We start from the raw sequence: 101073 nt of genomic DNA, 5'->3' as shown, positions 1-101073 counted from the left end.
TATCCCAATCTATGGGAATAAGTAAATGGTTTGCACAATAGGATCTTAAAATCTCCATAGCATATGATGAGTTAGGGCCATAAGTATGAACACAATCTTTTAATACAGTTAAAACTTTTAGTTGAATAGGAATATGACTAGTTTATACCTGCCCATCCTCAAGCACTTCCTTAAGTAGTGAGAAAGCAAAAGCACTGGTGGACTGAGCATTAAAAGCCTGGGGCAGCACCAAGGAAGACTCGGCATTTTGGACGATATTAAAAGTTGCCGGATCAACAGGAAAATGGAGTTTAGTAATGAATTGAGAATTCAGAGGATTTGGCCACACTGGGTAGCAACCTGGAGGAGCAGTAGAGGTCAAAGGTTTATCTTGTAAGGTCAGAAAATCGGGAGGTTTTGAATAATGTTTCTCAATGGCCTGGCAATATTGGGTTAACTTTTTCTTAATTTTAGTCATGTCCTCACTATCAGAAAAATTGGTTATAGTACAATCTGAGTCACTTTCAATTTGATCTTTCTCTGACTCTTTCTTAATTTCTGGATTTTCTGCTTCTTTATACACAGGCTGTTCTACAGTCTGTCCCTCTTTTGGAAGCGGGGAAGGAAAATTTTCAAGATTTTCTGCATTGGAACTAGATTGTGAGGGTTCCAATGCCACAGTTACCAAGTGATAGGCGGCCCAAATATCTCTACTTATACATTCTCCCCTCTGATGGGCGCACCCAGAGCTTTGCCTACATTCTTCCAAACTTTTCTTTTCTTTTTTTACCATATTCTGCATCCAAGGATCTTTATTCAAATTTTTCAATATATACAAGAAGTTGGAAATATTTAGTTTATGTCTTTGTCTGATAAAAAAAAGGTAGTTCTGGGGAGGCGCCTGTGGCTCAGTCCATAGGGCGCCAGCCCCATATACCTAGGGTGGCGGGTTCAAACCCGGCCCCGGCCAAACTGCAAAGAAAAAAAAAATAGCCGGGCGTTGTGGTGGGCGCCTGTAGGCCCAGCTACTCGGGAGGCTGAGGCAAGAGAATCGCTTAAGCCCAGGAGTTGGAGGTTGCTGTGAGCTGTGTGAGGCCACGGCACTCTACCGAGGGCCATAAAGTAAGACTCTGTCTCTACAAAAAAAAAAAAAAAAAAGGTAGTTCTGGACACACATATGCACACACATGAAGATATATGGTACCTATCACTTCTACTCCAATGCTACACAGTGATTGCCTCAGTTCAAGCCTTCATTATCTCTGACCAAGATTTTCAAAATGACCTTTTAACTGGTCTTCCTGCTTCCCATCTTCCTCCTTCCTAATATACTGTGGCTAAAAGGATCTTCCTAAAAGGCCAGTAGATCACATGAAAGGTGATATGATACAGAAGTCAAGAACATAGTCTCCAGCTTCAGAGGACTCCAAGTTCAAATCCTAATCTGCCTGCCATTTACTGATTGTGTAACTATGGCCAATCATTTAATATTTCTGAGCCTCATTTACTTCATTTTTTTTCTTTTTTTTTTAGACACATTGTGATGAACCTGTCCAAAGTCAAGACAAAAGAAAAGATTCTGCAAGCTGCCAGAAGTAAGCACCAGTTGACCTACAGGGGCAAATCCATCAGAGTGACTGCAGACTTCTCTAATAAAACTTTCCAAGCAAGAAGACAATGGTCATCTACCTTTAATCTACTTAAACAAACTTTTCAATTTAATTGATTTTTCTTTTCTGGGGTAAACCAGTAGCAATGTTTAGCTACTACCTGAAACAGTCCTTGCAAGGTTTTTGTTTTAACAGTGGTGCCTGTAGACTTTAACAGAGTCTTTAACAGGGCCACATACTGGTCCTGCAAGGACTGAGAATTTCCCATTATTTCCTTATTCTATTGCTGGAAGTCTCACGTACTTACGGCATGACGACCCTCCTTCCAGTTTCAAAGTATCAGGCTTACCTTAGGCTGACAACCGCTAGAACAGAGAAGCAATCCCAAGAAAGCAGGCCCATGATGTCCTCATGAAGCTCACCCTGCTCGCTGTGCCAAAATGTTGTGCAAAAGTTGTGTGGTGCAGGGCCACAGAGATTAAGACCTGCAATGAAATTGTATGGTGAATAAGGAAGGCTGTAACTCTTTCATGGAATTCAGCAACTTTATTTCTTCCACCAAAGCTTATATAGGCAATACTACACAATTAATCAATAAACATATGGCTTAAACCTTAGCCCCAGGCCTCTCACTGCCTGGTGCCTAAAGGTCTATGGATTAACCGATAACCACTTCACTAGCATGATCTAAATTTATTCCTATGCTAAGTAATCAAAAACAAAACACAAAACAAGGTTCTGGGAGAATAAGCTGTTTGAATGCTTGACCTTTAACAGACCATCTGGAGGCAGTCATTCATCTTTAGGGAGTAGTCTGAAAATTCCTGAGATATACAGGTACCTGCCTACAGGCCTACCCCCACAAAGCCAGGCCTTTAATCACTTCTATGTGACCACGCCTTTAGCCACATATGGAGTTCTATGCAGGATTTTTTCCTTTCTAACTCACAAAAGACTTCAAATTTGCCTTCACAAAATGGAACCATTTAAAGGCTTATTTACAGGCTTTCTGCCTATACTTACAACCATTCTTCTTTTAACCCCTCTTAAGTATTAACAAAGGTGAGCAACACCAAGACCAGGTTACTAAAAATATCTGGGCATTGTGGTCCCTGCTGCTCCAGAGGCTGAGGCAGGAGGATCACTGGAGCCCAAGAGTTTCAGGTTGCTGTGAACTATGACAGCACAGCACTCAACTCAGGGTGACAAAGTGAGAATCTGTCTCAAAATAAAATAAAATGTTAACAAAGGGACCTTTAAAATTATAAAGTTATAGGGTTGAAAAAAAGGCTCTAGCAGAGAGGTTGTTTGCAGATGGAGTCAAAAGCAAGGAAGACATCAAGACAGGTTGAGTGAGAGAGCAAGAACAAGCTGAGAAAGGGAGAGAGAGCAAAAGAGAACAGCCACTGGCTTCCTTGATACACATGTGTAACTTGAGAATCATCCTTCTATCAAGAGTTATGAACAAATAGTGGGCAGATTAAAAAGAATAAACTTTTTAGAAAGGCAATTATTAACTCTTAGAAAGAATTGTACAGAAAAGAAAATATAATCATGGTAAATTTGTGGTTCACTTGTAAATTAATGCTTATATAGTCAAAAAAATGTATACTGTATAAAATTGAAGTACAAAGGACCATAGAACTGTACTGGGAGGATAGAGGGCAGAAAATGGCAATTTTGGAGAGGAGCCACTGGAAGTGAAAGATGGCTAAATTGTAGGATGCAATTTGGGATATATAAAATTGAGGAGAAAAGACTAGAAATAGTATGGACAAGTTGTTAGAAATCTGACAATAAATATTTAAAGAACTAGTTGAAGCAAGTAAATGTTTCTTCTGGGGAGAAGAATGATGATGGGGATGAGGGTGAGGGACCCTGGTTGGTTATCATTACACGGCTTGTTAAAACTTTATGACCTTTTTTTTTTTTTGAGACAGAGTTTTACTATGTCACCCTCAGTAGAGTGCTGTAGAGTCACAGCTCACAGCAATCTCCAACTCGTGGGCTTAAGTGATTCTCTTATCTCAGCCTCCCATGTGGCAGGCACTACAGGTGCCCTCCAAAACGCCTGGCTATTTTTTAGTTGCAGTTGTTGTTGTTTAGCTGGCCTGGGCCAGGTTCAAACCCACAAGCCTCAGTGCACATGGCTGGTGCCCTACCCCCTAAGCTATGGACACCGCCCAAAACTTTATGAGTATATATGAATTTCTCTGATAAAACTTAAATTGTAAAAAGGTGGTTTGAAATTGATAGATTCAGAGTATTTGTCAAACCGTGTATAATAAAATATAAAAATAATCGTTCACCATTACTTTTATTTAACAAAGGAGGAAAAGGAGGGGGGGAGGGGAGGAGAGAAAAGAGGGGACTTTGCTGGTTAGTCCAGGCCCTCTTCTGAATCTGAAGGAAGAACAAAGGAATGAGTCATCCATGAAGAGACGTACAGTCCCTGACCCTGGGGAAAAAAAGAAAACAGGAAGGACCTAAAGCAATTCAGGCGGCAAATCCACAGCCAATCTTTAAATAGCCTGCAGTTCTGATCTGCCTTCTGCTTACCATTTCTAATTTTCAGGAAAGTCAAGTTTGTAAAAGAACTCTGAGTCCTTTTGCAGCAGGATTCATACTGCCATTCTTCTTCCTCTCTAACTGAGAAGTAGTACAAAATTCAGTGCCAAGGGAAGTGAACGGTAACGGTGTCAAATATGTATTTGTAAAGTATCAAGACAGAAAGAGGAGACAGAGACAGAAAGAAACTAAACAGAGTGTTTTTGATGTGGTGATTTTTGGTATATTCCTATAAAACCTTAGGTAAATGACTCTGAAGTCCCATCTGGAATGGATTTAATGCCAGACCAGGAAAATACCGCAGTAAATTCTGTGAGTGAACATTTGAAAAAAAAAAAAAGAGTACTATTTAAATTTTGGCAAAATAGCTAAAACACAATGACTATCCAAGAAAGAGAAATAATAGAAAGAATGGAACCTCCTTTTGTCCTCTCAAAGACTAAAGATACAATCAAGTAAAAAAATAACTGCATTTCCTTGTATTCCATTCTTGGCATGGACTCTGTTAATGGATTGTTCTCTTTTCACACACCCAAATTGTGCTTAATAATATGCATCAGATGGAAATTTTCTTTCAGCGGATATAGTCTATGAAATGTGTATGACCTTCAGGCTACCAGCTGCCTTTGTAGAATGAGAAGGAAACAGCAACAATGTCAGTAAGTAGCTTTTTCTTCTTCTCCTTACTCCTCCCTCCCTCTTTTTCCTCTTTCCCTTTTTCCTCCTCCTTCTTTTCTTTCTACTTCTTTTCAAACAATCTGCTTAAACAAAGGATAAACAGATAAGCAGGAATAGAAGAAGCAGAAGGAAAAGGCAGAGAGTATGCCAGCTTCGCTGTACATGGAAATCAAGAAAAAGCAGTTCATTACTAGAGCTGAAATTCTTGGTCAAATTGAGAATCCTAAAGAAAAGAGATGAAGATAGAGAGCATTACCAAATCAGTATTATTCGGGCCAAGAGTAGAGTATCGCCCACAAAAATTATGCTAGCCTGTCTTGTCACCTATAGCTCAGCCGCCAGGGTGCCAGCCAGAAACACCGGAGCTGGTGGGTTCAAATACAGCCAGGCCTTCTGAACAACAATGGCAACTATAACCAAAAAATAGCCAGGCATTGTGGTGGGTGCCTGTAGTCCCACTTACCTGGCAGGCTGAGGCAAGCGAATCACTTAAAGCCCAAGAGTGTAAAGTTGCTGTGAGCCATGACATCACAGCACTGTACTGAGGGTGACATAGTGAGACTCTGTCTCAAAAAAAAAAAAAATGATTCTAGCTTATGTTATTTGAAAGATATTTGGCAAAATCAACTAAAAATGAAATAGACTACAAAAACAAAGATGAAATATTACATCCACCCAGAACATGGCACTAAGTGATTCAGGACATAGCAGGACCCTTCATAATCTGTTTTTCTAGCGTAATTTTTCTAGTTGTAAGTGGGAAAATCAAGTCCACCAGAATTCCCTTCAGGGATAATGCTGTATTTGTACAGATGGCTTTATAAGTATTGGAAGCTGACAAATTGAAAGGGTGTGAATGTGCGTAGACAAGAGAATGGATTTTCTGGTAGTTTCAGAAGAGGGAAAGAAAGGGGGAAAAAGTGGGGGAGTAGAGTGATGAATTAAAATAATGAAAGCTTCCAGTGAGACACCCACACCATTCTTCATGAAGATCTATAGGGAAAACATCATGAAAGACTTGAAGTTAGTGAATAGAAAATGATGAACATAACAGATTCCATCTTCAGGATACCACAGGGTTGATAAGAGATCATCTGAATGGATGGAGAATGGAGACAGCTCAGAGAAGTACAGGAATCAGGACCTTAGACTCTCACAGACGACAGAGTTAGAGTTTTGACCCAAGGTTAGCCGACACTATGAGTGACCAGGTGCCAAAATGACATATAGGTACACAAGATTTTTGTTTCCTTTTGTGATTTTTGTTTTTAAACTTATCTAGGCTACTTTCAACTAAGGAGGAAAAGTCTGATTTCAGATAAGATTGTCCTTCTAGAACCAGATAGGCCTTTCACTCTGCAAAACTATGAGACCCCTGGTGAAGGAAGGGGAGTAGATGCTAACACAGCCTGATCTGTGAGGGCCTTTGAAACTCAAGATCAAAGTCCCAGGGAGATTATGGAAGCTACCCAGGTAGGGATTACAGATGGGGACAGGGAGAGGATGGCTAAGGGAAGTGCAACATAAGAGAGAATGTTTCAGACAGATAGGCAGGCATGCCCAGTGCCATATGAGCATCCTAGAATGCAAAGCCCAAGCCACTCCTGCTGATCCAGCAGGCTGGATGTTCACATTCACACCAGCTCTTACTTTACCTGTCAAAAAAGGATTTTCTAAAAACTAAACGTGGAGGCTGTCGATCGGTAGATATGAAGACCTGGTCTAGGGCATGTTTCAATAACTACAGACACATTAGGAAAGAGTGGGGATGGGAGAAGAGGATTTGGGGTTGTAAATAGAATGTAGCACCGACATAGAGAAAGGACAGCAATTAGTGTCAACTGTGCAGGGTCCAACGCTGAAATTGCAAAGCCGCCAAAGGACCGATGCACCTGTCTAGGCAGCAAAGTGCTTTCCAGAGTCCAAAAGAAAACTTTCACAATGCATATGCCAATGTTTTATCTATGCACAAGTAGAAACTGGAAAAGACCTCCACATATGTGTACATATTCAAAGGACTTTTGCAGTGAAAGATGCAGCAAGGTGCTGGGGAATGCAATTTGGAAAACAGGACCAGTTGAAGTACATTGCTCTAATAGTTTTTTTTCAAGCAAAAAATTATTGTCAAGGGTCAAATTCAAGGGCCTCCATCAACACCCATCCCACCACTTGAGACTTGGAAGCAGATTCAGAGGTAACTTATTTCCCCGTGTTCACCCTGGACCCTGATAGCTGGTTAATTAACCTGGGTGTTAAGGTCTTTCTCACCCACAACTGTCTGAAATTCTACACGGTGTTCTGATTTACAGGGTATTCACCTAAAAAGTCCCACTCCTTCAGATTGGATCCTTGGTACTTTCTCTACATACTCAGCAAACTCTGGTCCCTACTTTTAGGCTCTCCTCTGTCCCTCTTTCCTGGAACCAGGGAATTGCCTACTTGACGTAGTTCTCTGGTAGAAGCCGCCCTTATTGCCTTAGGTAGAGACTCTATATTTTTGCTCCTAGACTCAAGATAAAAAGAGGGAGCATCCAGATGTTTATCCCAATATTTATGGCTTTAGAGGCCCAATTAGCAACATAAAACAAATATAAGCAAAATGTAAGGGATAACAGATCTTTCTCTAAGGTCTTAACACCTGAAAGGATAAAAATTCAAAAAAATATACCTAACCTAAGAACATTGAAGGCTGGGCGTTGTGGCTCATGACTGTAATCCTAGCACTTTGGGAGGCCAAGGTGGGAGGACTGCTTGAGCTCAGAAGTTCAAGATCAGCCAGACCAAGAGTGAGATCCCCATCTCTACTAAAAATAGGGGGAAAAAATAGCCTGGCACTGTGGTCCCAGTTACTCTGGAGGCTGAGGCAGGAGGATCGCTGACCCCAGGAGTTTGAGGTAGCTGTGAGCTATGATGACATCTCTGCTATAGCTGGAGTGAGAGAGAGTTCCTCTGTCTCAGAAAAACACTGGATACAAAAGACTCTAAAATAGTCCAAATTTGTGCCTGTAAGAGTGATTACTTGAGGCAGAACCTCTCCTAATATTTTTTTTCTGTCCTTGAAATAGTTCAGGATCATTTCCAAAGGGTCTCTGCTATGGCAGGTCAGATTGTGGGGTGGGGGGAATGATGCTGCCTTCATAAGCACATTCTAAAACTGCTGTACTTGAAGCATCTGAAAAGCAGGGCTCTGAAAATTTCCTGACTGGCTTGCCAGCTTTATTAGGCAGCGGAAGTGGTTACAGGAATTGCTCTTCTGTGGCAAACTCTGACTAATAGGGAAGAATTTGTTGGTGAAGTGGAAATGACGAGCATCTTGGGAGGAAGCCATATGTCAGAATTAGAAATGTTTATGACGAAGAAGTAAGAGCTCAGGAAGCACATGATTGCTGTCTCCAAGATGTGAAGAACATCCGCCTGGAAGAGAAGTTTTGATGGTTCCACTTATCTCTGAGAAGTAAAACTAGGCCTGATGAATTTGAACTGCAGGGTCATAGATTTCGGTTACCATAAAGAAATCACTTTTAAAAATACTCAGTCCTAATCAAAGATTTGACAACTGGAAGACAAACTTTTCAGCCTACATGAGGAAAATAGTTGTGATGAACAGGATGAAGACGTCCCAGGGGAAATGACAAAGGTAAAAACCTTTACGTGAAAGCACCACTCAGAGATATCTCACAACATTGAAAGCACAAAGGAGAAAACGTTGTCAGCTGATCCAAGTGTAGAAGAGACTGCGAATGAGCCGAGGCCTGGAAAAGGTGCTCTCTCCCTGTCAGAAATCACGTGATGAAAAGAAGACAAACACTTTCCAAACTGCTCATAATACGTTCATTTTATAAATAAAGCATTTTAATTCTCAATGTGTCTAACACTTCAAATTATAAGGTACTAAATAAATACTGGTTTTACCATTTTTAAATTTCCTTTCATAGTCATAACTAAGACAGTTTTTAATGTTTTAATGACAGCTTGTAGCACAATGGTAATTTTTCTTTGCTTATTAAGATTGCTGTGTGTGGTATCAGCTATTACATAGCTATTTTCCTGGTCCCATAATACTGTGCAAAGTGAGGACCACCAGAATGAGAAAGTTCGTTATCAGTCAATGAGATTACTTTTTACAGTGACTAGGTTTGAAATTATTTAGAGTATGGTAACTGTAATTAACAAACAGAAAAGAGCTAGATGTTAGGAAAATAAATTGCTGTTTTTTTTTTTTTTTTTTTAGAAACAGAGTCTCATTCTGTTACCTGGCCTAGAGTGCCATAGCATTAGCTAGCTCACAGGAACCTCAAACAATCCTCCTGTCTCATCTTCCCAGGTAGCTGGACTACAGGCACCTGCCACAATGCCTGGTTAATTTTTCTATTTTTAGTAGAGATAGGGTCTCGCTCTTGCTTAGGCTGGTCTCAAACTCCTGAACTCAAGCAATCCTCCCACCTTGCCTACCCAGAGTGCTAGGATTACAGGAATAAGCCACCAAGCCCAGTCCGAATTGGGTTTTAATAAGCAAAAGTATTTTGGGGCCAGGAGTGGTGGCTCACACCTGTAATCCTAGCACTTTTGGAGGCCAAGGTGGGTGGATTGCTTGAGGTTAGGAGTTGGGGAGCAGACTAAGCAAGAGTGAGACCAATCGTTACTAAAAATAGAACAGCTAGATGACATTGTGGCAGGCATCTGTATAGTCCCAGCTGTTTGGGAGGCTGAGAGAAGAGGATCACTTAAGCCCAATAGTTTGAGGTTGCTGTGAGCTGTGTATGATGCCACAGCACTCTAGCCTGGGACAACAAAGACTCTGTCTCAAAAATAAATAAATAAGTAAAAGAGTTTTTTTAATTAGAGCCAATCCCATTATTTCTTGTTTTTTGGTTTTTTTTACAGTTTGGCCAGGGCTGGGTTTGAACCTACCACCCTCGGTATATGGGGCCGGCACCCTACTCACTGAGCCCCAGGTGCCACCCCAATCCCATGGTTTTTAAAGGCTTAAACTGCTTCAGGATCTGCTAAACTGCTCTCAGAAAGAAAACCAGGGACATGCTTTTCTGTAAATTAAATATCATGGCTTCAAAGCCAATGATGATACATAATGAGCAATAAGAGGATCTTCATCGAGAATAAATGCTTCAAAGCAAAATCTGGCGCAGCTTCATCTAAAATGAAGTTTCCAATTTTAAAAGGTTACTAGTGCATTTGGAAGTGGGACTCACTATCAATCTTAGAACCAGAAGATGTTGTATTCTGTTTGCATTGGTCCTTCTAGTCTTCTGAGCTAGAGGATTTTAAAAAACTCAAAGAACCTCAAAGGCCAATTCTTCTTTTATTTTCCTATGCCCATATGTTTTAGTCCAAAAAATGCTGGTAAAGGCATTAGGGCTGAACACCAAATTATGTAAACCAAGTTCACGTATCAAAACAAAACTTTAAAAACGACTAATTCATCGCTACCCCCACCACCTGCAATTAAATAGATTAGAATTTAAAAAAAAGAAAAACGAAGAAAGAAATAGGAGAAACAATGAAAATGTAGAAGTAAGCCTCCTATACATGTGACAGGTATTTTTTCTGGAGACTAACTTCATACCAAGTCACCCTAAAAGTAAAAAAATGGATTTGCCTCAAGGTGCAATAGTGAGAAAACTGTTATATTTACTGATGGAACAAATACTGACATAGTTTTTAGTGCCAGGCACTGTTCTAAGCACTTTATGAATGTCAACTTAGGGAATCAACTCAACTCTGTCAGATACTCTTACTTACTCTATTTATCAGATGAATAAACTAAGGCCTGGAGAGGTTGAGTAATTTGCCCCAAATCATGCAACTAGTAAATAGTTAACCTGGAATTTGAATTTGGCTACTGGATCTGCGCTCTTTTTCCACTATGCCGTGACATGCTGCCCATTTTTTTTTTACAACAGTTTAGCTGGATGTGTTTTTATACTGCTTATCAGATCGTTCCCATTGACGTCTATCCGTTCTGACATTTGGAGAGCATTTTCATCTCCTTTACCCATTATAAGAAGCTGGATCTGATTCCTAATCTATGATTTTCATTCAGTTTAGTGGTCTATGAAATTTCAGTGAGGTCACATTCTATATAGAGCAGAGAGGTTCCTTTGCTTCCCGAAGAGACAGAGGCTTATTTTACAAAGTGACAGCCTTTGACGAAATAATTATAGCCCACTTCTGGCGTTCCTATGTACCAAGCAACATGCTCATCACTCTTACACGCCATTTTCCTGTCTTCTATGCAACTCTAAGATGTAAGCAATTCCTTTCACTATTATTATTATTTTTAGAAAACCAAGATTAAAAGGGATTTGACTCCAAAGATATATCTTTTGTCCATAATTCTATGTCATTCTATATACTTTTCCAAGATGGGTTATTTCCTTACAAGGATCTTCAGAGTTTGGGGGACAGCAGAAGCTGCATGATGCCTCGTGGGTAAACTTATTAAAAGATGAGAAGCCACATGGACACCCAAGGACTAACCTTTATGACCAACAGGCCATTGAGGGAGGCCCGACTAGAAGAAATACGACATCATCAAATTTAAATGTACGTTTGAAAATCAAACTACAATGCAAATATCTCTTCTCAAGTACAAATTGTCATTAATATTTCCTATCTACGTCAGAGCATTTCTCAGAATAAAACATTCAGACACCTTACAAACATCGTACACAAGCCTTCCTCAAAATGCTTACACTGCTGCCTTTTCCAAAGTAATTACACTTTTTGGATCCTGGAGAGTCTTCAAAATGTTCAACAATCCCAGTTATACTTTCCAATGCCACACATTTCTTATTGTCTCTGTTTTCTATGATTTCTCATTACCAGGGAATAAAGAGAATGTTTCACTTCAAAAAAATATGCCATATACCCTTTCAAGCGTTATTTCCTTTGAAGAAGTTTTTTTGCTTTTTTTTGTTGTTGTTTGTTTGTTTGTTTTTGAGATAATCTCACTCTGTTGCCCAAGCTAGAGTGCAGTGGTGTCAGCCTAGCTCACAGCAACCTCAAACTCCCAGGCTCAAGTGATCTTCCACCCTCAGCCTCCACAGTACCTGGGACTATAGGAGCATGCTACCTACCATGCCTGGTTAAATGTATTTTTTTGTAGAGATGGGGTCTTGCTCTGTTGCTCAGACTGGTCTCTAAATCCTGGGGTCCAGCAATCCTCTCCCTTCAGCCTCCCACAGTGCTGAGATTAGAGGCATGAGCCACCTGTGCCTGGCCAATTTCCATTATTTTATAAGTGCTGGACAGAGGGGTACAAGAGCTGCCTGTGCAGTTTTCCCCAGAAAGCCATCGGTCAAATCTATACTGAGAGTAGAGAAAGAAATAAGATTGATGTTAAACTTAAGAATGAAGTATTAAACAAGACTGAGATTTCTTAACTAAGCTGGCTACGATGAGGATCCGGTGAGGTAACATACGGAGCTTCTTGCCTTCACCTGTTACTCCACAGTCAAGTAGGAAAATCTACCTTGACATTCAATTGTACAGATAAACCCCTTTTCTATGCATTTTCTCTGGTCTTCTCGTCACCAGTGAAAGATGTCTTAATTAGGTGGTTTTTACTTGCACAAAATAAAACTTGAGTAGAAGGTTGAAGAATGTTTAATACGTCATTAAAAAGCACCCGCAGTGTGGCTGCTTCTCCGTCAGAGCTCATTGCCATAGGGAAACTTCTGCCTACTCACATCCCTACCGCTTTCGAGGCAGCACCAAAAAGAAATAGCATTTTGCCCTTCTCACCACAGCCACGGTCCATCTTCATACACCACTCCCTAAAGACCCAGCATTACAAGGAGTTACAGCTAAGGCTAGATTCAAGTGTTTAATGAGTGGAAAAATTAAACAAAAACAACAACAAAAGAGCCATCACAAACCACAAATTAAGGGAACAGTAAAATCCCTGCTGGTTTAAAAATCCCATTTGACCTTGCCAATACACTAATTAATATAATAAAAAACACAAAGATCTTGCTTAAAATTAAATGAGCCGGCTGCCCACGGCTTGCTGCCCACTCTCTGAGCAAGCATCTGCTTAGAATGTAACCAATTGTCTCTTGGGGAGCTTGAAGGAAGGGAGGGAAAATGGCTTTGGCAGAGAGTCCAACAGTTAACTATGCCCCTTTTGAAAACAGAACCCTTATCCTGCTTTTAAAATGCAGAGCACATACGATGTCAAGTAAATTGGTCCTAATAGAAAACATGACAGAGCTGCAGCAAATGCATGAAGGTGCTACTATTTACATTAACAAAAACAATCAAAAAAACATACATACAATCAATTTCATAGTGTCGACCAGTTTTTGAAAAATTTCTCCTTTCCAATTTACAGTACCCTTTTGTACCTAGAACAGAGCTTGCCCCATATTGGACACTCCATAAATATGTATGACTGCTAACTCTAGTTAAAAAAAAAAAATACATACCTGTCGATGTTCCATAGACATTCTTAATGTTACGTTCAATAGTTCTCGGTGCCTCAACTCAGAAGTCAAACTTATTGTTTTGCTCAATTCAATCTATAATCATTTATTGTAACCCATCACTGATATAAGCCAAAAAACAATATAAAACATTAAAGCTTCCTTGTGCAGCTTGCATTCTGGCTTGCAAGAAAAATGCACAGATATGAAAAGCTAAGTAAAAATACAGAGAAATAAAAACTGACTGATTGATAATAGTAAACTTTGATATTTTATTTCTATTACTGTATTTTTTTTTAATTTCAGGTTAATGTGAGGGTACAAATAACCAAATCATAATATTTGAATGTTAGGTAGAATCCCTCTTAATGTCCTGCACCCAAAAGCTGTGCCATATACCCCTATATTGTGCCCATTCAGTGGGATCACCCCAAACCCCTTGCCTCTTTCCTCTGTCGATCCCCCTCCCCCCAATTTTAATTGAAATAAGTTTTCTCCTTGTGGGTATGAATGAGATCGTCTACTGGCTTCATATTACTACTAAGAACACCAGATACTTGCTTTTCCATTCTTGTGATACTTTACTGAGAAGAATGTGCTTCAACTCTATCCAGGTCAATACAAAGATGTGAAGTCACCGTCTTTTTTATGGCTGAATAGTATTCCATGTTTGTTAAGCCATTTCTGAGTTGATGGGCATTTGGGTTGTTTCCAGGCCTTGGCGATTGTAAATTGATATTTGTTTTTTTTCCTTTTTAGACAGTCTCGTTCTGTTGCCCCAGGCTAGAATGCCGTGGGTTTAGCCTAGCTCACAGCAACCTCAGACTCCAGGGTTCAAGTGGTCCCCCAACCTCAGCCTAAGTAAGAGCAAAACCCTGGCACTAGTAAAACATTGAAACATCATGGTGGGGGCCTGTTGTCCCTGGGAGGCTGAGGCAGGAGGATTGTTGAAGTCCAAGAGTTTGAGGTTGCTGTGAGTTATGATGATTCTATGGCACTCTACCCAGAGTGACATAGTGAAACTCTGTCTGGAAAAAAAAAAAAGACTTGCAATCCATCAAGATTTATCAAAGACGGGCGGCGCCTGTGGCTCAAGGAGTAGGGCGCCGGTCCCATATGCCAGAGGTGGCAGGTTCAAACCTAGCCCTGGCCAAAATAAAAAAAAAAAAAAAAGATTTATCAAAGACTTTGCTAGTTTTTCAACCATCTAGGTAATGACTCCAAAAAGAAAACAAATGGAACCTTTTAAAAATACTAAGCAAACTCGGGAACTTGAATCTAACAGTGTTCAGACGTGGAAGGAAGGCTTTATCACAATCACCAGTGGGCCAAAGAAACTCTAGAATTGTAATTTTTAAGACTTTCCGTAAGATTTATAGAAGAAACTGAAAAGGAACCAGATTAAAGACCAATGAGAAGAGACATAATTTTTTCTTTATACTGTTATTTCACCCCCTTCTTACCTCTCCTGGGTTTTCTTTCACCTGCGAATTTTGTGTTACACATGATTAAGCATTCTTAACTCTCCTGTCAGCTGTTACAATCTTCAATATCCCTCAAGTTTATCCTGAGAACAAGATAATCATCATGTGAAGTCAGAACTGAAGGACACAGATAAGGGCAGTGCGAAGTACCAGAGGCAGCAACAGCTCTGCCTGCTCCCGCTGTTGCCTGACTACAATCCATTGTCTCCATTGTACCAAGAATGAGGATGAGGCTACAAAGGAGAGAGAGATCATGATATTTTGTTTCCCTGATGACTTTGTATTACATTTAAAACATGAATTATTTACAATGGTCTATAAAGCCCAGTAGGATCTGGCCCCTGGATACACATTTGACTCCCTCTTCAACTTCTCTCCCATTCTGTCACTACTATCTACGTCAAAATAAAACACTGAGATGAATCTCTGTGTCCTCAAAGCCACAGGGGGTTCACCCTAGCTCCAGTTACCCATGGCACAAAGATCTAATTATTGAGACAACTGCATTGCTTATAGGGTGGAGGGAAGCTCATCGGTGGGGCTACGAGCTGAGTGCGCTGTGTCACTCCACCCGCTTGTCCCTTGGGAAGGTCTGAGACTAGGGCCAGTAAGCGGCCCTAACAGGCCTCTCCCTGAGTCTCGGGGAGGTGAGTTCCCAGAGAGCGGGTCTCTGCGCAAGGTTGGACTGGGCAGGAGATGCTGTGGACCCACGCCCTCTGGGAGGGGCCCGGCGGATGCCTCCTTAGCCAGAGCTTGGAGCAGACTCACGGCCAGAGACAATTGCATTGCCAAGGAAGAAAGAAATTTTTAATATCACAGATGTCTTGTTGGAGGAACAGGAGGAGCTGTCTCAAATCTGTCTCTCTCTGACTAATGAAGATCCTGGGCTCTTACAGGAGGGGCCAGGTGCCTTGGGGAAGATCACAGTGTAGGTAACAAGGGAAAGTTGGGGAGAGGTCAATCTTGGCATCGGGAAGATGCCTGTAGAATTTCAACTCCTTTGTCTTGAAGAGTATCTACTATTTTTGAAGAAAAAACTCAAAAGGTCAAGTAGTTAATTTAGGCAGAGAATTATAAAAAACATATATAGAAAAAAAAAACATAGAGGTGGCTAGATGTGGGGACTCATACCTGTAATTCCAGCACTCTGGGAGGCTGAGGCAGGTAGGATGCTTGAGCTGGAGTTTGAGACCAGCCCGAGCAAGAAGAGCAAGACTCCAGCTCTAAAAATAGCCAGGAGTTGTGGTGGGCACCTGTAGTCTCAGCTGTTCTGGGGACTGAGGCAATAGGATCACTTGAGCCCAAGAGTTTGAGGTTGGTGTGAGCTATGACACCACTGGCATTCTAGCTGGGGGAAATGAAGTTAGACTCTTCTCTCAATTAAAAACAGATTATAGAGCCAGTTACACCTGAATTAAATGTTTTGTTTGGGAATCACAGGATTGCAGTTCGGGACACAGACACATAGTCGGGAATGGTCTTGAGGATGCCTGAAGACCAAAGAGAAGGCTGGGGGTTTTATTAGAAAGACAAATATAACCTGTTATTTTTTTTCTTTGATGCAGGGCTTCCTGCATTCATAACCTATTATTTTGAAAGAAATCTCGTTGGCACTGGAGAAGCTTTTGGAGCTGCCAAGCTCTTCTTGGTGAGCAGTAGTGGTAGGATCTAGTCTTTGAATTGTGGTGAGTTGTTAGGGGAAGTGTTACTAGGTTCTCACACAGTGATTAGGATAGAAATAAGTACAAAGTTTATTTATTTTCCTGAGAAAGAATGACAGAGATAGAGAAAAAGAGAGAGAGAGAGAAGGGAAGGAGGGAGGGAGGGATCACAGCACAGATAGAGGAAGGAGTGAAAATGCTGGGCAGCTGAGGAAAAGCTAGTGTTTTAAAGAGCAAAGGGGTTTTCCCCTCTGCTTTAGCAGACTGATAAAAGCTGCCAAGTGGTTGCAGGTGTTCTTTCCAGCTTATCTGAGTCCTTGGAATGTGGTGCTGGCAAGAATGGGGGGGAGTTGGAGCAGGGAGTTCCTGCTCCCCAACTGCCCACTTTGGGCTTGTCAAGGCCAAGAAAATGAAGTCTTAAGAGATAACAAGTTAGAACACAGGTATTTTAATTAAACCAAACAAAGGGGACAGTTGTGTGATGAGTTTTCTCTTTAGTGGGGCAATTGTGTGCCATGAATTTATTTCTTTTACTTTCCATTTAATAGTTTATTTTCCTCTGTTAGATAGATGATTAGTAAGAACACCTTTCACATGTCTTTTAGCAGTTACTAGGCAAAACTGGTCTTAGAGTTACAGCAGGCTGCTTCAACGGCTGGGCTTATAGAATATTTAATTTTGAGAGCTGGCACTATGCACCCCAAGTGCTTTCCCCTTGGCCTCTGGACTCTGACTTAGTTGGGTATGGCAAAATGACCAAATTTGCATAATTAACTTGCATACTACATTTTAATCAAAAGTGCTCTTTTCTGTTTCTCAGCACACCAAGTTTCTTCAACCACCAGGCCTTTAAAAGTACATTCCCCTCTGGGTCCAATACTTCCCTTGGGTCAGTGGTTCTCAGCCTTCCTAATACAGTTCCGGTGGGTTGTGACGAGCAGGTTAAGAACCGCTGCCTTAGGTGGTCATATGACAACAGCTTTCATTAATACATGGTGGGATGTTGAGAAATTTTTTTCAAGGAATAATAAGGTATTATTATTTAACAAGTATTTAAGTAAGCATTGGGGATACAAAGGTGAACATTAGGGGCCTCGTGTAGTGGTTCATTACTGTAATCCTAGCACCCTGAGAGGCCCAGGTGGGTGGATTGCTTGAGCTCTGGAGTTTGAGACCAGCCTGAGCAAGAGTGAGATCAATCTCTACTAAAAAAATAGAAAGACTTGCTGGGTGTGGTGGCGGGCACCAATAGTCCCAGCTACTTGGGAGGCTGAGGCAAGAGGATCACTTGAGCCCAAGAGTTCAAAGTTGCTGTGAGGCTGCTATGATCTATGATGCCAGAGCACTCTAGCCTAGGGCAACAGAGTGAGACCAAGAAACAAACAAAACAAAACAAAGGTGAAAATTAAATAAGTTACAGCCTTCCTTCTCCTTTCAGTAGAAAAAATGAGTTGTTTTAGATGACTACAGAAGTTTTTTAATATTCAGCTGGAATAGAAACAGATTGCTAAATCAAAAATTAAACCAATATGCAAATAAATCAACAACAAAGTTTAAATTTGAAGATCCTTCCCCATTGTGCAAACCGATTTTGTTCTTTTATTGAGTTTTTCCAGATGCAATTGCTCAAATGCTTTCTTTTGGGAGAAGAGTCCTGTCAAGGACCCAAAGGGAAATAGGAAGTACAGTATAATAAACTCTCAGTATAAATAGTATAACAAGCTTGGCCAGACGCCTATGATTCCAGGACTTCAGGAGGCTGAGGGAGGAAGATCCACGAGATCAGGAGTTTAAGACTAGCCTGGGCAACATAGCAAGACTCTGTCTCTACCAAAAATAAGACAAATTACGTGTGTGCAGTGGTGCATACCTATAGTCCCAGCTACTTGGGAGGCTGAGGCAGGAGGATCCCTTGGGCCTAGAAGTTTGAGGCTGCAATGAGCTATAATCATGCCATTGCATTCCAGCCTCAAGGACAGAAAAAGACCCTATATCTAATAAATAAATAAATGAGTAAATAAATAATACACTAAGCTTACCATCAGTCTTTTTTTTTTTTTTTTTTTTTTTTTTTGAGACAGAGTCTCAAGCTATCGCCCTGGATAGAGGGCTGTGGCATCACAGCTCACAGTAACCTCCTACCCCTGTGCTTAAGCAATTCTCTTACCTCAGACTCCCAAGTAGCTAGGACTACAGGTGCCCGCTACAATGCCCAGCTATTTTTTGGTTGTAGTTGTCATTGTTGTTTGGCAGGCCCGGGCTGGATTTGAACCCGCCAGCTCTGGTGTCTGTGGCTGGCACCTGAGCCGCTTGAGCCACAGGCGCCAAGCCATTACCATCAGTCTTCTTATAATTACTTCCTCGTTTCATTTATACTCCCTCTGTCAACTAGATTATTTTGAAGCACATCTTAGATATTGTATTATTTCACCTTTATTCTAGACTGTGTCTCTACAAGATAAAGACTCTAAAAAATAATCATGGTACAGTTATTAAAAAATTAACAATTTTTAAAAGCCAATTGTTAATACAAATACCCGATCCATGTTCAAGATGCTCCAATTGCCTCATATTTTTTTACAAGCTATTTTGTTCAATTCAGAAGCCAACCAGGATCTACACATTGCATGTAGTTTATAGGTCTCTTACGTTTCTTTAAACCTGTAGTTCTCTGTCCAGCTCTTTCTTTCTTTGCAATTTGTTGTTGAAGAAACTAGAAGATGGGGGACAGGGGCAGACACACAGGCAGGGGCCAGATTTGGGAGGACCGTATAGGCCTTTGTAGGGCCTTTGGGTTTAAAGTGCAAAGGAAAGCCACTAGGAAAAGAAAATATGATGATCACAAATTGTTTCTAGTCTTAACGTCATTCTGGCCACTGTGGGAACGATGGACTATAGTGGACAGGAGTGGAAACAGCGGAGTGATTGCTGTCAGGAGCACACTGTCGCTGCCCTGACTGAATCTTGCATCCCTCAGTCACGATTTCACATGAAGATGCTCCTGTTTTCAAGATAATGAATAACTACACTGGAACTAGCCATTTCCTCCTCAGCAGCCCATTTTGGGACAAGGAACAACCTTCCTTTCAGAATTCTAGATAACAAACATGAGCAAGCACATAACAGATTAATCTCAGCATGGCAAAGAATAGTCCTCACTTGCTCTGAAGGGCTCCCCTCTGTGCAGAGACAAAGTGGACCTTGGCCCAACTACCAGTTTGGACTGAATGCCACTGTTAACAGCAGCTTGCAGCACAAGCCTCACTAAGTCTGCTTGAGTTGGCAGTGTTAAAAGAAACTTGGCCCTTGAATGAAAACAGCCAAGGGCCTCATCCTGTTTTTTCCAGTTTCCACTTTAAAATAAACTGAATATTTTGAATTCTATTGAGCACTGCAAATAGGACCCAAAGACTCAAGAAAACCCACCATTGGAAGACAGCTAATATTGAAGCTTTGGGGGTTGCATGCTGAAATGTGAGTTATCAGCAAAGACTTTTTTTAATCCAGGATAATTAATAATAAAGTGATTTATTCTCCTGTTTCAAAAGATCATATTTTCCAACACCCTCTAGAAGGCACACTAATTTTTGTCACCATGAATTTATTTCTTCTTCTTTTTTTTTTTTTTTTTTTTTGAGACAGTCTCACTATGTCCCCTCAGTAGAGTGTTATAGCATCACAGCTCACAGCAACCTTAAACTCTTTGGCTTAAGCAATTCTCTCTGTTGCTCTGGGTAGAGTGTTGTGGTGTCATAACTCATAGCAACTTCAAACTCTTGGGCTCAAGAGTTCCTCTTGCCTCAGTCTCCCAAGTCGCTGGGACTACAGGTGCCTACCACGATGACTGGATAGTTTTTTTTTCTTTTCTATTTTTAGTAGAGATGGGGACTCACTCTTGCTCAGGCTGGTCTCAAACTCCTGAACTCAAGCAATCCACCTGCCTTGGCCTCACAGAGTATGAGGATTATAGGTGCGAGCCACTGCGCCTTGCCCATAATTTTTCTTAAATAAATGCTCAGTAGATTGTTGTAAACCTTTGATTAATTTCCAGAGTTCTGAAAAACATTGATTTTGCCCACTTTCAACCAATCTTCTTGCTGTTTTTATGGAGGTGCAGATTGTTATAGAGATGGTCTTCATTTGGAAATGACTGATATGATTTTGTCTGTTTTTTTTTTTTCTTTTTGAGACAGAGTCTTACTGTGTAGCCCTAGGTAGAGTGCCATGGTGTCACAGCTCACAGAAACCTCCAACTCTTGGGCTTAAGCGATTCTCTTGCTTCAGCCTCACAAGTAGTTGGGACTACAGGCGCCGACCACAACACCCGGCTATTTTTTTTTAATTTTTTTTGCAGTTGTCATTGTTGGTTAGCTGGCCCGGGCTGGGTTTGAACCTGCCAGCCTCAGTGCATGTGGCCAATGCTATAACCAATGTGCTACGGGTGCCGAGCCAATATGATTCATTCTTTGACTAGTAATTCTGGAGTACCTTTCAAGCACAAGGCCTATACCTAGGGAAAGAGTCACACAAGTTTACCTAAAAACTTACTGTTGGCTATGGCAGAAGAAAGGAAAAAAATGTGAAGCTATAATGAATAAATGTGTACATTATTATTGTTTTGATTGATGGATTGGGAGCATTTTTTAAAAGATTAGCCATTTAAAAACTAGAAGAGAGCCAGATGAGGTGGTGTACACCTAAAATCTTAGCACTCTGGGAGGCTGAGGTGGGTGGATTATTTGAGCTCAGGAATTTGAGACCAGCCTGAGCAAGGGCGAGATACTATCTCCATGAAAAACAGAAAAAATTAGCCAGGGGTGGGCACATGTAATCTCAGCAACTAGGGAGGCTAAGGTGACAAGGAGGCTTTATAAACTCCTACTTGAGCCCAGGAGTATGAGGTTGCTGGGAGCTAGGCTGATGCCATGGCACTCTAGCCCAGGGCAACAGAGTCTCAAAAAGCAAATAAAGAAGAAAGAAAGAAAGAAAAAAAAAGCCTTTTTTTTTTTTGAATGGTTATGATTCATATCTACGTGTCTACTATAAGACTTCCTACTTATGGGCTATTTCAGACTGTGACAGAAAATAATGCGAGAAAAAAATGGATATGAATTTTTGTGATATGTCATTCTTTATTTAATTATGTCAGAGAACATTATAAACCTTTAAGCAATTTGGCTACAGAGCACCTTGAAGAGATAGAGGATGTATAGCCGGGCATTGTGGCAGGCGCCTATGGTCCCAGCTACTCGGGAGGCTGAGGCAAGAGAATCGCCTAAGCCCAAGAGCTGGAGGTTGCTGTGAGCTGTGACGCCATAGCACTCTACTGAGGGCAACAAAGTGAGACTGTCTCTAAAAAAAAAAAAAAAGAGAGAGAGAGAGAGGATGTTGCCAGGGACACAGGATCTGGGCTGTGTGTTTCCTGGATGATTTTGCTTCCAGGTATTTGTTGCTTTAGTTTGTTTATTTCCAAGAGAGTAAACAGAAAGATAACTCATCTTGTAATGAGGACCTTGTGAACTGATATGGCTGAAACTACTGAAAAGCCTAATAATTAGACAAATAAAGGAAAGATACAATTCTGTAAAGAGCAACAAATGGAGAGGGTCCCAGGTCCCTCGTTTGTGGCGTTTGGAAGACAGAGTGGCTCCTGTTTATCTGGGGATTCCTTTCTAGATGCCGTCACCTTCAGGAGAAACTGAAGCAAAGGACTCTACGACCTAAAGCCCACATGAGCTATGCTGCCTTGCTTTGATTATCTAACAATTCCTAAATCTAGCATTAAAATAAAACTGTCTGTGAAGTAGAAGATCAAATATCTGTCTCTCTTTTTAGGGATTGAAGACAGAGTCCCTGGTGCTGCCTTTAGAGGCAAGATGTGCTCTTCCCCTCTCCAAACTTGTAGGAGGAAGTGTTCTTTAGTGCTATTGTGTAGAACAAACAACTATGATTCACTTACATGGAATAGCAGATAGTAAATTCTTAGGACATTCACGAAACATTAAAAATTCCATCTGGACCCAGCACAGTGGCTCACATTTGTAGTCCCAGCACTTTGGAAGGCAGAGGCAGGGGGATCACCTGAGTCCAGGAGTTTGACATTTGAACTATGATGCTACTGCACTCTAGCCTGAGCAACCAAATGAGACCTTATCTCTATTAAAAAAAACAAAAATCCATATGAATGTCTACCAGATGATGGAGTTCAGATTATAGAAATTCAAATGTTTGCTCTTGGAGAAAACTCCTACGAAAAAGGAGGAAAGGAGAGGGAAAAATCTGGAGGCTGATGATTGAGAATTAGCCCTTGACCTGATGGGATTTTCTCTCTTTTTTTTTCTTAATTACTGAGAACAATAAACTAATGTTGCAGAAGGGACTTGCTCTGCTACCCAGGCTGGGGTGCTGTGGCACAATCGTAGCTCACTATAACCTCAAACTCCTGGGCTCAAATGATCCTCCTGAGTAGCTGAGACTAAAGGCACATGCCATTTTGCCTGGTGACAAGGAGTCTTTATAAACACTGTCTCTCAAAGCTTATCTTGCAGAAGCCATGTGGGTAATTTCAGCCCAAGGATCTTACAAATCCATCATCTGAAGTACAGTGCTGTTAGTGCTGCTGAGATAGCTGCTGCCTCTTGCCTGTGTTCTGGGTTATTTGAAGGAGGATGAAAGAGAGGCTGAAAAAGAGGTACTCAAGGTTAAAGCTTGGCCTGGCCCACATCATCACCGTTTCTCTCATCTATTATCCAGCAGAGAGGACCCACTGAACTTTCCCCTTTATTAATAGTGCAGATGCTTCTTGATTCAGGTGATTCAGTAGACAGCTTGGAGAGAGGTACTGGAATCAAGGAGTTTTGCTTCTACCAACTCAGTTCTACACATCTGATGGAATAGATTTTTTTTCTTTATTTAAGATAAGGTCTTATTCCGTCACCCAGGCTGGAGTACAGTGGTGCTTTCTTAGCTCACTGCAGCCTTGAACTCCTGGGCTTAAGTGATCATGATGGAGTCAGTTTCTTACACAAACACCAAAGGTCTCCCTCCCAAGCCCCTTTCCATTTCCCATTTGAATATCTTTTTTTTTTTTTAATTAGCGTAGTTCAACATTTTTTTCTTTTAATTCATACTGTACTCCCATGACTCGAGCTACTGTACATTAAGATTTGGCTGGGAAGCCTTGTACATTTCTAGGTCCTAGCAATAAGTATTCAGACCCTGCACACAGCGCCAGGCAAAGTACAGTTATAGATCCATCTACAGACAGCCAGACAACTCGACTGCAATCAATCTGTTCTTTCCAGTATATGGCCCAGTGCAGGTGTTGGGGACTGCTCCCTTCTGCCACCCCACCCTGAGTCAGGATTATCCAGGGGCCACCTGTGGCCTCTGACCTGTCCCTCCCCAACTTAGAGTCTAGGTTGAGTGTGGGGGGTAAAAAGCCCTATGGGTTTTGGAAGATGGTCTAGTCCATGCCGAGAGTGGTCTGGCCCTAGAGTGCAGGGCAGGGAAATGTGGGGAGCCACACCCACTTGAATATCTTAAAAGAATCTAAACTTTGTTCATTTCTCAAGCCAACAAATATTTACCCACTGTATCTTCTAGGCTTTTAAAGAAACACCATAGTCTTTGGGGGGCAACTTCCTTTATCTACTCTACTCTCCACTTACCTTAAAATAACTTAAATTTCACATATGTAATCAAACTATTTATCGAATACCTACTGTGAGCCCAGTGTGCTAGGCGATGGCAGTGAACACTGTCAGTGTCCTCAGAGGTCCCTAGCTGAGGGAGTGATCAGAAAGAGTGACAAGTGAAAAAACATGCAAACACAACAGACATAATAAGAGTTGAACTCTCTCCAGAATAAATGTCTGCTAAATTTCTGTCATAAGCAAATGCGAGCTTTTAGTAGGACTTTCCATCCTCTACTGGGTCACATAGCACCTCAATGTTTTGGGGCCAGGAAGAGCTGAATCCAAAGGATTACCAAAGGATGAATGAAAGTTAGCTAGGGGAAAAGGAAAGGTGGAGGGACAGGGGAACACATAGAGAATAACCTTATTGGGTGAAAAAAATGTATATATTATACTGAAGACAAGAAAATCCATGGGAGTTCTGGAGAATCTGTGGGATGTTCAGAAAGCTGAGCTGAAACAGTCAAGTGGGGGATGGAGATGAGACTCAAGAGATGAAGAAAGGCCTGATCATAAGTCAAATCAAGAAATGTAGATTTTATCTTCTGAGAATGGGAACCATCGAAGATTCAGAGTCAAATTTGTGTTTAAGATGGATCTTTTTAACTTTAATATGAAAGAGGGAAGGAGGGCAGGATGAAGACAAACAGACCTGCATTTTATAGGATTCTTGTATACATGCAGAATCATATTAAAATGAGCATCACTTTTTTTTTCTTAACAGGGGTCTCACTATATTGTCCAGGCTGGTCTCAAACTCCTGGGAACAAGTGATTTTCCTGCTTCAGCTTCCTAAGTAGTTGGGATAATAGGTGCTAGCCACCATGCTCAGCCAAAAACATCCTTGAAAAGGCTGTGTGACTGGCTACCACAGGAGAGTCTCAAAGGATGAATTAGAAAGGCATCTTCTCTGCTTGTAAAAGAAACAACAACAAAGAAATGGACATTGGTCCGTAAGAACTCAATAAGCAGGAGAACCTAAGGTGAAGTAAGAGTGAACAGGAAGAACTCTGACCTAACTTTAAAGAGTATTTTTAGATATGTAAAAATAATGTGGAAGGTGTTTTCGTTTTTTTTAAAATAGAACAGTTTTAAATATCCTGATTGAATGGAAACAAGAGCAATTTTGTTATATAATAGAACGTATTGAACTCAAAGTACATGTCTTGAAACAATGTTTTTGTTTTTTGTGTGTGTGTTTTTTTTTGGCCGGGGCTGGGTTTGAAACCGCCACCTCCGGCATATGGGACCGGCACCCTACTCCTTGAGCCACAGGCGCCACCCATGAAACAATGTTTACATGAAAAAAGAGTCACTAGAGAAACCCAGTGGAATGTTAAACTTGATTTCGAAGTCAATTTTCGCAGTTCATCACAATTTAGGGATAGAGTTTGGGCAGATAGCATGGAAAATTACATTATCCCATTAAGACAACATACAGGACCAGATTAAAAATTTTGGAGGCCTAAGTACTGAAATTTCATGATTCCCCCTATCATACATGCTGTGAATTCCCAGATCAAAATAATATTAAATAATCACTAAAATAAATACAAAGAAATCTAATATCAGGCTGGGTGCTGTGGTTCACGCCTGTAATTCTAGCACTATTGGAGGCAGAGGCAGGTGAATTGCTTGAGCTCAGAAGTTCATGACCAGTTTCAGCAACAGCAAGACCCCATCTCTACTAAAAATAGAAAAACAAGCCGGGAATTGTGGCAGGCACCTGTAGTCCCAGCGACTTGGGAAGCTGGGGCAAGTGGATCACATGAGCCCAAGAGTTTGAGGTTGCTGTGAGCTATGCTGCCTCCATGGCATTCAATTCCAGGGTGACAGACTGAGACTGTCTCAAAAAAAGGAAAAAAGAAATCTAATATCTTTCTGACTTTTCCAACGATAGCTTTACTTGTGTGCTGTCATTATGATAGCTACTAGCCAGAAATGGCAATTTAAATTTAAATAAAATTAACAAATGTAGTTTCTCAGTGTTACATAGCCTCATTTCAAGTACTCAATAGTTACATGCAGCCAGTGACCATCTTATCATAAAGAGTATTTTGATTATCACAAAAAGTTATTAGACAGTGCTGACTTAAATGCTTTATAAAAATATATAACAAATATTTCCAAAAATGATTTCTCTCTTTTTCCCTTCCCTAAGAATATGATTATTGAGCAATCCAGAGAACATAAGAAATGCATGAAATATAAAATGTAACCTTAAGCATTTTGCTAAAAAGTTTTCAGAGAGCACAGACCTGTTTTTTTAAAGAGGGAGCAAAAACTGAACTGATAATTATTATCAATAATAAATCTGTAATAGTATCTTCAATATGTCCACTATAAGCTATCAAACCAAATATTATTTTCAGAAGTAGGATATAAGTTATAAGTATACAATTTATAATCTATCACCCAATTAATTTCTTCTAGGACACAGTTCACTCATTCCCATGCTGATATATCTCTCAGTATAAGGATTTTCTTATTTAACCAATGCTCACACCTGTATGCTGTTCCTTAAGGCTTCCAATGAAGTGAACTAGAACCAGGCTACCTTTCTGTTCTCTTAATTGTTTTTTTAGGTTTCAGAAGAGAGTTTATGCTAGTAACAGTTAAACAAACAATTTTAAGAAAGAAGTAGGTGCTGGCAATTACCTCATTCTTTGAGACCCAGCTCAAATACAGCTTTGTAGCCTTTGAATTTTGTCTTCATAATCTTCCAACATATTCTTCTTTTATAGGTTTCCATGTTTTATTGTTGTTATTTGTGTTATTATAGCATCTTTCCCAGTAGACTGTTGGACTGTGAGTTTGGGGAGGATGAAGAACACACTTTATTCACCATTATGTCACCAGGCCCTGACACTGCACTTGAGATTCAACATTGTATTTATCCAGAAACGTGGCTACTGGCCGGTTCTGGGATTTTAGATGTGAGAATAATGTGGGGCACTTGGAAAGTTGGCTTTCCTAATTGTTATCTGTTTGTTTACCTTCTCATTCTGAAAGAGTTTGGAATTGTTATTGTCACTTTGCCTTTTTTTTCATTACTCTTTTAATTTTTTTAGAGCCAGGACCTCACTGTTGCTGGAGCTGGGAGTGTAGTAGTGTCAACATAGCTCACTGCAGGCTTAAACTCCTGGGCTCAGATGATCCTCCTGTCTGAGCCTCCCCAGTACCTAGAACTACATGCATGTGACTCCTGCCTGGCTAATTTTTACTTGTTTTTTCTTCATTTTTTTTCTTTCTGTTTTTTTTCTTTTTTCTTTTAGAGACAGGGTCTCACTATATTGCCCAGATTGGTGTCTAACTCTTGGGCTCAGGTGATCCTCCCACCTGAGCCTTTCAAGGTGTTGAATCCCACCAAGCCTGGCCTATCATCTTCACTTCAAATTTGGGCGCAGTAGAGAGAAGTCAAGTGGCTTTCCAAAAGTTGCAAAATCAATACAAGCCTGGGTTGTAATTAAATTTTCAGTCATCAGTGACTAAAGTGATGTTATGCCCTTTCTTGAGGCTGCCTCGCTTAAGGTGTCTATTAAGAAAACAAATTCATGATTTTGTTAGGCAAATATTCCTAAAGTAGAAGGAAAAGCAGCAAACTTTACATAAAACGCTAAAATAAAGACTTTTGTTTTTTTAGAGAGAGAGTCTCGTGGCTAGAGTGCCGTGGCGTCACAGCTAACAGCAACCTCAAACTCCTTGGTTCGAGTAATCCTCCTGCCTCTGCCTCCCTTCCGAGTAGCTGGGACTACAAGTGCCCCCACATTGCATGACTATTTTTGATATTTTTAGTAGAGACAGGTCTCCTTCTTGCTCAGGCTGGTCTTCAGTGCTAGGATTACAGGCATGAGCCACTGCACCCGGCCAAGACTAGTGTTTAAAACTGTTCCTTTAACCTAGTGTCAAAGCTAACTTTCAGTCATTTGTTTTCTTTCCTTTGTTTCTATTCTAGCACCTCAGAGGCAGAGGATTTCCATCACTACTGCTCCTTTAACAATATATTCCAGCAGGGGGAGCTCCAAGTGTTTTACGATTATCCCTATGGTGCCTTCACTTCCTCCAGTCCATCTGACCCAGAGACCTATGTTTTAGCCTAATTCTTGTATGCTTTGGTTTAATTCTTTGGCCCAAGTTGTTGAAAGGTCCTGTTTTCCCCTGGGGGTACGTTACCAGTTGGTAGGGTTTGAGCAACCTAAGAGAAAGATGGCATTTTATCCCATCTCTCCATACTCAGCAAGTAAGTTGTGTTTAAATATCATCATGAAATATAGAGCATAATTTTCAATGCTCGTTTTGCTCTAGTTATAGAGATCATGACAGGTGATGATTAAATGATAACAACTATGCTTTCCCCACCAAACTACCAACTGGAGTAGTTTATCCAGTTCATCTTAAATGATGAGCTAGGGACATTTTTTACTTTCTTCATTTGGTAGCTCAAAAACAGTCAAGCATCCCTGAACAACCTGAAGACATTCTGAGCAATGCGTCATTAGGTGATTTGGTTGTTGCATGAAAATCATAGCACGTACTTAAACAAAGCTAGATGGTATGGGCTAATCTGTACCTAGGCTGTAGGGTGTGTCCTGTTGACCCTAGCTTCAAATCTACACAGCATGTTACTGTGCTGAATACTGTGGAAACTTTACCACGATGGTAACTATTTGTGTATCTTAACATAAATAAACATTTAAAAGGTACAGTAGAAATACAGTATAAAGGATAAAACATACTACATGTGCATGGGGCACTTACTATGAATGAAGCTTGCAGGCCTACAAGTTGCTCTGGATCAGTCAGTGAGTGATGGTCAGTGGATGCGAAGGCCGAGGACACCGCGGCACATTGCTGTAGACTTTATAACACTGTACATTTAGACACCGTGGCACACCACTGTGGACTTTGTAACACTGTATGCTTAGGCTACAGTAAAATTATGAAAGTATTTTCTGTTCAATAATAGATTAACTTACTGTAACTTTTTCACTTTATAATTTTTTTTTTAATTTTTCTAAGTGTTTAACTCTTTTATAGTAATCTTCTTTCTTTGGGGGGGGACAGAGTCTCACTCTGTTGCTCTGCATAGTACCATGGTGTCATCATAGCTCACAGCAACCTCAAACTCTCGCTTGGGCTCAAGCAATCCTCTTGCCTCACCCTTAAAAAAAAAGAACTTGAGGAAAGGGTTCATGTTGAAAAGAGGGGGTGTGAGGCAAGGATGGACATTTCTTTTGGAATTTTTTCTAAAGAAAAATGGTATTCCAGACTTGAGAATGATATGCTTTTTTTTTTGAGACAGAGTCTCACTTTGTCACCTTGGGTAGTGCCATGGCATTAGGCTCACAGCAACCTCAAACTCTTGGCTTGAGCAATCTTCTTGCCTCAGCCTCCTGAGTAACTGGGACTACAGTTATGCACCACCACACCCGCCTAGTTTTTCTATTTTTAGCAGAGACAGGCTGTCACTCTTGCTCTGTTCTCAAACTCCCGAACGCAAACAATCCACCCACCTCGGCCTCCCAGCATGCTGGAAGCATAGGCATAAGCCATCACCTCGGGATGATATTCTGAGTGAAGTTTTAGAAGTCTTGACTGATGTGTAAACATCCACTTGCCAATGAACATGAACCATAAGTTATTCAAGCTCCCCCTACCCTCATCTGTTCTTTACTCAACAGCTGTAAGCATAAAAGATGAATTTTCTTGTGGTACCAGGTAGGCATATATCCACCTACCCACTAGGTTTATATAGTTGAAGTCTAAACTGATTATAAAAGTAACAACTGAAATCTTCCAAATAGGCTGAATTGAACAACAGGCTATTGTATTCTAATAATCCTGTCTTGCATATGAGGAAATAGGCTGAAAGTTTTTCTTCTGGTTCTGTTTCTTTGAAAAAGAAATGCAATTTCAGCAATTTCCCCTTTTCAGAGTTCACTAATAAACTCCTTAGAGAAAGGATCTGAGAATTTGAGTTCTTTTTTGTATCATCCGTGTGAGGATTATTGGTACGTGTGTTGTAGAATGTGGTTTCATGATTCCTGGCAACCATTTAGGGGAAAGAATTACACCATCTACCAAAGGTTGCACCATGATAACCTCAAAATATTATCTTAAGGCTCCTATGTAAAATGGTCAAGGTCTAGTTAAGCAAATTCACATTCCCTGTCTGATTATTCAACCTTAGTTGCTCTCTTTATCAGTGGCTTTCATCTGCTAAACTCTTCCTGGCTCCCGATCGTTGTACCTTTTTTTCTCTACTGACCCAGTGAAAGAACAGTCCCAAAGTACTAATTAAAAAGGAAAGAAAGCTTGAAAGCCTAGGCAGGCCACTCAGCAATTTGGAAGCAGCCACATTTTATCACATGCAAATATTATTCTTTTTCCAAGTGGAACTTCCAAAGCCTCAAAGCCTTTAGTGAGACTGTCTTGCTAGACACTACCACTCAGATACAATATTGCAATGCAGTTTAACACTAACCATCCAAAGTTAGGGCAGACTCCACATATTAAGGGCACAGTCCACAGGAAAACTGCCTTCACTTCAGATGTCAGCAGCAAATTTGAGGGTCCCCAGGCCACCTGCATTTCTAAACAACTGTCTACAAATTTAGAAGATCTGGTGGCCCCTTACAGGTTCAATAATTCATTAGAATGACTCACAGAACTCAGGAAAGCACTTTATTTATGACTATAGTTTTATTATAACAGGTATAAATCAAGACCAGCCAAATGAAGAGATACATAGGGCGGAGGTCTGGGAGGGTCCCAGATGCAGAAGTTCCAAGCCCTTCATGGAATTAGGACATGTCATCCTCCTGGCACATCAGTGTATCTACCAACCAGGAAATTTCACTGAGCTATGATGTCCACAGGGTTCGTTGGGGTTTCATTATGTAGACATGACTGATTGAATCCCTGGCCCTGTGCATGAACTCTTAACTCCAGCACTCTCCCCGCCCCAGGTATCAGTAGGTCAGGCTAATGCATAATTCACCATAACTTAATACCCAAGAGGTGCTCCATTGCATATGTTATTACATGCACACCTCCGTGTGCTCTTAAGTCAGGGCTTAGATCTGGCTGTATAAAACAAAAAGCCATAAACACAATGGCTTAACCAAGACAAACGTTTGTTTTCATTGCACACAGGTAGGCAATCCAGTGCTGAAATGATGGTTCAAGGGTCATCTTCTACCATCTTATACATGACTTCCAAAGTCCAATCACTTTATAGTCAAAGGTGGATACAAAACTCAAGCCATCACTTCCAGGAAGAAAGAAGAAAGATAAAAGAGATATTCCTCAACTGAGTCAATTCCCTTTAAGCTGCCATCCCCAAAGTCCCATGCAACACATGCACTCTAGAACTGAGTCTAACTGAAAGAAAAGCTGAGAACACTTTCAACTGGACTCATAATCATCCCTCAAAAAAAAAAAAATACTGGAGTTTTCTTCCTAAGGAAGACAGCAAGAAGATGTTGTTTAAGCAGCTAGCAGTGTCTACCATGTTGCATTTATTTTAATTTTTTTAATAATTCAAAAAATAAACTTTTCAGAGATTCCATTATGAAAATGTGAAGATTAAATCAGAAAGTTAATATAATATAGACCTATAGCTGAATGAAAGAAGTATTTTTTCATAAAGATACTACATTTAGAATACATATCAGGCCAGGTGCAGTGGCTCACACCTGTAATCCTAGCACTCTGGGAGGCCGAGGCAGGTGGATTGATTAAGCTCGCGAGTTCAAGACCAGTCTGAGCAAAATTGAGACCCCCGTCTCTAAAAAACAGCTGGGTATTGTGGAGGGCGCATGTAGTTTGCTCGCTGGGGCAAGAGAATCGGTTGAGCCCAGGAGTTTGAGGTGTGAGCTATGAGGCCAGGGCACAAAGTGAGACACTGTCTCAAAAAAAAAAAAAAGAAAAGAATATCAGAATTGAAACACAATTTCATTTGCTTCACTGTGCCAGGTCTTACCATACATTTGGAAACAATTCTGCTCAGAAGTATATTGTACATATTTCAAAAACAGTTATTGAAAAAAGTTTCTCTAAATGTGTTTTTCTGGCAACCAAATTCACAATTCTTTAGTGTAGCAGGGATAGAGACAAAATCACTCTCATCTTGTCATTTCCCATATTGCTCTGCGGAGAATTCCACAGTTTCCCAAATACACACCCTGAGAACGCAACAGTATCCAGGCAGCTTTGAGTGGAGGGGTAGAAACAGAAAAGGATTTGACTTGGGCAAGATGGAGTAACAAAAGTGAAATGCCAAGGATGAAAAAAAAAACTCAGAATAATACAAGTTTTTAAAACTTATCAACATTAGGCCAGGCACAGTGGCTCATAGCTGTAGTCCTAGCACTCTGGGTGGCTGAGGCAGATGGATTGCCTGAGCCCAGGAGTTTGGGACCAGACTGAGCAAGAATGAGACAATGTCTCTACTAAAAATAGAAAAACTAGCCAGGCATTGTGGTGGGTGGCTATAGTCCCAGCTACTCAGGAGGATCACTTGAGCCCAAAAGTTTGAGGTTGCTATAAACTATGATGCCATAGCAGTCTAGCCTGGAGCAACAGCGTGAGACTCTGTCTCAAATAAATAAATAATTAATAAAATAAAGATTTTCAAAACTCTAGTAATTTTCAAAGAAAGAATTTAGTGCACACAACAGAACTAGCAATAGCTGTACCAAAGATACTTTCTGTTTTAGCTCCACCCACAGTACTGCCCCCAAACTGCCTAAAATAGTTGGTGGAAAAATAGCTGTGTGCCTGCTATGTAAATATACCTTCAAGTCATCTCCTTTAGTACAAAGCTGCACCCTCACTCTGTTCATTCAAATTTTTAACTCAAGCCAGGCAGGCACTGTGACTCATGCTTATAATCTCAGCGCCCTGGAAGGCAGAGATGAGTGGATTGCTTGAGGTCAGGAGGTTGAGACAGCCCAAGCAAGAGTGAAACCCCTATCTCTACTGAAAACAAACAAACGAAAGAAAAAAAACAAACAGAAAAACTCTCTAGGTATGGTGACACTTGTATGTAGGGCCATCTAGTAGGGAGGCTGAAACAGGAGGATCGTTTGAACCTGGGAGTTTGAGATTGCTCAGAGCTAGGCTGAGGCCATGGCAATCTAACATGGGCAACAGAGTAAGAATCTGTTTCAAAAAAATTTTTTTTAACTGAAGGCTCCTGTGGCTCAGTGTGTAGGGCACCAGCCCCATATACTGAGGGTAGTGGGTTCAAACCCAGCCTCGGGCATTGTGGTGAGTGCCTGTAGTCCCAGCTGCTTAGGAGGCTGAGGCAAGAGAATCAATTAAGCCCAAGAGCTGGAGATTGCTGTGAGCTGTGACGTGATGGCACTCTACCGAGGGCAACAAAGTGAGACTCTGTCTCTAAAAAAAATTTTTTTTAACTCAAATTCTGTCTTATGAAGTTATACTAATGGCACCAGTGAGAACTGGCTATTGTCTTCTGAAAGCAAAGTTGAATAGTTTCAACAGAGCTGTATGGGAAGCCCTAAAATATTTACTATCTGTAGCCGGGCGTTGTGGCGGGTGCCTGTAGTCCCAGCTACTCGGGAGGCTGAGGCAAGAGAATCACTTAATCCCAGGAGTTGGAGGTTGCTGTGAGCTGTGTGAGGCCACAGCACTCTACCGAGGGCCATAAAGTGAGACTCTGTCTCTACAAAAAATATATATATATATATTTACTATCTGGCACTTGACAGAAAATATTTGCTAAACCCTTCTTTATTGTACAAATTTGATATGCATTCATTGATTGCCCAAGTATTTATTAAGCACCTATATATCAAGTATACTATGTTCTTATTTTCTATGTAAGGAGGTTACAGATGAATGAAAGAACATACAACTAATTGAAATGTTCACCAACTGCTACCTTGGGATAAAAAATACATGGCAACGTGAACATCTATAGGAGGCATTAATCCAAAATGGGGGCTGTAACCAGGAAAGGTTTTCTGATTAAAACGGTGTCTCAGTTGACAGGGGATATTAAGAGTTAGCCAGGCAAAGAGGTACAAGGAGCAGCAATTACAAAAACCCAGAGAAAAATTAGAAATTAAAAATTATAAAACTTCAAATATTTCTTTTATTATAGTTGAGATATTTCCTGTTTTGTAAGATGCTGAAAAAAGTCAGTGAAGATTTAGAGATACCAATGTCAGATTCATTACAAGGCTAGTGAATGGAAACACTGTCATTAATTTACTAAAATAGCATAAGATGGGCCACTGGCCCAAGGCCAGAAAATGTAGCCACCCAGTATGTGTTGGAGCAGAAGGTGGGATGTGATTGTTAAGGGAGGTTGAGGCACCAGAGTAAAGGGTGGCTGTGGAGAAGGAGACAGGAGTTGAGAGGTGGGATGAAATATCTGAATAATTGCAGACCAGTAACCTTGACCTGGACAGGGAGGCAGTGGTCTTGTTGGTAGTGTTCAGGCTCTTTAAGGTCATTTCATAGGCAAAGATTCCCAGCAGTCCTGTCTTTAAGGACATGCCTCTGGCTGGAAGTTTTGCTTCTGTAGCAAAGGAAGATAAAATTATCCTCTTCATTAATCTTTCCAAATCTCTCTGCAGTTTGCATCTGAAATTCTTTTGGAGGTTATAACGCCTTTTATTTTAAGATTACAGATATAGACGTAAAATGCAAAATGTCAGTTGAAGTTAAAATATTGTAATTTTTTGTGAGTAAGGTACAATCAGGCAATGAGCAAACAGATACTATCAGATCCTTTCTAGTTATAATTTACGGGATGTTAAGGGAAGAGAAAGAGTCTTTAACATCCTTACAAATTTAGCTGAGGAGGAGTGAGTAAAAGTAAAAAGATACTCTGTCAGATTTAGGAAATGTGTATTCTTTTATTTTAGTTGAGGTATATCCTGTTTTGTAAAATACTATATACATATACACACTTTTTTTTTGGGACAGATTCTCACTCTGTTCTCCAGGCTAGAGTGCTCTAACATCATAGCTCACAGCAACCTCAAAGGGTTGCTGGGTTCTACCTCCTGGGTTCTGGAGATTTCCTGCCTCAGCTTCCCAAGTACCTGGAACTATAGGTGCCTGCCACAATGCCTGGCTAGTTTTTCTATTTTTAGTAGAGATGGGGTCTCACTCTTGCTGAGGTTGATCTTGAACTCCTGAGTTTAAGCAAATTGGCCTGCCAGGGTGCTAGGATTACAGGTGTGAGTCAACGTGTCCAGCCCCAGACAATGGTTTTTGACACATGTTTGTCCAGGTGCATTGCAGTCTTCCTGCAATATGAATTAAATTAAGGAAAACTCAGAGAAGGCAACTGTGCTCTTCTTCTGGTTTCCTGGCGGATAAGGGAACTTCAGAGAACAACTTCATCCTATGCATTGGGAGAAACAGAGGATTTAGGGGAAGGTCAGAGAGCCCCTCAGGCTGCTTCCTCAGTCCAGGGTTTCTACCCACCGTATTTTGAGGCATCCGTTTCTGACCCCCAGCAATTACATGTTCCATACAAATTTTGTGACTTTTCTTCAGTGCACACTTCTTTAAACTGGTCTTGCTCTATTTTTCCAAGGACATGTGCATCAAAGAAGAATATTTTGAAATATTAAGCTTTATTCCAATGTAAAAAAAAAGTGATTTTCCCCTTAGAAATGAAATTTCAAATTCAAATAGTACTTTTGGAGTTTTGACATGTTTCTGCCTTCTCTTGATCTCCACCCTCCCACATTCCACAGATATTATAGAAAAATCGGTTTATTTCAACACCATTTTTACTTGCAAATGGCTTTTAGCCCTGAGTGCTTAGCTCAATCAGCTGCTGCCTTAGGTTTATAACGCAGACTGTTCTGTGTGCCCTTTGTGGGGCATGTGCTGAAAGTGACAGAGGAATGCACGCAAGCCCTTCTCCCTTCCCTCTTCTTTGGAAGACATAAACAGTAAGAACATTCAGACTGCAAGGAGGGAACTTCGCGGACAAAGGAATTAAATTGTGTGCCGCTACGGAAGGGAAGTGTGGATAACTTCAGGTGTCCTATGAAAAAATCTGCTTTGGCGGCGCCAGTGACTCAAAGGAGAACGGCGCTGGCCCCACATACCAGAGGTGGCGGGTTCAAACGCGACCCTGCCAAAAAAAAAAACTGCAAAAAAAAAAAAATCTGCTTTAAGGACGTCCGCTACGCCCTGGTCTGTCTTCACCTGGCAGAGCAACACCGGCGCCCACTCCGCTGACACTCAGCCGCCCACGAAGGAGGCGGCGCCGCGCGCGGCTGGGCTCGCGGAGCAGCGCCCGGGAACCACACTTCCCGGCGTGCCGCGCGCGGGCCCCGGCGCGCGCCCCTCGCCCCGCCCCCCCGCCCCGGAGGCCGCCGCTCGGGGGCTGAGGTGAGAGGACGCCTGGCGCCGGCCGGGGCTCTGCCGGGCGGCGCGGGAGGGCGCGCGTCCGCCTGGTGCTCGCGCGGGCTTGGGAGCCGGGGAGCACGGCTGCGTTCTTGGCGCCATCGGGAAGATCCGAGCCGAGGAAGGAGAAAGGAGGTAAGCGGACGCTCTCTGCCCCCAGTCCCCTCTTCCTTTGTGCGGTGGGTGCCGTCCGCCCACGCCGCTGCCTCCCGCACCCCGGCCCTGGGACCCAACACCGCCGGGCTCGCGCCTCCGGCGTGCGGAAACTCGAGCCCGGCTGCAGCCGCGCACGCTCCACGGCCGAGAGGGTTTGGGCCCCGGACAGCGAGAGCTCTCTCCCGCGTTGCTCCCCTGCACGGCTTCTGTCGCCTCCGCTGGCGCTGGGTCCTGTTTCCCGAGGGGAACCCCAGCCTCGCCGGTGGCTCCTTGGTGTCCTCCTCCCGGTCTTTGGAGGGAGAGAGAGGCAGGTGCTTGGCAGAGTCCAGGAGGGAGCAGGTGCGGTGCGGCAGGAGTGGGTTCGGAGCCGACGCCCCCAGGATCCGCGGCCTGCGGGGGCCAGGCGAGTGGGCCATGACCCCTCCACACCGCGGGGACTCGCAGTCCGCCCGGGGGTCAGTCGCCTGCCCGGGACCTGTCAGCCTGGGGGGATTCGCGGCCGCCCCAGGGCGAGGGAAGCACTACCTGTCCCGCACTTGCCCGCCTCTGGGGCTCGGTGCCTGTCCTTGGCTGGTGGGAGCATTGCCTGCCCGGGACTTGCCCAGACCGGGGACTTGCTGGCCGGGCTGAGGTTCCTTCTCTGGCGCCACGGAGCAGACCGTGCCGAGGAGTGCCTCCTGGTGTGACACCAGAAACTGCAGCCTCTTTCAAAACACGCCGCGGCTCGGGGAGTTGTTTTACTGCGGTGGATGACAGCTAGTTACTCCTTCCATTAAGTTCTGGGCTTAGCTTGCTGGCTTCTCAGGGAGGTAGATTCGTAACAGTTTGCATTTTCTAGCCTGTGCCTCGTGCTTTACCGAGTTTACACCGTCCTAGCGTTTGCGCGCTCTGGTTTTTGTGTTTGTTTTTGTTTTTTTGAGACAAGTCTCTCTGTTATCCTGGGTAGAGTGCGTGGCGTCATCATAGCTCACAGCAACCTCAAACTCTCCGGATTAAGCAATCCTCCTCCCTCAGCCTCCGGAGTAGCTGGGACTACAAGCACCTGTCACCACGCACAGCTAGGTTTTTTGTTTTTCTGTGTTTTTATATTGAAAGTGGGTATTTTCTTATATACAAGTTATAATTGGTTTAAGTCTTTTTTTTTGACATAATTGTAGATTGACTTGCAATTATAAAAAATAATAGGTCTTGTGTACCCCTTACACAATTTCCCTCAATGGTAACATCTCACATAATTTTAGTACTAGGAGATCGACATTAGTGCATTGTATTTACCTTATTAAGATTTCACCCATTTTACATGTACTTGTTTGTATGTGTATGTGATCACATGTATAGATTCATGTGGTCACTTCTACAGTCAAGATATAGGATGGTTCCTTCACATGTACCTCTTGTGCTACTCATTCATAGCCACTTCCCTTCTCTCATTGTTCCCTAACCTCTGGCAACCAATAATCTGTTCTTCTACTCTATAATTTTGCCATTTCAAGAGTATTATATAAATAAAATTATGCAGTATAGTTTTTTCCCTTCAGTGTAATTTCTTTGAGATCCCTCCAGGTTCTTGCATGTTTCATTACCATGTCCTTATTGCTGAGTGGTATTCCTGAGTCTCTGCCTTTAATTGAAGGTGTTTAGTCCATTTATATTTAATATTAACATACTTAGATTTAAATCAACCATCTTGCTGACGGTTTGCCAAACTATGACCAGGGGCTAAATCATACTAAGTGTCCCCCCCACCCCAGTTATTCTGGTTACTTTCCCAGCATTTATTTTTCTTTTCTTTAGATATTTTTATTTATTTATTTATTATTTTGGGTTAATGTGTGGGTTTAAACAACTAGATTACAATGTTTTCATTTGTTAAGTAGAGTCCCTCTTGTAGTTGTGTTCTGTATCTAAGAGGTGTGCCATGTACCCTTACATTGTGCCCATTAAGTAGGAGCACACCATCCCTTCCTTCCCCCTTTTGTTTCCCCTCCCCTCAACTTGAATTGAGTTTTTCTCTTATGTGGGCATGTATTAGATTTTCTACTGCCTTCATATTAGTATTGAGTACATTGGATACTTGTTTTTCCATTCTTCTGATACTTTACTAAGAAGAATGTGCTTCAATTCCATCCAAGTTAATACAAAAGATGTAAAGTCTCCATCTTTTTAATGGCTGAATAGTATTCCATGGTATACATATGCCACAGTTTATTAATCCATTCCTGGGTTGGTGGACATTTAGGTTGTTTCCACATCTTGGCAGTTGTAAATTGAGCTGCGATAAATAATCTAGTGCAAATGTCCTTATGATATAATTTTATTTCTTCTGGGTAGATGCCTAGTAATAGGATTGCAGGGATCTGACAAAGAGTTGATAACTAGAATCTACAGAGAAATCAAATTAAAAGAGCAAACAATCTCATCTATCACTGGGCAAGAGACATGAACAGAACCTTCTCTGAGGAAGACAGATGAATGGCTAACAAACACACACATGAAGAATCCTCATCATCAGAGAAATACAAATCAAATGCTGAGAGAGAGCACCTAATCCCAGTGAGATTAGACCACATCACAAAGTCCCAAAGCTGCAGATGCTGGTGTGGATGTGGAGAGAGGGGAACACTTTTACACTGTTGGTGGGACTGCAAACTAATACAGCCTCTTTGGAAAGAAGTATGGAGAATCATCAAAGAACTCAAATTAGACCTCCCATTTGATTTCCTGAAGTGTTGTTTTTTTTTGTTTTGTTTTGTTTTTAGAGACAGAGTCTCACTGTTCTGCCCTGTGTAGAGTGCCATGATGTCATAGGACTCACAGCAACCTCTAGCTCTTAGGCTTCCGCGATTCTCCTGCCTCAGCCTCCCAAGCAGCTGGGACTACAGGCGCTCGCCACAATGCCTGGCTATTTTTTTGTTGCAGTTTGGCCGGGGCTGGGTTTAAACCTGCCACTGAGCCACAGGTGCCACCCCTTAACTGTTTTTTTATAAGTAAAATTTTACTGGAACACACCTATGCTCATGCATTTACTATTTGTCTGTGGCTGCTTTTGTGCTACAGTGGCAGTTAAGTAAGTGGCTATGTGACCCACAAAGCCAAAAATATTTACTATCCAGTATTTTACAGAAAAGGTTTTTGATTCCTGATTGTGCTGTTTTCTATTTCTCCTATATGGTCTTTGTTGGTTTTGCAGCAGGAATATGAGCTTAAAAGATGTTACAGTGGTTGGTACCTGGTAGAATATCTACAAATGCTTTCTTTTAGACCTAACAGAAGATGTCATATTAGTTTTCTATTCTATGGAACATATTACCACAAATTTAGCAGCTTAAAATAACATATATTTGTTATCTTCCAGTTTCTGTGGGTCAGGAGTCTGGGTGTACTCAGTTGCATCTTCTGGTTGGGATCTCACAAAGCTTTAGTCAAGGTGTTGGCCAGGCTGTGTGCTTTTGTGGAAACGCAACTGTGGAAAAATCTGCTTCTACATTCATTCAGGTAAATGGCAGGATTTATTTCCTTTGCAGCTGAGTGACTGAAGACTGAGGATTTTTAATTGACCGTCAGATACAGTTCCTAGGGATTGCCTGTAGTTCCCTGCTACAAGGCTCTCTCCATGGTAGTTTGCTTTTATTTTTTTTTTATTTTTATTTTTTTTTGTAGAGACAGAGTCTCACTGTACCGCCCTCGGGTAGAGTGCTGTGGCATCACACAGCTCACAGCAACCTCTTAACTCTTGGGCTTACGCGATTCTCTTGCCTCAGCCTCCCGAGCAGCTGGGACTACAGGCGCCCGCCACAACGCCCGGCTATTTTTTTGTTGCAGTTTGGCCGGGGCTGGGTTTGAACCCGCCACCCTCGGCATATGGGGCCGGCACCCTACTCACTGAGCCACAGGCGCCGCCCGGTAGTTTGCTTTTAAAGGCCTCCAGGAGAGCCTCTCATTCCAGTCTGTTCACACAGTATTATATCACACGAACAAGAGAGTAACATCCCTTCACTTTGTGTGCAGGTTCTTCCTGCAAATGATTATATGTATGAAGACATTACTCATTGAGGGGTCACCGTTATATGCGTCTGCCACAGAAACCTTGAGAAAGATATTAATAACATTAATCTTTAGTCTTACATTGATTATATTGGTTCCTGTCAAAAGCTGAAAATGATGAAATTAAAGAACCTAATAAAGCTAATGTTCTGTTTAAGGTGTTTATAATTTTCTGAAACTGCAGAGTTTTCCACTCTCTCTAATAATACCAATATTTGCAACATGGTTTATGGCTTCATAAATATTTGTAAACCATTGTTGTATTTGATGTAATTCTCAGCCAAGTGTTACAAGGTGGATAGGTATCCCTGTTGATAGATGAAGAAACTGAGGGTTAATAAAGCCTTCATGAAAATCTCCCAGCCAGTAAGTGATGGAATGTGTGTTTTACCTTAAAGTCCTTTGCTCTTGTTACTAAAGTAGAATGTAGCATAGAACTATTGATGGTATGGATATTTACCAAATATGCTTTGGTGATAATTTTATGTGTAAATATTAATACATTCTATGTGAAATGTGAACAAAACGAGATCTTTATAACAATGCACTACACTGAATCGGATCAGTGTCAGTTCAGTGTACATGCCTGGCTGTACAGTATCTCTTATTCTCAAAATATCCTGTTAAGTGGTACTTCCGTTTCATGGAAGAGATAGCGAAGGCGTAGGCAGGTTATCATTTGCCCAAAGTCATACAGTTGGTAAATGGTAGAACCATTATCTGACTTTAGAATCTATTCTAGGATGAACCTAATTCACTCAAAATAACTTTCTTTTTGCTTTACATCACTGAAAAAGCCTCTACACCTAAAATTTTTAGTTCATAGCCTCTCTTTTTGAAGATAGTGCATTTCACATCACAAAGTCATGTCCTATTAAGTTATTCCTATTGGATTTTAAATTTTTTACTGATATGAAATAATTAGCTGAATTATGTGACATTTAGCATAAAATCTACAAAGTTATTTGTCCTTTTTAAAATAATGATTGATACAGTTACTACATTCATAGCATTAGCAAACTATGCTAACAATAGTTTTTTTTCCTTTTGGCTTGTCTCTGTTTTATAGTTGATTTTTCAATCACAGCAAACTACAGTGGTACTTGAATGGGTTTTGGAAAATGTCTAAAGTTTAGTGGCTACATCTACCTTCTGCCTTCTCTCCAGCCTTTAAAAAAGAATAAATGGGATGTTTGAGAAGAGTGATATATTAAAAGAAGGGTTTTGCAAATGGCTTCAGACTCTGTGAATGGAAAACAAGCCAGGAATCACTTCACAAAAGGGAAAAGACACCAGCAACTAAAGAACCGATCTTCAGTTAGTGATGGTGGTGGAGAGGACTCTTTTATTTTTGAAGCAAATGAAGCTTGGAGAGATTTTCATGGTTCTCTTCTTGGATTTTATGAAAATGGAGAGCTTTGTGATGTCACCCTAAAGGTGAGGCTGCCTTTTGTCTTATTCTCTTAACCTCTTCAGTGTACAAGGTAAATTTTTGGTGTTATACTTACTTGTTATGGTCAGATTTTAGTCTCAATCTTTGTTTATTGAAAGGGAAGGGATGTAAGGGAGAGCAGATGAAGAGGAATTAGCATAAGGTGAAATTATTGTACAAATTTAACATTGATATCCATTATTTCTTAATTTAACTTAGAGTTCTGAAACCCTAGAACAACAAATAGCTATTGTTAGTGAAATTAATAAATTTTTATTGATTGGACAAGTTTTTCACTTATGAATTTAAGTATCTTGATGTATTTGCTTATTGTTAATACAAATTAGAAGTCAGGAATTCTTGGTTATTAACTTGGCTACACTAGTGTTTTACTGTATTTCCCTATTTTGGTAATTTAACCTCTATTTCATTGTTATCATACATATGTTAAGGCAGATTGTTTATCTATACCTAATAGTGAAATAGTCTATCTAGATTTGGATGAAAAAGTCTTTAGTGGACTTTAAAGGATCATGTTGTTTTGCTTAAAAAAAAAAAAGTTTTAATAAAATGGGAAAAGTGGTAAAGCAATGTGGAAGAGCCATGTTCTGATTCTTTCCTATTACACATTTGAAGTACTTTCTTATTCGTATCTCTCAGTGCAATATTAAGTTTTTTTTGGTGATTCATGTGTATCCATGCATCATTTTCTTCATGAGATTTATCATGCTGGATGCTCTTAGATTTTGCTTTCTGTTCCTGTTCACAGTTTCTTAGAGCTCAAAGTGTTACAGGAATTGAGGGCATACTGGAAGAATCAGGGGACACTCAGCAAAACTCTATAAACTGGAAGCATAGGTGTTGAGTTTTAGGTCCAAAAGTGTATGTTACACTGTGGATAACCAACCCATATTCTCTTTCCTTAAACTCTTAGAGTCCTTAAGTATTTCTAGGTCTTAAAATACTAACAAGAGAAGCTTTATATAACTCTGCTAGCTCTGTGTAAAATTCAGCTATGTGTATATTTTAATGAAGGAACATTTGTTTTCTGATCCATACGGCATATTATGTTTAATCAGATGCCAATTGTTCTAATTCTCAACTCTAGTGTGACATTTAGTGACCCATACTGGCTTTGGCAAAAATAAAAGAAATGTAAAATAGATTATTTGAATCGGATCAGTGTCAGTTCAGTGTATCCATGAATAAATGGAAAATATTTAAATAGAATCTCATTGGTTTTATAAATTTTTAAATTAGATTTTAGAATAATGTAAGCTACTGCATTCACTTTCTTAAGTGAAAACGAGGATCTAGCCATTTTAGGAGAAGTAATAACTAGACTCTAAGTTTTGTTTTTATTTATTTTTTCTTTTTTTTTGAGACAGAGTCTTACTTTGTTGCCCTTGGTAGAGTGCTGTAGTGTCACAGCTCACAGCAACCTCAAACTCTTGGGCTTAAAGCGGGTCTCTTGCCTCAGCCTCCCAAGTATCTGGGACTACAGGCACCCGACACTATGCCTGGCTATTTTTAGAGTGAAATCTTGCTCTGGCTCAGGCTGGTCTTGAACCTGTGAGTTCAGGCAGTCCACCCACCTTGGCCTCCCGGAGTGCTAGGCTTACAGTAATGATGGATTTATTTCTTAATTCTAATTTAATATTTCTTCAACTTTCAGAATTTAACTATCATAGAGTAACTAAACCAAATAGGATTATGGATAATTTATAATGCTATGTTGAACATAAACTATACATTTAACATTTTAGATTCAGGTTTATCTTGAGGATTATTTCTTTTTTTTTTTTTTGTAGAGACAGAGTCTCACTTTATGGCCCTCAGTAGAGTACCGTGGCCTCACACAGCTCACAGCAACCTCCAACTCCTGGGCTTAAGCGATTCTCTTGCCTCAGCCTCCCGAGTAGCTGGGACCACAGGCGCCCGCCACAACGCCCGGCTGTTTTTTGGTTGCAGTTCAGCCAGGGCCGGGTCCCGCCACCCTCGGTATATGGGGCCAGCACCTTATCGACTGAGCCACAGGCACCGCCCTTGAGGATTATTTCTTAATGTAATTTTATCTCCTTTATTAGTGTGTTTCCTTTGGTCATTATCATTAGTACTTTTGGGACATTTTAGGAAGACAGGTATTACAAAATTTGTTTTATTGTTCATATATAAGCTCAGTAGCCCATTGCTAAATTCCAAAGTGAGTACCTAAGCAAATAAATTGATTTAGGAAATTATTAGAGGTGGAGCCTCACTGTATTGCCCAGGCTGGCCTTGAACTACCGGGCTCTAGCATTCTTATTGCCTGAGCCTGGGGCCTACAAGCACATGCCACCACAGCTGGCTCACTTAGGAAATTTTTACTGAGGTCTTAGTTTTGTCTATGGAGAGCCCAAATAAATTTAAATAATCTACTATACTTGCCTGAGGGAACTAGAAGTTTAGCACAGTGATAAGCACATATGCAGTTAACTAGAACACAATTTAGCAATTGCTATTGTTGTGTGGCATTTTTATAGAAGCATAGGAAAAGATCTATTAATTATGTCTAAGGTAATTGGAAAGGCTTCAAACAGGAGATTATATATTATCTTGAGGTCATTCCAGGGAGAGATAAAACTTGATTACCTATTTTTATGTTGTTTATTAATAAAAATATTTTCAACAACATATTCAATGGCAGCTTTAAAATTAGATGTGGGGAAAACAAAGGGCAGGGAGAATTTGTCTTGAATTGCATGGTACTCATTACTTAGATTAGGTTTAATATATAGATCAACAAAAATAACATTTACAAAGATGCTTTTACTTTGAGGAAATGTCATTGTCCATGTTAAAGATCATAGTTTTACTTGAAGAAGTTAAAAGAGATTATTAGAGCAGCACAACCCCCAGACCACCTCTTGATGTTATCACCAAATATATTTTATTTAGTTTCTTTTTTGAAAGTGCTTGTTTTTGTGATTTTTGAAGCATATATTTGTGAGATAAAATAAACTTTTTGAAGACTTGAAGTAGCATAATTGTGTGCTGTCATTACTTTTAACTGACGAGGTAAGAATAAGTGCTCAGAAAGATTGCAGGGAAACAAAACGTATAAACTACGTTACAGTAGGATACTTCTGCTGGTTCTGGTGCTACATGTCTGTATTCCCAGCTTCTAGGAACCTGAGGCTACAGGATGGCTTGACCCCAGGAGTTCAAGACCAACTGAGCCACATAGAGATAGAAGTGATAAAATTATTACCCTTAACAACAGTTAACACTTGCCCATCTTAGTTTATTTGTGCTGCTAGAATAAGATACCACAGAGTGGGTAATTTATAAATATTAGAAACACATTTCTCAGAATTCTTAAGGCTGGGAAGTCTAAGATGAAGGCACCATCAGGTTGAGTGGCTGATGAGTGTTGTTCTCTGCTTCCAAGATGGAGCCTTGCTGTTGTATTCTCTAGAGGGGACGAGCACTGTGTCTTCTTCACATAGTGAAGGGCTAAATGGGCCAAAGCTAGACTAGTTTCCTTTTGTCCTTTCTTTTTTCTTTCTTTTTTTATTTTTATTTTTGGAGACAAAGTCTCACTCTTGCTAACTGGGCTAGAGTGCAGTAGTGTGATCTTAGCTCACTGCAACCCCAAACTCCTGGGCTTAAGTGATCCTGCTGCCCCAGCCTCCTGAGTCGCTGGGACCATAGGTATATACCACCATGTCCAGGTTATTTTTTAATTTTTTGTGAAGAGGAAGTCTGACTATGTTTCTCAGGCTGGTCTTGAACTTGTGACCTCAGGCAGTCCTCCTGCTTTGGCCTTCCAACTGGGATTACAGGTGTGAGCCACCAAGACTGATCCCTTCTATATTATGCCTTATCAATAAAACACTTTTTTGCCTACTTACAGTGATTGAAGTCAGTGGATTATTGAAAAGAGTAGTTAATTGAGTTAAAAGGGCAAAATTACAAAGAATTAAATTGGGAAAAATTAAAGCTCCTAAAGTTATATAGACTTGGTATAGGTTTTTTAGTTTGTTTAAAGCTATTTCTGTTCCTCTCTGCTGTCCTGCACTTTTATTTCAACGTACTTTCAAACACTTAATTTAAGTTGTTAAGTGGCATAATTATAAACATCTGAACCCCTTGGCAAAAAAACTATTTCAACCCAATATACTTTTGTTTTCGTTTTAGAGATTTAAAAAAATTTTAGTGTGTTTAGCAATCTGGGTTAATATAATTATAAAATTAATACGAAGAAATGAAGTGAATCTAGGTAAGAACAATAAATGCACAAAAGAACAATTAAAAAATGTTAACTTTTCACCATACTACATATTTGGAGCGTGTATTTTGAGCTTTTAAAAATTTGATGAAGTGAATATCTCACACATTGCTGGTGGATGGTTCATTGTTTATGATAGATAGTTTGGCAGTATGTGTAAAGCAAGAGCTATAAAAAGGTTATTTTTTTGTTCATTAATTCTGTGTTTTAGATTTATCTCCAGGAAATATTCTGAAATGCTGCAAAACTTTTTCTAAGATATTGTTTGTGTTTAAAATATGGAAAAATTGGGTGGCACCTGTGGCTCAAGGAGTATGGTGCCGGCCCCATATACCAGGGGTGGTGTGTTCAAGCCCAGCCCCAGCCAAAACTGCAAAAAACAAACAAACAAACAAACAAAAATATGGAAAAATTAAAAACAATCTAAATGGCTAATATCAAGATTGTTTTAACCACAGCATAGCCAATGAGCGTGAAGATTACCAAGAGTTTCAGAAACTTGAGAAAAGATTACACATTTCAGGAAGATGTCAGTTATGTTTCAAAGTGCACAGAAAAAAGTTGGAAGGGAATATAATTTAATAGCAGTTAAATTGTGAGAAAAGTTTTCTTTTTTTTTTTTTTTTTGTAGAGACCGAGTCTCACTGTACCGCCCTCAGGTAGAGTGCCGTGGCCTCACACAGCTCACAGCAACCTCCAACTCCTGGGCTTAAGCGATTCTCTTGCCTCAGCCTCCCGAGCAGCTGGGACTACAGGCGCCCGCCACAACGCCCGGCTATTTTTTGGTTGCAGTTTGGCCGGGGCTGGGTTTGAACCCGCCACCCTCGGCATATGGGGCTGGCGCCCTACTCACTGAGCCACAGGCGCCGCCCGAAAAGTTTTCTTTATACTTTTCTGTGCTTTCTCCCTCTCTTGTTAATTTAATTTAATTTAATTTAATTTAATTTATTTACCCTTTGATTAAAATTCTTGATTTTATGCCAGTGCTATGTATTTTAGTCAGGGAAGAAAAAAACAACTTGAAAAATAAGTGACCTTTACTGTAGGTTAATAGATAGTTTCATTTTGTAAGTCAGAACTGACAGTTAATGGATTTTTTAATCCATTTTTTAGAATTGTAGTGGGATAGAGTTCTTTGTTTAATTAATGCTCTTTAATGTCATTTTAAGTTTGTTCCAACTAATAATTCAACACATCATTTATTGTTTTTAAGCAGGGTTCTACTTAGTTCATCATACAGTTTGTAAGGTTGGACATAAATGTTGAATCAGCAATGAAAATGAAGGATGTGAAAGAAAGCCATAAAAATTTGATAAAATGATGAATGGGAAGGCTGTTAGGCTGAGACAGCTCCTTGAATTCCTATACAAACAGTAAAATGAATGTTTTTTTTTTTGTTTTTTTTTTTGAGGCAGAGTCTCACTGTGTGGCCCTTGGTAGAGTGCTGTGTTCTATCAAGTCATGGCTCACAGAACCTCAAACTCCTGGGCTCAAGTGATCCTCTTGCCTCAGCCTCCTGCGTAGCTGGGAAAATAGGTGCCTACCACAAAGCCCGGCTATTTTTAGAGACAGAGTCTCTCTCTTGGCCAGGCTGGCCTAGAGCTCTTGAGCTCTAGTAGTCCACCTGCCTTGGACTCCCAGAGTGCGAGGATCACAGGCATGAGCCACCATGCCTGGCCTAGTAAAATGAATCTTTTTTTTTTTGGTAGAGACAGAGTCTCACTTTATTGCTCCCAGTAGAGTGCTGTGATATCACAGCTCATAGCAACCTCCAATTCCTGGGCTTAGGTGATTCTCTTGCCACAGCCTCCCAAGTAGCTGGGACTACAGGCGCCCACCACAACACCTGGCTATTTTTGTGTTGCAGTTTGGCCAGGACTGGGTTTGAACCTGCCACCCTTGGTATATGCGGCCGGCACCCTACCCACTGAGCCACAGGCGCCACCCAAAATGAATCTTAAACTTAACCAATCTGAAACCATCAACTAACTGCTAACGCAAGAGACTTTGCACTTTAACCAATACAGTGTTTTCTTCATCTTGCTTTTGAGAACACCTTATAAACTTTTCTCCTTTGGTAGAATGAACCTCTTTGCAATCTTGTGCTACCCAATTTATGAATCATGGAATGTTCAAACTCATTACAATTTTTAAAAGGATGAATGATGAACGGCTTCCCTGTGCCCCTCCTCTTTTGACTACATCCCTGCTGCAAATCTTGTGCTAAACTCATCTAAAAGACTTTTTCATTGAATTTTCATACATATTGTCACCATATTCTCTAATTTATGAAAAATTACTCAATGTTTTGATTAATAGTTTGCATTTTATGCTTTAAAAAAAATCTAAGAATTAATAAAGAAATCATCTTATTAATGTTGATGTTCTACATATTTCATTCCTTACGTTTAAACACGGCATGAGTTTTCTCTTGAGTATCTTGAATTATTCACATATTCACTGACCTAATAAAAATGTAAAGTAGAAAATTCACTATCATCAAGGACATGTTTTATAGTATTTATGTAATTTTAAATTGTATAGTAATGTCTAATATTTTGCAGCTTATGTGTTTCTTAATCCAGTTTTAAGCATTAAGTCTTTAGACTTTGATTCCTTTCATTTTCAAATTTCTGATGAATTTTTTTGGTAATTGGTATTATTTTTATGTAGCAGAGAAAGAAAATGAAGAAATAAACTTTCATGACTATAATGAAGGTATAATATGAAAGGAGAATCAATGCATTAAAAAGCCAAATTTTTGTCTGTTCATTCATGTAGCTCAAAAATCTTTTTTAAAGTTAGGACGGATATTTATTCTCAAAGGGCACATAAGGTTGTTTGTGTGTTAAATAGCCATGCTTTGGTTTATTTGAATCAAGAGGTTAAAATAGAATTGTAGTGGGATAGAGTCTTATTAAAAAAAACATAAAAATAATTTGCTAGCTATAATTTGTACAGCTTGGATAGGAAGACTGTTAAAATAATGGTTATCTGGAAATAGCAGAACACTATGTTATAGTACAAGTATGTAGGAGAATGTTGGCAAGTTATTAGTTGAGCAGATTTATGTCATGTGAGATTTACAAATACTTGCATAGAGCGGGTGGCGCCTGTGGCTCAGTGGGTAGGGTGCTGGTCCCATATATCGAGGATGGCGGGTTCAAACCCAGCTCTGGCCAAACTGCAACAAAAAAATAGCTGGTGGTTGTGGCAGGCGCCTGTAATCCCAGCTACTCAGGAGGCTGAGGCAAGAAATCACCTAAGCCCAGGAGTTGGAGATTGCTGTGAGTTGTGACATCACAGCACTCTACCAAGGGCGAAAAAGTGACATTCTGTCTCAAAAAAAAAAAATACTTGCATAATGGTGGCACATGGACATAATTTTTTTAAAGGGTTTTTAAAAACTAAAAAATATTTAGTGTCAGATTTAGATCCCATTTAAGACTGAAATGAATTTGAAAACATACCATACTTAGTGTTATAGTCTGCCTCGTGAGTTTTCTTGAAAAATATAGTGTAACAGACAGAAATGATTGTCTTGTACTTGTTGAAATAAATAATATTCATTCTTCCTCCACATTAGTGAAAACAGATTGGGGGAAGGACTTCTATAAGCAAAACTTTTTATATATTATAATGTTTCAGAGGGCTTTTTCTTTATAAGTTCTTATTTTAAAATTAGTTCTCAAATAATGAGACATAACTGTGTTTATTATATAATCAAAACACTACAGGAAAATTGTTAAAACATTACTGTAGGGCGGCGCCTGTGGCTCAGTCGGTAAGGCGCCGGCCCCATATACCGAGGGTGGCGGGTTCAAACCCGGCCCGGCCAAACTGCAACTAAAAAATAGCCGGGCGCTGTGGCGGGCGCCTGTAGTCCCAGCTACTCGGGAGGCTGAGGCAAGAGAATCGCTTAAGCCCAGGAGTTGGAGGTTGCTGTGAGCTGTGTGAGGCCACGGCACTCTACCGAGGGCCATAAAGTGAGACCCTGTCTCTACCAAAAAAAAAAAAAAAAAATTACTGTAGCTATTATTTATTTTATATATTTTTGAATATTATTCAGTTCAGTTGCTTTCCACTCAGCCAGGCTTTGCTGCATGTACATTTCAATAGCACATTCATCCTCCTCTTTAAATTCATCTTCATGACCTTCTAGCTCTTCCAAAGTCTTTTTTGAGGTAGAGTCTCACTATGTTGCCCTCAGTAGAGTGCTGTGGCATCACAGCTCACAGCAACCACAAATTCTTGGGCTTAAGTGATTCTTTTGCCTCAGCCTCCCAAGTATCTGGAACTACAGGCGCCTGCCACAACTTCTGGCTTTTTTTTTTTTTAAGAGACAGAGTCTTACTTTATCAGTCTTGGTAGAGTGCCATGGCGTCATACAGCTCACAGCAACCTCCATCTCCTGTTCTTAGGTGATTCTCTTGCCTCAGCCTCCCGAGTAGCTGTCGCTACAGGTGCCTGCCACAACACCTGGATATTTTTTGTTGCAGTTTGGCTGGGCCGGGTTTGAACCCGCCACCCTCAGTTTATGGGGCCAGCGCCCTACCCACTGAGCCACAGGTGCCGCCCCTGGCTATTTTTTTTGTTGTAGTTGTCTTATTGTTTAGCAGGCCCAGGCCGGTTTGAACCCATCATCCCTGGTGTATGTGGCCAGCGCCCTAACCACTCAGCTATGGGCGCCAAGCCTGTACCTATTATTTAGACTTGACTATTTACTGTAAACTTCCAGGGAAACTGGATATTTTATTATAAAGAATCTGACTACTCAGTGCTAAAAACTTTCAGATGTCAATGATGATTTAAGTGTAAAACATAATACCATAAAACAGTAGAAAAATACATGTAGTAAATATGGAATATCAGATTGATTCCCATTTCAAGTGTGGTACCTAAGGCAGATATCATAAAGAAAAGGATTGATTTGACTATACAAAAGTCTGTAGGGAGAGAATAAAATTTGAAAGCAAATTACAGTTTGAGAGAGGACAAGGAGTTTTGAAATGTATATGAAAAATGACACTCTTACTGTATGATGAGCTCTTACAAATAAGAAAAAATTCATTGTTCATAGTAGAAGTAGCCTAAAATTTATTAATGATTTAGTCTTATTAATAAAAGAAAGGTAATCAATGAGATATTTGCATTCATCAAATTGGCAACTATTTCTTATCAAGTTAGCACTCGGTATAAATACTGTAAGTAGCTAGAAATGGACACTTTGGCAGTATGTGTTTACATTGTACCTGTCCTTTACAGCGGCATTTCTACTCACAGTGATTTATCTGTAGGGAATAATAGAGAATGTGAATAAATACTTTGTTACAAAGAATTTCACTGCTCTGGGGCAGTGCCTGTGGCTCAAAGGGGTAGGGCGCCAGTCCCATATGCCGGAGGTGGTAGGTTCAAGCCCAGCCCTGGCCGAAAACCACAAAAAAAAAAAAAAAGAATTTCACTGCTCTGTTGACACACTGTTGGAAGCAGTCCAATTTTTCAACAGCTAATGTGGTGAGATTTCAGTGGGCTTTTTTTTTTTTTTTTACCGTTTTCATATGAAATATATCATTTCAAGATAATTTATATAGAAATAAAGACAACCTCAGTTGAGCTTATAGTAAATACTACTAAATATTGATTGATTGATTTTGTGCACTGATTGGTAAGTTGTGAATAATACTACTCGAAGGGGTGTTGGAAGAATTAAATATATGAAAAACACTTAAAATAGTGCCTGGTGTATAATAAATTCTAAATCATATTTGCTGTTATTCTCATTAATTCATAGAATCCTCCTGAAATATTATATGAGATAATATAGAAAACCATAGTTCTATATGTATAGATATGTGTATAAAAGATAAGTGGCTTATTTGGAAGGAAAAAAATTGCCTGACTTTTAGAAACTGGCCTAGATGGAAAGTAAATGACCAAAAGATTGCATTCTTAAATATTCTAAATTTGTCTGTCTGTAATTTTTGTCCATGCTATAACACATGCTCAATGCTGATCTGAAGCTGATTCTGATATTAAATTATTTCTTGGTTTGTTTGTTTTGAACAGGTTGGCTCAAAGCTAATCTCTTGTCATAAGCTGGTATTGGCTTGTGTTATTCCCTACTTCAGAGCCATGTTTCTCTCTGAAATGGCTGAAGCCAAGCAAACACTGATTGAGATCAGAGATTTTGATGGTGATGCAATAGAAGACTTGGTCAAGTTTGTCTATTCTTCCCGGCTCACTTTGACTGTTGACAATGTCCAACCTCTCTTATATGCAGCCTGCATTCTGCAGGTTGAACTAGTGGCTAAAGCTTGTTGTGAATACATGAAGTTACATTTTCATCCCTCCAATTGCCTGGCCGTAAGAGCCTTTGCAGAAAGTCACAATCGAATAGACTTAATGGACATGGCAGATCAGTATGCCTGTGAGCATTTTACTGAAGTGGTGGAGTGTGAAGACTTCGTAAGTGTATCACCCCAGCACCTCCATAAGCTTTTGTCCTCCAGTGATCTAAACATTGAGACTGAAAAGGAGGTCTATAGTGCTGCCATCAAGTGGCTTCTTGCCAATCCTCAGCATCATTCCAAATGGCTGGATGAAACACTTGCACAGGTAGGGATGTGTATAGAAATAAAGTGACATAGGATGCAAATCAACATGTTCCACTTATTATAAAAAGTGTAGATTACTTGAAGGAATATGAAAATCATTGATGTAATACAATAATGAAATGGCTTTGACTCTGAATTTCCTATTCAGTTGCTATACTATTTCAGAATAAGTTTAAATTTGTCACATTTGAATTAGCAACCTCATTCCCTGCTTTTAACCTGAATATTTAAAATACTTGTTTGAAATAGCAGTAATGAATATTTTATCTATGCTAATAGAAAATAGTTTGAAGAAACAGCTGTAAATTAATATAACTTATTGTTTTGTGCTGTTTCTAAATTTTAATGAATTATTTTGCTAATGAAAGTATGCTCTTTAGAAATTAGGAATACCTAATGCTTATAGATTTAGTCTGGAAAGAACCATATGGAGTTACTTTCCATTTTATTCTCTCACTACAGTTTGACTTTTTTTTTAACCTCAAAAATGTCTCATTATTGTTGTTGTTGTTGTTTACTATCAACAGGGGTTACTGAGGTAGAGAAGTAATAAACAGGCCCTTTGGAGTCTATGTCTTGTCTTTTCTCTCCCTCCCCTGCCCCTTCCTTTCTCCCTCCCTTCTTTCTTTCCTTCCTGCCTTGTTTCATTTATTTCAAAGAAATAAAATGATGCTACTTAAAAGAGTGTTCTTATTTGCTTATTTTTTTTCAAAAGCAAGTGCCTTGTTAAAACTTTGTACTTGAGAAAAGCACTCACTGATAATTATGCTAATTTTAAAAACATACAATTTCTCAACTGTGTTATCAAAAATTTTAACAAATATTAAGAAGAATGAAATTGGGTGGCACCTGTGGCTCAAAGGAGTAGAGACCAGCCCCATGTACCGGAGGTGGCAGGTTCAAACCCAGCCCTGGCCAAAAACTACAAAAAAAAAAAAAAGAAGAAGAAGAATGAAATTACTTAGAATTTCCAGTGTTCTCATTTTAGATATTTCTAGGCAGATGAAGTAAACCTATCTGAAGTGTGATTATTATGGGACTGATATTTTTTCAGTATTCGCAATAGCAATACATACACACTCATATGATTATCAAAGTTCAGAACACCTTTATGTCTTCTTTATGTATTCGCAATAGCAATACATACACACTCATATGATTATCAAAGTTCAGAACACCTCTCCTCTCCTCTCCTCTCCTCTCCTCTCCTCTCCTCTTTTCTTTCTGTTAGTAAGGCAGACTTTATTCAGAGAGGCCATGGCAATAGTTATGTGAACCACTGTAGTGGGGGAGAGAGGTTGGACTCAACCCCCATGTGCTTTTAACTCAAAATGGCATTACCTGATTTGATGATGCCCTTTAACCCACTAGAAAATCAGTGCATCTTTAAGAGGCATGGTGAATGGCTCTGTTGAAAATGTATGCATCTCTTAGTATATAGCCTTTCAAGATCATTGATTTGAAGAAAATAACATTACTTGTTTCAGATATGAATGTACATTTTTTTTTTTAATTTGAGACACAATCTTACGGTCCCCCTCGGTAGAGTGCTGTGGCATCCTAGTTCATGGTAACCTCAAATTCTTGGGCTCAAGTGATCCTCTTGCCTCAGCCTCCCAAGTACGGTAGCTGAGATACTACAGGTGTCTGCCACAATGCCTGGTGAGGGGTCACATTCTGACTAAAGCTGGTGTCGAACTCCTGAGCTCAGCAATCCTCCCGCCTCAGCCTCCCAGAGTGTTAGGATTATAAGCATAAGCCACTGCACTCAGCCTCATGTTTTTTTTCTTTAAAGACATAGTCTTGGCTCGGTGCACGTAGCACAGTGGTTACGGCGCCAGCCACATATACCGAGGGTGGCAGGTTTGAACCCAGCCTGGGCCAGCTAAACAACTGCAACAAAAAAATAGCTGGACGTTGTGGTGGGCGCCTGTAGTCCCAGCTACTTGGAAGACTGAGGCAAAAGAATCACGTAAGCCCAAGAGTTTGAGGTTGCTGTGAGCTGTGATGCCATAGCACTCTACCAAGGGCGACATAGTGAGACTCTGTCTCAAAAAAAAAAAAAAAAAGAAGACATAGTCTCACTCCATTGCCGTTGGTAAGAGTACCATGGCATTTGGGCGGTGCCTGTGGCTCAAGGAGTAGGGCGCCAGTCCCATATGCCGGAGGTGGCGGGTTCAAACCTAGCCCCGGCCAAAAAAAAAAAAAAAAGAGTACCATGGCATCATACCTTATAGCAACCTCAAACGCTTGGACTCAAGAGATCCTCTTGCCTCAGCCTCTCGAATAACTGGGACTATAAGCGCCCACCACAATGCCTGGCTAGTTTTTCTATTTTTTTTTTTTTAGTACAGACAAGGTGTCACTCTTGCTTAGGTTGGTTGTGAATTCCGCCTTGGCCTGCCAGAGTGCTAGGATCAGAGATGTGAGTCACCGCTCTCAGCCTAATGTTCATGTTTTCAAGTAAGAAATAAATCACTGAAATAAGTCCTTATGTTCAGTCTTAGGTTAAAGAGGCAAAAGAATGAAGCATAGCAATTTTGTGGGGTTGGTTTTTTGTTTTTTGAGACAGTCTCACTTTGTTGCCCTGGGTAGAGTACACTGGCATCGTAGCTCACAGCAACCTCAAACTCTTGGTCTCTAGAGATCCTCCTGCCTCAGCCTCCCTAGTAGCTGGGACTACAGGCACCCGCCACAACACCCTGCTATTTGTTTACAGATAGAGTCTGGGTCTTGCTCAAGCTGGTTTGGAACTCCTGAGTTCAAGCAGTACACCCACTTCAGCTCCCAGAGTGCTAGGATGGCAGGCGTGAGCCACCGCACTTTTGTTTTGATATGCCTTTCTTTCAGCAGCAAAGAGACTTGTTAAATTATGTCAGTACCATTTTTGTAAATAAGCAATTTGAATGAAGACATTAGAGTTATTTTATTTAGCTTATTTAAATCCATAGTTAAAGCAGATATACTTAATGAGGTCTGATTTCATTAGTGTTGATCAGTACTAGAATTTGTTTAGAATTTGACACATTGAATTTTATTAACATGCTAAGAAGGTTTTCTGAGCTTTCTAGTTTAAAAGAGAGCGTACTGCTGTGAAAGTGGAGAACTAATTATCCTACTACCACCTGAGTTTCATGTTGCCGTTATTCGTGGATTTTAGGTTCGTCTGCCATTGTTGCCAGTTGATTTTCTCATGGGCGTTGTGGCAAAAGAACAGATTGTCAAGCAAAATCTGAAATGTAGAGATTTACTGGACGAAGCAAGAAATTACCACCTTCATTTGAGTAGCAGAGCAGTACCTGACTTTGAATACTCTGTGCGGACTACCCCCAGGAAGCGTACCGCTGGTAATTAAATCACCCATTTTCTCCGGAAGGAGCTTTGTTGTGTTTGAGGGTGTTTATATATGCTCAGACTTAACTGTTAGATAGTGTCTGATTGCCTTAAAGGAATAATTGGCAAATAAGATTTTACCTGTATGTTCATAGTTCTTACTGTACATGATTTACATCATTTTACTGATAAGCCAGTTTTTTAAAAAGCCACAGCAAGCCCTACATATTCTGAAGAACCTACTGAAATATCTCTTCCTTTGAAGTTTTCCCTGATTTTTATAGGCAAAATGACTCCTGTTATTTGTGTTTTTGGATCTCTTTGTTTGAATCTGTTTTACTATGTTGTGTTGTAATTTATTCATTTGATGTGCCTTGAGTTCTTCAAAGACGATTAAGTATTCTATTTAGGTTTGTATATCTAGTGCCAAGTATGAAGTGTAAAATATATGTTTAAATATTTGTTTTTACATTTTATCAAATCAAAAGAATGGCACTAACATCGAACAGTTGTGTAATAGACTTTATTAAACTCTTAGAATCTGAGGCTCTTTTATTTTAGAGCATCTATTATGATGATCTATTATGTAGTATGATCTATTATGCTAACATCTGTCACTGGAATCTAAACTAGGTTAAGACTGTGTATCAAACACATATGCACTGACCAGGACTGGAACTACTGCCTGGCATGTAGAAGGTATTCAGTTGTACCTTTGTAAGGTATAAATAAAGGTATGCAGTTGTACCTTTATACAAGTATAAATAAAGGTATGCAGTTGTACCTTTATAAAGGCATAAATAAAGGTATTCAGTTGTACCTTTGTAAAGGTATAAATAAAGGTATGCAGTTGTACCTTTATACAAGTATAAATAAAGGTATGCAGTTGTACCTTTATACAAGTATAAATAAAGGTATGCAGTTGTACCTTTATAAAGGCATAAATAAAGGTATGCAGTTGTACCTTTATACAAGTATAAATAAAGGTATGCAGTTGTACCTTTATACAAGTATAAATATGTACCTTTATAAAGGCATAAATAAAGGTATGCAGTTGTACCTTTATACAAGTATAAATAAAGGTATGCAGTTGTACCTTTATACAAGTATAAATAAAGGTATGCAGTTGTACCTTTATAAAGGTTTAAATAAAGGTATGCAGTTGTACCTTTATAAGGGCATAAATAAAGGTATGCAGTTGTACCTTTATACAAGTATAAATAAAGGTATGCAGTTGTACCTTTGTAAAGGTATAAATAAAGGTATGCAGTTGTACCTTTATACAAGCATAAATAAAGGTATGCAGTTGTACCTTTATAAAGGCATAAATAAAGGTATGCAGTTGTACCTTTGTAAAGGCATAAATAAAGGTATGCAGTTGTACCTTTATACAAGTATAAATAAAGGTATGCAGTTGTACCTTTATAAAGGCATAAATAAAGGTATGCAGTTGTACCTTTATACAAGTATAAATAAAGGTATGCAGTTGTACCTTTATAAAGGCATAAATAAAGGTATACAGTTGTACCTTTATACAAGTATAAATATGTACCTTTATAAAGGCATAAATAAAGGTATGCAGTTGTACCTTTATAAAGGCATAAATAAAGGTATGCAGTTGTACTTTTATTTGCCACAATTTTTAGACTTCATATTTTCCCAAGAAAATAATGTTCACTTACTTTTTAAATATTTGTAAAGAGTTACATTTGGTCCAGAAATATAGAAAGAAGAACTCTGAATAGAAACTTCCTCCATATTTGCTGCTACCTAATATCCAGTTATTATTATAGATGAGGTTTGATGCCCTCCAGGTAATTCTGAATCACACTAAAGTGAAAAAAAAAAAAATTTTAATTGTGGTAAAGTGTATGTATCATAGAATTTGTCATTTTAACCATTTTTAAGTATATGATTCAGTAGCATACACTAATGTTTTTGAGAACTATTGATGTAACAGAAAGCTATTGAAAAGAACCTTTTAATTAGTTTGCTCTGTTGACAATCTGAAAGCAAAAAGACTACTAAGTGCTGAGAGAGGACAGGATTTTTGCCATAGCTGGGTAGTAGGTGATGAGGGTCTAAACTGATAGTGGCAGTGGGAATAGAGAGGGAGAGACAGGACACCACAGGGAAGGAAGAGGTGGTTTCCTTTTGAACATGTTGGGTTTGAGGTGACCTTGGGTCATCAAGGTGACATGTAACTTAGAAATGTAGAGTGGAAGGCAGTGATGTAGATGGAATCTAAAACAAAGGGATGAACCTGCCCTGTGTTAGCAGAGTCTGTGAGAAATAGGCTGGGATGGAACATGGAAAACAGAGAAGAAAAGAAATGATTTGAGACAAAAGGAGACTTTGATTTTATAGAAATCAGAAAAGTAAGATGTTTCCCCCCAAACAGGGTGATCGGTATATCAAATATTGCACTTGTGTTTAGTAAGAAATTAACTTAGGAGTTGGTTGGTTTGATTTGACATTTGCAAAAGCAATTTTACATAGTAGGTGAGGGATGTTAGCAAGCAGAGATAGCGGATGTACCCAGTTGGAGAAGTTCAAATTTAGAGGGAAAGAAAATTAGATTAGATAAGTATATCCAAATTCTTTCTTTCTTTCTTTTTCTTGGCTGTTACTCAAAGTTTTGACTTTCTTTTCTTACTGAAAACTAGTTTTATTTTAAAAGTAAGTGCATAGCACTCCTCCATTTCCATTGGTGTAGACTTTAGCAGCGTATTTGCATTTTCAGTTAATGTCACAACACAGACACATTTTGGTTTGCAGTCTGTATTTGAGTAGTGTTTATTTACTGGACTTTGGTAAAGCCCTTTATATATAACATTAATTTCTTCACAGTACATAGTTCCAGTAATCTCAAAAAAAAACAAAAACAAAAAAGAAGACGCACTTTAGAGATTAATCAGTAAATTAAACAGTTTTGACTTTCTTAATGTTTTTCCACACTAATTAAAAAAAAAATGACAGATGTGATTTTGACCTCTCTTTTTGTGTCTTCACCTTCAGGTGTGCTGTTTTGTGTAGGTGGTCGAGGTGGATCTGGTGACCCCTTTCGCAGTATCGAATGCTATTCCATCAATAAGAACAGTTGGTTTTTTGGGCCAGAAATGAATAGCCGAAGGCGACACGTGGGTGTAATCTCTGTGGAAGGTAGAACCACTGTTGTCTAAAATCCTATCACCCATACTCTGGTTTCTCTTCATGTTGTATAAATCTTTCATCTTTTACCACAATCACATTATCACAGTGCTCTTTTTTAAAATAGTATTTAAACTTTGAAAATTTCTTTCTTTGTGGCGGGCGCCTGTAGTCCCAGCTACTCGGGAGGCTGAGGCCAGAGAATTGCTTAAGCCCAGGAGTTGGAGGTTGCTGTGAGCTGTGTGAGGCCACGGCACTCTACCGAGGGCAGTAAAGCGAGACTCTGTCTCTACAAAAAAAAAAAAGAAAGAAAATTTCTTTCAACATACAGGGGAAAAAACAGAAAATAAAAATTTAAAAAAGAAAACTGCTAAATTGTGAAATATTTTAATATATCAGTAAAGTATTCGAAGAGCGATGATTTACTTACTTTGTGCCCTCTGTGCTCAGCGTACAGTCTGTTGCATACGGGTATATCATGTGGAAATAAATGTCAGAGAAATGGGAGATGAAGAGATAAACTATTCTGAGCAATATTTATAAAAAAATAAACTAAGGAAAAATGTTTATTGAACCTAAATCACAAGAAGTATATTTGTGCATCAGCTTTTTCTATACCTATCTGATTATTATTAAAAAAAATTAGATTGTTTTTACTTATGACTGAAAATTAATATAGAAGTATGGATAAATTGTTAGAAAGCTTTTAAAAAATTATATTTTTTCTTATAAAAGTGTATATACTCTTTAAAACCAATAGTAAAATACATTTTTTTTTTTTCTATTGTTGGGGATTCATTGAGGGTACAATAAGCCAGGTTACACTGATTGCAATTGTTAGGTAAAGTCCCTCTTGCAATCATGTCTTGCCCCCATAAAGTGTGACACACACCAAGGCTCCACCCACCTCCATCCTTCCCTCTTTCTGTTCCCCCCCCATAACCATAATTGTCATTAATTGTCCTCATATCAAAATTGAGTACATAGGATTCATGCTTCTCCATTCTTGTGATGCTTTACTAAGAATAATGTCTTCCATGTCCATCCAGGTTAATACGAAGGATGTAAAGTCTCCATTTTTCTTAATGGCTGAATAGTATTCCATGGTATACATATACCACAGCTTGTTAATCCATTCCTGGGTTGGTGAGCATTTAGGCTGTTTCCACATTTTGGCGATTATAAATTGAGCTGCAATAAACAGTCTAGTACAAGTGTCCTTATGATAAAAGGATTTCTTTCCTTCTGGGTAGATACCCAGTAATGGGATTGCAGGATCAAATGGGAGGTCTAGCTTGAGTGCTTTGAGGTTTCTCCATACTTCCTTCCAGAAAGGTTGTACTAGTTTGCAGTCCTACCAGCAGTGTAAAAGTGTTCCCTTCTCTCCACATCCACGCCAGCATCTGCAGTTTTGAGAGTTTGTGATGTGGGCCATTCTCACTGGGGTTAGATGATATCTCAGGGTTGTTTTGATTTGCATTTCTCTAATATATAGAGATGATGAACATTTTTTCATGTGTTTGTTAGCCATTCGTCTGTCGTCTTTAGAGAAAGTTCTATTCATGTCTCTTGCCCATTGATATATGGGATTGTTGGCTTTTTTCATGTGGATTAATTTGATTTCTCTATAGATCCTAGTTATCAAGCTTTTGTCTGATTGAAAATATGCAAATATCCTTTCCCATTGTGTAGGTTGTCTCTTTGCTTTGGTTATTGTCTCCTTAGCTGTACAGAAGCTTTTCAGTTTAATGAAGTCCCATTTGTTTATTTTTGTTGTTGTTGCAATTGCCATGGCAGTCTTCTTCATGAAGTCTTTCCCCAGGCCAATATCTTCCAGTGTTTTTCCTATGCTTTCTTGGAGGATTTTTATTGTTTCGTGCCTTAAATTTAAGTCCTTTATCCATCTTGAATCAATTTTTGTGAGTGGGGAAAGGTGTGGGTCCAGTTTCAGTCTTTTACATGTAGACATCCAGTTCTCCCAACACCATTTATTGAATAGGGAGTCTTTCCCCCAAGGTATGTTCTTGTTTGGTTTATCAAAGATTAGGTGGTTGTAAGATGTTAGTTTCATTTCTTGGTTTTCAATTCGATTCCAAGTGTCTATGTCTCTGTTTTTGTGCCAGTACCATGCTGTCTTGAGCACTATGGCTTTGTAGTACAGACTAAAATCTGGTATGCTGATGCCCCCAGCTTTATTTTTGTTACAGAGAACTGCCTTAGCTATATGGGGTTTTTCCTGTTCCATACAAAATGCAGAATCTTTTTTTCCAAATCTTGAAAGTACGATGTTGGTATTTTGATAGGAATGGCATTGAATAGGTAAATTGCTTTGGGAAGTATAGACATTTTAACGATGTTGATTATTCCCATCCATGAGCATGGTATGTTCTTCCATTTGTTAATATCCTCTGCTATTTCCTTTCTGAGGATTTCATAGTTCTTTATAGAGGTCCTTCACCTCCTTCGTTAGGTATACTCCTAGGTATTTCATTTTCTTTGAAACTATGGTGGAGGGAGTTGTGTCCTTAATTAGCTTCTCATCTTGACTGTTATTGGTGTACACAAAGGCTACTGACTTCTGGACACTGATTTTATATCCTGAAACATTACTGTATTTTTTGATGACTTCTAGGAGTCTTGTGGTTGAGTCTTTGGGGTTCTCTAAGTATAAGATCATGTTGTCAGCAAAGAGGGAGAGTTTGACCTCCTCTGCTCCCATTTGGATTCCCTTTATTTCCTTGTCTTGCCTAATTGTATTGGCTAGAACTTCCAGCACTACGTTGAATAGTAAAGGTGACAGAGGACAACCTTGTCTGGTTCCAGTTCTAAGAGGAAAAGCTTTCAGTTTTACTCCATTCAGTAAAATGTTGGCTGTGGGTTTGTCATAGATAGCTTCAATCAGTTTTAGAAATGTGCCACCTATGCCTATACTCTTCAGTGTTCTAATTAGAAAAGGATGCTGGATTTTATCAAATGCTTTTTCTGCATCTATTGAGAGGATCATGTGATCTTTATTTTTGCCTCTTTTAATATGGTGGATAACGTTTATGGACTTGCGTATGTTAAACCAGCCTTGCATCCCTGGGATGAAGCCTACTTGATCATGATGAATGACTTTTTTGATGATAAGCTACAATCTATTGGCTAGGATTTTGTTGAGAATTTTTGCATCTATATTCATGAGTGAGATTGGTCTGAAATTCTCCTTTTTGTTTGGGTCTTTTCCTGGTTTTGGTATCAGGGTGATGTTTGCTTCATAGAATGTGTTGGGGAAGATTCCTTCTTCCTCAATTTTTTGGAATAATTTCTGCAGTACAGTAATAAGCTCTTCCTTGAAGGTTTGATAGAATTCTGGAGTGAAGCCATCTGGAGCAGGGCATTTTTTGGTTGGAAGATTTTTTATTGTTTCTTTGATCTCAGTGCTTGAAATTGGTCTGTTGAGGAGCTCTATTTCTTCCTGGCTGAGTCTAGGGAGAGGGTGTGATTCCAAATATTGATCCATTTCTTTCACATTGTCAAATTTCTGGGCATAGAGTTTCTGGTAGTATTCAGAGATGATCTCTTGTATCTCTGTGGGATCAGTTGTTATTTCCCCTTTATCATTTCTGATTGAGGTTACTAGAGATTTTACTTTTCTATTCCTCGTTAGTCTGGCCAATGATTTATCTATTTTATTTATTTTTTCAAAAAACCAACTCCTTGTTTCATTAATTTTCTGAATGATTCTTTTGTTTTCAATTTCATTGATCTCTGATTTGATTTTGGATATTTCTTTTCTTCTACTGAGTTTAGGCTTAGATTGTTCTTCTTTTTCCAATTCCATAAGATCTCTTGTGAGATTGTTGATGTGCTCTCTTTCTGTTTTTCGAATGTAGGCATCTAAAGCGATGAATTTTCCTCTCAAAACTGCTTTTGCAGTATCCCACAGGTTTTGGTAGCTTGTGTCTTCATTGTTGTTATGCTCAAGGAAGTTAATGATTTCCTGTTTTATTTCTTCCTGCACCCATCTGTTATTCAACAGAAGATTGTTTAATTTCCATGCCTTTGGGTGGGGTCGAGCATTTTTGTTAGAGTTGAGTTCCATCTTTAGTGCCTTATGGTCTGAGAAGATACAAGGTAAAATTTCAATTCTTTTGATTCTGTTGATATTTGTTTTGTGTCCCAGGATATGATCAATTTTGGAGAATGTTCCATGGGGTGATGAGAAGAATGTATATTCTTTATCTTTGGGATGGAGTGTTCTATATGCTTCTATCAAGCACAGTTGTTCTAGGGTCTCATTTAAATCTCTTATATCCTTGTTTAATTCCTGTTTAGAGGATCTGTCCAGCTCTGTAACAGGAGTGTTAAGGTCTCCTGTTATTATGGTATTATCAGATATCATATTGCTCAGACTGAGTAAGGTCTGTTTCAAGAATCTGGGAGCATTTAAATTGGGTGCATAGATATTTAGAATTGAAATGTCTTCTTGTTGCATTTTTCCCTTGACCAATATAAAGTGACCATCTTTGTCTTTTTTGACTTTAGTTGCTTTAAATCCACATGTATCTGAAAATAAGATTGCAACTCCTCTTTTCTTTTGAATTCCATTTGCCTGAAAAATTGTCTTCCAACCCTTGACTCGGAGCTTTAATTTGTCTTTTGAAGCCAGGTGTGTTTCTTGCAGACAGCAAATGGATGGCTTGTGTTTTTTAATCCAGTCAACCAATCTATGTCTCTTCAGTGGGGAATTCAAGCCATTAACATTTATTGAGATAATTGATAAGTGTGGTAGTATTCTATTCATCTTACTTGGTGAGAGTCCATTGCTTAGTTTTATCTTTTGCATCAGTGTGGAGGTTAGGTTCTGTCCTTTAATTTCTGAGTTCTTACTTTGCTGCTGATCCATTGTGGTGGTCAGTGTGCAGAACAGGTTGAAGTATTTCCTATAGAGCTGGTCTTGTTGTGGCGAATTTCCTCAATGTTTGTATATCCGTAAATGATTTGATTTCTCCGTCAATTTTGAAGCTTAGCTTAGCAGGGTACAGAATTCTGGGCTGAAAATTGTTCTGTTTAAGTAGATTAAAGGTAGATGACCATTGTCTTCTTGCTTGGAAAGTTTCATTAGAGAAGTCGGCGGTCAATCTGATGGATTTGCCCCTGTAGGTCAACTGGCGCTTACTCCTGGCAGCTTGCAGAATCTTTTCTTTTGTCTTGACTTTGGACAGGTTCATCACAATGTGTCTTGGAGAAGCTTGGTTAGAGTTGAGGCGACCTGGGGTCCGATAGCCCTCTGAAAGCAGTGTGTCAGAATCTTTGGTGATATTTGGGAAATTTTATTTTATAATATTCTCTAGTATGGCTTCCATTCCTCTGGGGCATTCTTCTTCCCCTTCTGGAATTCCTATAACTCGTATGTTGGAACGCTTCATAAAGTCCCATAATTCTGACAGTGAACGTTCTGCTTTCTCTCTCTTCTTTTCTGCCTCTTTTAGTATCTTAGTTATCTCAAGAACTTTGTTTTCTACCTCTGAAATTCTTTCTTCTGCATGGTCTAACCTGTTGCTGATACTTTCCATTGCATCTTTAAGTTCCCTAATTGACTGTTTCAGTTCCTTCAGCTCTGCTATATCCTTTTTATATTCTTCATATCGTTCATCTCTTATTTGATTCTGTTTTTGAATTTCCTTTTGGTTATTTTCCACTTTATTAGCAGTTTCCTTCATTGTTTCCATCATTTCTTTCATTGTTTTCAACATGTGTATTCTAAATTCCCTTTCTGTCATTCCTAACATTTCTGTGTAGGTGGAATCCTCTGCAGTAGCTACCTCATGGTCCCTTGGCGGGGTTGTTCTGGACTGGTTCTTCATGTTGCCTGGAGTTTTCTGCTGATTCTTCCTCATGAGTGATTTCTTTTATCTGTTTCCTTGCCCTAATTTTCCTTTCACTTCCTCTTGCTCTTTAAGTTCTTGTGCCTGTGGACTAAGGGTTACAGGACCAGAAGGGTGAGAAGGTTGAAGAGCAAAAAAGGGATGAAAGAAAGGAGGACCGAGTGATAAGAAAAAAAAAAAGAAAAATAGAGAAAGGAGAGGGGGTGGGTAAAAGGAATATTGACAAAAAGAAGAGAGGCACAGAAAGAGGGAGACAGAGCAATATAGGTGTACAGTGGGGTACTTTGATACAACCTTAAAAGAAAACCCACCTTCTGGGGGTGCCCAGTTGGGTGGTTCCCTTGAGGTCAGTAACTCTTTGCTAACCTGATCAGACACAGTACCCCACCTCCACCAAGTAGAGAGGAAAGACAAAAATGCTATAAATCAAACCAAAACAAGCAAACAGAAAACTTTATGGGATAAAATTGGCTGGAAAAACCAAATAATAGCGATAGAAACACTAACAAAAATGAAGTTCCAATTATTGAAATAGGCAGCAATGGGAAATTATAATTAAACTAGAAAAATTGAGAAAGAAAAAGGATCTGTATGGAAAAGGTTGAACTTAAAAAACAAAACAACAATCAACAACATCAAAATAAACAAAAAAAAACAACCAAACCAAAAAAAAAAAAAAAAAACAATCAAAAACAAAGCAATATGTATATGTTATTGAATATTGTCTGGGCAACACGTGGTCTTCTGGGGTATGAGATGTTAATCACAGTTCTGATACGACTGGAGGCTGCTAGTTTCTCAAACCCCAGCAGGTAGACACCCTAAATTTCTCTTCAGCCCACTTAAAAGGCACTTTGAGCTTGTTCACTTGCTGAGCAGAAGCTTTCCCAGGGAAGTGCTTGTCGCTGGAATCACTGCTGAAGTGGCTATCCACTTACCCTGTGTGCCAAAACTGGTCTCCCTGTGCCCCCGAGGGTTAGGGCTGCAAGGCGGCTCAGACCCCGCCCTTAGACTACTTGGTCGCTGGGTTACCAGCTCCCACCCAATTCCAGCTCTGCGACCCTGAGGGCGGAGCTTGCCAGGGCAGATCGCTCACAATGGCTGCCTGTGACCCAGAGCCAAACACTATTAGCTCCGTCTGGCTCAGCGGCTCAGACTGGGGCCCTAGACAGAGGCCAAAGTTCTCCGCACTCCCGCTCAGGCTCTCCCCGAGGCAGTTCAGCTGAGTGCCAAGTCCAAAGACACCAAAACAGTTCACAGGTAAGGCCTTTCTGGTTTGCAGTCTCGCTGCTACTGAACTTACAGTTGCTGCGGGTTTAGACGGATTGAACACACGCGACCACGTGCCGGTTTTCCACTGTTTTAGTCTTCCTCTTGGGGTCCAGAAGTCTCTCGCTGACTCCCTGTATCCTCTCAGGGGTGATGATAGGCAGATCCCACCAGCCAGAGATGCCTGGAGTCCTATCTCCCCAGACTCACAGTGCCCAGATGCAAGGAAGCTGTTACTCGGCTGCCATCTTGCTCCGCCTCCCCAGTAAAATACATTTTAATAAATAAAAATCATCTTATTTGTTTCATTTAGAAAAATTTTGATGATATTAACACTTTTATATTTTCCTTATATAACACAGAGCATTATTTATTTTATTAAACATTCTTTGAGACATGATTCGTGATTTCATCTACAAAGTAATAAAAAGTTGGACAATAAGGGGATCATGTTTGAGCATTTAAATAACTTCAGGTAAAACAGTATGTTTAGTTTAAGGTAACGCTGATTTTTCATTTAGCTACTGAAATGACACAGATCATAATGTTGAATGAAAAAGCAGTTGTAGAAAATTTATGGTGACATTTTGCTCTTGATATGGTTGTTTACATGCATAGTAAAGAATGTGAATATTATTTTATTTATTTGGGATCAAATGAAAATGCTTCTTTATTTGACAGGTAAAGTGTATGCGGTAGGTGGACATGATGGAAATGAGCACCTAGGGAGCATGGAGATGTTTGATCCTCTCACTAACAAATGGATGATGAAGGCGTCAATGAACACCAAGAGGTGGGGCAGCCCGCAGATTGCTTTTGTACTGATGGTAGAAAATAAAGTTTCCTAAAATTGAAAGCCCTTATTTTTTAATTTTTTTTCTGTTTTTAGGAACTTTAAATACCTTCTGAAACATATTTTGTTGAAGTATCCAAAGTGATGCTTTGTTATAACTTTTTATATTTTTTCAAGAATTAAAGATGCGGTCGTGTTTTAGATTGCCATAATGGTAGTGACAGTTTTCACTTACATCTGAGCATTCATTGACTTTTTAAAAATCTTTCTGTTTTGAAATATTTTAGGTTTTTCAGAGAAGGTGCAAACATAGTAGAGTTCCCGTGTACCAGTAGTTCTCAACTGAAGATGATTTTACCCCTTCTGTGGGACAGGTGGCAGTCTCGGGAGACATTTTTGGTTGTCACAGGGGGTGGGTAAGTTGCTGCTTGCAGGAAGAAGTCAGGGGTGCTGTTGTAGATTCTCCATTGTATAAGACAAAACCCCACAACAAAGAACTTTCCAGCCTCAAATACCAGTAGTGCCAAGGTAAAGAAACGTTGCTATCTACCCTTCAGTTAGCTTCCCATAATGTTACCATAATATAGTTATTGAAATTAGCATTGATCTATCACTAATCTGTAGATTTTATTCAGCTTTTGCCAGTTTCTTCACACAGTCTTATGTTTCTAACTGATTTTTCTTGTCTAATTGTATTGGCTGGTAATCTAATACAGATAAATAGTAGCAGAAATAGTAGGTGTTTTTGTCTTATTCCTGGATCTTAGTAGTAATGTGTCTAGTGTTTCTGTATTTAAAAAGATAGTGGATTTAGGACTAAATTTGTAATACTCAAGTCACATTTGACTTTTGCAATTGTAAGAGGTGCTCATTGTCACTAGTATTCATCTTTTGACATTGGCATATATTTGAGTATTACAATTTAAACAGTTTTTTCTGTTCCCAAAATGTGTATATATATTTTTGGCACCCTCTGTATTTTATCATAATAAAATATCAATCATTCTTCATTGATTTTATCACATTGTGCATTAATATCTTACATTCTCATCTACAATAAATTTAAGTATGTTGCTAAATGGATCAGTCTAAAGGGGAGAAGACTTGTAGAATGGATAACATACTTAAGGACTCTACTGTGTTTAAAAAAATTTTTTTTTGAGAGTTGGGGTTCTGCCCTGTCACCCAGGCTAGAGTGCAGTAGCATGATCATAATTCACTGTAGCCTCAAACTTTTAGGCTCAAATAATCCTCCTGCTTTGGGCTTGCAAGTAGGTGGGACTATACAGGGGTGTACTACCTCACCCAGCCAAGTTAAAAACATTTTTTGTAGAGATGGTGTGTTGATATAAAATGTTGCCTAGGTTGGTCCCAAAGTCTTGGCCTTAAGTGATCCTCTTGCATCAGCCTCCCAAAGTGCTAGAATTCCAGGCATGAGCCACAGTGCCCGGTCACCATTTTTATTAATGACTTGAATATCATTAATAAATTTTCAGTCATCTTAAGGTAGGAGGATAACTAATACCGAGTAACAAACCAGGATTCAAAAAACTGAGTAGGCCAATTATACTTTCAGCAAAACTTAAAATATTACAATTAGAATTATAGATTAAAATGTGCCCTAGGGATATTAAAAATCAATTACACCAGTAAAGCATGATGAAAAATTTGGTTTGTGATTGTTTCTTATGGTGAAAACTACCTGGACCATTAATGAAACTCAGCTCTTAAAGAAAAGGAAAGGAAAAAATTGAATGTAATATAATTGCCTACATGAAGAGAAGTGAAGCCTTTATTTCAATCGAGAGTTTATAGTCATCCTGCTCTTTGTCCTGATCTCTACATCTGTTGTGGTTTTAAAGTAGGATATGTAACATCATTTGGGGTATAAGAATAAAAGATTAGACTCTGCAGATTTTTATTTTATTTATTTTAGAGACAGAGTTTCACTTTATCACCCTTGGTAGAGTGCTGTGGCCTCACAACTCACAGCAACCTCCAACTCCTGGGCTTAGGTGATTCTCTTGCCTCAGCCTCCAGAGTAGCTGGGACTACAGGCACCTGCCATAATGCCCGGCTATTTTTTTGTTGCAGTTTGGCCAGGACCGGGTTCACACGGGCCACCCTCGGTATATGGGGCCAGCGCCCTACCCACTGAGCCACAGGCACCACCCAGATTTTTATTTTATTTTATTTTATTCTCACTTTGTCACCCTTGGTAGAGTGCTGTGGCATTATAGCTTACAGCAAATTCAAACTACTGGGCTTAAGCAATTCTTTTCCCTCAGCCTCCCAAGTAGCTAGAGCTACAGGTACCTGGAGCTACAGGCACCTGCCACAGCGCCTGCCTATTTTTAGAGCTGGGGTCTCGCTCTTGCTCAGGCTGGCGTCAAACTCCTAAGCTCAAGCAATCTGCCCACGTCCATCTCCAAGAGTACTAGGATTACAAGCATGAGCCACCATGCCCAGCTCTCCAGATTTTTAAAATGAGCGACCACATGTGGCCTGGAATTGTGTATGTTAGAAAGACATATATTTTATACTGAATAGGAGATTAAATTAGATTACCTATTTTCTTTTTCAAATTTAAAATTCAATAAACAGGGTGAGGATGTTAAAGATTGAGCTCAATAATTTATTTAAAATTAGATACTAGAATAAATACTGCCTCTTGTTTCAGAGTGGAAATATAAGGGAGGAAGAGGGACTATCTAGTTAATATTGAAAGTACTGCGTAAGAGTAAGCTTTGTTCAGAGAACAAAGATAAAAATATATCACCTGCAATTTTGTTAAACAAACAAAACTAACAAAACCTAACTTCAGACATTGTGGCTTATATAGCTGGCAAACTGTAGCAACATTCTGTAAGAGTTAAAAATGACTTGTGGCTGGGCAAGGTGGCTGACTCTTGGGAAACTAGCCCATGCAACACAGCAAAACCTGTCTCCAAAAAGGGAAAAAGAAGAAAAGAAAGGAAAGAACAACATTATATATTATCAAAATGAGCAATTTTAAACTGAACTGTGCAAAAGGATACATTGCCATCTAATTTTCTATTCCTGATTAATTTAGCCAAACATTTTTAGCTAGGTTTTCTTCATGTGTTAAAATACGAAAGATTAGAAAGAAAAAAACCAAAAAAGGTATGAAAGATTATATAGAAATGTGAAGAGAGTTCTGCTGAAAAGAGATTTTTTTCAACCTATTTTTTTTTTTTTTTTTTTGTAGAGACAGAGTCTCACTGTACCGCCCTCGGGTAGAGTGCCGTGGCGTCACACGGCTCACAGCAACCTCTACTCTTGGGCTTATGTGATTCTCTTGCCTCAGCCTCCCGAGCAGCTGGGACTACAGGCGCCAACCACAACGCCCGGCTATTTTTTTATTGCAGTTTGGCCGGGGCTGGGTTTGAACCCACCACCCTCGGCATATGGGGCCGGCGCCCTACTCACTGAGCCACAGGCGCCGCCTTTTCAGCCTATTTTTGTTTTTCTTTTCTTTCTTTAGTTTTTTTTTTGAGCAGAGTCTTAATAGGTTGCCCTCGGTAGAGTGCTGTGTTTGTCACAGCTCACAGCAACCTCAAACTCCTGGGCTTAGGCGATTCTCTAGCCTCAGCCTCCCTAGAAGCTGGGACTACAGGCACCTGCCACAATGCCCAGCTATTTTTTTGTTGTAGTTTTTTAGCTGGCTGGGGCCAGGTTTGAACCTGCCACTCTTGGTGTATGAGGCTGGTAATCCATAATCACTGTGCTACAGGCGCCAAGCCTCAGCCTATTTTTCTTTTCTTTTTATCTGTTCTTCTATATGAGAAAAAAAATCTTAAGGGAAGAAAAGCTAGTCTTAGACTATTATTACCTCCTGCTATCTGCTTCAAATGACATTTTAAATAGGGCTTGATTATACTATGTGGTAACTACAAATAGTTTAAATTTTAATGCATGGATTAAAATGAGGGACAAATCCCAAGGTACATTTTTAATTTTTATATCCTTGCTATTAAGTTGGTTTTTAGCCAAGATGGAATGAAACTTCTCCCAAAATAGCAGTTGAATTTCTTTAATCTTTTAAAATACATGTATGCCCTGAGGCTGGAAGCAGTTGTTCATACCTGTAATCCTAGAAATGTGGGAGGCCCAGCAGGGAAGATGCTTGGAGCCAATAGTTCAAGACTAGGCTAAGGTCTGAGGAAAAAAATAGAAAAATTAACTAGTCATGGTGGTGTGTGCCTGTAAGCCTAGGCATTTGAGGTTGCTGTAAGCTGTGGTAATTCCATTGTACTCTGGCCTGGACAACAGAGCAAGACCCTGTCTCTAAATAAATAAGCTTTGAACATTTATAGGAGCTTGTGTGTAAAAAATAATAGAGCTGCAATTATTTTGTCATGTTATTTGCTTATGATTTGTATTCCCCCAAATCATCTTTTCAGTGTACATTTCATGATAATTTTCACATTGAAAGATTGGGTTTTGTTTATTTTTTCCTCTTGTTTTTCATCTCTCCACTAAAGTGGACACTGTTTGTTCACTGTGTGGTTTTACTGAAACCCATTATCCTAACAGAGCATATCTAAGGGTTCATTTATTTATTTAACAAAAAATGTTAAATGCCCACTGTAAGACACAGCAAGTGGTGAAGGTCCCACTTCATTTTCTGCTACCAGCAATGAATAAGATAGCCGAAGTCCCTGCCTTTGTATAGCTTATATTCTAGAAGGGAATATACAAATAAAGACATAGTTATAAGAGCAATAATGTTAGCACAGAGTAAGTAAAGGGTGCTTGAGAAGTGGAGATCTTAAGAAAGTCCTTTGGAATTTATGATTAGAAGGAATCGAATAATTTAACCTGATGGAGTGATTGTGGGTGGGGTAAGAGTGGTGGGTAGAGAGAGAGAGGAGCACAAAGTCCAGGATGGCTGTGAGATCAAGGAGAGGAATGTCCAGAAATAAGGCAGAGAGAGTGGGCAGAGGGTGAGGGATTTTCAGGTTTGTCAAGGATATTTTATCTGGTGGGCTTTAAATAAAAACAGAAAATGTATATTTAAATTTAAATATCAGGGGAATGATAATTTTCTCTTTTCAAAGATGGCTCTGAATACAAAGCAGAGGAGGGAGTTGATGACCAGGGTGAAAACAGTCTGATGGACTAAAAATGTCATAGTTTAGTCAAGAAATAGTGGTAACTTGGCCTAATAAAGTAGTTGAAATCAAGATGGAGAAAAGAGGACGTATTTGAAAGATAGTTCAGAGGTGTACAGTCAAGAAGTCTTTATGGGCTCAGTGCCCTTGCTCAGTGGTTAGGGCACCGACCACATGCACGGGGCCTGGCGGGTTTGAACCTGGACAGGGCCTGCTAAACAACAAAGACAACAACAACAAAAAACAGCCCGGCATTGTGACTGGCGCCCATAGTCCAAGCCACCTGGGAGGCTGAGGCAAGAGAATCGCTTAAGCCCAAGAGTTTGAGCTGTGACGTCACAGCACTCTACCCAGGGTGACAAAGTGAAACTCTGTCTCAAAAAAAAAAAAAAAAAAAGAAAAAGTAGTTTTTATGATAATTAGATATAGGTAGAAAGAACAGAAGGTAGAAGCAAGGATGATTCTTCAGTTTCTGACCTTAGTTTCCTCCACCTCAGCCTCCCAAGTAGCGGGGACTACAGGTGCCTACTACAACATCCAGCTAATTTTTCCTATTTTTAGTGGAGACAGGGTCTTTCTCTTACCCCAGGCTGGTCTCAACTCCAACTCTTGAGCTCAAGTGATTCTCCCATCTAGGCCTCCTGGAGAGCTAGGATTCTGAGCCACCGCACCTGGGAGAGGCTTAATAATTTAATGGTGGGGTAGAGAATGCACTGATAGAGAAAACTGAAAAGCATCAGCCAGAGATGTAGGAGGGAACTCAAACATGTGATGCCATGAAAATCAAGAGAGTTTTGAGGAGTAGGAAATAGCCAGTAATGTCATCTGCTTCTTGGTTTGGGGGCGGAGGACCAGTTATTATTAGCTGTATTTACTTCCTCCCTCATCTAACATCCTCATGTTCTAGGGAGTACACACATGTGTTCACACATACCTGGAAATTTTTATAACCATTGTATCTAGTAAATCATAACTTTATATTTGAGAGAAAAGAGGTTAAAGAGACAGAAAATGAATTATCCTTATGAATTTTTTCCTAGAATAATAAACTGAGATAGCTCTGATAAACTTAGAGCTACAATCTCAGTGGAGTAGCTGTTGTCTTCAGTAACAATAATAGCTAATCCGTAGTGCTAAGTATGGGCCGGGCTCAGGCATTGTTCTAAGTGCTTACCTGTATTAACTGAGTATCAGCTGTATCTTAGGTAAAGAAACAAAGCAGTAGAGGCCTATAAAGTATCCAAGTTAGTAACAAATAATGGTTTTGGAATACTTCAACTTTTAATTGCTGCAGTATATTTTTTAAGAAATTGAGGTAGTGTTTTTCTGATCCCCGTTAAGTGAATTAGCTTTTATCATGGGCTAAGAAGTCTCTTCAAAGAAGAGGAATACATACCCTTTAGAAATAAAGCAATGTGATATAAAGCTTATAATATAAAAATTAATGTTATTTTGTGTGGTATAATTAAATCCTGCAACAAAACAAGTTCTACAATTATGTAAATTCAGAAATGAGACTGACTTCTGACTTAACAGCAGACAATCTCTGTCAGTTCATTAGCCTCTCAATTATGCAGCTGTATGTTGTACCAGCTGGGTATTTTGGACTCCTTTATACTGTTCTGTTGGATTTTAATCTATTGTTGTATCTGAATTTAAGGTAGCCTGTGCACGCTACACCTCTGAGGGGCACTGTTCACCTAGAGTTGCATAGTTTGTTGACTCTGTAGCCATCTATTCAGAAATTTTGATAAATCTAAAAATAGTAGAAACAAACTACGCTATTTGAAAGCTAACATGATAAAAGACTTCCATTAGCACAATTTTTTTGCTACTTTTTTCCCCCTATACAAACCCAGATATTAGAGTATATTTAATTGTCTTCGCAGGAGAGGAATTGCTTTGGCTTCCTTGGGAGGTCCAATTTATGCCATTGGGGGACTAGATGACAATACTTGCTTCAATGATGTGGAGAGATACGACATAGAATCTGACCAGTGGAGTGCAGTGGCACCAATGAACACTCCTCGTGGGGGAGTTGGCTCTGTGGCTCTAGTAGTAAGTTACATGGCAACTTGCCCATTGAATTACTTTGCGTTACATCCATTACCAAATAAGGAAAGGCCCGATACATTCATATTATCAGTATGAAGATATTATATACCACATTGCTTAAGGAAATATTGCTTTCTTATACATCTGGTCTACCTTTAGGACAATACATAAGTACATTCAAAGTCTAATGTCATGTGTTTTGTTTGTTTTTATTTAGAACCATGTTTATGCAGTAGGCGGCAATGATGGAGTGGCTTCTTTATCTAGTGTGGAAAGGTATGACCCACATCTGGATAAATGGATAGAAGTTAAAGAAATGGGTCAACGAAGAGCAGGCAATGGAGTTAGTGAGCTTCATGGTTGCTTATATGTTGTTGGTGAGTGGATAGTATTTCTCTAGTATAATTTATCAAGATATGCAATGATAGGTGTCATACAACAATACAATAGCCAGGTGTGGTGGTTCATGCTTGTAATCTTAGCACTTCAGGAGGCCAAGGTGGGTGGAGTGCCTGAGCTCAGGAGTTCAAGACCAGCCTGTGCAAGAATGGGACTCCATCTCTAAAAAATAGCTGGGCATTGTAGAGGGTACCTATAGTCTCAGGTACTAGGGAGGGTGAGGCAAGGGGATCACATGAGCCCAAGAGTTTGAGGTTGCTGTGAGCTATGATGCCATAGCACTTTACTCAGAGTGACAAAGTGAGACTGTCTCAAAAAAAAAAAAAAAAAATTACATTTAGCATTAAGTAGAATCAGTTGAGATGTACTTCTGAATTTTTTTTTTTTTTTTTTTAGGCGGAGTCTCACTATGTTACCCTTGATAGAGTGCCATGGCGTCACAGCTCACAGCATCCTCCAACGCTTGGGCTCAAGCGATTCTCTTGCTTCAGCCTCCCAAGTAGCTGGGACTATAGGTGCTCACCACAATGCCCAGCTATTTTTTTGTTGTTTGGCTGGCCCAGCCCTGGTTTGAACCCACCAGCCTTGGTGTGCATGGCTAGCACTATAACCAGTGTGCTAAGAGTGCTGAGCCTTGAATGGTTTATATATATATATATATATATATTTTGGCCAGCCATAGTAGCTCACAACTGTAATCTTAGCACTCTGGGAGGCTGAGATGGATAGATTGCTTTTGCTCAGGATTTTGAGACAGCTTGAACAAGAGCAAGACCCTGTCTCTTAAAAAAAAAATAGCTGGGCATTAAGGTGGGCTCCTGTAGTCCCAGCTACTTGGGAGACTGAGGCAAGAGGATCACTCGAGCCCAAGAGTTTGAGGTTGCTGTGAGCTATGATACCACTGGTACTCTGCCAAGGGCAACAAAGTGAGACTCTATCTCTAAAGGAAAAACAAAAAAGAACACTTTGAAAGTATGGACATGTCTAAAAACTTTAATTACATTTTGTTTTTTCTATTCCTCTGCTTTGAATTTATTATTATTATACATTTATATGCATGATATTGGGAAATGATAGGTAACCAATAAAAAAGGGGGCTGTGGAAAATATTGTAACTGTTAAAAACTCTATCTTCATTAGCATGAGCGGCAGTTAAAAGTTTTATTACAATGAAAAAATATTTTATATCATGATTGTGGTAGATGACACTTCCTGGAAGTATGAGCATAAAATTGGTGAATTTTGTTTAATTAAGTTGATTTAATAAAATTAAACCCATTGGAGAAGTTGATGTTTTTATTTTTTATTTATTTATTCTTTTTGAGACAAAGCCTCAAGCTGTCACCCTGGATAGAGTGCCATGGCACACAGCTCACAGTAACCTCCAACTCCTGGGCTCAAGCGATTCTCCTGCCTCTGCCTCCCAAGTAGCTGGGACTATAGGTGCCTGCCACAACACTCGGCTATTTTTTGGTTGCAGCTGTCATTGTTGTTTGGTGAGCCTGGGCTGGATTCAAACCCACCAGCTCAGGTGTATGTGGGTGGCGCCTTAGCCGCTTGAGCCACAGGTGCTGAGCCAGAAGTAGATTTTTTTTAACTGTCCTTGTTTTTAAATAGACTAATTGTAATAAAATCAACACTTTCTGTTCTCAGGAAAGTAAGCTGAATCACCAAAGGGAGCTATTACTCATTTAAACTTAGAGGGAGTCTATAAAAAGATTCATTTGTTTTTTAAAAGAAAGAACACCATGAAAATAACCCTCACGGCCTGGTGTAGTGGCTCACACCTGCAATCCTAGCACTCTAAGAGGCCGAGGTGGGTGGATTGCTGGAGCTCCGGAGACCAGCCTGAGCAAGAGTGAGACTCCGTATCTACTAAAAATAGAAAAACTAGTTGGGCACTGTGGCAGGCGCCTTGTAGTCCCAGCTGCTTGGGAGATTGAGGCCAGAGGATCACTTGAGCCCAAGAGTTTGAGGTTGCTATGAGCTTCCATGCCATGGTACTCTACCAAGTGTGAAAAAGTGAGACTCCGTCTCAAAAAAAAAAAAAAAATCACCCAACAGTTTCTATATTTAACCCTTAGGATTATATTAAGTACATCATTAGAATTTATAAAGTCATCATCTGGAATATGTAGCATGAAAATGTAGTTTTAGCAAAAAATGGTGAGATTTCAGTCATAGTCCATCATCTCTAATTATAATGGCAATTATAGTATTAAGGAAAACAATTGGAAAATTTTAACATACATCTAGATGAATCATATGACTTAGTGTAGTTATTTCCCTTCTCAAGCCTTCTTACCATTTAAAAACATAGGCTGGGCATGGGGCTCATGCCTATAATTCTGATATTTTGGGAGGCCAAGGCATTGGAGGATTGCTTGAGGCCATGAATTTGAGACCATCCTGAGCAAGAGATCTTGTCTCTAAAAAGAAAATAGGGAGGGCGGAGACAAGATGGCTGACTGAAGTCAGCTTTCCACAGAGGCCCCCATCCAGAAGGAGAGTTAAAGGACAGAAATTTAGCAAGTACCCTGGTGGATTGGAGCTGCACCAAGAGAGAAGGTTGAAGAACGCACATCAACTCCGCTGAGGCGGGCTGCGACCCCAAGGATACAAACAAAATGTACAAAATTCATCACCAAGCAGACCGGAGTCCCCTCCTCCATGAGAATGGCTCGGAGTGCCCCACAAACAAACGAGCAGAGTTCAAAGGTCCTCCCACTACACTCCACGGGAGAGACCCTCTAAAAACTGGACCTACCTCCTCTACTAGGGTGCCACGGCGTTCTCCTGCCAGGCATAAAACTGGATAGAACTGTATATATTCTCTACCTGCAATTCTGAGCTCCCAGCACTCCCCTCCACTCTCACTCTGAGGTCTGGAGGCCTGTCCCCCAGAGGTCCAGATTCTTGGGTGATTGCTCGAGGGGTGTGGACAGGGCCTAGACTGCAGCTGGTCACTGCAGATTCTGCGTCATGGGAGTGAGGAGAGGACAGTCGGCTGAGAGGGAACCACACTGGAGCGGCAGTGCCCCAAAGCACAGAGCAGCAGCCGTCTTTTAGCAACAATAGGGCTCACTCCCAGATATTCCGAAGCCACACTCTCTGTCTCCCTGTGGAACCAGAGGAAGCCGGGCATCTTCTCAGGTGGAAACCACTGCGGAACAGATCTGGGACGGAAACGCAGGCCCTGTGAGTAAAGGGTTTGCCTGAGGCGGTACCGGCCTGGGTGGAGTGCGGGGACTAGAAACGCACGCGCAGAGCTGGGAAGTTCCCAGGGCGGGACTGAACCAGAGGACCACTCCACTGAGCCTAAGATGCACCTGGCCCTCAGGGGATCGTAAGCCTATAGACAAAGGAAGGCTGGAGGCTAGAACTGACAGCTAACTGAATACAAACCTGCAGGAGGAGAGACAGGACCTGAGGCGCAGGCTCTGGGAACTCAAAACAGCTTCTCTTCTGCAGGGGAATTTAGCAGGGACACAAACAAATTCCTGCAAAGTTGTTCTGTTCTGTTCTGTCAGTAACATCAATCAGGGGCGGGGCTGGAACTGAGTGAACACCCCCCAGTCTCCATCAAGTGCCCGAGGTTGTCAGGCCTCACCTCCCCCTGCTGGATAGAGGCAGAGCGCAGTGGCCTGGCTGAGCAGAAATAGATATCCTTGTGATTCAGGCAGGTGCAAACCCCTGGAATATTTGTTCACTAGAGGCAACTGGGTCACAGCCCTGTGGAGTATCAGTGACTGGGTGTGACAGAGGTGCAAAGTGGGGAAGGAGGCATCAACCTTCCCAGACTAATCTATTTGCTGGGTGGGTTCTCCTGACTCCACAGAGCACCGGAGCAAGCCATATCTGAGTTGTCACCAGACCCCTACGATCCAGTTGCCAGAGACCTTTTAAACTCTCCCACCTGAGACAGGTGCTGACTGAGACAGTTGATTTGGACCTTTTGAACTGAGCCAACTGCCCGAAGACTATTCAAGTGGTGCCCTGGGTGTGTGGTTGTAGGAAGGTTTGATTTTCCTTTTCCAATTGTTGCCTGTGGGGGGGTGGGGTGACTTAATTGCTGGTATTTCTCCACAGCTGAGACTTCAACCCAGAGTAACTGTTTCACTAGGGTCAAACGGAGACCAGCTGAAAACAAGATAAAACCACTTAGCCCCACCACACCAAACAGGTCCCCAGTTTCTCAGGCCATAGCACAACACAGATCCTCGACAAAGCTCCTGGGGGAAAATCAAACAGTGTAAAACAATCATGGGGGAAAATCAAACAGTGTAAAACAATCATGGGGTGGAATCAACAGAAAAACTCTGATAACACGAATAACCAGAATAGATCAACCCCCCTCAAGGAAAGATATGGCACATGTAACTGAAGATCCCATTCATAAACAGCTGGCCGAGATGTCAGAAATTGAATTCAGAATTTGGATTGCAAACATTAATAGAATGGAGGAAAATTTGGAATTAGAAATTTGAAAAGCAATTCAAAAGTTGGAATTAGAAATTTGAGGAGAAATTCAAAAGTTGTCTCAAGAATTTAATGAATTTAAGGACAAAACCACCAAAGATTTTGACGCACTGAAGCAAGAATTTGCAGCCCTCAAAGATCTGAAAAATAGAGTAGAATCCCTCAGTAACAGAGTGGAGCAAGCAGAAGAAAGGATTTCTGACATTGAAGACAAAGCCTTTGAACACTCCCAAACTCTCAAAGAGGAAGAGAAATGGAGAACAAAAATGGGTCATTCTCTCAGAGAGCTCTGGGATAACTCGAAGAAGGCTAATATCCACCTCATTGGAATCCCTGAAAGTGATGAAGTGGCCTCGCAAGGCACAGAGGCCCTTCTCCATGAAATTATGAAAGAGAATTTTCCAGACATGCCAAGAGATTCTGAAATTCAGATAGCAGACAGTTTCAGAACCCCAGCACAACTCAATCTGAATAAGACATCCCCCAGGCATATCATAATTAACTTCACTAAAGTTAATATGAAGGAGAAAATTCTGAAAGCAGCCAGATGTAAGAAATCCATTACCTACGAAGGGAGGAATATTACAATGGCTGCAGATCTCTCTGCTGAAAATTTTCAAGTCAGAAGAGGGTGCCCAGCGACTTTTAATCTCCTAAAGCAAAATAACTTTCAACCCCAGATCCTGTATCCAGCTAAACTGAGTTTCATTTATGATGGAGAAATTAAATACTTTAATGACATTCATATGTTGAAGAAATTTGCCATAACCAAACTAGCTCTTCAGGATATTCTCAGACCTATCCTCCATAATGACCAGCCCAATCCTCTACCACAAAAGTAAACTCACTCAGAAACTTTTGATCAAACTCCAACTTCCACAGTGGCGAAAGGATTAAAAATGTCCACTGGACTTTCGAAAAATTTGATACCCCAAATTTTACCAGACTTATCAATATTCTCCATTAATGTGAACGTATTACACTGTTCTCTAAAGAGGCACAGGTTAGCTGACTGGATAAAAAATCTCAGGCCAGATATTTGCTGCATACAAGAGTCACATCTAACCTTAAGATAAATATAGACTCAGAGTGAAAGGATGGTTGTCCATATTTCAGGCAAATGGTAATCAGAAAAAAGCAGATGCTGCAATTCTGTTTGCTGACAAAATAGGCTTTAAACTAACAAAAGTAAGGAAGGATAAGAATGGTCACTTCATATTTGTTAAGGGTAATACTCAATATGATGAGATTTCAATTATTAGTATGTATGTACCCAACCAGAATGCACCTCAATTTATAAGAGATACTAACAGACATGAGCAACTTGATTTCCTCCAGCTCCATAATGGTCGGAGATTTCAACACTCCTTTGGCAGAGTTGGATAGATCCTCCAATATGAAGCTGAGCAAAGAAATTTTAAATTTAAACCTAACCATCCAACATTTGGATTTAGCGGACATCTACAGAACATTTCATCCCAACAAAACTGAATACACATACTTCTCATCAGCCCATGGAACATACTCCAAAATCGATCACATTTTAGGTCACAAATCTAACCTCAGTAAATTTAAAGGAATAGAAATTATTCCTTGCATTTTCTCGGATCACCATGCAATAAAAGTTGAACTCAGTAACAACAGGAATCTGCATACTCATACAAAAACATGGAAGTTAAATAACCTTATGCTGAATGATAGCTGGGTCAGAAATGAGATTAAGAAGGAAATTGCCAAATTTTTGGAACAAAAGGACAATGAAGACACGAATTATCAGAACCTCTGGGATACCACAAAGGCAGGCCTAAGAGGGAAATTTATAGCACTGCAAGCCTTCCTCAAGAGAACAGAAAGAGAGGAAGTTAATAACTTAATGGGACATCTCACGCAACTGGAAGAGGAAGAACATTCCAACCCCAAACCCAGTAGAAGAAAAGAAATAACCAAAATCAGAGCAGAATTAAATGAAATTGAAAACAAAGGAATTATACAACAGATCAATAAATCAAAAAGTTGGTTTTTTGAAAAGGTCAATAAAATATGTAAACCTTTGGCTAACCTAACCAGGAAAAAAAGAGTAAAATCTCTAATTTCATCAATCAGAAATGACAAAGACGAAATAACAACAGACTGCTCAGAAATCCAAAAAATCCTTAATGAATATTACAAGAAATTTTATTCTCAGAAATATGAAAATCTGAAGGAAATTGACCAATACTTGGAAGCACATCACCTTCCAAGACTTAGCCAGAATCAAGTGGAAATGTTGAACATGCCAATATCAAGTTCTGAAATAGCATCAACCATACAAGATCTGCCTAAAAAGAAAAGCCCAGCACCAGATGGTTTCACATCAGAATTCTACCAAACCTTTAAAGAGGAACTAGTACATATATTACTCAACCCGTTCCAAAATGTAGAAAAAGAAGGAAGACTACCCAACATGTTCTATGAAGCAAACATCACCTTGATCCCCAAACCAGGGAAAGACCCAACAAGAAAAGAAAATTATAGACCAATATCACTAATGAATATAGATGCAAAAATATTCAACAAGATCCTAACAAACAGAATCCAGCAACACATCAAACAAATTATACATCATGACCAAGTCAGTTTAATCCCAGGGTCTCAGGGCTGGTTATATAAATATAAATCTATAAGTATAATTCAGCACATAAACAAATTAGAAAACAGAGACCATATGATTCTCTCAATTGATGCAGAAAAAGCTTTTGATAATATCCAGCATCCCTTCATGATCAGAACACTTAAGAAAATTGGTATAGAAGGGACATTTAAACTGATAGAGGCCCTCTACAGCAAACCCACAGCCAATATCGTATTGAATGGAGTTAAACTGAAATAATTTCCACTGAGATCAGGAACCAGACAAGGCTGCCCATTGTCTCCACTGCTCTTTAACATTGTAATGGAAGTTTTAGCCACCGCAATTAGGGAAGAAAAGGCGATCAAGGGTATCCATATAGGGTCAGAAGAGATCAAACTTTTGCTCTTCGCAGATGATATGATTGTATACCTGGAAAACACCAGGGATTCTACTACAAAACTCTTAGAAGTGATCAAGGAATACAGCAGCATCTCAGGTTACAAAATCAACCTTTATAAATCCGTAGCCTTTATATATACCAACAATAGTCAAGCTGAGAAAACAGTTAAGGACTCTATTCCATTCACAGTAGTGCCAAAGAAGATGAAATATTTGGGAGTTTATCTAACAAAGGACGTGAAAGATCTCTATAAAGAGAACTATGAAACTCTAAGAAAAGAAATAGCTGAAAATGATAACAAATAGAAAAACATACCATGCTCATGCCTGGGAAGAATCTAAATTGTTAAAATGTCCATACTACCCAAAGCAATATACAATTTTAATGCAATCCCTATTAAAGCTCCACTGTCATACTTTAAAGATCTTGAAAAAATAATAGTGCGTTTTTATATGGAATCAGAAAAAAACCTCAAATAGCCAAGACATTACTCAGAAATAAAAACAAAGCAGGAGGAATCATGCTACCAGACCTCAGACTACACTATAAATTGATAGTGATCAAAAAAGCATGGTACTGGCACAAAAACAGAGAAGTAGATGTCTGGAACAGAATAGAGAACCAAGAGATGAATCCAGCTACTTACTGTTAGTTGATCTTTGAGAAGCCAATTAAAAACATTCAGTGGGGAAAAGATTCCCTATTTAACAAATGGTGCTGGGTGAACTGGCTGGCAACCTGTAGAAGACCGAAACTGGACCCACACCTTTCACCATTAACTAAGATAGACTCTCACTGGATTAAAGATTTAAACTTAAAACACTAAACTATAAAAATACTAGAAGAGAGAGCAGGGAAAACCCTTGAAGAAATCAGTCTGGGCGAGTATTTTATGAGGAGGACCCCCTGGGCAATTGAAGCAACTTCAAAAATACACTACTGGGACCTGATCAAACTAAAAAGCTTCTGCACAGCCAAGAACACAGTAAGTAAAGCAAGCAAACAGCCCTCAGAATGGGAGAAGATATTTGCAGGTTATGTCTCCGACAAAGGTTTAATAACCAGAATCCACAGAGAACTCAAATGTATTAGCAAGAAAAGAACAGGCTTGGCAAGGGACTTGAAGAGAAACTTCTCTGAAGAAGACAGGCGCACGGCCTACAGACATATGAAAAAATGCTCATCATCTTTAATCATCAGAGAAATGCAAATCAAAACTACTTTAAATATCATCTAACTCCAGTAAGATTAGCCCATATCACAAAATCCCGAGACCAGAGATGTTGGCGTGGATGTGGAGAAAAGGGAACACTAATACACTGCTTGTGGGAATGCAAATTAATACATTCCTTTTTGGAAAGATGTTTGGAGAACACTTAGAAATCTAAAAATAGATCTGCCTTCAATCCTATAATTCCTCTACTAGGCATATACCCAGAAGACCAAAAATCACATCATAACAAAGGTATTTGTACCAGAATGTTTATTGCAGCCCAATTCATAATTGCTAAGTCATGGAAAAAGCCCAAGTGCCCATTGATCCACGAATGGATTAATAAATTGTGGTATATGTACACCATGGAATATTATGCAGCCTTAAAGAAAGATGGAGACTTTACCTCTTTCATGTTTACATGGATGGAGCTGGAACATATTCTTCTTAGTAAAGTATCTCAAGAATGGAAGAAAAAGTATCCAATGTATTCAGCCCTACTATGAAACTAATTTATGGCTTTTACATGAAAGCTATAACCCAGTTATATAACCTAAGAATAGGGGGAAGGGGGAGAGGGAAGGGGGAGGATGGGCAGAGGGAGGGTGATTGGTGGGATTACACCTCCCATGCATCTTGCAAGGGTACATGTGAAACTTAGTAAATGTAGAATATAAATGTCTTAACACAATAGCTAAGAAAATGCCAGGAAGGCTATGTTAACCAGTGTGATGAAAATGTGTCAAACGGTCTATAAAACCAGTGTCTGGTGCCCCATGATCGCATTAATGTACACAGCTATGATTTAATAATAAAAATAAAGAAAGAAAGAAAAAAACAAAATGGGAAAGACATTTGTAGGTGAACAAAAATATCTAATAAAATATAAAAGTTTTTCAGAAAATAACAACAAAAAAATAAAATAAAAAAATAAAAAGAAAATAGGAAACATAGCTAGGCATGGTGGTATGTACCTATAGTCCCAGCCACTGCCAGGAGTTGGAGGCTGCAGTGAGCTATGAAGACGCCATTGATGACTCTGTACTCTAGCCTGGGTAACAGAGTGAGACACGGTCTCAAACCCAACAAACAAAAAGATAATACCATAGAGAGGGAATTTCTGTACTGTCGTACTTGGGACTAAGGACAAATTATATGACTGTATGTGTGTGTGTGTGTGTGTTTCTTTTCTTCCCTAAATTATCTGCTTCAATACAAGGGCTCTAGTTTTTCCCACTTTATGATTTTTAATCCTGGTATTGAGTTAAAATGTTACTTATATTACCTTACTTTGAATTATAGATAATTTCTAATAATAGTTGGTAGTGGTGGTAGATGAATGTTGGGATACATTTTTTTCTAAGCCATTTAAAAATGATTTTAAAAGATGAAGTTGTAAAAGTTATTTAATTGAGATTTACGGGCAGCGCCTGTGGCTCAGTGAGCAGGGCGCCAGCCCCATATACTGAGGGTGGCGGGTTCAAACCCAGCCCCGGCCAAAAAAAAAAAAAGCAAATAAATATAAAAAAAAAAAAAAAAAATTGAGATTTACGAGTTAGTATCTGTGAAGTGTGATTGATGTTATTTTTAAAATATTTCTTCTTATAGGTGGTTTTGATGATAATTCCCCTCTGAGTTCAGTTGAGCGGTATGACCCTCGAAGCAACAAGTGGGATTATGTGGCATCACTTACCACTCCCAGGGGTGGAGTGGGGATCGCGACAGTGATGGGCAAGATCTTTGCCGTTGGTGGTCATAATGGCAATGCATACTTGAACACAGTGGAAGCATTTGACCCAGTGCTGAATAGGTAACTTACAGGTTTTCTCTGTGCTTTGCAGTATCTTCCAGTAACAGATTACTTCAGAATGTTAAAATATTGCTAGTTGTAGTTGTTATTACAAAACTTTGGGATATCTTATCTCTTTCTGGAAGCTTGCTGTCTTTCAAAACCAGTCCCACAGTGGGGAGTATTTTTTCTTTGGTTGGTATTTGAAGTAAATCATGCTTTGTTATAAGATAATATTCTTTCCCCTCTATCTTTTCAGGTGGGAGCTTGTCGGATCTGTATCCCACTGCAGAGCTGGAGCGGGAGTGGCTGTGTGTGCCTGTTTAACTAGCCAGATTCGAGATGTGGGTCATGGATCCAATAATGTGGTTGACTGTATGTGATTCAGTTCCAGCCACCACACAGTTCAAGCATATGTGACAGGCAAGAAATAAAATGAAGATTTTGATATGACTACCTTTGAACAGTTTTAACTACAACTAAAGTCTTATTTAAGTGTTAACTGTTGTACAGTAATTAAGTACAACTTTTGGAATGATAGCTGAAGAATTATTAGTAATAAAAATTAAATTTGATAATTCCTGCTTTAGCAAATTATGGAGTATGGAAGGAAGACAGTCTAACTTAAACACCCTGTCTGCTCCAAAAAATGCTTAAAGGAGTACCAAAACTTTGAAATCTTTTTTTGTTTTTAATTTGGATCAATCAAAATGTAATTGTTGAGTTTTACCTTTTCTTTTGCCTAGATAGTGGGTTAACCCTAGGTAGTGGGTTTTTTCCTAGGGGGAGATTAGAACCTGTTCATTAACAGAGACACGTAAGAGACTGCTCCTTTTGAAGATCATTTCTACTAGGTGCTGATTAATTTATGCCTGCTTTTTTTGCCCTAGGTGTCAATTTTTGAATTTATAGAAGTAGAAAAATGTTTAGTCTTTGGAATGCCACTGGCTGCATTTTTAGAAGCTTATAAGAGTGCTGTAAGAAGTCTTTATAGTTTTAGTTTGAATTGCCAGGGTACCAAAGGACCATTCAGAAGAGTCTATAGTTTTATTTTTTTCTTTTAGTTTTATTTTCTTCATCTCATGCAAATTGTCTTTCATAAGAAGCAAAAAGTTAACGAGAGGAAATTTTAGAGACTGTTTTAGATTTGATACTACTCCCATGCCTAATTGAGAGATCTTGAGAAGGTATGGTGCAGATTATGTGACTCTTTAACATAGGGAATCTGAAAAAAACCTTGAATGCTCTTCTTTGATCATTTGATTTTGAACCCAGGATTTATTAACTTTTTATTTGGTTATTTGCCACCATCCTGGTTTTCCTTGCTGTATAGAATTTGGATTTCGTGTTTATTACCAGAATGTGAACCCTTTAGGGACTGCCATTTATTGATTAGTTAAAGTCTATCATTAACCAATAAAGCATAATGTTGGTTAAAAACAGAGAAAGATTGAAACTACTGTTTTTCTCATTATATTTAATTCCTTCTAATATATTTACTGAAATTTAATTGAAAATATTTCTATATATTAATTTGAAGCCAAGATATTGATGCACCTACTGATTTAACAGCTTTTCATGGTTTTAACCAGCATTATAAAATGGCCTATTAAATGTATATATTTTTATAAATATTTATTAAGAACATTAAAATATCGTATTTTATATTTGCTGTGTAGTTTGGAACCTCTCTTCCAGGCCTTCCTAAGTTTTCATTTAGTTATGCCTTAAAACTTACTGTAGATGACTCCTGGTCGGTTATGTTTTATAAGGAAGCTGGGGCAGTGAAAAATGCTTTCCCCATCCATCCAGCCCAGAAGTTCATTGACTGATAGCTCCTACAGTCTCATTACACGGGATCCTGCTTGTCAGTGTAGCAGGGTGGAAAGCCACATTACAAAAGCCAGTATGTCTTGGTTTTGTCAAACCATAAAAAGGAAACATTTTAAGAGGGCTCAGACTGGCAGATAAAAATCTTTAGTGAAGTAGATTTAAACTTTCCCAAATTATGCTATTAATTTTTTTTTCTGCTCTTACCTGTGGGCAGATTCTTAAGTCATTGCTGGATCTGAACCAATGTTCTCTTGTATAACTACAACCATATGTCAGTCAGTTCCCAAAACATTTAACTCTGTAGCACTCACAGGACTGGCTGTAAGTGGCTGGATGTGGAGAGTAGGTCTCAAAACCTGGCTTCAATTGTCCATTTTTCTCATGTCTAATTGAGTTCTGGTATTAGAATGCTTGTTTAGCTATGGTCATTAGTATGTTTATTGTATTTATTTTCAGGGGGGAGGATCTTATTATTATTTCCTGAGATTATTTAAAATGTTTTTTTTTCTTTAACATTTCTGCCTTTGTTATGTGTATAGAGTGGGGGACTATGGGTATTACATTTTCATTACTGGTTTTTATAATAGAGTGGTCCACTAACATACTAAGTTGGAATCCTAGCCATCCATAAAGTGAAGTAAAGGGAACATGTGGTTGTCTCTTACGTGAGGTATGGGCAATCAGAAGGATGGCCGTGAAGGACTGACAATAGTGTGAAAACATGAACAGCAGAATCAGTATGTACAGTCTCTTTAGGACAAAAACTCATTCTTTGAGATATAAAATGAAAATCAGGCTGAAGGAATCATGCAGTTGAAAAATGATTATATTCATAGGAGTAAAGAGATATAATATCCAAATATTCAAACAAGATGGCTACTTTATTGTGACACCTGTCACTTTAACCTCTGATATTAACAGCACCTAGCAAAAAATGATATAAATAGAACTAAAATATTGAAATTGTCAATGGAAAAGAGAAACAGTGGGAACTTGCATATTTCTTGAAGAAATATTTCTAGGTGCTTTTGCGTGATCCTCTCATTTAAACGTAAAAGCCACTGCTTTCTTGTATTGCACTGCCACTTTAGAAACCAGTTACTTGACTTTGGTTTTGACTGATTTCACTGTATTATGTAACTGATTAATTCTAAAATATTTGAATAAACTCTGTACTTCCTCTAAGGAGTGTTCATTCTCTTAATTCCAAAATGAAAAATTTATAATGTTGTTAAATGCCTAGGTAAGGGATTGTTGAAACTGCATAAACTATTCTCAAAAACAGTAAACTTGAGGATTTCCTTTGCTGCTTTTTTCTATATGTCTTGTATGATAAGAAGAGAATGGATTTAAAAACTCATTCATATTTTGTCAGGTAAGAATGTATCTGTGGTTTCTCATACGAGACTTAAAGAAATTATTATCAAGATGTCATTGGCTATGTCTTTTTCCCCTTCATGTGAAATTACAAGTGGCAATAAAACTTCTCTATAATATTTCCTTAAAACTATTTATAAATTTATATTGTAATACTCCAGCAAATCAAAGTAATAAATAATCATATGTACAACCAAGTGCTGATATCAAAGAGTTGGGGTCACATCAGTGCTATTTATTAATACTGCAGGTATCTATTAACCAGAACGTCTTTCTATGTGGTCTTGTAAATTTGCTTCTCTATTTTATTGCTGTAGAATTACATTAAAACTATGTAATTGTTTATTCCCTATCACAACCTACAACCTACAAAATTGTTTTAGTAAGTTGGCTATATTTTTTCCTTATGTAAAAATCTTGTGTACCTGAAAATAGAAAGTTATTTGTTACCCTTAGCAAATTAAAGGTTAACACCAATTGATAGGTAGTTTTGCTAATCTTAAGCAGTTGTCTTTTCACTAATTTCAGATTTGTACTATATAGACTGTGCCTTAAAATAACTGTTGTCCTTCTGAGTAGTAACATAGATGAAGCAGTAGCTTTTTTATAAGCAATGTTGACATTGTTAAAAACTTTCCTGAAACTTACCTTTGAAAATAGCGTGAATGGTTCATTTGTAAGTCATTCAAAAATATTTAGTGTCATCATAGTTGTATGTTAGTTTTGACCAGAATCTGGCCGGGGCAGTGGCTTTACAGCTGGAATCACAGCACTTTGGGAAGCTGAAGTGGGAGGATTGCTTGAGCCCAGGAGACCAGCCTGGACAAGATAGTGAGATTCCATCTCTACAAAAAAATCTTAACTTAATTATGGACCAGTACACTTGATTTGTAAGACTTGATTCAAAATATTTTATGACTAATTTCACAGGTGCAATTTACCCTCAAAGGATTAAGTAGCCACCATGCCTGGCTACTTTTTGTATCTTATTTTTCTCTTTTTATTCACTGGTAAAAGTATTTTCAAAAGTTAAAAGTTCCAAGGGTGGCACCTGTGGCTCAGTGGGTAGGGCACCAGTCCCTTGTACCGAAGTGGCAGGTTCGAACCCGGCCTGGCCAAGCTGCAACAAAAAAATAACCAGGCGTTGTGGTGGGCGCCTATAGTCCCAGCTACAGGCTGAGGCAAGAGACACACCTAAGCCCAGGAGTTGGAAGTTGCTGTGAGCTGTGACGCCACAGTACTCTACCCAGGACGATAGCTTGAGGCTCTGTCTCAAAAAAAAAAAAAAGAAAGAAAAAGAAAAAAATGTTAAAAGTTTCAATGAAAGGTTTCTGAAAATAATCCTTAGCAATAGTTAAGGTCAATGAAAAGAGGTGATGTATAGCCTCATTGAGGTGCAATCTTACTTGAGTGCAAAAATTCTAGAGTGTTTTTGTTAGTTGTTTTTAACAAGTCATTGTTCCATTATTTTAGTGGTTGAAGCTAAATTCAGTCTACTTGAACAAATTCTTTAGAATATAAGGAATTTCTTAAATTTGCATAGTAGTCATGAGGAGTAATAGCTACCATTTTTTTTTTTTTTGGCAGTTTTTTGCTGCAGCAAGGTTTGAACCCACCGCCTCTGGCATATGGGGCCAGCGCCCTACTCCATTGAGCCACAGGTGCCACCCAATAGCTATCATTTTTAAAAATATCATGTGTACCAGACACTTTATCATAACATTTTTGGCCTTTACAATAATTCTGCATTTTACAGTTAAAACAATAGTTTCTTTTTTTTTTTTCAAGAAAATGTTTTGTTCTCTGATGGCTTTTTTTTTTAAGATGGAAAACAATAGTTTCAAAGACATTAACTTGTCCAAGATCCACAACTAATAAGCAATAGACCAGAACTCTTTGTGACTAAAAAACTCAGCTATTCCACCTATACCAATTAGATCTCTGCTTTCACAAGAATATGGCATCTGTACATTTAAGGAAAGATGATTTCCTTTTTCATTGTCTCTTTTAGCAGTCTAAAAGTATTTCTGGTCACTATTTCTATATTTAATATTTGATACATATATAAACATATGTACAAGGGTGTTATGAAGCATAACAATAAAACGCCTGTGTATCCACCAATTAAGAGCTAGCACATATTTATTTATTTATTTTGCAATTTTTTTTTTTTTTTTTTGGCCGGGGCCGGGTTTGAACCCGCCACCTCCAGGATATGGGACCAGTACCCCTACTCCTCGAGCCACAGGCATCACCCGAGCTAGCACATTTTTAGTAGTTTTAACCCTATCTTTGTGTTCCTTCCTAATTCCCAGGCCCAGCTTACCCTTCTCTTCTGAGGGACATTCTCTTGACTCTATCACTTGTTTGATTTTTTCTTTTATTTTTACACATATATCTGTAAGCCATATTTTGTTTGTGAGATTTACAAAAAATAGTATTATACTATATATAGTCTCATGTAATTTGATGTTTTCATTCAACAGATTCAGTTTTACAATGTATGTTGTTGGGTATAGTTTTCACTTTTCCCCCCTTTACAAACAATGCTGAAATGAACATTCATATACAATTTTTGGTGTTCATATCCAAGAGTTTCTTTAGAGTATATGTTTTGCTTTAGAAGCAAAGTTGGTGGTTTATAAGGTCTCACATGTGCCTGATCCACTTTTCTAAAATGTTTGTGCCTACGTTGGTGATACAGTGGTGAGCATAGCTGCTTTCCAGAATGATTGTGAGTTGACAATATGGTTTCTCCTTCACTTGCTATTAAGACTGATTTTTGCCAATCTGGTAGGTATACAATGCTATTTTATTGTGGCTTTAATTTTCATTTTCCTGATTATTAGTAAGTTTAAGAAAAGTTTAATCTATTTTTATGGTAGTCATTGTTTCTTCTGTGAAATATTTCTTGATGTCTTATTTATTTTTCTGTTTTTTTCTCTTATTAAGGGTCCTTCATAATGTTCCAGATACTAATTTTTTTGTTTATCTTTTGTTGCACGTCTTTTCTCAGTGTATGGCTTACCTTTTCACTTTTTTTTGTAAACAAAACATCTTAACTTTAATATATTTAAATGGGAGTCCTTTTTGTCCTCTCTCTCTCTCTCTCTTCTCTTTCTCTTTTTCTGACAGAGTCTCACTCTGTTGCACTGGGTAAAATGCCATGGGCATCATCATAGCTCACAGCAACCTCAATCAAACTCTTGGACTCAAGACATCCTCTTGCTTCAGCCTCCTGATTAGTTGGGACTACAGGCATGTGCACGTGCCTGGCTACTTTTTGTATCGTTATTTTTCTCTTGGCTGGGCACGGTGGCTCATACGTGTGGGTAGATTTCTTGTGCTCAGGAGTTGGGAGACCAGCCTGAGAAAGAACGAGACCCTATCTCTACTAAAAAGAGAAAAACTAGCCAGGCATTATGGCAGGCACCTGTAGTCCCAGCTATAGAGGCAACAGAGTGAGACTATGTCTCAAAAAAAAAAAAAAGTTTTTCTATCCCAAGGTCATAGGTGTTTATAATCTCTTCCAAAATTTAAAAAAAGTCTCATAGTTAAGTCTGTAGTCCACCTGGAATTGATATGCATATCTATGAGATAGATTAAAACATTTATACTTTTTTGCTGTATAGAAAACCAGTTTCCTCTGCTCCATTTATTGACTAATCTATTGTTTCCTCAGAGATTTAGGCTTCAGTGGCAAATTTCCACGTAAGTAAACGTTTATTTGGGGACTTCCTGTTCTTTTCCATTGGTCAGTTTCCTAACCAAGGGCCAAGTGGCATATTAATCACTATAACTTGATTGTATGTCTTGATACATGGTAGGGCAAATATCTCCCCTTTTGTATTTTTCTTAAGGAGTGTTTTGGCTTTTGATTATTTATTTATTTTTTGAGACAGAGTCTCAAGCTGTTGACCTGGGTAGAGTGCTGTGGTGTCACAGCTCACAGCAACCTCAAACTCTTGTGCTTAAGCCATTCTCTTGCCTCAGCCTCCCAAGTAGCTGGGACTACAGGTGCCTGCCACAATGTCTGGCTATTTTTTGGTTGTAGTTGTCATTGTTGTTTGGCAGTCCTGGGCTGGATTCAAACCCGCCAGCTTTGGTGTATGTGGCTGGCGCCAAGCCATGATCTTTTATTTAATATGAGAATCAGTTTGTCTGTTCAGGCCAGGCATGATGGCTTGTGGCTATAATCCCAGCACTTCGGGAGGATGAGGGGGCCAATCCATTTTTAAATCAGATTATTTGCCTTTTTGCTTTTGAGTTGTTTGAATTCCTTATATATTCTGGTTATCAGATGGGTAGTTTGCCAATACTTTCTGCCATTGTGTAAGTTATTTCTTCACTCTTTTTTTTTTTTTTTTTTGTGGTTTTTGGCTGGGGCTGGGTTTGAACCCGCCACCTCCAGCATATGGGACCAGCGCCCTACTCCTTGAGCACAGGCGCTGCCCTCTTCACTCTTTTGATTGTTTCATTTGCTGTGCAGAAGCTTTTTAGCTTCTGATATAATCCTTTTTGTCTATTTTTGTTTTCTTGCCTATGCTTTTGAGGTCTTACCCAGAAAAATCTTTGCCCACACCAATGTCCTGAAGTATTTCCTCAGTATTTTCCACTAGTAGTTTCATAGTTTTTAGCTTTAGAGTTAAGTCTTTACTCCATTTTGATTTTCACATGTGGTGAGAGATAGGGGTCTAGTTTTTTTTTTTTTTGTATGAATATCCATAACCATTTATTTAAAGAGACTGTGTTTTCCCCCAGTGAATGTTCTTGGTGCCTTTGTTAATAACAGTTGAACGTAGAGATATGGATTTATTTGTGAGTTCTCTGTTCTGTTCCATTAGTATGTGTCAGTTTTTAGATCGATACCATGCTGTTTTGCTTACTATAGCTTTGTAGTATATTTTGAAGTCAGGTAGTGTGATGCCTCCAGCTTTGTTCTTTTTGGTAAGTATTGCTTTGATTATTTAGGTAGTTTGGTATCAATTTTAGATTTTTTTTTTTTTTCAGTTTTTGGCCAGGCCTGGGTTTGAACCCACCACTTCCAGTATATGGGGCTGGCACCCCACTCCTTTGAGCCACAGGCACCACCCAATTTTAGAATTAATTTTTCTGTTTCTGTGAGGAATGTCATTGGTGTTTTGATAGGGCTTGCATTAAATCTATAGATTGCTTTTGGAATTACAGTCATTTTAATATTAATTCTTTTAATCCTTGATTGAATGTGGGATGTCTTTCCATTTTTTTTGTGACCTTTAATTTATCAATGTTTTATAGTATTCCTTATAGAGAAAGTTCATCTCTTTGGTTACATTTATTGTCAGTTTTACTGGGGGTTTTTTGTTGTTTGGGTTTTTTTTGCCATTACTACTGTAAATCCATTGCTTTCTTGATTTTTTTTTTCTGCTAGTTTGTTGATGGTGTATAGACACACTGATTTTTTTTTTTTTTTTTGAGACAGAGTCTCAAGCTGTCACCCTAGGTAGAGTGCCATGGCGTCAGCTCACAGCAACCTCAAACTCTTGGGCTTAAGTGATTCTCTTGCCTCAGCCTCCCAAGTAGCTGGGACTACAGGCGCCCACAACAATGCCGGGGCTATTTTTTGGTTGTAGTTGTTATTGTCGTTCGGCAGGCCCAGGCTGGATTCGAACCTGCCAGCTCCGGTGTATGTGCCTGGCACCCTAGCCGCTGAGCTATAGGCACCGAGCTAGAAACACTAATTTTTGGACATTGATTTTTGTATTCTGTGATTTGTTGAACTTGTTTTTCAGTTCTAAGAGTTTTTTGATGGCACTTCTAGGATTTTCTATATAAAAGATTATGTTTACAAACAAGGAATGTTTGATTTCGTTTTTTCCAATTTGGATGCTCTTTATTTTTTTCTCTTGCCTAATTGCTCTGGCTAGGACTTTCTGTTTCTTTTTATTTTGGAGACACTTCAGACATTTTTATATCCTATAGCTAGTAATTCCAGAATCGTGGAGGGGGGTGTGTGTGTGTCTAAATCTGTTTATTGTTACTGTTGAATGTTTCCTTATGGTATGTCATGCTTCCTGTGTTTGGTGATTTTTATCTATATATACTTAGTTGAACCTGTGGGGATCCATCGGTTCTTAATTGGGAAAGTTCTCTATCGGCCAGATTTTACATTTTGTTTCTTCTGGCCAGAGAACAAAACTGACCTGGGACATTTTAGCGCCCTCCTTGACTCCTCTCCTTGGCAGCATGGGTCCAGGATCTACTCTTCCAGTCCCAGGGCTGATAATGGCATTTGTCCTCAGGGTAACCTTGACTTTCCCATTTAAGTACCACTTCTACTCAGGTTCCATCTCCATTGGCCCTTGGACTTTTCCCTGCTCAGTAAAGTATTTAGAAGTATTTCGTTTATAGGTTTAACTAAAAACTCTCAAATAATGGAAGAGCCCTTCAGATGATCTTGTCACTCATAACCTTAGTAGTCATTAAAATTCTACAGGCCAAATAAAATGCAATGTTTTGTCTTAAATAATGTTCACTTATCTTTCTCTTATATGCCAGCATATTTCCCTGTAAATTTTAATATCTTCCTTAGATCATAACAGAATGAGCTTTTTGACCCATATATTATCAGAAACACCTGAAATTTCTCAAGTACATTTAAACTGTAGATCATCAAAGGAACTAACCATAACACTGCTTGTAGATATACTTGTCACTACAGGTGTCTTTCTGAATCAAGTATAAGTTATTTTAGATAATATCAGTTCCTGAGCACATTAATCCCTTCACAAATATGACTCCTGAGTACTGACGGAGAGTCAGAAAATAATTGCATTCTGCCTGAAACTTTACAACCTTTCTTTTTAAGCCAGCGTTTCTGTTTAATGTAACAAATGTAATGGCCTTGGCCAAAGGTAATAAAATTCTTCCCTACCAGAAATACTCCCCCATAAATCTCCTGATTTCCTTCTGTTTGTTTGCAAACAATGACCTTTTTTCTTGTCTGGAAACCAGATCTCGGGACTAAATGACTTGGTAGCAATTTTTATTAGTCTAATACACAGAACTTAAGTTTTGTTTTCATTTTTGTTTCATTTACTAGTACATATTCTAAAGCAGTACTACATCAGGGGGAAGGGGGTTTGGTCAATTTTATTTAGTTGTAATTTGTGTAAAATTCACCTATTGTAAGTGTACAGTTCAGTGATTAATTTTAGAGTTGTGCTAACATCACCATAATCTAGATTTGGAACGTTTTTGTCAACCTCCCCTCCCCCCCAATTCTCATGCACCCTTCTGCAGTCCCTTCCTGCCACTAATCTGCTTTCTGTGAATTTATCTTTTCTAAGTATGTCCTATAAATTGAATCATACTGTAAAGTCTTTTGCATCTGGATTCCTTCACTAAGCATATTTTTGAGGTTCACCTCATCCATATTGTATTTTTATTGCAGGATAATATTCATCATACGCACATACCACATTTTGCCCATTTACCAGTCACAGTCGTTTGGATTGTTTTCAGTTGTTGGCTATTAGACGTGATGCCATGAATGTTCATGAACATCTTAATGTGAGCATGTGTTTTCATTTATTTTTGGATAGGTTCATGTGAGAGGAATTGCTGGGGTTTATGGTAACCTGACTTTAACTTTTAAGAAACTGCAGGTTGTTATCCACAGTAGCAGTACCATACTATGTTTCCCCCAGAGAGTACCAAGTTTCCAGTTTCTCTTCCTCCTAACACTTAGTATTACCTTTTTCTTTAATTATATCCGTTTTACTAGTGTGAAATATTGTTATTGTGGTTAAATCAATGTACAGTCCCTTTTAAAACAGCTTTTTCCTGAAGGAAATGGTTGCCCTCTAGTGGCTCATTCTGCACATTACACTTGGGAAATGGGCACTAATGAAAAATCTGAAGTTCAAAGTTGGCTTCCTAAGATGTACGTTCATTTCACTGTGTCTCCATTTTATAGCACACTGAACGCAATTTGAGCTAAGTTTTAAGATGTTTTCCTTATTTTATTTTTTTCAAAGTCTCAAAAAATAGATAATATTTATAAATAAAAATAGAAGATAATTTCAAAAACAGATCATGCCAAATCTTATAGACAATAGGAAAAGAAGTACTTCAAATTCATTCTTCATCTGGATATGGAAAAAAAAAACTAAAATGTTTTCCTCATTACCACTATTAATAATGTTCAGGAGTTGGGCTGTTAGCCATGGCTTTCACACAATCCCAGGAGGTATAGTATAGTCAAAACAGTTTTGTGCTTCGGACCTCATCCACTTTATGCACTAAAGTCTTTTGGTATAAATGAGAGTTTACACCTGTGAAGTGGCTGATGCCTACAAAGGGGAGGAAAAAGCTAGAGATGTTGTTATCCTTTCAAACCATAGCCAGAGGAATAATTTTTACTAGTGGAATGAATACAGATTCTTCTTAATGCACACACAAATGGAGTGTCTGTGGCTCATTGGTATTTTCAGGTCACACTTTGTAATTATGCCTATAGAGAGTTGTAAAACTTTAGGAGAAGGGGTCTTGCCTGCACTAGAGCTCTGCTGGAAGGTGAGAACGCTGCATGTTTAAAAAAAATAGTGAAAAGGTTGAACTAAGGAAACTGACCAGGGATTTACTGATTTAAAGAATGTGTATTTGTTTGGGCAGCGCCTGTGGCTCAAAGGGGTAGGGCGCTGGTCCCATATGCCGGAGGTGGCGGGTTCAAACCCAGCCCCGGCCAAAAACCACAAAAAAAAAAAAAAAAAAAGAATGTGTATTTGTAAGTAAGGAAAGATGTGGCTTCAGGAAATTAAGGCAGCAGAACCGAACATCTAATGACTTAATGTAAGAACCTGTAAGTTTTTTACTTAAAGGATCTCACAAGTGATGTCACATTTTGTTTTAGAAAGTGAGGAGAATGTATATACATGAAATTTTTGTAAGCTCTTGTTCCTTGCCTTTCCAAGTTACCTAATAATGCATTTTACTGTCCTAGCACGTCTGTACTTGTATGTATTTCCATACACATTTCAGTGTATACGTCCACAAATCCTTAGACACAGAACAGTGGACAGAGGCTGAGGGATTGGATTGCCCGTGGTTGATTTCCTGCTCCAGTCAAACGGAGGTAAGGAGGAAGGAAAAGCAGGCCTTCGTGTGACCTTTGGTGCTCAGTAATTCTTACATATATATGGTCCAATCCATTTGTTTTCTTTTTCCTATACAACCAATCCACTACCAGTTGGGGTGGGTGAAGGGGTATAAAGGTTAGGAGATAGTTTATTCAACTTCAGAGTAAGTGTTGGATATGAGGGGCAAAACTTGGAATATGTTGGGGTTAAAATGTTTAAACATCAGAACCTATAAAATGTTGCCACAATGAATATTGCTTTTTAAAGAGTTAATGTAGAGATTTTGAACTTAACTCTTGTGATGCTGTCATCATTGTGAAAATAATGTAGATATTCTCTAATGGGGGCAATTTTTATCTTCTGACTTCTGAAAATATGTGTTTTGGAGCCAAGTCTGATGAGTTACTTATGTGGACACTGTTGCTTAACCCTTCCCAGAAAAACAACCATAAAATTAGTAGGGTATATGTATGCTTGCCCATAGTTTTGAAGGCAGTTTTTGTTGTTTGTTTTGTTTTGGTTTTGAGGCAGAGTCTCATTCTGTTGCTCCATGCTAGAGAGTGCTATGGGCTCAGGCAATCCTATTGAGTAGCTGGGACTACAGGTACCCTCCACCATGCCCAGCTAGTTTTTCTATTTTTAGTGGAGACTGGGTATTGCTCTTGCTCAGGCTAGTTTTGAACTTCTGAGCTCAGGAGATCCAACTGCCTTGGCCTCCCAGAATGCTAGGATTAATATTACTTTGGTATTTGATTAAGCTTTTATTAAATAATATACATCCTATTACAAATTTTTAAAAACCTGTCAATTTTAGCAGTCACTAGAAGTGCATTAATGTCTTAACTAGAGCTGGTAGATAAGAGAAAATCTCCAGGGCAACATGTTAAGCAACATGGACAGGGTAATTCCCCACCGTGCTGGTCACTGGAAGAGTTTCCAGTGACTGCAGGGTCTCAGGACTTCCTTCTCAAACTCCAGTTTACAAAACCTCTCTAATGTCTACTCATAATCCAGTCTTAATAATAGTGTCTAGCATAATCCAAAAATGGTACGTGTTAACACTATAAAGATATTAGCTGCAGATAACCTTAAAACTGGTTATAAAATCCACATTTCTTCCAGTTCTTAACGCTGAGTCAGACAAATGTGTATCTGAGCTTCACCTTTTACCAGCTGCCTGACCATGGGCAGTGTGGATTCCACATCTGTGGATTCAGCCAACTGCAGGTTGAAAATATTTGGGGGAAGACATAAGGAGGGTATTGTATCTGTACTAAACACAGAGTTTTCTCTTGTTACTCTAACAATACAGTATAACCATTTACACAGCATTTACATTGTATTAGGAGTTATAAGTAATCTAGACGTGATGTAAAGGGTAGAGGCGGCTGTACACAGGTTATATACACACACTGTATCATTATATATCATTTATGTCACCCATAGATTTTTGGCATCTGGGGGGCCCTAAAACCAATCTCCCATGGAAACCAAGGTATGACTGTATTTATCTTGGGCTCAGATTTCATCATCTGTAAAGCATGATAATGACTTAACTTGAAAGCTGGTTTCAAAACTACGGGCCAGGCACGGTGGCTTATGCCTAGATCCTAGCACTCTGAAGGCCAAGGCAGATGGATCGCTTGTGCTCAGGAGTTTGAGCCCAGCTAAGTAAGAGTGAAACCCCTTCTTACTAAAAATAGAAAAACTAGTGGGGGTGGAGGGGTTGGGGAGGCACCTAGGGTCCCAGCTACTCAAGAGGCTGAGGCAGGATTGCTTGAGCTCCAGACTTTGAGGTTGCTGTGAGCTATTACAGCACGGCACTCTCCCCAGGACAACACAGGAAAACCTTGTCTCTTAAAAAAAAAAAAGACCAAAGTAATTCTCACATATACATAGGCTAGAGAACCTCTGTGAAACCACTCTACCAGATCACCTTCCTCCCCTAAGATTCTTGTACATTCTCAGTTGCTGTCCTGGGTACCAAATCATACAAGCAGTTTATTCAGAGTTGCAAAAGCCAAGGACATGAGGAGCCAACTTAAGGCATTTTTCTGTAGTCTATTCAGTTGAGTACAATAGGTTTTCCACATCCAATAGTGTGAATCCAGGTAGAAAAATAAGTGCACATGCCTGTTTTTTTGTTCTTGGCCAGTGATGGGAGGGGTTTCTTTTTTTTTTTATTATTATTAATCTTTTGTGTGTGTGTGTGTGTGTGTATGTGTGTTTTGGCCGGGGATGGGTTTGAACCCGCCACCTCTGGCATATGGGACCGGCGTCCTACTCCTTGAGCCACAGGCGCTGCCCAGGGAGGGGTTTCTTAGAGGATAATTTACAGGCATATTTAGCAGTACAGAGATACAAGCCCATAATTGTTCTTCCTACTACACACGAAAATAAAGTGAGATGTTAGGACTGGGCTCCAGGAATACTGAAGGGTGATTTAAAGCACTTATCTAGAGCAGGCACGCGATCTTTTAAAACTAAAATAGGACCGTCTATTTGGAAAGTATTACGAGGCCCACCCTCCAGTCTGTTAGAAGGGCAAAGGCCTTTATTACCAGAGCCATGGTGTCTCACTACAGTCTCGCTTTCAGCTGAGTGTGGTCTACTGGGAACCACAAATGCTGCACGGGTCCTGTTCCTGAGACCAAACAGGCCAGACAGTACAATTACCTAATCATAGCCACAGGAACAGCAGATGAACCTCCAATTATGTTCTGGTAAGGACCCTTTGATTTGGCTTCAAAGTTGCATGGAACAAATTTGAAGATTCTAAGCACCACCTAGATGACTTAAAGTAGCCTAGATTGTGACACTTCACATTCCCAACTACCTTAGCTAATAGTGAACAAACGTCTGTTCAGATAATGCAGGCTCCAAAAGCAACTAAATACTTGCTAATAAAAAGACTAGGAACACAAAGAGACGACTGCTTACCACACAGAGGGGTTGCTCGTCTTTGGTGGTGGTGAAACTGCCTGTACAGCGTCCAGGAAATGGCCTTTACCTACATCACTGAGACACCAAAAGCCGGATCCCAGGCTGTGGATACCAAGGGATGACTATCGTGGGCTCAGATTTCAGCATCTATACATAAAGTATGATGCATCAAGTGCAAGGACCGTGGCAACAATCTACCTGCTGAAATTGTCAAAAACACCTCCATAACAGAAAAGCAGAAGAGAATCTGGAAATATTCCAGC

The 101073-nt window shown here is 39.4% G+C and overlaps 1 protein-coding gene across 2 annotated transcripts; it reads left to right on the top strand.

Annotated features, from left to right (window-relative positions):
- Window positions 1-36499: 36499 nt before the first annotated feature.
- Window positions 36500-89758, top strand: KLHL8 (kelch like family member 8). 2 transcript variants are annotated; one of them, XM_053602232.1, is made up of 11 exons: window positions 36500-36661; window positions 40038-40177; window positions 41894-42163; window positions 52495-53043; window positions 56203-56389; window positions 59394-59537; window positions 67346-67457; window positions 74482-74650; window positions 74865-75024; window positions 85358-85559; window positions 85798-89758. In XM_053602232.1, the coding sequence occupies exons 3-11, from the start codon at window positions 41957-41959 to the stop codon at window positions 85919-85921; spliced, it is 1854 nt and encodes a 617-aa protein (XP_053458207.1). In that variant the 5' UTR covers window positions 36500-36661; window positions 40038-40177; window positions 41894-41956; the 3' UTR covers window positions 85922-89758. The 2 variants fall into 2 exon arrangements, with proteins under 2 accessions (XP_053458207.1, XP_053458135.1); XM_053602160.1 differs by having other exon boundaries at window positions 41796-42163.
- Window positions 89759-101073: the final 11315 nt, after the last annotated feature.

The sequence above is a fragment of the Nycticebus coucang genome, chromosome 1 (genome assembly GCF_027406575.1).
Source record: "Nycticebus coucang isolate mNycCou1 chromosome 1, mNycCou1.pri, whole genome shotgun sequence".
NCBI classification, from domain to species: Eukaryota; Metazoa; Chordata; class Mammalia; order Primates; family Lorisidae; genus Nycticebus; species Nycticebus coucang.
Note: the sequence above shows the minus strand (reverse complement) of the source record. Positions and strands in the feature narration are given on the sequence as shown.

What these genes read in the sequence shown, in the direction of transcription:
- KLHL8 (XM_053602232.1), top strand. Translation starts at nt 41,957, where the DNA reads ATGGCTTCAGACTCTGTGAATGGAAAACAAGCCAGGAATCACTTCACA. An exon ending in TGGATGAAACACTTGCACAG is followed by an intron (nt 53,044 to 56,202) that starts GTAGGGATGTGT and finishes CGTGGATTTTAG; the next exon opens with GTTCGTCTGCCATTGTTGCC. An exon ending in TGGTTGCTTATATGTTGTTG is followed by an intron (nt 75,025 to 85,357) that starts GTGAGTGGATAG and finishes TTCTTCTTATAG; the next exon opens with GTGGTTTTGATGATAATTCC.